Source organism: Mustela lutreola, chromosome 8 (assembly GCF_030435805.1).
Source record: "Mustela lutreola isolate mMusLut2 chromosome 8, mMusLut2.pri, whole genome shotgun sequence".
In the NCBI taxonomy this organism is placed as follows: domain Eukaryota; kingdom Metazoa; phylum Chordata; class Mammalia; order Carnivora; family Mustelidae; genus Mustela; species Mustela lutreola.
Window position 1 is genome coordinate 122,606,757 of NC_081297.1, and position 144,179 is coordinate 122,750,935.

At 38.1% G+C, this 144,179-nt stretch overlaps 2 protein-coding genes, 1 long non-coding RNA gene and 1 pseudogene across 3 annotated transcripts; 1 reads left to right on the forward strand and 3 right to left on the reverse strand.

Annotated features, from left to right (window-relative positions):
- The first annotated feature begins 26,057 nt into the window (after positions 1-26,057).
- Positions 26,058-105,102, forward strand: LOC131839250 (uncharacterized). The gene is made up of 3 exons (XR_009356883.1): positions 26,058-26,131; positions 104,348-104,468; positions 104,689-105,102. It is a non-coding gene; the product is annotated as an uncharacterized LOC131839250 (long non-coding RNA).
- CCER1 (coiled-coil glutamate rich protein 1) lies at positions 77,199-80,276 on the reverse strand. Its single transcript, XM_059186498.1, has 2 exons — positions 78,402-80,276; positions 77,199-77,903 (listed from the first exon to the last, which is right to left on the reverse strand). Exon 1 carries the CDS (start codon positions 79,774-79,776, stop codon positions 78,484-78,486), a length of 1,293 nt encoding a protein of 430 aa, XP_059042481.1. The 5' UTR covers positions 79,777-80,276; the 3' UTR covers positions 77,199-77,903; positions 78,402-78,483.
- Positions 84,569-84,700, reverse strand: LOC131840104 (U2 spliceosomal RNA; annotated as a pseudogene).
- EPYC (epiphycan) lies at positions 85,823-119,849 on the reverse strand. The gene is made up of 6 exons (XM_059186499.1): positions 119,678-119,849; positions 98,332-98,503; positions 93,305-93,463; positions 92,266-92,468; positions 90,911-91,006; positions 85,823-86,411 (listed from the first exon to the last, which is right to left on the reverse strand). Exons 1-6 carry the CDS (start codon positions 119,840-119,842, stop codon positions 86,241-86,243), a joined length of 966 nt encoding a protein of 321 aa, XP_059042482.1. The 5' UTR covers positions 119,843-119,849; the 3' UTR covers positions 85,823-86,240.
- Between the last annotated feature and the right edge of the window lie 24,330 nt (positions 119,850-144,179).

Consider the following 144,179-nt stretch of genomic DNA (forward strand, 5'->3'; position numbering starts at 1 on the left):
TGGTCTGAGTAGGAATTTGACTATGTCCTCATGGGGCTGTGTGTCAGTGCACAGTGACAGAGCCCAAGCAGAGTTAGGAGGTCATTTGTGCAAAAGAGGAGGTGGAAGTGAAAATAGAAGTTATATGCAGCTGGAATGACTTAGTTAATTAATTAATTAAATAAGTAATTAAGGACAATGCTAGTTATGTTATTCACTGTTAGACTGTTAGTCTCTGTTAGAGAAGGAAATAACAAATTCAATAGAATGAAAACTAGAATAAACCCTGAACTTTTAGGGTAGAATTTCTTTTATATTAGTCAGCTTAGGCTTCCTTAACAAAAGTACCACTGTGGATGGTCTAAACAATAGAAATTTATTTTCACACAATTCCAGAGGCTAGAGGTTCATGATTAAGATGTAAGCAGACTTGTTTCCTTCTGAGGTCCCCTTCCTAGGCTTGCAGATGTCTGCCTTTTCTTTTCTTTTTTTTTTTTTTTTTAAAGATTTTATTTATTTATTTGTCATAGAGAGAGAAGTAAGAGCGAGCACAGGCAGACAGAGTGGCAGGCAAAGGCAGAGGGAGAAGCAGGCTCCCTGCCAAGCAAGGAGCCTGATGTGGGACTCGATCCCAGGACGCTGGGATCATGACCTGAGCCGAAGGCAGCTGCTTAACCAACTGAGCCACCCAGGCGTCCCTGATGGCTGCCTTTCATTGTGTCTTCACATCATGGGGATCCCTCAGTTTGTGGGATATCTATGTCTTAATTTCCTCTTCTTTGAAGGACCCCAGTAAATGGAGTTAGGGCCATCCATATGACCTCATTTTACCTTAATTGCCTCTTTAAAAGCCTTATCTCCAAATATAGTCCCATTTCAAAGTATTGGGAAATAGAACTTCAACATATAAATTTGAAAAACATATACTTCAAACCATACCAGGTATCAAGTATCAAAGTGAAGTCATGATTCTTTCTATATATGTACACATATAATCTATCCCATGATTCTTTGTATATAGGTATATATATATATAAAATCTTTGTATGTCCACTGAAAGGAAAGGGCCTGGGATCAGTGACACTCCAGTAGCCATGAGCACATCTAGCACTCAGATCTTGGCTACTAAATACCATTCTCCCCTTAAAAGAACTACCAGGATTTTGAGAAATGATTGATTTAAGATCTGGGACAGGGAAAGTACAAGACAAGTATGGAACATCTTATCATGGCAGAAACACATGAAATGCTCAAATAGTGGTGGGGACATGTAAAAATGGGGGATGGACTTACATTTCTGGTATGACAGAGTACTCTATTGAATCACTGGTCTCAAAGATTATTATAAAACTGCAGAAAAATAGCAAATAAACAAACCAACTGTAACAAAAAAATCAAAGGACACCTAGATGGTTTAGTCAGTTAAATGTCTGCCTTGGCTCAGGTCATGATCTCAGGGTTGTGGGATCTCATCCCATGTTGGGGTCTCTGTTCAGTGGATAGTCTGCTTCTCTCTCTCTCTTTCTCCCTGGGTGTGTGTGTTATCTCTCACTTTTGTGTTCTCTCTCAAGTAAATAAATAAAATCTTTAAAAAATAAATAAAACAAAAAATCAATATAAAAAGTCCTGACAGAAGATTCTGGGGAGAGTCAAAACTTGGAAGAAAAGTGAATTTCTTGTTCTAGTGGCTTTTAGCTTGAGATTAGTCACTAATCTCAAGGTTCCTCAAAAAATTTGGCTTCATGAAATGAGTGCCAAACAAGGCAGCTAAAATTCCAGTCAAAACCATAGTCTTTCTGGATTGAAGGACAGAGTTTGGACAAACTGACCTGTTAGAAAATAAGGGGTAAAGGGATAAGACTTGAAAATTAGATAGGTAGAAAGAGAGAGCCCAGAATTATGTACACAAACTGCAAAAACCTCCAGTTGACTTTTAACAAATATAAGGACAAAATCCAACTTAAGATAAAAGGACTAAAATTTGAGTCCCAAAATAGTTTATAGTTTGAATCATACGAAGTCAATAGCTTACTAAAACAAACAAGCAAAAGTAAGTACTCTTTGCAAAAATATAACAGAATCCACATATCCAGGGCGCCTGGGTGGCTCAGTGGGTTGGGCCGCTGCCTTCAGCTCAGGTCATGATCTCAGGGTCCTGGGATCGAGTCCCGCATCGGGCTCTCTGCTCAGCAGGGAGCCTGCTTCCTCCTCTCTCTGCCTGCCTCTCTGCTTACTTGTAATTTCTCTCTGTCAAATAAATAAATAAAATCTTTAAAAAAAAAAAGAATCCACATATCCAGACTGCAATCTAAAAGTAGCCAACAACTGGGGTGGCTGGGTGGTACAGTTGGTTAAGCAACCGGTCTTAGTTTCAGCTCATGTGGTGATCTCAGGGTTGTGAGATGGTCCCCATGTCTGGCTTCATGCTTGCTGCTCTGGTTTCCCTTCCCCTATGTTCATTTGCTTTGTTTCTTAATTTCCACATATGCATGAACTCTAGGAAACAAGTTGAAGGTTGCTGGAGGGAATGTGGGTAGGGGGAAGGCATAATTGGGTGATGGACATTAAAGAGAGCACTTGATGTAATGAGCATTGAGTGTTATACGCAACTGATGAACCACTAAATTCTACCCCTGAAACTAATAATACACTGTATGTAAACTAACTTGAATTTAAATACTCCCCCCCCAAAAAAAAGTCAGCAGAGGACCTAAGTAGATATTTTCCCAAAGACAGACCGATGGTCCAACATTTACACGAAATGATATTCTATCTCACTCATCATCAGGGAAATGAAAATCAAAACCACAATGAGATATCACCTTACATGTGCCTGAATGGCTAAAATAAAAAAGAAAAGAATTAATTGTTGGTAAAGATGTGGAGAAAAAGGAACCCTCATGCACTGTTAACAAGAATGTAAATTGGTACACTACTGTGGAAAATAAGATGGAGGTTTCTCAAAAAATTTTAAAAAGATAAATTTTTCAAAGTAACCATTGAAAATTGTAACATTATATACAGAGGGGCAACAATTTGAATAACTGATGATTCCTTATCAGAAACTTTAGAACTATAGAGACCAAGAATCAGTGATGCATGATTAAAGTGCTGAAGAAAAAAAAAAAGAAAAAAACTTGCCACCCAGAAATCTATATCCAGCAAAATATCCCTTAGAATTATATTAATATACTTGAGACATCATAATATATATGCAGGCTGCATAGTTTAAATAATAGCAAATTATTTTATCACAGTTCTAGGAACTGGAAATAACATTATAGCCTTTATTATAATAGGACATAAGATCAGAAGAGCCTACTAGGAATTATACACTAATTAATTGGATAACTTAGAAGAAATGGAGAAATTCCAACATACAACTTATCAAGACTGAATGATGAAGAGATAGGAAAACTGAACAGATCAATAACGAGTAAGGAGAATGAATTACTAATGAAAATTTTGCTCGAAACCAGAGCCTTGGACTGGATAGTTTCACTGTCCAGTGAACATTTAAATAATAGTTAATGTCAATCCTTCTCAAACTCTTTCAAAAAAATCAAAGAAGAATGAGCACCTCGAAACTCATGCTAGCAGGTCAGAATAACCCTGATGCCAAAGCCAGATAAGGACACTATCAGTAAAGAAAATTATAAGCCAATATCCATAGTAAACAAAGATGTAAAAATTTTCAATAAAATACTAGCAAACCAAATCAAGAGAATATTGAAAAGTTCATACCACATGATCATGTGAGATTTATCCCTGAGATTCAAGGATGATTCAACATTTTCAAATAATAAACTTGATACACCATATTAATTGAATGAAAAATCATATGATCACCTCTGTAGAAGCAGAAAATGCATTTGACAAAATTCAACATCATTTCATGATAAAAAGATTTCAACAAATTAGTATGTACCTAAAATATTAAATACCATGTATAAAATCAACAGTTAATATCATACTCAATAGTGACAAGCTGAAAGGTTTTTCTGCAAATCAGGAAGGGACAAAGATGCTGCTTCTATCCATCATAGTACTGGAAGTCCTAGCCAGAGGAATTAGGCAAGAAAAACAAATCGAAGACATACAAATTGGAAAGGAAAAGAAAAATTGTTTGCCCATGACAAAAATATTAGACCTGAAACTGTAAATCTCTTAGAAGAAAATATAGGAAATAAACTTCTCGACATTGATATTGACAAAGATTTTCTTTTTGAACATATTCAAAACCATATTCAACACCAAATGCACAGGCAATGAAGATGAAAATTTCAAGTGAGACTATATAAAACCAAGAAGCTTCCACACAGCCAAAGAAATTAAAATTGAAATGCAATGTATGGAGTAAGAGAAAATATTTTCAAACCATATATCTAATAATATCAAAATATGTAAGGAACTAAATTCAATAACAGCAAAGCAAATAACCTGATTAAACAATGGGCAATTTACCGATAGCCAGTAGGTATATGAAAAGGTACTCAACCTCATTAATCTATTAACCTATTCATTTTATGTCTATTAGAATGATTATTGGCCAAATGAAAAGATAACAAGTGTTGGTGAGGATGTGGAGAAAAGAGAATACTGTTAGAAAAAATGTAAATCAGTACAGCCACTATGGAAAACAGAGTGGAGTTTCCTCAATAAACTAAAAATGCAACAATCAACTGATCCACTAATGACACTTCTGAGTGTATATGCAAAGGAAATGAAGTCAGTATTTCAAAAGTATCTCTACACTCCTGTGTTCATTGAAGTTTTATTCACAATAGCCACGATGTGGAAAAGAGCAATGAATGACTAGAGAAAGAAAATGCAACACTAAATGAACAAGCTAGACACAGAAAGACAGATATTACACAATATTATTTCTATGGGAAATATAAAAAGTTGTACTTCAATGAACAGAGAATAAGAGTAGTTGCTAAGGGCTGTGGGGGCAGGGGAGAGATGCTGACAAAGGGCACTAACTCTGTTATAGAAGGAGTAAGTTCTAAAAAATAAAAAAAGAAAGAAAGTTCTAGAAAGTGAATGTAAAGCATGCTGACTATAGTTAATAATAATGTATCGTGTACTTAACATTTGCTAAGTCAGTAGATCAGTAGATCTTAGGTGTTCTTACCACAAAAAGATTATTAACTATGTGAAGTAATAGATACGTTAATTAGCTTGGTTGTGGTAATCATTACATGAAGTATACTTTTATCAAAACACTACATTGTACACCTTTAATGTGCACAATTTTTATTTGTGTACTATATCTCAATAAAGTTGGGAAGAAGATAATTAAACTGTAAATTCTCCCCAGATTTTTAGTTCTCAGACACAGATAACCCTCCTGGTAGACTGGGGAGCTGGGAAGGAGATTATGATAGAATCTGTGAGTCAGCAGTGGTTTTCTTAGTGACATCGCACTATCTATGCCCTCAAATCAGTCTCTACCATCCATTCCCACTCCCAACACAAAAATAGTTTTAGAGCCAAAACAAAAGCAGGATGCGCAAGCTCTTTGTCTAAGGAGGACCATTTATTTTAAAACTAGCTGAAATAATTAAACTTTCATCAATGAAATTTTTTTTAAAGAATTTTGTTTATTTATTTGACAGAGAGAGACACAGTGAGAGAGGGAACACAAGCAGAGGGAGTGGGACAGGGAGAAGCAGGCTTCCCGCTGAGCAAGGAGCCCAATGTGGGACTCGATCCAAGAACCCTGGGATCATGACCTGAGCCGAAGGCAGATACCTAACTGACTGAGCCACCCAGGCTCCCCAGTGTAATTTTTTTATTCAAAAATTTGGCGTGGCTTATTTTTGTTAAGGGGCCACAATATACCAGGCACTGTTCTAGGTCTAAGAAACTGACAGAACCTTTGCTCCATGGAGATTAGAAACTAATAAGGAGAGATAGATAAACAAATTAATAATAATGATAATTTTAAGAGCTTACATGTTATATATTATGAAGTGTAAATGAGATAACACCAAGTAATGTCTGATTAAAACAAAATTCTGAAGGGTTATGTGAGACTAGGTGACCACCCACAGCTAACACTGCCTATAATATTTACAGTCCCAGGTCCTGCTCTCAGCGCGTTATATGTACGTGTGTCCTATAATGTGACTTATGTGATGTAGCAAGTCAAGGCACGTGTTTGCAGAAAAGGCCCCAGATTCAGTGAGAAGCAAGGGCATGGAGCCAAAGGCAAGAAGGGACTTAGTATGACTTAGGAACGGGAGGCGAGGGTGGCAGGTGGTGGATCATGCGGGAACTCGGGAGGTAGAGCGAGGAACCGGGACCGCCTTCTTAGTGCACTGGAAACAACTACAGAGCTTTAGGCAAAGGAGCGATATGATTACATTAACCTTTTTAAGAGAATCAAGCTGAGCACTTGGACCAATGGAGTAAAGGGAAATGGGAGTGCAGTGGGAGTACTGAATCTGGAGAGGACTGCTTTGGTCCAGTTGACGATGGCTGCTTGGAATAGGAGGGTTGTGGTAGAATTTGGGGCTGACTATGACCCGTTCCTCCTCTGAACTGCCTTAACCTGTTGTTGATACACAGGCTGTGTACTGTTATAATCCTGTCCTCCAGTTTTAGACTCTTTTAGTAGCAGGGACTAACGCTTACTCATCTCTATTTTTTTTCTCCTGGTTTCTGGGCATATTCTCTATGGCAGACGGTCAACAATTACTTTATTCAATCAAAATAAACACGCTTATAATATTCTTCCAGTGAACCTGGACTTTTACATGAAAATATGCATAGTGTGTTTGGATAACAAAAACTCAGAACAAACTACTTGTTATGTTTGAAGCTTTAGATTGTATAAGTTTTTGTTTTTTTTTTTTAATTTGGCTTCACTTTTCTTTCCTCTTATAATACTGCCAAGTGTGAAGTTTAAATCTACTTTTGAGTTAAACCAGTACAAATAAAGCTTTGAGCAATTTTTAAGAGGAGGAAGAATATGTTTTTTGCTGTCTCATAACTCAAAAATAACTGAGCCAATTTAATTTACTCGTTCTAAAGTGGGGGTGTTGGGGGAGGAGAGGTAGAGATAGAATGTGGAACAAATAAAAAAATAACATCTCTCATAAGACTAAGCCTGTAAAGTTTCAAATCCAAGTAAATGTCTTGCAATGTTGCAAACAAGCAAAGATGGAAGCTGAAAAGAAAACTCCTTTTACCTTGAAAGGAAACATTCTGCGGTTTGACATCAAAGGTCTTAAACCAAGATAAATCATTCGGATTTTTGAAAGGAAGAACATTTCAAGAAAACTGCTTGAGGAAGACTTATGAATATATCTAATACATCCTTGGTGAGAAAAGATTGTGAGAACAGATTGTGAAAAGAGAAATATGAGAACAGCAGAGGTTGAATTTAATGATCTATATTTGTCCTCCTTTTTTTCTTCTCTTCTGATGATACCTTCTCATCGTATTTCCTATCCCCCTTCCAAGAAACCTACCATACACGGTGGGGTTGTTTTGTCGTCTGTGATAAACATCCCTCCATCAGTACACATACACACACACCCAGGAAACAAATCGCATGAACTTCATAATATTTAGAAACACTCAACCTTTTTCAGTTTCTGGAGAAGAAGGGAATTGATGACAGGAGAATACAGAGGAAATACTAAGGAGATAGTAAGCGTTCTGAAGAGGGCTCTGGAGAAAACACTCTCCATCAGGATGTGAGCAAACACTTGGCCACACTGGAGGATCAGGAAGTGTGTGCTTACTGGAGATTTGTGTGAAGGAATCAGGCCAGCAGCGGCGGAAACAAACCCCAGAAAGGTTTGTGAAGCTTTGTTATCAAAGTGGTCTCTGCGTCTCCCATCAAAGTCACCTTATTGTCCTGTAGGATAACATACTGTGTCCACTTTGAGAATCAGCTCCAAATTAAGCAAATGCCTCCTTGTAAACTTAGTTACACCAGAATGTGTCTCTTTCATATTCTTCAGATATTGCTTCAACTGGGGGAGATTTCTTTGTTACAGGTTTTCTTGGAACTGAGTTCCCATCCATCTGAGGCGATACCTCAGCTTTTTACATTCACTACTGGGACTCTTTGATTAATGCCAGCTTCATTCACCCAGCTAGTGGACAGACATTTTATAAATAGCTGTTGAAGGAAGTGAGTTTGTGACTTGAATTTCTTAGCTGATAACATATGCCATATATACATATGCATAGGTAGATAGATTTATACCTGTGGTGTGTGTTTATTTTACTTATTTATTCATTCATTTTCCAGGAGTTTTAGTTAATTCTTTTCCTACCACCCAACTACTGAAATTAGAATAAAATAAGCTGAGAAATTTTGACAGGATATATTAATGTTTATATTTGTTATATCCAGAGTTGGACTTACACATATACAGGATAGGGAGGTAGGGAGCTTGTCTTTTCAAATGCCTGCGTAATGCACTATATACCGAGCCACAGAACAGTCCTTAACAAACATGAAGAGTTGAAATCTTATCAAAGACATCTTCCAAATACAGTGAACCAAAGAAATTAATAACAGCAAGAAGATAGGGAAGCCTCTAAATTTTTTGAAAGTAAGCAACACGTTTCTAATCAATCCATGGATCACAAAGGAGATCTCAACAGAGATGGAAAAACACATGAATCTCAAAATGGATTATGAACAGCGCATTTTCAGTGGGTGTAATAGTTAACCTGTAGTGTTATCTGTACCACAGAAGGCTACTAAATAATGAAAAATAGCAAGTACTATCAACTACCCAGATCTCCAGGGAATTCCGCTAAATGGAAAAAAAAAATTAATCCCAAAAGGTTACATGCTGCAGGATTTTATTTACATACCATTTTTGACATGAGAAAATTATAGAAATGAAAAACAGTCTAGTTATTGGCAGGGATCAAGAGAGGTGCGTAAGTGGGAGGAAAATGAGTGTGGATATACAAGTAACACAAGGCATCCCGACGAGAATATTCTGCATCTTTGCTGTATCTATATCCCGGTTATGAGAACAGTTCCCCCTAGCCATAGGGGATGGCTGGAACCACAGGTAGAACTGAACTCTGTATGTACTATGTTTTTTCCTATAACTACCTACCTATGATATGATAAAGTTTAATTTATGAGTTAGGCATAGTAAGTAAGGAGCAACAAGAACTAATAATGAAATCAAAAGATGATGATACACTGTAATACGAATTAGGTAAATATGCTCTTTCTCAAAATATCTTAGTGTACTGTACAAACTCTTCCTCTTGTGATGATGTGAAATGGTAAAGGGCCCAGGGGACAAGATGAAGTGAGAGGTGAATGACACAGGCATTGTGACGCGGCATTAGACTACTACGGACCTTCTAAGGCTATGTCAGAAGGAGGGCCATCCGCTGCCAGACTGAGGTTGCCATGGATAGCTGACACCATGGGAAGTGCAACTGTGGGCAAGGGGGGACTTCTGTACTATATTTTATAAGATTTTACCTTTGGAGAAAACTGAGCTTAGAGTATATGAGATCTCTGTGTATTATTTCTTGCAACTAACTACATCTGAATCCACAATGATCTCAAAGTATAAAAAAGTTTAATAAAGTAACTATGATAGGTATAATTATTATTTTCATTTTTAAATTTAAGGCAATGGAGGCAGACCGAGTTTAAGTAATTTGTTCATTGTGAGAGGAGTCTTAAGTGACAGAGCTGGGATTTGAAGCACCCAGAGTTTTGAGATCAGAATTCTCACTCTTTGAGAGTGAGAAAAAGTAAGGTTCTTACTTTTTCCTGGCTGCACGTGTGGCCCCCAAATACGTTGCCTGATTGCCCAAATCACATTTCACAAAATAATCTTGCAACCTTCCAAGATAACCAGCATTGAACAACACACAGCAAGCACTCTGATTTTACATAACACGTGAAAGGCCAATATTCAAACTCTCGTGCATAATAATTAGGACCATAACAAATATATATGACCTAATTATATGTTCAACATTTAATTCTTTTTATGTGCTAATTTTTTAATAAAGATTTTATTTATTTATTTGATAGACAGAGATCACAAGTAGGCAGAGAGGCAGGCAGAGAGAGAGAGGAGGAAGCAGGCTTCCTGCTGAGCAGAGAGCCTGATGTGGGGCTCAATCCCAGGACCCTGGGACCATGACCTGAGCTGAAAGCAGAGCCTGTAACCCACAGAGCCACACAGACGCCCCTTTATATGCTAAATTTAAGTGGGTATTCTAATTCAGATTGTATACAATGGCTTATGAAGGCTATTTGCTTTTTTATCAGAGTGACTCAGAAAGAGCTCATGGTTTCCCAAGAACTAAAAATCAACTTGGAAATCAACTTAGTTTGTACAGGTCTCAATTCTGCTAAAGAAACCTTCTCGATTAAAAACCACCATCGTAGAAAATCTATCTTAATTTGTAGACCATTAACAGGATTGATTTTTTTAGTTGTATTGCAACAACAACCCTACATTAAAAATACCACAACCAACATGATAGGAGACTGTGGCCTCTCTTTGAACAAGACTTAAAGATATTGTAAATCTTATCATTTTAACCTGATACCAAATGGTCATAATTATTTGACATTATTACCTTAGCTTCTCAAGTTTTATTTACTTATTTTTTTCATTTCATTCCCATAGCCTTAAGAAGAGAGAATACACTGAACTCTACACAGTGAATGATGCAACCAAGGCAGAGTGGGGGGGAACCTGATAATTTTATTTGGGAGGAAGAAAGAATTCTTATACATTGCCATAAAACAGAGTAACAAAGCAATAACTGGGTAGAATCTAAGTGAAAAGTTAGTGTATAAAGCTGGTCCAGAAGTCACTGAATGAAGCAGATAAAAAATGAGAAGTTGCAATAGTGAGAAACTGTGTCTTTCTGGTTTTAGAAACCAGTAGAGGGCAGAGGTTAGGAACACAACAGTCTTCTGTATCATTGCTCTTGAGTTTTAATCCCAATATGATTATTTTCAGTAACTACATTATGTCATCTTATTCTGCTTTACTTTCCCAGAGAATTAAATGGAGAAAATGCTAGCAACCACATGTGGTTATGGTAAAAATGAACTAAGATACTTTACATAAAACCCCTATTGGAGTTTCTGGCTCAATGCAAGTTCTCACACAGTAGTAGAGGCAGCGAATGTTGGAAGTCATCACTGAACAAGAAGAGTTCTATTAATGGAAAACAGAGATGGCTGTCAGTAGGAAGTCTAATTGTGACAGCAGCTTTGTATTCAATCTGTCCCAACTCTAGACAAAGACATACAGACACCTCAAATTTAAAGTTAAAGAATGGCCACTTTCCCCTGTTTTAGCAAGATATTAAATGAGTAAAACATGCGTCGAGGGCTTCCAAGAGCTCCTGACACATAGTAGCTCTTCAGTAAGTGTTAGCTCCTGTTAACATCCTATTATTACATCGTGAAGAAAAATTGGAACATGTTTTGTGGGACCCAAGAACACATTATACATCGTAAGTTCACTACAAATTAGCAATATTTGGAGGCTTAGGTTATAAACCGTGTGCTAAGCATAATAAACACCTCTACACAAGTGGGCGCTCCTGAGTAAAATGTAAGTTTTCTTTAGTAATCAGGGTGGAGAAAGGCCGCAAGAGAGACCCGTCTGTCTCGCAGCTGGAAACAGACCTGCCGTGCCATTCCTGGGGGCTGGTGCGCCAGCACGTGATGGGTAAACGATCTGCTCTCCCTCTGAGAGGGGATATTTCTAGGCGACTTGGAAATGGGCATTCTTTCAGAACACTGGGAGGACAAACAGTCTATAGCATTAGTCTCAAGTTCGCCATTATTGCAAGAAGTCTAATTAATTTTACCCAGTTAGATGCCATACCCTGGGTGGGTACAGAGATTCAGAAATTAATAACTTATTGTCTTCCCCCTTTAGAAGCTCATGGGACCATAGGAGAAACTAGCAGATACACGAATAACCTTCTGCAATGTGCCAGTCACCCTGAAACAAGCATTAAGGGTGATAGGATCATATATAATTAATTCTTGCAGAAATCAAAGAAGAAAACTGCAAGGAAAAAATATACAGCTGTTGATATTTCTTTACTTACTTCATTTATTCACCTTAACCGTGTTCACAATTCAAGCTACTATTACTTTACTTGACCCAGGTGTGTGTTTTGTTTGTTTGTTTGTTTTTTGACCCAGGTGTTTAGGTAAAAATTAAACCAAGTGGAATTTGATGCAACCCAGACAGTAATCTGGGTCTCTTATGTCAGAGTCATGTCTGACATATTAGTTATGCTCAAGAAAAAGGAATAATATTTCCCAATAATAAAATACTGAGTTTAATTGCAAAGTTTACATTAGAGAATTATTTATCATTCATCTCATCTCTACGTAGTATTATTAATAACTACTAGTCCACAAAAGCAGAAATGCCATGCTTATATTTTTCAAAGTGAGCTGTATTAGAATTAGAACAGTATAGTAATACATGTTTGAGGACACTGCTAATCACTTTAAGCAGATATTTTGTTGGAGATCTGTTTATATTTGTCTGTATAAAGTTTAAATCATTTTCGTGCCAAGAGAACTTCACCGTATTTCAATTACAGGGATATGCCATGAAAATTACCACATCCCTTACATGGAAAAGAATGTGATGCCTTTCTCTAAGCACTGTGACATCAAGCAGGTTTTTCTAGTTTTCCTGTTCAGCTTCACACATCAAATGTCATTATAACAACTATGCTGTAAAATAATTTAAATAGCTCTATGGGAAAATTATGGGTCTTTGGATGGAATAGTCTTCCAATGTAATCATTTTATTTCTGGTCGAAAAGATTCTAATTTAGACCTGACTCAGTGCTTGGGGGGGAAAAAAATGAACATGATGTTTTATGGAATTCCAAAACAATAAATAAAATGACAACGCAAAGAAGTCAAGATATAATTTTAAATAATAAACCCATCCTCACTATGGAAAGATGAAGATGCAAAGTAAATTCAAATGCTTGTTCACTGCTCCCCCAGCTCCCACCCCATTTTCCAAATTAAGGTGAGTTCCAATGGCCCTCTAGTGGTGATGCCTTAGGGTTAGCGATTTTAACACTCCAAGGGTAAAAAAGCTATCTCCTTTCAGAACTACTGAAGTGAAACATGTTCCTGTAAATGCCAAATTCTAGGAATATATTTTTAAATCTCCGTGTGGGATGTAAGTAGAAAATTTTTCCTCAGCCAATGTGGGGTTTCTTCTTGTACCCCTCAATAAAAGATATGTCAAGTGAAGATGACAAATCGGGATACCACATGGTACATCATAATAACGCAGTACTTTTGCCACATTAAATTTTGCAAAAGGTTGCAGATGAGTCATAGTACAAAGTTCTGCAAGAGCCACCACGTATCTCTTTATTGCACCTTAATTTTTTTCAGCAAGCCTCCTCTTACTGGAGCCCTGACATTTTCTTCCAAAGGACTGCCAATTGTCTTAATATTCCCACGACGTGCAGAAATGACTCTGAGGTTTCAGACTGGAAGGCAAGAGCCATCACCTCCCGCCCTGCCTTCTTCCTAGGGAAGCTTCCTGGTTTTTTTCTGGAGAGAAACGTTCCTAAAAAAAGCCCTCTCAACATTAAATGTCTTATGAAGAATACATTGTATTCCAACCTGTGGGACACTATTTGATTCTTGGCCATAACCAGAAGTGGTCCTCAAGGGGAATGATGCCACAGTGCCCTTGCCATAAGGAGCCTCTTGAAGAGCTCATTTTTTTTTTTTAAGTTAATGCCCAAATGTCCCAAAATGAATCATTGGCATTTAGAAGCTTTGCCCCCATTTCTCTTAAAGGCCAAAGCAAACCAAACCAACAACTTTGCTATGGTAGAAATAATCTGTGATCTTGGAATAACCGAAAGCAGTATTTAGTCAATTCAGCTTCCAACTTAGAAGATGACCCCAGAGCTCAGGAAGGAGTGTTGTCAAGGTCGGAAGGAAGTTCGAAAACACGTGTCCTTCTTCACGCCACAATGCCCTGCTGCCCCAACCATAGCAGTTCTGTGTACACTGTTGGTTCACAACGTATACATTAGTATTATTGAAAGGAATGAAGAGGGTAGGCGAGAGGAAGGAGTCTCTTTCTCCTGTTTACATGAAAACAGCTTCGCAGCACAATAGTCTTTAAAGCGAACAAAGAAAATACAAATCACTTTTCAGTAATTTATTTTGAGGTGCTAAGATTTTTACTTTTTTTCCTTTCCTTTTTTTAAGGAGAATATCCAGACTGACCATCAGGGTTAAAATACCATGAGATTCTAAAAGCCAAATATAAAATCAGAGGATTCTTTTGCAACCAAAATTTCCTTATTGTGTGCCCTTACAAGAGGGTTTTTTTGTTTGTTTGTCATCTTTTTTGTTTCTATTATGTCACCATACAATACATCTTTAGTTTTTGATGTAGTCTTCCAAGATTCATTGTTTGCATATAACACCCAGTGCTCCATGCAACCCGTGCCCTCCTTAATACCCATCACCAGGCTAAGCCATCCCCCAACTCCCTCACTTCCAAGAGATTTGATAATTATTCTGTTTCATTATAAATTCAAAGAAGTATCATTTGATATCTGCAGATAGAGACAAATTATGTTTACTTTAAATTAATGATAACATCTTTTAATTTCATCTTTTAGAATTTATTTTCCACTATTTTAATACTTATTTTAATGTAAAGAGTATTGACTTTCTGGGGCACCTGGGTGGCTCAGTGGGTTAAGCCTCTGCCTTCGGCTCAGGTTGTGATCCCGGGTCCTGGGATCGAGCCCCGAATTGGGCTCTCTGCTCAGCAGGGAGCCTGCTTCCCTCTCTCTCTCTCTGCCTGCCTCTTTGCCTACTTGTGATCTATCTCTCTGTCAAATAAATAAATAAAATATTTAAAAAAAAAAAAGAGTATTGACTTTCTAATTTTTTCTTATGTAATAAGAATTCTTTTCTTTTGTAATATTTAGTGCTTTTTTAGTTGAACTATTTCTTAAAGAAATATGATACATGTGCACATATGCAACAGATAGGTTCATAAATGTATATGTACATTTTATGCATGCAATATATTTGTGTGTATGCATACATATGCATATGCACACACTCATACACACATGTGAATCGAACACACCTGAGACACATGTGGTTTCTTTTCCCAGTATAAAGTTTATTTTATATTTTGGAGATGTGATGAAATTCAAAGATAGAAGACTGAAGGAAAAAATGCACTATATCCCAAAGGTAAGCCAAAGATTTTTCTTGCTATCCAATGTACTATAATTGTTCAATGAGAAATTATTGTAGAGCTTAAAAATATTTAGCAAAATCACCAATGACATGGATACAATTTGGACTACAATTAACCATGCTCATACTGATGATGCATCCAAGTGCCTTGGATAGAAGAAAACCATGCATCTTTCAGGCTGTGAAGTTTGAAGTTAGATATATGATCTAACTTGTTTGGTCCTTTGAGTTCTGAGTCTTCAGGGATGCCTTATAGTTTGATGGTCAGCCCCATGAAAGATAAAACTGACACCCAGGCAGCTGAATCCTTTCGCTGCCATTTAGTTTTTCTGTGCCCTTAATTCAGATTCTCCAAATCTCTGGGAGTTTTCGTAATTGTAAAATATTACCTAACTCCAGTGTTATTCAAAGGATAACAAAACATGCCAAGTGTTTTTGCACAGTAGTGTTTATTATGGTAAAAAGCTTGGTAGATGGCAATGCATTATTATTACACAAGAAGAATGAGTGTGGCGATGAGATAATTTGGTGCAAGGCTGGGAGGCAGGTGGTGGAGGGTCATAAGGCAAGAGGACAGGTTGATTATTGTCTGTATATTTAGGGGGATTGAATTCACCACATATTTTCCCCACTCCCCATTTCACTTTGCATTTTTGGTCACAGCCTCAGCAATTTTTGGGTTGCTCATGATCTAAGGTTTATTCTCAAAAGACTATTGTGAAAGATACAGGTAAAGTGATTGATTGAACACTCGAAAATTACTTGCAGCCTTATGCCCTCAAATAAGAAAACTATGGAATTCAACTTGGAATGTGATGTACTATATCATTAGTAAGTTTAAGTGGGAAGTGTATATATGAGCAATGAATTATAATTACCACTTTTTAGGATGAAGGAAACTTCGGGCTTTAGGACAATATTCCCCAAATCGATAAAAAAGATGAAATACTGTTATCTCTCCCTGTTACTGCATCCCTTTATCAATATCACACTGCGTTTTGGTGCAAAGAATCAAATCGACTTCTGAATAGGTCTAAATTCCTCTCCTTCTTAGATCAGAGGCACTGCAAAATGAGCACTGTTGAGAGCTGATTTCATTAAACATAGGGAACCAACTAAACAGAAACTTAAAATCCTGCGACCTTGGGACGGCCCACAATTCTCCTTCCCTGGGTCTTTATTATCATGGCTGTCATCTGAAATTCAGAAATTAAGATGGAACACTCCAGTCTAAACTGAGTAATAATATATGCAATTAGAATTATAAAATGATTTCCAACATGATACTATTTTACCCTTGAAGTGTTACAGATGTATAGAAGGAAAACCTTGACTTTAGAACTATTAAATTTGGGACAAAGAAAGAAATTCTATGGTATGATTCCACAGTGTAAAGGTCAAAGACAGATGAAGTAGATCCTCACAGCCCTGCTTTTTATTGAAATCAGGACGCAAAGATTAACCTGACAATGATTTTCTAGAAATAAAGTTATATTCAAATACATTATCTTTAGTAATACTGTTGATTGATGGCTTACTCAAGTGTTCAGAGACTCGCTGTGTCACATGATGGAACTTTGCAAGTGACTTATTTTTAAGAGTTTAGCAATCTTTTTTTTTTTTTTAAATTGAATTTCAGTGAAAATGTTCTTTTCTAAGCTATTTATTACCTTTTTATTTTTATTTTAAAAAATTTTTAAAGATTTTATTTATTTATTTATCAGAGAAAGCACAAGCAGGGGAAATGGCAGGCAGAAGGAGAAGTAGGCTTCCTACTGAGCAGGGAGCCCAATGTGGGACTTGATCCCAGGACCCTGGAATCATGACTTGAGCCAAAAGCAGAGGCTTAACTGACTGAACCACCCAGGCATCCCTATTACCTCTTTTTTAAATCATAATTTACATTCTTCTAATCCGTTAATAAATAATGATTTTTCTTTTTGCACAGATACCATGAAAGACTATGTCTGAACAAGACAAGCACAGACCATACCATCTATACACATAAATTTTGCTACATTTGTATTCTGCCCATGAGCAAACAAAAATAGCTCAGAAGAAACTATCAGGGAGGTAGAAGAAGACACAGATAAAATAGTATAAAAGGAAACCCACGGAAGGCACAGATAGAGTAATTATGTGGCAGGCACTATTCTAAACATTTAATCATCACAGCAGCCTTGTGAAATAGGCACAATGGTTATCAGCATTTTACAAACCAGAGAGACTAAGGTACAGGGAGACCAACTATCGTGTCCCAAGTCTCACAATGAAATCAGTGGTGTAGTTGGGATTTGAGATGGAGTTTGTATATACCAACCAGACAAGGGATAAAGGGGCTTGAGAAAAGGGAGTCAATTCCTGTAGATTATATAAAAGAAAGACGCTCACTGGTTTTAGCAATAAGGAAGTCATTAATAACTTTTGTCAGAACCCTTTCAATGGGAAGATGAAGACAGAAAAGCAGGCTTTGGTGTTATCCACTGAGATCTTCCATGGCAACTTTTCTGACTTCAGATTCCCCCAGTGTTTTTATCCAGGTAGGGGGTTTCCAGAATGAGACTCTGAGACCATATTTAACATGCAAGATATATACCAAGGGTCCATGTTTGAGGAAAAGAGAAGGAGCCCTATAGGGAGAAGAAAGGAAGTCAAACTTCCAGGCAGACCTGAAACCGTTTTAGCCAATCCAACAGGGTGATCTGGCGGGATTACTGATCATTAATATTGTTTTATGGGGCACCTGGGTGGCTCAGTTGGTTAAACATCTGCCTTCGGCTCAGGTCATGATCCTGGAGTCCTGGGTCTAGTCCTACATCAGGGTACCTGCTCAGCAGGGAGTCTGCCTCTCCCTCTCCCTCTGCCCCTCCTTCCACTCCTGCTTTCTCTCTCTCTTTCACTCAAATAAATAAATAAAATCTTAAAAAGAATAAATAAAGTTGCTTTGCATTCAGTTCCAATGGCTCAGCTTTATAACCACTCTTGGCCCAGGCATCAGCTGTGGCGGCTCCAGGCTTGGCGTGACCACCGATGGGGGTGGGGTGGGAGGCTCACAAATGAAACAGAACTGGAAAGGAGCTGGCAGCTGCAAGCCTTTCGCTAACCAAGGCATCTGCAGAAGTCCTTTGAAGGGGAGTGTCCTCCCAATAAAATTTTAAGCTTCTATTTCCTTATATTCAATCTTGTAGTTAGATGATGAAAAATGGCTTTTCTCTTCTGGGTACATAGACTAGGCAAATTTGCATCATATTTTAAGTATTTTTTGATATATTTTTTTAATAGATCGGTACCATCTTGAGGTCAAGGACCTCATTCTTTCATCTTGTTTTTTTTTTTTTTTTTTTCAAATCTAACAGAGCAATATGACTCATAATAAAATGTGTTGACAATTGAATAGGTGGGGCATTTGAGATAAGTCTTTAAGGATGACTAAGAGTTTGCCAGTCAGAACCGAGAACCAAAGGCTAAACAGCTTGTGTGCTAATTAAACTTGCAGTAATTCTGTTTTCCTTTGTGTTTTTTAAATATATAAATGAATAGTTTACATTTATCCACTGCACTGTAAAAGCTTTCTCGGTGCCCCAAGCAGAAGTCTTTCAAAAAACAATTGGGGGAATAAGTAAAATGCACTTATTTATTTTTAGATAATTTACTTAAATGCAAATGTTTCAGTATGTAAACCATTTTCAGGGAATTTTTTTTTAAGCTTAAATTGGATTCGTAAATTTTGTTAAGTTTAAATTCAACATAAGATAGGAGGAAAAAGTCAACCATTTCAAAGATGCTTTTTTTAAAAAAATCAAGTCATTTTCTATTTGTATTATATGTTATTCATTCTTCTAATTTTCTGTTTTACTCTACACTACATATGGTTTCAGTTCCTCTCTTATAAATGGTTAGTAATTTATAGATTTTTATTAGAATTGAATTAAATAGTATTTAAACTACTTTAGTACCTTGGGTATAATAGATCCTGAAAGATGCCTTATTTTTCGTACCTCAATTATCTCTTTATTTAGGGAAAGGCTGCCTCTCATCTCCTTTTTTCCAGCACCTAGCACCGTGTTTGATCCAGCATATGTGCGAGATAACAGTTTTCTGAATCAACAAAAAAATGAATGAAAACAGGATCAAAATCATGGTAAGAACTAGAAATCAAAGACAAAAACCAGTTCACAAGTAGAGGTAAAGCATTTAAGACTTTATTACACTGCTCTTTCTTCAAACACTAACTCACAAATGATGTTTCTCTATCATTCAAACAGATTTTCCTTTATAAATTTGGAATTATGCTTTAGGAAGGAAATTGGAGATTATCTACTTCTCCTTTTCAGGTGACAGTATCAAGGTTGCACAATGAATTTGTGGTGGTCTGAGGACTGGAAAGTCACTCTCTGAGCATATTCGGTAGACTTCCTGCATCCAAGCCTCCCACTGGATGCCTGAAACTGTGGAGAGCACCGAACCCTAGATACATTGTGTTTTGTCCTAGACATGCATCCTTATGATAAAGTTTTATTTATCAACTAGGTACAGAGATTAACAATAATAATGCATAATACACAAATACTAAAATGGAACAGTTATAACAATATACTGGAATAACAGTTACGTGGATGTGGTCTTTCTCTAAAAATATGTAATTGTACTGCACTCACCTTTCTTGTGAGGATGAGATGATGAAACACTTGTGTGAGGAGATTAGGTGGAGGTGAATGATGTAACTGCTGTCAACCTAGCATTAGGCTAGTATTGACCTTCTGATCTTCTAAGGCAGGGGATCATCTGCTTCAGGACCTCACTGACCCAGGTAATTCAACAGCAGAAAGTGAAACCATGGTTAAGGTTTGGGGGTGGGGGGCAAGGACAGCTGTAATTCATAATCATCGTTTCTCGGTCAAAGATATTGATTGACAGCCTACTAATGTTTCTGTCATCTACTCTTCTAGATCTGTAAAAGACAAAAATATAAAGTAGATTTCTTTGCATGGGTAAATTATCTACATGTTTTTAATCCAGCAGGTATTTATTTGTTGTTAAAGTTATTTGTATATATTATAAATTCTCAAAATCATTAAAACTACGGCATGATAGCGTCCTTGACATAATACAATATAGTCAGATCCTAAAGCTGTTCATTTCATAGTTTATTCAACTGCTTACCAAAAATACTCTTTCCTCTTCTCATCTGAAGCATGCCCAGCCTTCACTGTCAAGGTAAACTTTTGCTTGATACAAAGTGCCTAGGGTGCTGAAATTTGGGATTCCGGCCCTGGCTTCATGCCTAACTAAGTGACACTGTAAGTTTGGACTCTCTTTGTACCTTAACAAGGATTTACATAGATAATTTCTAAGTTCCTCCCCTGCTTTAACAGTTGTAAGGTACTACAGAGCACTTTGCACTTCGCCTTACTTTACCCTTTCCTTTCTGATTTCCAGTGGTGCTTCCTAGCTGTTACCCTATAATATGGAGCTTGGAAAATAATGTATATAGCTTTATGTGACTTTCACTTTACCACTGGTATGTCCTAGTTCCTAAAAAATTGCAAATTCTTCAGGAAAAGACAATGCTAAATTTCTTTAGTCTCTCTCTCTCTCACTTACTGATTAGTAATATTAAGAACACACTTGATGGGGCGCCTGGGTGGCTCAGTGGGTTAAGCCGCTGCCTTCGGCTCAGGTCATGATCTCAGGGTCCTGGGATCGAGTCCCACATCGGGCTCTCAGCTCAGCAGGGAGCCTGCTTCCCTCTCCCTCTCTGCCTGCCTTTCTAACTACTTATGATCTCTGTCAAATAAATAAATAAATAAAACCTTAAAAAAAAAAAAAAAAAGAACACACTTGATACTTGTTGGTTCATTTAATAAAGCCAATGTTCAAAAAAATCAAGCTTGGGAAGCAACTGCATAACTATCAATGTTAATGTGTAAAAGGGAGCTATTGCTCTACCAAGGAACTGATACTTGAGAGGTATAGAGAATTGTCAAAACTTTCCATTTACCAGAAGGACTGCCTACATATGTCAATAACGCTTCTCTGCCCCTTCTCTCTTTAAGATCTGCATTTGCCCACGCCCACTCTCAAGGAAATGAATAAATGGAGTTTGGACTACCAATGCCAACCTCTGCCAGAAGAAGAACAAAGAAAGCAGTTGCAGAAAATGGCAATTTGATGACGAAGGCTGTGTGAGGATTCTCTCCTCTTTATGTCACTTCTTCTCCTTTCCCTACCAATTAATTCGGAACACATCTCCTCATTCTGAATTTATCTTTCTCTTCCCTCCCTTCTCCCACTCTCACATAAGGCTCGAGAAACGATTTTTAATGTGTAGAATGAGTGGCGCTTTAGAGTTTATGGTCTCATTTGATCTTCCTAAGAACCACGTGAAGTACAGAATTTAGCATCTGAATGTTGCAGAGTGAAGAAACTACGGGGTAAGAATCCAGACTTCCTGAAACAAATCTCTGTAAGATGGTCTATAACACCAGAAGCCAGACAACAGCCATGTATCCTCCTTCCCTACTTGTGTCCCAACTTTCTTTCTTTTTAAACATCTTTTGGTCCTTAAATCACCTTCTCGTTGCACTGCGGTGGTTTACATGTAAGGTAATAAATGGAACATTAAACACTCTGAAGATAAAAACTGAGACATAGAAATTATGTTCTCCATCTTAGCTAATAAAATGAACATACCTAATATATACTATAATGTGAACAGTACTTACTAAAGGATAATTGTGAATTTCATTGTTACAAGCATTTCCAAGATTGCTAAAATTCAGAGAGAAGGAGCTTATTTTTGAAATGCTGGGCCAAGTGTTCTCTCTTGCCTCCATTTTGGTAGGTTTTCACTGGGATTACTCCAGAACTGGTACAGGAGGATGGTGAACTCTCATCTCTTCCATATTCCTGACTTATGCTTCTCATAGTATCAGATTTTCTTTTTAAACATTCTGCAATTAGTCAAGTGTAGCCAATTTAATTTTAAAGAGTATATGCCAAATATGTCCCATGACTTGTGATGTTCTCCTCATACCCGGTTGAACTGTGATCTGTGAGCAGATTAACTTTGCCCTTTCTTCTTCTTGTAAAAGCCTGCAGGTAGGTACTGATCCATTCTAATTAATATCTAATGATGATAAACTAAGGACAAAACTCCAGCTAACAGCTTCCATCTGTAGTTATGCATAAAATATCTGCTTCTGGCAAGTGACACTATATGCAAATTTTAAAATTTCAATCCTGCAGGAATTACATAATGAATTCATATACACCAAAAATAGAGATTCCCCCACTTTTCATCACCTTCCCTTTCGTTAATGCTCAGAAACCCTATAAATACAGTTAGAAATACATTTTAATCTTTATATATTTTTCTTAATAAGCTAGTCCTGAATTCTCTTGTCATGGTTGCCAGTACAAAGAATACATTATAGTTTGGTCCCTACATTTAAAAAAATATGTATGGAGGGCATGTATTGCATGGAGCACTGGGTGTGGTGCATAAGCAATGGATCTTGGAACACTAAAAAAAAATTAAATTAAATTAAAGAAAAAGAAGAAGTCTTAAAAGTTGTCACCACAAAAATATGTACATTCATACATACATACATAGAAGTAATTATGTGAGGTGATGGGTGGGTTAACTAACCTTATTGTGGTAATCATTTTGTAATAATACATGTATTAAGTCATCAATGTACACCTTAAACTTGAACAATGTTTTATGTCAGTTATATCTCAATAAAGCCGGGGGAAAACTGCCAAAAAAAAAAAAGTAAAATTTGCTCAATTTAGCTAGCATTAATTAAAGAAATTGACGTTACTTTTGGTATCATTGTACTATTTTTAAGGCTAGTGCTTATATTTAATTATTACTATGTTCCCCTAGTACCTTATATTTAGATTACACTTGTTGTCTTGAGGTCTCTGTATTTGCTGCTAGCAAAGCTGTCCACTCATATGATTCATTGTACTCAGGCTTAAAAATGGATGTAAGTAATATATTCCATGTGCCCCTATACAGATTTTTTAACTTCTGTTATTTCAGAAAGGAAATTGTCTAATACGCACCCCCACCCCTTTATCTTTCCCTCTCCTTCCCTCTTCAGGAAGTGTCTAGTTGGTTTTAAGTTGTTCCAGCTTTAGTGAATATATATTTCTGTATTGGCCTACTGTTAGTTTTCAAGAGAGTATCATCCTTAGAGAGCGCTGTCCTTAAAAATAGTCAAATTAATGGGGCGCTTGGGTGGCTCCATGGGTTAAAGCCTCTGCCGTCAGCTCAGGTCATGATCTCAGGGTCCTGGGATCAGGCCCCTCCTGGTGCTCTCTGCTCAGCAGGGAGCCTGCTTCCCTTCCTCTGTCTGCCTGCCTCTCTGCCTTCTTGTGATCTCTATCTGTCAAATAAATAAGTAAAACTTAAAAAAAATAAAAATAGTCTAATTAATAAATGAATTAATATTAAATGGACAAGCCTTAGTGGTATCCAAGGGCCCAAAATAATGTTAGCAACCTGAAGGCTCAACAATAAAACCTTTTAGAGCCAACATGTTCTTTAAGAATGTATTACTGTGCACTGTGTATCTGCCTTCAAGAAACTGGGCCTTTGTGGTTTAACAATGAAGCTCTGTTGTCTGTTAGTAAGTATGCTGTCTTACTTGACTGGGAACTGGGTAAACTCTAGAAATTAAAGAAAGAAAAGGTGGTGAAAAGTGAAGAGAACTCTCTCTCTCTCTTTTTTTTAGGCATATAAGAACACATTATATAACTTCTACAGCACTCCATTCTTTTTTAAGTCAAGTGGGAGATAGGAAGGTAAGCTTCCACTCTTTTGATAGTTTTTTTTTCTTTTTTTAAATCATTTTGTGGAAAAGTATATGTGTTTCTCACATTTCAGTAACTCTTAAAAAGTGTACTTTAACTTGTAAACCACTCAGGTTAATTCTTCTCTCACTTGAGGGATTCAATTACAAAACATTGCCTCTAGTGAGAAAAGTAATTCTAAAGCCTATTTGCATAGGTACTGTGCTGTGTCTGTGTTAACCTTTATTTTATTCTTTTTAGATACTTGTTGAGTTTAGCTGGGTTCTCTGAATCTCCAAAGTATTAGAATAATGGCAATTTTATGATCAGTAAATGTTCTGGGAGTAGAGAATGTGAGCTTTGAGAAGCATGGGAAGGCTGGGGAGTTTATCCTTTGGGATAAGGCACATAATGAGGAATCATACTGGGCAATTTTTTAGTTTATGGGAGCTCTGAGAGCAACAGTTCTCACTCCCAGATAGATGTTTGGGAATAGCAATTCAGTGACTGTGGAGAAGGTAACTTTGGATATGACTAATCAAGAATAAATGAATTTAGTATTATAGAAATTAAGTAAAAAGATACTGGACAAAATAATATACCAGAGAAATGGTTCAGGCAATTAGAGCTACTAACCTTCAGAAAATAGAAATCAGCCGATCATTTTAATTCAGGTAGAAGTGTTACTTTACTGATGAACACAATTACATGTACAATGTCTTATTAAGCTTTGTAGCGGACGCCTTTGAAGATAGTGCCCAGTCACAGCCACCATTTCTTTACCTTGGTTCCTTCACAAGGATCAGCCTTGGCAGCCATGTTGCCCAGTACACCCCTTTTGCTTATAGCCTCGGGGGATTCAATCAGACACCACTTGATTCCTGACTGAGAATGCGCACAAGGAAAAGACTTGTTTTGGATGACTGAACCACTAAAGCACAAGTACAGGAAGCATAGAATAACCACCTTTTATGCAACATATGAACAAGAGAGGCCAGAGAGAAAAAATAAAGAATGTACACAAGGAAGAATAGAGATGTAAGAACAAAAGTCAACATGGCATTGAAGTCCCTCATGTCAGAACTTGCCTGCTTCCTCCCTTGGGTTCCCATGGGACAGCCCTAATCTAAATCACCTCAGCCTTTTGTTTCCCTTAAGCTAGTTTACATAGGTCACGGCTAGCTAAATCCTAAGGATTGACTCAAGTATTTCTTCTGTGAGGCAGTGAAATGCTCACTTTTATATTTCCTAATGAATTACATTTACTTCTATTAATAAGGAGAGTCTGCAGAGGTGGATAATATCACCTAATTATGTTCAAAATGAGAAATCTATTACTTGTTATTAACAAAAAGAGATGAAATGCAGAAAATAATTATTATTGTGATTGTTGCTATGGCTATTTACCCCCCTTTTATTACTGATTGGTTTCAAAGTTAAAGTTAATGTAGACTACATTTAATTTTAATGCTTAGTATTAAATATTTAAAATACAAAAAAATGCAAAATTATGATCCTTTTAAGAAGACAATTTTTAATCTTATGAAGGAAGAAGGAAGTGTATATAATTAGATTCAGAAATTATTTATTCAATGTGGCTAAAAGCTTGATATGTACAAGAAGCATCTGAGAAGCTTGTTCAGAAAATGTGCGTGGGGGGGTACACATTAACAATTCTGATACTGCTACATATGTTTATTTGAGTTGAACAATTAAATAAATGGATAGTGGATAGTAGGAGCCAGGTTTCTCCCTATTGGAGTGGAAATTTACAGGTAAGCAAGGTGAAGAGACTAGAATGATTCATGTAGTGATGGAATAGAATGAAAAAGAATAGTAAGAACTCATAATTGGCTTAATAGTTTTAAATACGTATGGCTGCATACAAAATTATTCATAAATATGTGCATACACACAGGTTCATATAAACATATATTTTCTTGTTCTGTCAGTAGAGTGTACCTAAAAGAAGTGATGCCCCAGAAGCAATGAGCAATGAGCACACCTGATGCTATTCTCCAATAAAAGGAAACATGGATCCTCAGAGAACTGGCTGCTTCTTCACCTGGGGCACAAAAGGTGAGCCCAGAGCTTCTCATAGTGCCAGAAAGTAAGAAAGTGCTGAAAAAGAACAAACAATAAAACCTAGATTGATGAAAATATCAAAGGTTTAGAAGACAACTGAAAGAACTCTCAGGGACCACACTGAGACACTTTGAAAAAACATAATAGAGGAGTATTAGATTATAACCCAAAGTATAAAATGAATACCCATGAATTTATACTGATATAAACAAATGACTGAATAAAGTATTAAAACAGGAGAAAACAGACAAATCTTCCATGCCTAAGAATTCCAAATAACTTATGTAGATACTCTGGCCCAATGGAGATATGTGTTTAAATTGGTGTGAGCATAGTAACTTCTTTCCAATAAGTACAGTATGGAAAAAGGGGAAAAAGTAATTTTGTGGTGAAGAAACCTGATAAAACTACCTCAGCCAGGTGATCAAGGTCAACATCAACAGTCATAAGTCATATTGACAGTATATATCCTTAATACGTGATGTAAATTGAAATCACTCTCTTTCATTGCCATTTCCTAAACCCGTAACCTCAGTCTACTTATGAGAACAACATCAGATAAATTTCAAGTGTGCAATTGTCAGTGCACTGTATATAGTACTTTATATTGTATATAGTTTATAGTACTTTACCAGTGTTCCTCAAAATTGTAAAAGTCACTGAAAGAGAAAATCTGAGGAACATTCATAGCCAAGAAGAAGATGAGGAGATGTAACAATTATGTTTAGTGCAGGATTCTGGAACAGATAAGACTTGAGGGAAAAATTAAAGGTATCTAATAAAGTATGCACTTTAAAGCTAATATAATGTATCAGCATTGTTTTGTCTGTTATAACAAACATATTATATTAATATAAGAGGTTAACAATAGGGGAAAATATATGAGCGGTATAAAGGGATTTTTTCTATATGATCTTCTCAATTTTTCTGTTAAAAAGCAAGGTTGATATTGAGGGAGAAAAAGAAAAGTAGATTATCAGGTCTGCCCAAAAGATCTTTATGAAGAGGACTGAAGTGCAGTATTGATTCTAATTCCTCTCTAATTCTAACCACATTTGGGGGGAATATTGCCCTAGTGTGTGAATTTTTTTAGGATAGAAATTGTTTTGTTCACTGTTCACTGAAATATATTTGCTAACGACAGATTACTTGTCTGACCTACCCTCCATTCTAATTCTACTTTCCTGGTTGTCTTCACTTCCTGGATTTTTTTAAAGTGGGAGATCATCAGGGTCTTCACACCTTTTTTCTTTCGCTTGTGGTGGATGCTGTCACTTGCTTCCCAAATCCAGCATGATAGCACCCATTCTCCGAGCTGTGAGGGATGCATGGAGAGCCCTGATGTGTCCTGGTCAACACAGGACTACGAAGGCCTGAAACCTTCCTAACTTTTGGACAATTCTGAAATTCTGTTCTGGTTTTTACATCCCCATGATGTGACCTGAGACCTTTTATATTTCATCAGAGTCCAACTTCTCACATTGTTCATTCTGGACTCTTTTTCTTTAATACTTTTTTGATCTTAAGAGTTCTCTCTAATAAACTGCCTGTTAATTCTCACTACAGAGCCTGTTTCCTAGGAAACACAAAGTGCAACATCACTGCATACTTCCTCCAGGAGTGAGTTCATCCACATCGGTGGTTTCCTTTTCCCTTTGTATTGTTATCATTAATTTCTATCACTATCCCAAATCTCTTCCAAATGCCAGACTATATATCTCACAGACGTCTCACAATATTCTCTTGGATGCCTCACAGTCAGCTAAAAATAAATATGCCAAAAATGGATATCACAACTTCCACTCTGAAAATTTGTCCTCCTTCAGCTCTGCTTAGTGTAGCTGGATATATTCTAAAACAATACCTATCGTCTAGATCTTAGTGTCATGTACAAGGCTGTTAATATGGTCACAACACTGAGTAGTAGACTAGCGACCAGTTGTAGGTCTAATGTAAGGCATTTTCTTAAGCACTTTACACATATGACGTCATTTATTTCTCTCAACAACTCCATGAAGAAAGTTTCATTATAGTATTTTTTACATTTTTTAATGGAAAACAGCCATACAAAGAAGTTTATAAATTGTCAAAGGCCTAATGTCAAAACGGGGATTTGTACATCAATAATAAGTGTCTTAAAATCCATATGCTAATTATTTTCTTATCCTGCCTCACTGACACAAGTGTTGGTTTGAACTTTGAATATATTTGGTTGAGACTGATGGGTAAAAGGAACGCTGGTCATAAATGTTGTGATAGGTAAGAACCACAAAAGGCAGAAACATATTATTTAACTATACTATGATTTTTATATCCTCTTGCACTTGCTGAATGGAATGTCAGCTCCTCGTGACCAGACGAGAAGATTCCCGATCCTAAGCTACAAAGTTCACCTATACAAGCTTATACTATGTTCCCTTCTGCTAGCAAGTTTGGATTAGTACTACCCAAATGCAAAACCTATCTACCTATGTATAATTGAGCTATATATCCTTATGTGTGTACAAGAGTCAAAACCCTTATCCATCCATCCATCAGAAGAGCAAGCTAGAAGCCAAAACTTGAGTGTCATCATTGAAATATCCATCTCTCATTCCTTCAATCAATTTTGAATTCAAATTATATCTAAAAGTATAAGTATATCTAAAAGTATATCTAAAAGTCACTCATTTCTCAGCATTCAAAGTATGAATGTTATCACTACCCGATAATTTCACTCAGGACTCCCCTCACCTCTACCCTTCATGCTAGCTCCTGGATCCTGCAAAGACTCATTACTTAGTCTCCCTCTGTCTACTTTTGCCCTTCCAATCAATCTTCTTTCAGTACCGTAGAGTAGCATTTTTAAAATACAAATATGATCACATCTATTTCCTGCTTGAAACTTTTCAGTGACCAAAATGTTAAGAGAAAGACCAAAATGTATCTTGTGCCTTACAAAGATGCATATGCTGATTCTTCTTGCCTATCTTTTCCTAGTCAGCACTGTTATTATTCCTCTGTCCAACTTCTTTCAGACCAATTAGCATGTAACATGTTCCTTCCCACCTCAGGACTATGTCCATGTGGCTTATTCTCTACGGAAACTCCCAACCCTATATAGAAGTTGACTCATATTTCAGATTTCCATTCAATCAACACTTTCTTTTTTTTTTTTTTTTTTTTTAAAGATTTTATTTATTTATTCGACAGAGAGAGATCACAAGTAGGCAGAGAGGCAGGCAGAGAGAGAGGAGGAAGCAGGCTCCCTGCTGAGCAGAGAGCCCGATGCGGGACTCGATCCCAGGACCCTGAGATCATGACCTGAGCCGAAGGCAGCGGCTTAACCCACTGAGCCACCCAGGCACCCTCAATCAACACTTTCTTGAGAGGACTTGTAAAACTCCCAGAAGTAGATCAGTGTTCCCTATTGTAAACTCTCATAACACTATGCCTTCTCCTTTATAGTTAGGTTGCCCAGTGGTTGACCATTACATTAATTTTAAATTATGGCCAACTACATACAAGAACAACTCAAGAAAACATCCTTAAATATGTTTTGGACATTTTGATGTATTATATTCACAAACAACTAAATGCTTTTAAAACTTTTATGGGATTTAATGACCTCCAGTGGTTGAAACATTTTATTTCAAATACTGCACTTGGCTGGGGGCAAAGGCAAAAACTGGGCATCTCGACCAGTTTATAGAGATACCTCTGGATCAAAACTTTCTTCCCATAAAACCAGCCTTATTAAAAGTAAACCGTAAAGCATGTGAGACAAATAGTTCAGGCTTTAAAAATCTAAGGGAAAAAAACCCAACTCATTTGTTGCCAAGATTCCATTTTTCACAGAATTGTAGGACCTTTGGTTTGTAAAGCATTTCATTTGAAATCAATAAACCCCCTCTAACCATGAGAATGGAGAGAGTGGTTGTAAAACTGAGGGAAGGGCACAAGGAATTCAATGCATTTGGGTAAGAAAGAGTCACCTGGTCTAATATCCTAGATGAAGAGCGTGATTTAGAAGTCCAAGGATCAAAAAGTTAGTGGGACAGGAGTTAAAAAAAAAAAAAATGGTGAGACTGGCCTTTAAAATGCTTATGTTAGGGGGAACCTGGTTGGCTCAGTCAGTAGAGCATGTGATTCTTGGCCTCAGGGTCATGGTTCAAACCTCATGCTGACTTAAAAATAAATTTAAAAAAAAGTAAAATGCTTGATGCTTGAGTCAGGACCTTCATTCTAAAATTGGTTATCCCATATCTCCTGCTGGGTGACACACAAGAACCAGGTCACGATGCTCATGTATGGGAGTAGGTTATATTTAAAGTTTCAGTCAGCTCCTCTCCACCTGCCATTTTCCATGTTGCATTTGCATGGAATATCTTGAGCAAAATGTGAAGACTTTTAAATGTGATTACATGGTATTCTTCTCTACTTTCTAAATAATTTGTCCCCTTTTAAGGATAGAACATTTCTGAAGTCCAGGAAAGAAAAAAAATGTTATTTTTTTCATTGAACACCAAGACTATGCCAGGACAACACTATCACATTTAATCCTTGCGGTACCCCTGATAAGGGTGAAAAAAAATCTCCACTTCATAGGATGGGAACCAGAGAGTACAGAAGAATCAACATCCTTTCTACAGCATAAAATTCCAAAGTGGAACCCATGTCTCTTCCCAATGCCCATTTTTCCCCCTATTTACTAAGTTAGTCATCTGTTGTCTTTCAGGTCTCTCTATCAAAATGTAAGCTTATTTTTCTTCATTTCACACAATACACAATCTAACTCATGCTTTGATAGCAGTTGGTCATCCACAGAGAAGACATATTCATTTTAAATAGTTCCCTATCTCTTTGTGGGGTTAAAGAATTTCATTTACCAAAGGAATTTCAGACTTCAGATGAGCTGTGGGGCAATTGGAGAGCCGTATTAGGATCAGTTGGTTGGCTTTGGAGGTAAAGCTCATTTAACCTTTTTTTAGGGTGACTGCAGCCTGAAAGGAGATTCTGCTTCCCATCAGGGCAAGCCACTCCCTCAGTGGAGAATGACCTGAGAGGAGGAGAGGCAGCCCAGCTCTCCCTGCCTTGTTTCAGGCCACTCCTGGCTATTGGTTAGCCAAAGGTTCTTCACTGGATTCTCCTAAGGGGCTTTTAGAGTAATGTTTTCACAGAGGCAGAACATACAGGAATCTCTCAGAAAAAGAATAATAATTTTCAGAATTAGGGTCCAGATATCTATTTTTTTATCAAACCCTAGTGGTCCCCCCCAAAATCACACTTTGAGAAACGCTAATATAGAGACAGTCCTTTCTGACTATGTGCCTGCTAAATGTCCATCCTGCAGATTTTCTTTCATCTCTACCTCTTTTTGCTAAACTTCCTTCGACTTTCCTGTCCCCTATTCTGTCAACCCAATGACATTGTTTTAGTTAGTAATGTACTATATATTATTTGTTATTTATTATTTGCTGATGGTTTTCCTTTCTATAGATTATAACTTTTTAAAAAATCTCTGATACAGCTCTTAGACAACAATGTAGTAAATACAAGAGTAGATTTTCTTTAATAAAAGAAATATTACTCTATTGGCAAAGCATATCCTGGTACTATTAATACTGAAAGATGTTCTAAAGTTTGTATCAGCTGTCATATTAGTATGGCAAATCAATATTTTCGATCTGCAAGAAAGAGAAAGCAAGTGTGTTGGTGAAGAGAACAGAAAAAAAAAATATTTTTTGGCCGGGCTTGAAGTTTATCAAGATGATGGATTGAAATGACCCAAAATGTTGACAGAATGCTTTTGCTGAGCTTTTGCTGAGATGACCAGATACCATAGTCACTGGAGTCATTATAGCTGATTGAAGTTAGGCCATTTGTTTAATAAAGATGGAATAGGGAGGCAAGTTGTTATATTTGTCTTATCTTATATGGATGAGTTTTGGCAGAATGGTTGGATAAGACTTAAATTACAATTTCTCTCTTTTGTTAGCCAGGTTCCCAAATAACATTACCATATATGGCATTTTAAGGACTACCTCTGAACAAAGTTTCTCAAAGCCTTTGGCTATAAACTTTCTGAGGAACATTATCTAATCTCATTGTTTCATGAATCATAATTATAAAATGATTCTTAAATCTCTACCTCAAGTCATTCTTTTCTGGGTTATAGTCCTGAATCCCAAACACAAATTCAATATGCCCCACAAAAATGTGAATCACTTCTCACCATAGTTCCCTCTGTGGGCTTAATTTTCCTTTTGAAATTGTTATGAGTATTTTCTGAGTAACCAACTCTTAAATCTGAGAGGATGCCTTACGTTTTCCAATATTAACCACTCCAAACCAATTTTTCACTGAAGTCCTTAAATTTTTGCCTCAAAATATTTTTTCTAGTTTCCAGAGTCATGACCCTGGACCAAGTCTTAACTCCTTGTGAGCTTCCTTACATATATCTTCCTTTCTTACCTATTCAGCAAATTCTGCACCCTGCCACCAGCTTAATTTTTCCAAATTGCAGCTCTCATCTTGTACCTCAAGTTTTCAATAGATTTCCAAAGTCTATAAAATTATTAACCTTGTGTCCAGTTACTAGAAGCCACTTCTTACTTTTCCAGCTCTATTCTAAAGCTCCCCTGTATACACTTTTAAATTTCTATAAATGGGTGTATTTGGCTGAATGGCAACCCTTTAAAAGATATGTCTACTCGGAATCTGTGAAAGTCACCTTATTTGGAAAAATGGTCTTTGCAGATGTAAATAAGGATCTCAGGATGAGGTCATCCTGCATTAGAGTAGCCCTACATCCAGTAACAAGTGTCCCCTATAAGAAAAGAGACAGGGAGAAAACATGGAAGAAAGCCTTGCGAAGATGGAGGCAGAGGTTGGAATTATCCAAACCAGGAAACATCAGGAGCCACCAGAACCTGGAAGAAGGAAGAAAGGATTTTCCCCTAAAGCTTTTGCATGGAGTGTTACCCTACTGACACCTTGATATCAGACTTATGGCCTCCAGGACTATAAAAAAGTAAGTGTCTCTCATTGTAGGTCACCCAGTTTGTCTAATGAGTCACAGCAGCCTTAGGAAACTACCACAGTAGGTCAACAGAGTATTCCTAATGATACCTACTCTGTTCAGGGTGCTCACCGTACCTCATTCCTCTCCTCCTGTTAAATGCTGGTTAACATTTTTAAGCACATACAGCAAAGGGAAAATGTTCTAAGCTTTTCCATATACAAAATTCTTCAAACTTTCATCAGCTCTCTAAAATAGGTATCGTTATGTCTGCAAATAAGTAGGCACATATTCCAGATGAGCTGATTTGAACAGAAAAAGTCTTACTCTAGAATCCATGCTCCCAATGCTTTCAAACACATCAAGGCCAAAGCTCAAAGCATACTTCTTTTGTGAAATTTTTCCTGATCACCTACCTGCAAAAGATCTTTATGATTTCCTATAGTTATTTTAGTAAGTACCACTCATAAAATAAAACATAGACTGCTTTACATATATTTTATTTATCCACTCAACTCTATAATCACTCAGATTATAAAATGCCTAAAAGAAGTGACTATGTCATATAAATATATATCTCTAATTTTCTTCTAAAGAGAGACTGAGTTCCTCTAGGCTCAAAATTAATGTCGTTGAGTATAGGTGGCAGAAGACAAATCAAATGATCATGTGTAACACAAATGGTGGAACCATTTGTCTGAGGTTGCTTTAAAAAAAAAAAAGAGCCTGACCTTCGTATTTCTGACTCACCAATGCATTATTCTTTCACCACTGGGTCTCCTCTTACTTTATCTAACAAACTTAGCATATGGTAATATGCTTAAAACATTTTGTTTCAGTAACCTTTATTAACAATAATTTCTAAATAGAAGACATATAAAATAATTAAATTTGATAAAACTGGGAAATTTTTCAAATCTTTAAAAAATAACTTAACAGGTTGGGGCACCTGGGTGGCTCAGTGGATTAAAGCCTCTGCCTTTGCCTCTGGTCATGATCCCAGACTCCTGGGATCTAGCATCGCATCAGGCTTTCTGCTCAGCAGGGAGCCTGCTTCCCCTCTCTCTCTGCCTGCCTCTCTGCCTACTTGTGATCTCTCTCTGTGTGTCAAATAAATAAGTAAAATCTTAACAAAAAATAATAATAATTTAACAGGTAAAGTGAATATTAATATAATTGGCTATTTGGCTTTATTTTCTAATGTACATATAGAAAATAATTCCCAATGCTTTGGGAAAACAAATCAGGACGCTAAATTCAGTGACTTATTTATTCTCTGCAGGTATAGAAAGAATGACTCACTTCCTTCTTCCCTTTCAAGACTCAGTCATCTTTCTTGAATAATTTGTGTGAAAACAGAATGATCTCAAGAGACATGAGAAACCCCATCTAAGGCATTACTTCATGAACTCTAGAGAAGGGATTTCCTAACTCTGATTTTATAATCCATAAAATTTTGGAAGATGATAATTTATATGTTTCAGTTCTAAGAGTTAATTAATGTTTCATTTATGAAAAATATTTAAAATAGGTGATTCTTATTTTTTTTCTTTGTAGAAATCAATATGAAGGAAGTGTTTCAATAAGTAAAAATTTTAAAACATTGATAACAAAATAGTCTTAAGCATCAAACCTGAGTATGCATAAAAAACATAAAGTTAATTTTTTTCTCCAAGATTTTAGTTTCCCTTCACTGAAAAAGAAATTTTTTTTCATTGAAGTGAGGGCATAGCAAGGAAGAATGAATAGAAGACATCAAGAATATGATTAAGGTCAGAGCACAATACATGCTCGTATCAGTTAGGAATGCCTTAGCTCAAAGTAAGAGAACATGCAAATAATAATAGTTAGAATGAAGATTTATTTACACATAATATGAAATCTAGACATTGATCACTAACGGTGATTGTTCCGCAGCTCAGTAACATCCGGAATCTCCATGATTCACTTGGCTTTTTCTCATGTGCCTCACCTCATAGATATCACTGCAACTGAGCAAAAGCCATTTGCTCAGAAAAACAAAAAGCTTCTAGGAAGTCCCATTCAGTTTTTGTTTTTGTTTTTGTTTTTTTATATGCTATTGGTCAGAGCTGTGTCAAATGACCACCTCTGCGGAGGCCATAGAGGGTAGCAATTGGATCAACCAGACATTCAAAATAGTATCTGCTACAAAACCGTGGTGGAAAGTGACAGTGATAGGTTTTATGGAGGATTTTATAATCGTAGCCTGAGGATACATTTTTCTTGAAAGACGGAGCTAAGGTTAAATATGACTGCATCCTTGCTGAAAGAATTTGAAACCAGTCGAAGCTTCGTCAGTGCAATGACACCTATAACTGCATTCTGTATCATTTACTTTTGCCATTTTGAAATCATTCTTTCTGGGAATCATCCACATGACTGAATCCTTTTCAACATTTAGGTCTGAATTCAGGTGTTACCTCCTTACAGAACTTCTCTGACCATATTAACTAAGTAACATCCTTCCCATTCATCATTTTTACATTATTTGTTTATATATTTGTTATCTTTCTCTATGAGTGGAATAGAAGCTCTGTGGGAATGCGCTTTGTCTTGTTCACAAATACACCCCCTGTACCTTAGAACATCTAGCCTATGGTTGAGTATTCAGAAATGTTGATAGAAAGCCCAAATACATATATGTATATATCTCTGCATGCCATCTAGGTCTATATTTAGATTTATCAGTCATCTATATTTAAGAGTTTTGCTAAAAAGTTAAAACAAGCTATAGAAGTTATGTCCTACTGTAATAAACACTCCTAAAACCAGCATACTGTACCTGATGGTAAAGCCAGTATGCCTATCCAGACAGAGTGACATTAACATGAAGTTTTATTGGATATTCCTGTCCCTGGAGCCTGACAATCAGAAGTGGAACATCTGAGCTTAACTTTATAGAAATAACGATTTTAAAAGTGATTATTATTTAGTTCCTTCATAATAATGCATACAACTTCTTACAAATTTAATCATTTCATACAACTTCTTTCAAACATACATTTTTCTGTTTTCTTCTTGATAAGCTTACCAATTATAGCAATCAAAATATATTTCCCATGAATTACTTTTTAAAAAGTTTTAATTAGAATACATATAGAAATGGCCAATATATAAAATAAACCATTTTAATGAGTGTGATTTAATTAGAGTAGCTGCCACTTAAAGATGTCTAACTTCTCTGTTCAGCTTGGTGAGAGCAAAGCACCTTGAAACAAATCTTTGGTTTTGAGAATTTCTTGAATGATTTCTCTAATTATGAGGATATAAAGCAATCAGGCAGCCATTTTTCCTGAAAAAAAAAATTAAAGGAAGTGTAATGGATACTTCATAAGGTATATACATATTCATAGAAAAATATGAAAGGGGATCCAAACACTTTGGGCCAAAATATGATTAAACTATCCTTGATGGATTGAGGTAACCCTGACCTACAGGAAATGAGGCTTAAGTGCAGATGCCCAGACTTATGAGGCAGTCTTAATCACCTAGGCCTGGATTGTCTTGGGTGGAGTGGAATAGTCCTGGAGATATATCTTGGCAGGTGGCTCTGTTGCACTCCTCACAATAGGAAATGGGAATGATAAAGGGCTCTCTGAGGCAATGATAAAGGATAATCTAGTTCTTGGCCAGATGCCTAGAGTGATGTTATTGAAACAGAGTGGGCGACAGCAGTGACCATGCTATGGTGACTCAGTGGAAGCTGAGTTGAACTTACACCAAAATGCACACTTGATGACTAATGTTACCATGGACCTGGAGTGGCCAGGACAAAATCTTTAATATGAACAGCAGTATGTCAGTCCAGAGCAAGAGCAAAAGTCAATGCATCAGCAAAGGGAGGGTCTCTGGGTCATTCATCTGGCAACTTGGCTTATGTTTCCTCTAAGTAGGATTGTGATATCTGCTAGCTTCAAGATGATGTATCTGACATCTGGGGCTAATGCTGAGGTGGGATAAGTTAAGATTAAAGTATGCAAGTCTAAACACTGGGCCTGTAATTATCTCAGCAAAGTTCCCTAAATGGTATATATATATAAAAAATATATGACCCATACTGCATGCTATTAAAATGTTAAATGAGGGCTGCTTTAATTTTTGGTGCAAATGATCTTTAATTCAATCAATAAAAACAGCTAGTTGATACAAAATGCCCTTTCAGCAATCACTTACTGAAAGTTCCATAGTTGAGTGACTATGCTGGGTTCTCAGGACAAGGTGAAGAGCTGAAGAGGTGTTCTTTATTTTACTACTGTACTCATTTTGCTCTGGGCATAAAGGTTTCTGCTATTCCTCAAATTCATGAGGGTACTTGTCTCCTAGGTAGATGGCTCACTGCTTCAACTCATTCAAGTCTTTGCTCCTGTGTCATCTTGCAAAAGAGCTGAACCTCCTCCTTAAACCACTTCTACGAACTACCCCTTTTTATTTTATTTTATTTTTTTGAACTACCCCTTTTAAAAATTGCTACACTCCCCCCCCCCCGTATACCCTGGTCCACCCTGCTATTGTGTTATTTTTTCCTCAAACTATGTATTCCATGATGTACTATTTAATTAATATATTTATAGAATGTATATTCTTATCCTCACCAACAAAAATGTAGTTTCTATTAGAGCAGAGATTTTTGTATGTTTTATTTACTGATATATGACTGACGTCTGGCCATAAAGTTCAATAAAAATTGGTGAATGAATAAATGGCTAACTGAACGAATGAAGGTAAGATTGGAGAAAAATAACTGTAGTATGAAACTTGAATTAACGAGATCCAGGAAGAAAATAAGTAATGAGTTATAAGGTTATTGCAGTGATTGTAACGCAGCAGTGAGAGAAAGCGTGAAAGGGAAGGAAACTTCAGAACTGGACTACGTAACAAGAAGTGTTAAAGCTAAGTAGAATTTTACATGTGTAGAAGCTAGGATTGGAGAAATAGTTGAGCAAAAGCAAAGATGAACAGGTAGCTGGACAGTTGGAATCTTAACGTATCTGAAGAGTCAGGTGTACGGAACCCTGTTGTAGGAAGGGCTAGAAGACATACATGGACCAGCCAGATTGCTCTTGGTTGTGGGGAATGAAATCATGAACGAAATAATATTCTTAAGAATAATGGCATAAGCAATTACACAGTTACATACCCCTAGAAGGGATGGATGGCTTTAATAGAGCTTAGTCAGCAATTCACTGAGATCACTAAGGACCCAACTTCTTTTTACTTATTCACATCCTTCAGTCTTTACATAGGTTCCTTCCTCGGGCTGATTCAAAGTTAGCTGAGGCAAGTCTCAGCCTCATGTTTTCAACCACATCCAGAGGAAGAAAAGAATCTTGTCTCTTCCTATGGGTCGATCATAGGAATGATGAAACTTCCTCAGAAGACACATAATATATTTCCCCTCACATGTCATTGACCAAATTTGAACCACTTGCTGAATAGCTTATTTCCTTATCAAATACTCAGGGAACCCATCTAACGTTATCAACCACTGTTCTAGGTGTTTTTAAATACTATAGCATTCAACTAAATGAAGTCCTTCTCTTCACAGAGTTTATATTCCAGTTGGGGAAACCAAAAGTACACAAATTACCAAAACATATAACATCAGATTATGGCAACTTCTATGAACAAAAACACAGTAGAGTCAGAGAGAAGGAAGAACGGGTACATTTTAAAGGAGGAATTTCAGGTTGGGTGGGCAAAGAGGGAATCTCTGAGGACACGACTTTTAGGCAGACACCTGACTGAACTGAGGGAGGGAACCATGTGAATATCTGAGAAAATCTGTTTCTGTACAGAGAGAACAACAAATCCAAAGCTCTGAGCCAGGAATGAGCTTGGCATGTTCAAGAAACTCTGTGGAAGGCAAAGTGGCTAGAAGAATAAGAAAAAAAGTATGTAAGGAACTGAATTAGAAAGTTAGCTAGTAAAGCAGGTCATGAAATGTCTTACAAGCTCTGGTAAGGATGCTGGGTTTTGTTCTAAGGGAGGCACAGAATGGTTTTGAAGAGAAGAGTGGTGGGATCTGATATACATTTGAAAAAAGATCACTCTGCTTGCAGATAATCAATTATAGGGGCAAATGCAGAAGTAGAGATAAGAGGCTAGGGCAGAATTACAGATAAAAGAACTGTGGCTTAGAGAAGGAAGATAGTGGTGAAGATCAGAAGGGATTGGATTCAGAATACATTGTGAAGGCAGTGAAAGCACTGGCCCCTGGTTAGCCCAGGGGACCAGCCCTGATTGCTTAACCTGATCTGGGAGAAATGCATATTGAGGAGTAGAGCACAATGCTCAGTACAGAGCATGCTGGCATCATATTACGAAGGAACTTTAGCTATGCGCATGTCAACAATGTTGGTTGAGTAGCTAGAACATATGTAACAGGTTGGTTTGTCTGGGAGGTAGACACTGAGAGTTTGGGTACATGATGATTATTAGGGCATCCCATGGGCTCCGTACACAGGGAAGCTGGAGCTTCAGCAGTGCCTTCCGCAGGATTTTCCAGCGCTCTAAGAGGCTCACTCCTACTTTTTAACCTAAAGTGTATCACCCAGCTCTGATTTAATGATACGTGGAAACTTGTGCTAGTTACTTATCAAACAATTTACTAGCTTTTGGCTGAGGCTCTGAGGCCACCATGTGCCTAAAGATACATTATTATTATTTTTTTTTAATTTACAGTCTTGGAGAGGGGAAATTTCAGAGGGTTCTCCTTGGCCTTTCCCACTATGATAGTTCCTACCCCAAAGGCCCAGGACTTGCTGTGAGAATCATCCTAATTACCAAGTACATCTATCCCAATTACACATTCGGAGAGTGAGAAAATAACCACTTATGTGTCTATGGACTCAGTGGACCCACCGTGGGCTGGATCTTGGCCAGAACTCCATTTATGCCCTGACCATATATGCCCACACTCAACTAGGGGGACCATGATTGCCATGTTCAATAGTCCTCCAAGTGTATGCACATTGCCCTTTCCCCAGTACACAGTTTACTGGAGTAAATAGCCATATTTATTGGAGTAAATAGCCATAGTTACCTTTGGGGCCAGATGGGAAAATCTTTACTGTGTTCATTTATCAAGGTACTGCAAGATGTTTCCTCCTGAGAACCACCTCTTCTTCAATCAATAGGGTTGGTTCTGAAAATTGTTTTAGATACAGAAATTGGGCAAGTGTGAAAAATAGAATGAACCCACCAGGTTCCACTCCTGGAACTTGTGAACATGTTATATTCAATGGAAAAGAAACATTACCAATGTAATTGAGTTATGGAGCTGGCCTTTGAAATCACGAGGTTATCTTGGATTATCTGGGCAGTCTCAGTGTAATCACACAAGCAGAGAACATTCTCAGACAGAGTCACAGAGATGGGCATGAAGAAGGAAGGAAAGATGCAGACAAAGGGGAGTGTAAGAGATTCCAAATGGAATAAGGATTCAGTGAACTCCTCCTATCACTGAGGTGCAGGACCTCACGTGAAGGAACAAGAGAATGGCCTTTAGGAGCTAAGAGTGAAATCCAGCTGACAGCCAGCAAACCAATGACAACCTCATCCCCATAACCATGAAGGACTGGATTTGGCCAAAAATCTGAATGAATCTGGAAACAGATTCCTCCCTGGAGCCTCTAGAAAGGGAAATCCTGTCAACCTCTTGATTTGAGTCTTTTGAGACTCTAAGCAAAAGACCTAGTGGAGCTTCACTGTACCCAGAGTTCAGACCTACAGAACTATGAAATAAAGAATTTGTGTTGTTTTAAACTCCTAAGTTTGTGCTAATTCTTTATATCAGCAATAAAAACACAATACTGCAAGAGGTTATTACTGCCACTGGAACAGCAACCCTTCACCTCCTGATTATGCATGAATTGAGTAGTAGTACCAGCTGTTTCTCTCTTAGGAACTTCATATTCTATTGACCTTTTCCACAACTCTCTATAGGTCAGGCCCTGTCTCTGATGCTCTCATCTTGTCACTCATTATAATAATTGTATCTCCTGGGGCTTCCGGTGCTACCACCTGGTTTCTTTGTTTGGCATTTTATCATTCCCATTTCTGAAAGTGAGCCTGGCTGTGTATCTGGTTTTCTTACAGTCAGGAGAGAATGACCACTAAACTTCTGTGTCATTCTGATTCCTTTGTTACTAGATTATTGTATATGAGCATGGTAAAATGTCTATCCTCTGGGCATTGGTAATCATCTGTAGTGTCTTGAAGCCGTGCATTGTATTTCCATCCTTCCATACCTGTAATGGTCCCTCAGAACAACATACTGCTTAAAATATAACCTATGAGAAATCATACTACTTACCAAGCATGCTTAGATATAGCTTTAATAAAAACATGAACTGGCGACAGGCTTCTGAGGGAGAAGATGGTATATGTCCTTGAAGCCAAGCAGCTAGGGATACCCAGCTGGCTCAGGGTAGAACACCACCTGCTTTATTTTTCCATTTTCTCCCCTTGCCAGGAGAGCATCAGCAGTTAGTCAGACAATCCTTTCATTGGGACTTGCTCACTATGGGTCATGTATTAAGTGACCAGACATATTTTGCCTTTCTTCTTACGTATCTACAAGACTCATGGTCAATGTGTAATCTACTCCAGTTTCTTTTTTGGTTGTTGGGGCGACAGTCTTTTCTACTGTCAATCCCTGCTCCCTTTCTCTTATAGCTGACTTGTTTGTGCCTCATTCTTCCTCTCCTTGTGCCTTCCTCTCATTGTGCCCACTTCCCTTTTAAATCCTTCTTATACCATCTGCTATGGCAAGTCTAGCACTCAACTTCACTTAGTATAACACTTTGGTCATGTGTCCAGGAGCCACCATAATAAGAAATTTGCACCATCTCTCTGGGGTTTTCTTCATAGTATAAATACAATATCTTGGGCATTGTTCCCAAATCATAAACTCTCTCTTACCAGTTTTCATCTTCTAGCTCCTGTGATCAAACAGCCCCCAAACCCACTTCCCACACATACTCTCTAGCTTCTAGGTCTTGAAGCTTCTTTAAGAAGCTTTTCTTGGGCTCAAGAAAAGGTCCCATTCTGGGCTATTCTGTTACTTAACACTAGTAACAGACTTAGTAGCTAAAGGGAAGGTGGGGGTACAGCGAGAAGAAAAGGAAAATGTCTATTGTAGAAGAAACTCTACATTGTCTTCAAGAAAGTGGGGAGATCTAGCTTTTGTTAGGGAGTGGTGGGTCACTTATATTGGCTCCAAGATACTAGGTGAATGTAGGGATTCAATATTTCATCAGAGCATCAAGGCAGATGTCCCTCTCCCAGTGTTATGGTACCATTATTTCCTAATAAGGGCCCTGAACTTCATGGCAGACTTGCCCTGTCTCAGAGTTGAAACTTTCTTTTAGCTCAGTTATTCTAATGATTAAGTCTCTAGTCTGGCTTTCAGTGTTCTCTGTCTTTCTTCTACAGGAAATGAGAGCTTTTATGTATGCCACCAAGATGGCCCTCTGACTTTCATATTAGCTTTCAGTTGATGATTAATCACTCTCAGCTTGTTATCATTTTCTAGAGAGTCAATTTAACTTAGAAAGAGTCACTCAGTTTCACAGACCTTATAATTAACTGTTTTCTCAAACTATTGACAAAATGCACCAGCTAATACACTTATTCCCTTCTACCACTATACTAGTATACCACTCTAATTCACACCAGTGGAAGTTTTAAAAGATGTTAGACTATCACTTTGGGCCAGAGGCTATCTGTGCCCAACAAATACCAGTGTTAGGGTGCAAAACTCCTAGGTATCTTCTGCTTCCTTGGATCACTCTTGATCCCAGTTACAGGTTGAGTGCCTCAGTAAGTAGAGTCTGAGATGAAAGGTTTCATGTAGATCATTAAGCAGTGCCTTGATATCAACACCTGAGAAAGGGAGGGCAAGGAAGAAGGATAAGGTTGAAAGAAGACTCAAGGAGCATTGTGCATCCAGCAACAAGCCTAGGCAATTCTACAGGAACCTCTAAAGCCAGACTGGCCTTTCGAGTTGTCCCAAATTGAAGAAAATAGCCAGACTTCTATGTCCTTTATTAAATATTCATTGAATGAGGAACCCTGAAAGGGGCATGACTTTGGCCAAGGTGGCTTTCTGCAGCGGAGTTAATCCCCAAAAGGGCTGACAGCTAAACACTCTCTTTTCTCTCTGTCTCCAGCACAAGTCCTGCAGTGAAGCATATAATACGCTGGACACAAAGCTCTGCTGGTGACACAAAGATAAGAAATTTCAAAATTTAAAAAAAAAAAAAAAGAAATTTCAAAATTTCTGTTTTGGGGAGGAAGATACACATCATTTTGCCACATGTGTATAAAGTAATAAAGAAAGAAGTAATAAAGTAATAATAAGTAATTTTGCCACATGTGTATAAAATAATAAAGAAATAAGTAATAAAGAAAACATAGTGTGGAGTCATCCTCAGCTAGGTATTGAGGAATGAAAAGAAATTATCCAATGAGAAAAAGAAGAATATTCCAGATAAAGGATCACCATGAAAAGCTTCTTTGTTAGGTGACCCTCCGGCAGTTTAGGTTGGGAACAGTTACGCATATTGGGCTCAGCTTCACCACTCAGCAAGTGCTGGCAGTCACCAAAGGGTTAACTTAGGTCGGTAGTGTAAGGTGGGGTTTGCATTTTTAAAAGAGTGGGTGGACACCATCTAGAGGGTAGACCAATCTAGACTGTTAAATGGCCTTGGATGTGTGTGATAGTCTTGCTTAATAATGGAAAGCCCCCACAAGTTTCTGAAAACAGAACTGACTCAATCAGCTTTGTATTTTGGTAAAAAAAACAGCACATCACGGTGGTAAGTGGATCATGTGGCAAGAAAGTGAATGCAAAAAATCGGTTAAAGAGCTATTAAAATAGGACAGGTAACATTCTTTTTAGAATAATCTGTTACTAAAGAAGGAAATCCCATACTATAAATTTGCAGATGGTCCAAAGATCATTTGCTTCTCTAAATTCAAATTAATTTATTTCAAATTACTGGTCCCTTCTCAATTGACCCTTGACTAGAAGCTCTGCTCATCATGTAAACTATTCTGTATCTCAATATGAGCTTCCTCATTTTTTTTTAACCCTGGCACACTCTAGCAATTAGAGACCTATTTTTCATCTTATACCACTGATACTATAAGGCATCCAAATAAAAGGGGCCAAATACACAACATATGGCTCTATCTCAGTGTTCAACGAAAGGAATCCTAAAAGGCAGATACGATGGATACAATACGATCAGGGCCAAGAAGAATCTAATTGTGTGGTGACTTGCAATGATATTTTACTTTAAGATCTCTATTCATTGAGGAAGATTGACTTTTGTAGGCCAGTCTCCTAGGATAAAGGATATAGAGAAGCTATGACATACATCTGGGTACAGACTATGGTTTCTCCTTATTGGAGGTCAAAGTATTTTGAAGGGCACAGGGGAATGTCCAGGGGATGAATCCATCCTGAACTTTGCTAGTATATTCAAAGTTAAAAGAAGTATGTATACAGTGTTAATCTTGAACCTTTAGGAACAAGTAAGTTAATCTCTTTTCCTCTGGAAATAAGTTAGGTGAAACAAGAGCCCAAAACACTTGGACCAGTTCAGGATAGACCTGAGAAGACATCAGAATGCTGATGGACTTCTCAGCGGAAGCCAGCCTTAAAGAGAAGACTGCTAGATCTTAATTATTCCAATCACTAAAAACACATTATAATTATGTGATACAATAGAAGTATAAATTGTCACTACAATGGCAGATCTATTATAAAATATAAAGGCATCAGATAGACATGTTGTATACCTTACATTTGCACAATGTTTTATGCCAAATATATTTCAATTAAAACAATTTCAAAATTAGAAAGGAGAGAAAGAGAGAGAAAGACTAGTCTAGGAGCCAGAAACAAGAGAAAAAGGAGCTAAGAGATTCCCAGTAGGGGAATCACCAGTTAAGGGGATCATCTTAGAATAAATCAACCAAATTCTCTATCTCCCTGATTAAAAAAAAAAAAAGTGTCTTTCAGACTTCTACAGAAAGACCATTTGGCAAACCCATCCATCATCAGAGTAATACTGTTGGAAGCAGTAAGAAAGGATACTTCAAAATTTTAGCTCTAATTATTGAGGGAAGGGCTTTGGCAGGATAAGATTGAGAAAACTATGAGGAACAAGAGGAACCTGGCATAGAATAACCCAAAAAGGATCAAATGACTATTTAAAATATATCAAAAAGATGCTGAGTCCTTAAAATCAAATTTGGTTGAGAGTACATGTCTTATTATGTAAAGATACACATACCTGGTAAGTGGAAACCCATGAGAAGCTCCCATCACTTAAGTCTACTGTTTTCTCCTCCCTCCCCAGGTTGCATTTGCTTCTCAACACCACATCAGCTGCCCCCCATCTTACACTTCCTGGGAACGTCTGTTGGCCCATCATGGCTTCCCTAGGCCTTTTCTTTGTATCATAAATTTCACCTTAAACTCTGATGAGTAACTGGAAAACAATTCATGTATTTCTTATTCCAAATTTAAGTTTACAGAAGCAGGAATCAGACAAGCCTGGTCATCTCTTCAAGTCAGGCCACGGAGATCACCATTGCCTGGTCAGCCTGGAGTTAAGGGACTGTGGTCCCTGGAGTCAAGGGACCACACCACCTGGTGTGGTGACAGAGTTTCTTTTAGAGGAGACTGTGGTTAGAGAGGGTGCTCCAGCCAAATCTAAGTAGCACCAGGTTGAAGTTTTCATTTGGTGCACTCAGAATCCTTTGATAGCATACCCAGGCCATCCATAGCTTCCTTTGTTCACACTGGTTGCAGGTAAAAAAGTCCATTGGCTAGATTTCAGGAACAAAGTGTTTCTTCAAATAAAATGGAAGTTTATACTGCATCTGATTCCTACTCTTGAATACCCTCTTCCTCACCTATTTTAAAACTCAAGACATCTGATTAAAGTCACCAGACAGCCCCAGGACTCTCCACAGGATACCGAACAATGGTCTTTAGGAAGACTAAGCTTTCACTGCCCTCTAGTGGAGTGGAGGAGGCAGTTTTGTTGTTAATAGTTGTTAATAATAGTTGTGGTTCAAGTTTGAACAGATAAACTGGGTCCACTTTATTGTCCAAAAAGAGGCAAAAGAACAGAAGAGAGATTTTGTATGAAGGGATAAAAAAAGGAGTTTGTATAAGATGCCAAAACTGTCTGGGAAGAAAGGAAGAGCTTTCAGGAAAGCCTGAATGCTGGGAGCCCAAGCTTAGAGAACACAGATGAGTATAGCTGAGGCCCAGAAGTTTCCAAGGAATGAAGAAGCATCGTCTGAATGACAGGAGCTGTGTGGGAGTGAAGTCCTCATGAGAATACTGCCTACATGGTATTCACTTGATAGGAACGCCATAAACAGCACTCACCCACTGTTAGCATTGTGAGACTTCAAAGCGCCTGCACCCAAGTGTGTGTCTGGTATACTGCCAAACCCATCCCACCTCCAAGTTTTCCCATGGGATTGCTTCCTTACAGCATTCCTTCAGCTCTGCAATCATTACCCAGAAAACAATTCAGTGCTCAAAAGCTGGTTTCATAAACAGTACATCAACAGGGGTTTCTAGACCCCAAGTTCACAACTGAAAGGAACTTTGGCACATGTTTTTGAATGAGACAATAAAAACACTGTGACATCTAGATAAGACATTGGAAAATGAAGTCCTATGTTCTACTTCAAAGTTTTCTTGGAGAGACTCAGCTGAGTATTATTTGCAATCCAAATAACTGGATGTAGGTAGACCTTGTCATATAGACCTAATGTAAGTATGAGGCTGATGTTTGTTCTTTACAGCAGAAAACTATACATTGTTGAACTACTTATCTGCAAATTGTCAGGCTACTAAGCTACTTACATGAGTAAGTATGGATTCACTCTAAAAAGTAGAGATTAAATGCATAATGATGCATAACTTCAACGATTATAACAAAACTATCCCTACCTGAATCAACAAAGCTTGCAGGTCTACCATGGGGCTTTGTGGTATATTGAGTCTAGGCTGAGTACCCTGTATCAATAGAAAGGTATACGCTAGTTTTTATGAGTGATGATCCAACTGGTTGGTACAAAAACATGGCATCTCATATCATCTACTAAATGATTTCCAGCCTACAAGTCAATCAAATATTTAAGAATAATACAGTAGAGACATATTGTCAGAAAACAATGAATAGCACCTTCACAGGGCATTCTTGAAAACTGCCCAGAGTAGTCACCAAAAATGTCCCTTAATAACTTATTCTGCTATCTTAGTGTTCATATTTTACATGGGTAGTGCAAGGACAAACTCTAGGAGCTCCACCCAATAAGAAATCAAACTGTGAAAAGAATACCCTTAAATTTACAAATCAGCCACTGAAGTAGACCATAGCAGTTCTTAAAGGGATAAGCACCTTATACCACAAGCAAGATGCAGGGAACATAGTACTGATATCACGGATGTCAAATCAGAGTGTCGTTGGCAAGCCAAAATATCTAAGCCAAGAAATAGTTCCTCAGTTACGTTGAAGAGCTGATGATCCTTTCTGTGTTTGGGAAGAGAATCGTATGGGATTGATTGTTAACTCTCTAGTGTATTTCTGTTTGATACTAATTAGTAAAGAATGCCATCCTTTATCACTAAGGCCAGGTAAGGAGGCCCTGCAAAAGGGAGAGAAAAAGTCTCTCTGTAGTGTTTTTTAAGGTCAATATATATGGGTATCACCTGGAGAGTCTGTTAAAAGTTACTGGGGTCCCACCTCCCCAGAGTTTCTGATTCAGTTAGTTGGTCTGGGGGTCAGGCCCCAGAATTTGCATTTCTAAGTGCCCAGGTAAGGGTAATGATGCTAATCTGAGAAACCATATTTTGTAAACCACTGACCTTGCCATCATGTTGGACTTACTGTTTTTGAAAACTTGGGAAACAAGTATGTGGAGATGACATACATCAAATTAGAAATTGGAAAGGAATGCTGATGACTGATCTTTTTGCTATCCATTTCTAATCTTACAGGAAAGAAAAGGACCTATAATGATGTTTTTCTTGTGTTCTAAGTTCTTTACATAATTATCTCATTTCATAAGCACAGAATTCTTAAGCAAACAGAATTCAGTAAACTGTATAATATATAAATAATAAAATGTGTAAGACCTAAGCATCCTGTGATAAAAATCTGTCTTTTTATCATTTTCCACTCAAGGAAACATTAATCTGATGTCTAAGGAAATTGGGGAAAATATAACTCTTCACTGAGTTTTTATCCTGGAAACATCAGAAGGTGAAAAACACTTATAAGGCATACCAAAACTCTTTCCTTCCCCTCTTTCTCAATATATTTAGAGGCATGTACAGTATACTAACCTTATTCTTTAAGGTCATGAAAGATTTGGGGCTGTAAGAACTCCTGGGGCCAGATCAAAGAGCTGTTGTCAACTGAATTAACTGAGAACTCAAGGAACCTGTTTGGGTCTCTCTTTGGCTCTCAAAATTTGGGTTTGAGAGACACTCCCCAGAAACAAACAAATAAAACAAAACAGAAACAAGAGAATGGAATAAGGTCATTTCTCAGAGTTCTCAATTCTCATTAGCCCACTCTAGGATCTACCTTGATCTACCTTGATACCAAGACTGCTATTTTAAAAATTAATACCTATCTTGAAGTGGCATTAGTGGGACAGATCACTGCCTGGTAAAGGCTTGTCATGTGACTGAAACCTAGCCATTCATATTCACATTTTCTTGGCCTCGGAGATCAAGCTAGCCTGACTACTGGAACTTTCTATCTGGAAATAAGGGAAAGTTGGTATCTTCCCATCAGAATCATAGAGGGCCATCTTGCTGAAACAAGAGAGACATCACACTCATCAAGCGAAAAAGAGACAAACAAAGCTGGGAGATTGACAGAGAAGAGGATCCTGACATGAGATAGAAGAAAGCACCCTTAGAAGAAAAAGGTGGCCCACACCGCCTGTATTTGAATTTGAAATTTCCCACACATCTCAGTAAGATACTTTATTTCCTTGAACCCCTGTTGTCTCTAAAATAGGGATCTCCCAGAGTTGTTGTGAAGACTAAATAAGTTGATATATTAAAAATATATATATATATTCATATATATAGTCATTCATATATGTATATATATATATATAGAGAGAGAGAGAGACATTGACTGAACACGTAGTAAGTGTTGTGTACATGTTGGATATTTTTTACTTTCTTTGATTCTCTGTTCTACCCAGTTAAGAAGTAAGTACATCAAAATACCTTATGTTTGCTGCTATCATAATTGATGTGTACAGTACATGCCCACATTTCTCAAACTGAAGTTTTAGTGCAACAATTACTAGGTGTATTAAATGCCAAATACCTTAAAAAAAGTATAATATTGATAGAACGGTAAGACACTATATATATTTACAGAATTATGCTTCATTTTCTTAAAAATAGTGGCTACTGATCCTATTTATTTTCTCATGTATTACATATTGATGTTATGAATTGAGAAATATAAATTAATGAGATAAAATATTGTTCAATCACATACTATATCCTAACAATAATTAATTTCTCTTTTATAAAATCAGAAGTTTAACCAACTTATCTCTTATGTAGATTTTCAGTTATAAAAATTTCTAGAATTGCAAGTCTTTAAAAACATACTTTTAAAATTAAAGACCTTTAAGTTTTATTAGCCCACCTCTTTTATATTAAAGATAGAGGTTGAAATGACTTAGTGTGATTTCTTCAAGATTGTCTACAAATGACAAATACTTACTTGACCTAAAAGTTGCCAGGAAAGAGGAAGGAGAAAGTTAAAATGGAAACACAGTCAAGTAAACAAAGAAACAACAAACAGACTTTAATTTAATTTTTTTTTAGAAAGGCAAAGACTAGAGGAAATTGAAGGCAGAAAGTCAGGAACCCATATGAGACTGCTAGAAACAGCACTGAAGAAAGTAGAAAGGTGTGGTTTATAATCCAGGTGGATGTTACCTTTATTTTTCTTAATAAAATCTTGTGGGTTTTACAAATAAAAGATTAGTTGACTGTTTTTTTGCAGCTTTAGTTGCTAGAGACACAGGGACATCCTATAATTTTGATTTTTTTTTTTTTTTTGGCTATCCGTGACCTTCCAATAAGCCTCTTTAGTTATGCAGAGGAATTTTGATAGTCTAATTTAAGTGAATATCAAGTATTAGAAGTCAAACACAAAGAGGAACTCACGAGTTCTCTCAGGATAAGGGCTATTCCATGAATCTAAATTGAGACCATCTTTCATCCTACATCAGTAAAATGACTATATCATAATACCATGTCTTCTTCTTGGTCACATGACCCTTAAAATACTCTATGCATGGATAACTGAAATCATAATGAGTCCACACGGGTATAAGACACAGCTCTTAAACAGAGAAAATTAAAATATTTCAGGAAATCCTCTATGAACTCTTCAAGATCAAATGCCTTGTCTGAAAAACCAACCAACCAAACCAAACAGTTTTATTTGGAAGAATTTTCTCTTGTGAATCTGAAGAACATTTTTAAAAAGATACAAATACATGTTGATGCAAAGATATGGGTGGAAAGGAATAAAAGAATCCATGCCAAAATGCTACTGACTTGATTTTCTTCACTTCTTCAATCTTATTACCATTCCTATTGGCTCCCACCACAGGATTATTTCTATCTTATTGTGGACCTAGTTCACCCTCTGTGTCCTGGGAGTGGTTTAGATCTAGACTCCTGACCTCAGAAGACATTATTTGGCATCAAGATCATTCTAGCTTCAGAGCCCTATGTCTCGGGCTATGCTTAGTAACACATTCACTTTCTTTGGAGCTGAGTTCTGCAGCCTCGTTTTTCTATTCCCAAGATTTTATTTCAGATCCCTTTTCTAAGGCTTTCAGATTCTTGCCAGGTCCCTCAAGGTGGATCTATTTGACCTTACTGAATCTCCTTCCTTGTACTGATGACCTAGAATACTTCTATTCCCTTACTCTTAGACCGGAAAATTTTCGAGCTCTTTGAGAAGAGCATGGACTGCACTGGTTGTAACTTTTTTGTCCAACTCTTGCATGTATTAGAATCTTCTGGTGTGGATTGTTTTTCAGCCCCAGCTTCCTCCAGTTTCATACAGTGTTAGCGTCTCAGGGCTTAGTGTTGATTGCTTATGAAAATAGACTCATCTCTATAAAATAAATCTAAATGCCTGTTATGTGGATTGAAGGAATCATGGGATTGAGGACTTCCCGTAAACCTTCAGCAGACATAGACTAGGAAGTATGGAAAATGCACTGGGGAATTAATTACACATGAATAATCAGAACACCAGACAGTGGCAAAGGCCAGCCAAAAATGGAAAGCAAGACTCTGTAATTGTTTAGTTCCCCATGGTTCTGTATTTTTCCCAAGGATTACTCTGTGGGCTTGTTAGGGGAACTTAGGCAGTGGCTCCTAGGAAGGAATCCTGATTGGGAATTGACAAGTTTCAGGAAGATGAGGGCCTTGATTGTGTTAGTACTGAAGTAATTGAGCCAAAAGCTTAGTAAGAGAGGAAAAAGGTTACTGCTGTTGAAACCACTGTTATTATAGAATTCTAAATGCTTTAATTATATTTTTGCTTATTAGGCCGCAGAGCAGGTGAGTGGGAGTATTAAACTGAAAGTAACCTATGGAAGTAACGTATGGCTGAAAAGAGAAGGTTTCGAGTTAGAGATCTCAGAGGAGATATGGCACCTTCTAATGGTTACTTCTAGCATGATGAGCCAGGAGACAATAATTCTGCATGGGGTAAGTCGTCTTAAGGAAATCGGGTGCTTGGGCAGATAAGAGTAATGCCATGAACAAGCTGAAGGAGAAACACAGAAGTGAAGGGACAGTGCCAAGAGTGATTCTAAAAAAGAGTGATACAGAAAAATGAGATGGATTTTTTCTGATAAGTATATACTGTTTAACATGATACTTTAAAATGTCCTTAAAAGTAGCAGTCTGAAGTAAAGAGAGAGTTGACTGTGCCATACCTTCCAGTTTGGCATTAGGAAAAAAATAAAGGCATGGCAGACTCAAAAGTATTTATCTTCTGCAAGACAGGTAAAGGGGATAAAGGGTTCCAAACCATTTGAGGAGAAAGATTTATTTCCTTACTTATCAATTTATTTATTTATTTACTTACCCATCATGCACTGGGGAGAAAAGGAATAAGGTGGAGATGAGTCCATGCGGAATGGGTTCGTTAAGTAGCAAAAGTACGATTGGAGTCGCTTATCTACATAACGGAAGTGACAAAGGAATTGAGGTGGACAAACAGTATGAAACAAAAGCAACTGTTGTGATGGAGTTGACTGGAAACACTTTTCGACAGGGCAGAGGATGGGTGGGTCTGAAGGAAAGACGAAGCAGAATTTCCATTAAGGTCAGAAGTTGTGAATTCTTCTAATGCAGAAATAATGCATCTACCAACATTTCTTCAAGACTCGGCAATATTTTAATTACCTTGCTTTTTGGAAAGTTTATTTCCTCAAGCCATCAAATTATTTAATTTTGCCTAGTTCTGTAACAAGAACAAAACTATCTTGGAAAAATTCTTAGAAAGTACAAAATATAAATTGTCCTCAGTAACTCAACAATTTTTAATGCATATTTGCATTATAATTTGCCAAGAGCATAAAACTCTTGCTTGGTGGAAAAGCCTGGAGAGTTGTGTTGACTCTGCTATGGGATGGTAGATGCTGGATCTCACAGAAATTTTTAAAAGGACAAAAGTAAGGAGTGCCTGGGTGGCTCAGACAGTCAAGCCTTTTGGCTCAGGTCATGATCTCAGGGTCCTAGGATAGGGAACCCATATCTGGCTCCCTGCTAAGTGGGGAGCCCCTCTCCCTCTGCCCCTCCCCGACCATGTTCTCTCTCTCTCTTTCTCTCTCTTCCTCAAATAAGTAAGTAAAATCTTAAAAATAAATAAATAAAAGGATAACAGTGAAATGTAATTTTAAAGGCTTGAAGCTCTCAAAGTTTCCTTGCCTGTGCTGTGTCTTCATAAATAAACCCTTTTATCGGTTTAGAGAATTCAGTTGAAAAACAGCCAACTGGCTTTAAGATCACACCCACTGAGTAATAACTGAAAGTTCAATTTGTGCTTCTGAAAGTGCATATTGAGTCGTGCCCCAAAAGGAATCAAACTAAACGCTGTTATTATTTTTATAAATTCATATCCATGTAGTTGTCATTGAAATTCAAATATACCTTATGGACACTGTTTATCATCTGGTGGTGTATAAAATAAGGAAGGGCAGACTGAAAGGCCATTCTTTGTCATCTTTGTCACAATAGACATATATTAAAGCAGACCCTTGTCTGCAGCAAATATTTGTTGAAGCTGCTATTCCTCATGACCTACTTCATGTCTGCGCTGATCTAGGGGGAACAAAATGCAAAAAATGCTAGTTACGATTCACTAGATTTCATATACACTCAAGGCAGGTTTCCATTAAATTTACTTTGATATTAACAAAGATAGGGCTTCAAATTTATAAGCGTCCTCATATTTTCACTCAAAGCAAACCAACGAACCTACCTAGAATTAGTCCATGTTTGGTTGCTTAATTTTAAGTAATACCTTCAAAGGAATCAGTCCTGGCAGGCTCCCAGGAGCACAAAGAGTTAGCTGAAATTATCAATCCAACATCACTCTTGGCTGGCTGCTGGGGCAACATGGGACTGAACATTTTCTTGGAATATTGGAAATCAGAGAAGCGTCTGATCTGGAATTGTAGGCTGAAGAAAATTTTGCTAGGAGTCTTTGGGAGGCTTGTTGGCAGACATAACAATGCCAGAAAAGTTTCACGGATCTGAACGCACAGTGGTGGGTCTGAAAAATGCCAAGAGCCCCAGACTGAGCTTGGAGCCAAAGGTGGTAGGAATGAGGCTTCAGGGGGCTTTAGTGTGGGGATAAGGAAGGAGGGCCCTCTGGAGGTGTTTAAGCAGAGGAACAAAACATTATAACTAACATGGTCATGATCGCTTCAGCAGAAGAAAGGAACATGAGGAAAGGCCGGAAAATTGGGGAGAATCCTAGTCTAACAATCTAGATCAGAAATAAATAATAGGCATCTGGATTTAGGCAAAGCAAAGAAAGAGACTTTGAAATCTAAGAGTCCTTTCCACAATACTGCAGAGTCATTTTCTTCCTTGACTTCTTTTTTTTTTTTTTTTTTTTTTTTTTGGTGTGGGGAGGTATTTTTTCATAGTTTTCTCTCCCTGATTTTATTTAAATTTTTGTTTTGTTTCATTTTAATTTCTATGACACAGAGAGAGAGAGAGCAACAGGGGAAACAGCAGGCCGAGGGAGAGGGAGAAGCAGGCTCTCTCCCTGAGCAGGGAGCCTGATGTAGGGCTCCATCCCAGGACCCTGGGATCACGAATGAGCTGAAGCAGACACTTCATGGCTGAGCTGTCCAGGTGCCCCTCCTTCCTGATTTTTAAATAAAAGAGTTTTTCCCCTTTTTTCACCCAAAAACAAACCAACCCGCAGAATGACAGTGAGACTTCAGTGAAACAGCATATGTAAACACATGTTTATATGCTATATATTTTTATGTATACATCTCTGTATTTATAACCTATATTTTTTATTGTTTTCCTTTTATCGTGAAAGGATTTTCACTTTATAGGATTTAGGATTTTTTTTTAAGCCGATGCCTTTCAAATAATCCTATTGCCATTACTCTCATGACCCATACCAGTGTGTCTACTACCCCCTTGTGTATTTGCACTGAGTTATCTGTTGATCCTTTTAAACTCAACTTTATAAAATTCAATTCAGTGGGTTGCTTCTCCTGATTTCCTATGACCGTGAATGACTCATGCGTTTGGCCAGTACAACTCAGTCTGTAGGACTCCGCTTCCTATGTACGCAAGCTCTGCAAAACTTGCCATGTCGGCCCCCTTTCCACTTCTCCCGCCGCCACCTTCCCGTGGGCCTCAAAATCTCTCTCAGGAACTGCATCCAGAATCATTGAACTGTTCCTGTGTCTCCTCCAGCTCAATGCCAGAAGATAAAACTTCCTCAAGTGGAGTGCTCCTCCTATAATTCCTCGGCTCAAACCCTCGACTGCCTTTGAGTGCAGCCTTGCTTTTCTAGTCACAATGCCTGCTTCCTACCTTCACAGAGTCTGTACTCCAAAGTCAGCTGAATGTTTTCTTCCTTGAATGCCTCTCCTGACTTTGGACATGTTCTTTCCAAGGTTACCTCAAAGCTTTTCTTAGATATTCTTTTCCCCACTACCAGGTATGCTGTCGATCACCATCAAAACTCTGTTAACACTTTAATCCCTTCTCTTTATGTCTCTTCAGTACACATTTTTTAAAGATTTTCTTTATTTGTCAGGGAGAGAGAGAGAGAGAGAGAGCACAATCAGGGGAAGCTGCAGGCGGAGGGAGAAGCAGGCTCCCCGCTGAGCAAGGAGTAGGATGTGGGACTCGATCCCAGGACTCATGATCCTAGGATCATGACTTGAGCTGAAGGCAGGCGCTTAACCGATTGAGCCACCCAGATGTCCCTTTAATATACATTATAGCTGGGGCGCCTGGGTGGCTCAGTGGGTTAAAGCCTCTGCCTTCAGCTCAGGTCATGGTCTCAGGGTCCTGGGATCGAGCCCCTCATTGAGCTCTCTGCTCAGTGGGGAGCCTGCTTCCCCTCCTCTCTCTGCCTGCTTCTCTGCCTACTTGTGATGTCTGTCTGTCAAATAAATAGATAAAATCTTTAAAAAATATATAAATTACAGCTGTTTACTATATATAATTGTTGTACCCTCAAAAATTCGCTGGATTGTAAACTTCCTGTGGACAGAGGCTGTGTTGTCCATAACTGATCCTAGTACAGAGCCATGGGTGAAGAAGTTGGTGGCTAAGCATCAGATTAATTTCACTGTGTAGAGCATGCCCTCATAGCATTTACTCTTCCTAGCCTGGGGGCAGCCACTCCAGGATGTGGTGAATGTGCAACATTTTCTCACGCTTTTGTTCATCAGCAGCACCGCCATGATGTGCGTCATCAATAAAGACTCACTGAATGTCTACCAGTGCAGTCAGTGCCCACTCTGGGAGAATTACATGTGGTAGGCACGTGTTCACATGCAGACTACCCCTTGGGTCCATTTTATTTATTTATTTCATTTTCTTTTCAAGTTGGTATTTTAATTCTAGTTAGTTAACATATACGGTAAAATTGGTTTCAGGTGTAGAGTTTAGTGATTCATCACTTACATACAATACCTAGTGATCATCACAACAAATGCCCTCCTCTATACCCATCCCCCCCCCCCATCCACCTCCCTCCAGCACCCCTCAGTTTGTTTTCCATCTCTAAGAGTCTCTTATGGTTTGTTTCTACCTTTCTCTTTTCTTTTTCCTTCATCTGTTTTGTATCTTAAATTCCACGTATGAGTGAAATCATATGGTATTTGTCTTCCTCTGATTATTTCTCTTAGCCTCCTACACTTTAGCTTCATTCATGTCCTTGCTAATGGCAGGATTTCATTCTTTTTGATGGCTGAGTAATAGTTCATTGTGTTACTATACCACATCTTCTTTATCCACTCATCAGTTGATGGACTTTGGGGCTCTTTCCGTAGTTTGGCTAATGTTGATAAAGCTGCTGTAAATATCAGGACCATAAGAGACTCTTAATTTCAGGAACCAACTGAGGGTTGCTGAGAGTCAGTGGGGAGGGATAAGGTGGCTGGGTGATGGATGTTGGGGAGAGTATGTGCTATGGTAGTGCTGTGAATTGTGAAAGACTGATGATTCACAGACCTGTACCCCTGAAATAAATAATACATTATGTGTTAATTTTAAAAATAAATAAATAAAGAGCAAAACAAACACTTTGGGATATTTAAAAAAAGAAAAAAATGAGGGCCCGTTTTTAAACAGCAAAATCACCAAAACACAAAATACAAAAGTACGTGGCACTAAGTAGGCCTCAAAAAAGATACTTGCTTAGAGCATGAGAGCCGAGATAAGAAAGCAAAGGAGTCATCTGGTTTGACCTCAGCTAGGAATGCGCAGGTTGGTCGAATTAACTTTTTTACTATGCTGCACGTGTTTGTGAATATGCACAAAAGCACTTGAATATTTATTTTGGGCTTACAGGTAAGTTTTAGCATGTAGGCAAATTCATAAACATGCCCTCTGCAAATAATGAGGACCAATGTTTAGGGTGATTAACCACTAGACAGACAAAGATTGTATAATGTTTTATTTGTTCCTTAGGTTGAAATGATGTTTATTAAATTTCTCACCATTCCTCAGCTTGTATTTTGTACTGGTGATGAGAAGCTATTTATAATCCCCACATACATTTACTATTTTAAATCTCTAAACTTCACCTTGGATGCTGGGCTCCTATCTTCTTCGTTACTTAATACCCATTTAATCATTACAGTTTCAGTCAGTGTTACTTCCACCAGGAAGCCACCGCATGACCTCCCTCTGAATGCATGCATTTCCCCATTTCGCACCTGGAATCTTCTGTCATCTCTATACTGAGAACTTCTTAATAAGGCCCATGTTTAACCATTTTATGGCCATAATATCTATCTAGCACAATCCCTGTCACATAATAGGTGCCAAATATTGAGTTGAATTGACGTAAACAAGGAAGAGGAAGAACCAATTTTTGGAAAAAAAAAAAAGAATTTAACTTCAATGTGTAGAAAAAACAACTTTAAGAAACTAGGATTGCATTCAAAAGGTTAAGTGAAAGATAATAAGTGAGAAAAAAACAAATTCAATTGCTTGAAGAAAGACTTTGTGTACTCAAGTACAGAGGGGAAAATAGCTTAAAACTCATCATACAACAACGAATCGGATGATTCAGCAGCCTAAAGCAATTATTTAAAAAGCTAACATTATGCTGGGGTATATTAATAGGAGTATGACAAGCTTATCAAGAGTAGTAATCTTTCTCCCATATTTGGCAATAATCAAGCCTTTCCTGAAGTATTTATGAGAGTTGTAGGGAAATTGGAGCTCATTCAAAGAAGATCTACAAAAATGAAAATAAGACAATTAGAAAAGATGAAAGGGACTCTGGGCCTCCAAAGAGGTCAGAGAACAGCAAGGAGGAACATGAATTAGAACTTGTCACGAAGCCCAGCCCAGTATTTGGCTGGGCTCAGGGAATAATTCATAGACTAATTAAAATACTGTATTTGAGACTCAAAAGACTGATATCAGGGGTCCTGTATTTGTGTAGTGGCCAAAACCAGATGCAATAGATTACAATTTTAAAACAGATTAAAAGTTATTTGAAGGAGAATCTGATGGTACCAAGGGATTGAACACTTGGAACATACGTGAGCGAGAGAGCTTGAAATTGTCCTTCATACACGTCTGTTAGAATCATTTAGATGACAGACGGCTTTGACTGGCTTAACTAAGTCCAGTCTGGAAACAGAGGCCAGACTAATTGCCCTTTTCACCACTCTAACAGAATTATAATATGTACTGGTAAATTCCATTATTTTTCTGATCGAGAAACTGTGACTACAGTTTTGTTTAATCTTTTTAACCTGTGTCCACATGACTATTTTCATATTTCTCACCTTCACTTTCATATAAATTTCCCTCGGGATGACGAAGAAAAGTGTCTTCGTTTATGTCTTTCTTATTCTCACCTGGTGATAGATTTGAATCAAGCTGTAAAAAGAAACAACTCTTAACATAAGAAGTTGACTCCATTTCCTGTAGAAATAGTAACAGTAATAATTATTTTTAAAGCATCTATTGAGAATTCAAAGGTTCCACGTACCAGGATGGGAGCCTTATATACTTTCTCTCACCTAATCCTGACAAAAAAAGTTTCTGAGAAAGGTACTATTATCATCTCTTTTATCGATGAGGAGCATTAATTGTTAGATAAATAATTCTAAGTCACAGGAACTAAGAGGCAGAGTGGGGATTTCAATGCAGATCTTTCTGACTCCAGAATATAGAATACCGACTCTTAACCATTATCTTAGTTCCTTCCTTCCTTCCTTCATTCACCTATTTAATGAAATGTGTTTACTGAAGCACCGAATTGTACAGTGTGATTTTTGTTGGTGTGGGTCATAGATCGTGTTCTCAAGGAAACAAAGTCCGAGATGGAGATTTGCTTGCAGGAGGGTATTGGGGGTGTGCTCTCAGGAAAACCTTCTGAAAAAAGTGAAAGCAGCAGCATGGGCAGAGAGAGAGAGGAAGAATTGTAAATACGCAGTTCTGCAGAAGGCCTCAGCCTGTCTCCTGAGAACTCCTGAGCTACCCGTTCCTTCCTCACTGCCCCGGACCGTGGCCAGGGATCTGGTTCTTCACACGCTCGTTCACTAGTCCCTGGGTGGAGGCTTCCCCAGGAAGGTGTTGACTTTGGTGAGGCAGCTCTCCTTCATCCAAGAGCCATTACAAGAAAGGAACTCAACTTCAGGACATTGAGGGATAGGATACAACAGGGAAAACACTGAAGAGTACCTACCTGCACGGGGTTTATCAGTGGAGGAATGGGAGAAGCTGTCAAAGTAGTTCCCTCCCCAACCCTCACCACCCCGCCTTCCCCGTGGCAGATGGTGGTATGTTGCAAGGAGAAAATAACGGCAGGGAGAGGAAGCTCCGGGGTGGGGGCTGGGCATGAGGCAGCTGAGGTAACTCTTCATTAAGAAGGTGACATTTGAGCAAATGTTTGGAGAAGATGAGGAGACACAAGTGGCCAGCTTGGGATAGCGAATTTTTTGTGGGAGAGAATAGTCCCATGTCAAAGCCCAAGAAGGAGCACTGACTGCAGTGTTTGAGGAACAGAGTGAGGTAAGGGGAAGCGCGTCTTCGGGTGTGGCTGGTTCATGGCAGGTAAGAACAGAGTAAGACATCACAGCCGGAAGAAGTAATGGGAGATAGGATCCCAGATAATGTATAGGGGTTTATGACTCATTAAGGACTTTAGCATTTATTCTGAATGAGTTAGGAAGTTATTTGAGGGTTCTGAACAGAGGTGTGAATGATCTGACAAATTTTAAAAGGCTCCCTCTTATGTGTTAGGAACAGATTGTAGGGAGACAAAGGCAAAAATAGAATAAGAGGGAAGCTTCTGCAGTGGTCTAGGCAAGCACAGGCGGGCGGTAGTTCATGCCAGGGTAGTAATGGGGGGGGTGGTGAGAAGAGGTTTCGTTCTTGATACTCGTGGAAGATGGAACCAAGGCAAATTGCTCCTCAAGGCTCCATGACTTACTCTTTGGCCTTAAGCAAATTACTTAAATTCTTACATCCTTCCTATCCTGTCCTTAAAATATGGAATAACATGTCTGCTCTATGCAAGAGACTGTGATGTTTAAATGAAAAAAAATATATATATATATATATATATATATATATATATATATGATGTGCTTGGCCTCGTGCCTGACACAAAATGAATGACCAATAAACACTTTCTCCCCTCGCTTGCTTCCCTTTATCAATATTCTTTTACTTTCATTATCTCCAATTTATATACCCTAAAGGTAACAAGGCAAACATTATCAACTTTGATTGACAAATGAAGATGTCCACTGCCATTAATTTAAATGATTTATATGAAACTGCACCAAAAATTAATGAAAACATCTCTGGGCTTAATTCCTATAACAGTGTACCTTCAAGCATAGAGGAAGGCTTCTGACATGTTGGCGTCAACATTTCTTAAGATGCCTCATAAATCTCAGAAGAAGCAAAACTCACCCTACTTTTTTGGTGGATTGAAAAAGTGTGTTCTTCAACTTCTAAATTTTAAAGGTTTCTTTTAAAGAAACATATGCCATCCCAGCTATCTTTATCTAATAAAGCAGCCACTGACAGAAGGGAAAAAAAAATGGAATATAACATTTCAGAGGTTCTTCAGATACGCTGAATACTATGAATACAGTTAAATCAGGTTTACGTGCAAGTGTCGGAATTATGGGAAGGCGAAACATCGTGTGTAAATTTCAGACTTTCAAAGGCAATACTGTTTATAATATAGAGATTATTAACTAGTCAGAAAAATCACAGGTTATGAAACAAAGAAAAAATGAACAAAATGCTGGCTGTTTCTGCTATTCATGTATTTAAAAATCACATGTTTAATTGTAAGATTTTTTTATAACATTTCATGGTAACAAGATTTATAATGTTGTTTCTCTCCCTCATAATCTCTATGTGAATAATTACACAAAGAAGTCAGTACATGTTTCCCTGTGCTTTACTTTCTCACGGTCAGAAGTAGAAATATTTTAGCAGTTGATAGATACTGTTGAAGAATTCTCTTAAAAGTCACAATGGTCACAATCAGTTAAAAAAAAAAAAGAATCAATACAAAAAAAAAACCATGAGACTTGCTAACAACTAATGCTGTACTTTCAAGTTGAATCAATAACTTAAATAAGACTATCTTTCCTATAATTGACTGAGAAAACTGATATTTGATATGACTCCTTATATGATTTATGTTTAAAAGCCAATTTGGTTTCAGACACAGATCTTTCTAATCTCGCTTTGCTTGCAAGAGAGCAACAATAACAGAGCTGTCAGGACCCAAAAGGAAGAGCAGGGGCTTCCCAAGCTGCCTTCCCCCTCCAGATGGTCTCTCCTCTTCCACGGGAGGTTCAAATAAAAACCTGCCGAAAGGACAATCATGCGAGCCTCCGCTGAGACTTGCAGAGTCATCTGGGAAGCTTGTTAAATATGTGCGTTCTTTTTTTTTTTTTTATAAACATATATTTTTATCCCCAGGGGTACAGGTCTGTGAATCGCCAGGTTTACACACTTCACAGCACTCACCAAAGCACATACCCTCCCCAATGTCCATAATCCCATCTCCCTTCTCCCAACCCCCTCCCCCCAAATATGTGTGTTCTTATACCACTTGCAAAATCTCCCAAATTGGAATCTCTAGGAGGGGACCCAGAAATCTTACCCAGAAATCTCAGATCTCTGGATATTTTCACACACTAAAGTTTGGGAACTGTACATTCTAACTTCAGAAATAACATGAACAACAACGTATGGAGCCTCCCCGATCCTCGGTTTCCTTCTTTGTTTTGTAAATTGGAGATAATTATATTCACCTCGTAAGATCATTGTAAAGATTCAATTAGATAAAACCCAGATGATACATAGGAAGCTTGCAATACTTAGTGCTATTTTTAATCGTTGCTAGTGACCCTGAGTTCCTGGTTTTCTGGGCTGATTCAGTGGAAAAACAAAGGATTTGGGGACATTTTTAAGAAAGCAGGTCAAGGAATAGATCATGAAATTTAGACATATTACTGATTAAAATGAAGCCAGAAAGGATTTGGCAAAGTGAAAGAAAAATGAGTGTTGGAGGGTCTGAGCGTCTCCGTGAAATGAAAGAAAAATGTATAGTGAACCTCCATGGAGAGCTGGCAGGATGGAGAGGAGAGAAAAAAGCGTGTTTTCTTTCCTCACATTTCTAGAATGGAAATTGTGCGTGTGTGTATCTGGGTGTCCGTGTGTATGTGTATAAAACAGTTGGAAATGTGATAACACTATGAAAAGCACATGACATCAGCTTCAAAAGTTGTGAAACGTGAAACATGAGACCGTTTGAGATGGGACAATTTAAAACCCTCCAGCCCAAAAATCAAAGCCTCATTTCTACTCCATCCAAAGAATCTGTTCCTCTTCCCTAAAAAGTTGTGCTTCTCTCTCTGAGAGCAAGGGGTTAGAGAACAAAATAAGAGAAGAAAGTTGCCAAAGAATGGGGAGTTAGAATTTACAATTTCATTGGTCTTACGGCTCCCGATGGTGGCAAGACCGAGATAAGACGGCAAAATCGACAAGGTACATGTGAAGGCCAGCGGCGTTGAGGCCAAGGGCCTGTAAAATGGCTATTGTGGTGTGGGTTTCCAACAGAACTAGGGGATGGCAGGGTTTCTAGGTGAGTGGAAGACTGGGCTCTGGAGGCAATAAAGTGATCACTGAAGCTGAATCGAGCTCAGGTTCCTGGTAGACAGAGAGTAGGAGAAGGGTAGAAGTTCTTTGGTTGTGGTCATGAGAGGCACCCTGCTCACGCTAGGCTAAAGAGTCAAGGTTTATAAGTGGGCAGCACTGTAGAGCAGGAATTATGCCCCCCACCCTGACTCTGGTCCCCAGGAACATGAGAGAATAAGCTGTGTATGCTCAGGCAGCTTCGAGGGAAGGCAAGTGCCTTGGAGGAGCCCCAGATTTCAGAAACACAGAAGGCTCCCTCTGCAAAAAGGTTGAGATGCTGGGAAAGCTGTTTACCCTGATGGGGCAGGCAGGCTTCCAGAATGTGCTCTCAGTGCCCTCAAACAGAGCCTTGCGTTCAGGAGGGGACTCTGCTATCAGGGCTCATACTCTGTGGACATTGCTTTGAAATTCTTACCAGTCTTTGAAATTTGCTTTCTCAACGGAAGCTGATGGGATGATGGAGAATGTGTGCGAACTTAGAACCTCAGCTCACCTACTGGCCTGCCTCCCCACTGTCTCCCTGCCTCCCTGGACAAGGCCTCAGCCACCTGACCCCCCCACCCTGCTACCCCACTGCTCAGGGATGGCTGCTGCCCCCATTACTAGGTAAGGGGCTTGGGATGACTAGGGGGTCCGGAATGCAAGGCCCACATTGAAAGTGATAGGGCAGGGCCCGGTCTTTTGGGAGGGTCGGTTCTGGTACCTCACCCAGGAGAGCATGATATCCAATAATTTTTTTTAAAAATCACCATGACGGGTTTGAAAGGAGACCACAGAAGAAAGGAAAAAGCTTTTTCCTTTGCTTTCTCTCACAAGGGGCCCTATGTTTATATTTTGCCCTGGACCCTACACTTTATGTAGCTGGCCCTGACTGGAGGTTTCCAGAGCTAACAAAGGAAGACCACAGACGAAGGGCAATGAGAGAGGACTACAAAGAGGGGACATCGGGGGGACTCTAGGCGAGGGCAGGAAGAGCAGGGAGGATGGATGAATTGACAGCCGGGGATGATGGGCTTTGCATTTGGAGCGGTGGCCAAGGAGAAGATTGTGAGAGAGATGGAAATTACCCTGTCAAAGATCCAGATGGAATGCTGACAGTAGTTCGAGTGAGAGTGCACTGAACTCGAGCGCTTACCTTTATTGCTTATGGCCTCTGCTCAGGACGCCAATCAGAACGTTAGGAGGGTTTCACAAGTTGGTTCAATAAATCCTTTCCCAGCGGCTACCGACACAAACCACTTCAAATTTGAAAGAGCTCCTCTTGCTGAATACAGCGGTACACCGTGGGGACAGGTGGAGGCCAAGGGAAAGCAGGAGGGGCAGGATTTGAGTCTCACTGCACAGAGGTGGATGTAGCCCAAACCTATTGAGTTTACAAAGGAAAAATGAAACGTTTGGAGACCTGGCTTTTTCAGTTGCCAATTTTTACCCCGATCATAGACCCTAATTTCTTCCAGCTTTACCTGTAAAATGGGGATGGTGATCATTTTTGCTTTCAAACTCCCTGAGTTTGTTAAAAGTGTCAAAATATATTTTTTTAAAATATTAAATTCCCTTGCAAGCAGCTATATGAATATTAATTGGTACTTTAAGTCTATTTTTTTTTTTAAGGTGGATTATTGTTTCCTCCATATTACTCTGTGACAGCATTTAGGAGAGAGACACCAGAGTCCTGCTTCATTGTTGTCAGCCCCACATCTCTGGAAGGTTCAAGTCTTAGGGTGGAGCTCTGAAGATTTTAAGTACAAACAAAGCTAAAGTAAAAGGGGAGGTTCCAAACCAGTGGAAAGCAAAGTCCATAGAAACACATGTTATGTGTGGATGGATGAAAGTCTTAGAAGGTATATATTAGATTAAAAAGGTGGGAAGAAAAAGAAAAGAAAGAATTTAGGATACTTTTGAATTTCTGAATTTAGGATACTTTTTACTCTATACCATTTATCTACGTCAAGGAAGTCTCTTTTTCTGAATTATTGTCTCTTTTTCTTTTCCATATATTATGGAAGGGTCTAAAATGTAAGTGGGCATAGCCCCACTTACCCACTTTTCCTTATTTATCAGTGAAATAGCCACAAAAGAGCAATTGTGGGCAGTGTAGAAAAAACCCATTAACAATCTAAAGAGATCCATGAACCATCACATTCAATAATAATGTCAGGGTTTTAGAAAAGGACTTAAAGATGGTCCAGAAATTAACACTTCAGTAAAATGTTCCAGTCACCTCTTAATAAATCAACATCTTAGCTTAATTCAAACAAATGTTTGTGAAACCTCTTTTCTCAAACACTTATTTAAAATTTTAAAGTAGATAATGTCCATATCTTCAATTTTGTTAGATTTTGGAGACAGAATTTAAAATCATAATGTGTCCCAAACTGCATTTTTTTTTCCCCTCCTGGGAAGATTAAAATAGTAAGGGGTAAACATTGGGCGCTGACACTAGTTCATCTCTCAGGTGGTGGTTCTGGCATCGCTTCTTTGGAAAGATCGCCACCTAGGGGAAATTATGAGTCAAATCAACATCTGCAATGCACCACACAAGCCGCATAATACTTAATGACATATATAAGAGGAAAAACATGTATTTCAGTGAATGAGATGCGCCGCCTAAGAAACACAGATAAAGTGTTCCTAGTATGTATGTTTTTGCATGATTTATTTAATTTTGTTCCTAAGTACCATTAAAGCTGCATATACCTCTTTTTTTATGCATTAGGGCTTGACTTCTAATTTTTTTCCTCCATATCTGGAAATACTTTTAGAAAATAGAGATCCTGATATTTGACCTTTGTGGAAAATTTGTCGATTTAAAATAATCAGCCATTTCATTAGTACCCCAAAAATGTTTGAAAGCCCCACATACTAAGGAATTCCCTCTCACTTAAGTCTTAGAAATTAACAAAAAACAAGGTTCCTTAAAGCCCTTTGTTTCTGAGCATTTTTGACTAGGTTCTCAATCACAGCAAGTAGGGTAGGAGATAGTGTAGTTGATTTGGATAGAAATGGGCTAATTTTCTTTGCTTCAGTTTCTCGATGGTTTTCAATCACAGAAATTTCCAAAAGCATATTTAACATGAAATACGATCCAAGCAGTAATCTTACTGTGCTATGTAACAAATATGCAAACTTGAAAGAAAGCAACAGATTTTTTTTTTAAGATTTTATTTATTTATTTGACAGACAGAGATCACAAGTAGGCAGAGAGGCAGGCAGAGAGAGAGAGAGAGAGAGAGGAGTAAGCAGGCTCCCTGCTGAGCAGAGAGCCCGACGAGGGGCTCGATCCCAGGCCCCCATTCCAGGCCCCTGGGATTATGACCTGAGCCGAAGGCAGAGGTTTTAACCCACTGAGCCACCCAGGCGCCCCGAAAGCAACAGATCTTTAAGTTAGGTTTAAATGGATAATTTAGCAGCTATGAGAAATATATATCCTGTGGTTTTTTTTGTTTTTTTTTTTTTTTTTTTTTTAAGGAAAAGCTGCCAACCTCAAAAGTTAACTCTTAAAAAAGTCCCTAAAAATGATTTTACATTAAATAATGTTCCAAAGATAACTTTTGGTTGATTGGATTCTTCCAGGTTATCAATTTTCAATGTGTCTAGACTTACGGCATAGGTAAGAGTCTAAATAGATAAAAGACAACTCGTGGGTTATTTGAAGAAGTTTTATTGTCCTGTGTTTACCCTCATTAGATCTATTTTCATACTGTTTGGTGACTGCCTATTAAATCATCAGTCTTCCTCAAGAAATGGTAAGCCCCTTGCAGGCAGAGACTATTTTTTACCTGCCGTCATTTCTAGAGTGACATTTGTTTAGTGTCTGTTCTGATTAATACCCATAGTACCTACAGGTGGTTAAATATTTTGGATACAACCCTTAGCTTTACCTATAGCTCTAGAGTAGTCCCTAATATTTTAGAAAGTGCACAAAACACAATGGGTGAATGAATGAATGAATGGCTTCCCAAAATGGACCTACCCTTTGTTTTAAGTATACGTTAAGTGAATGTATCACTCTCTCCTACATGCAAATACTCCTTGATTAAGTCCACCTACTGTAAAGGTATGATTAATATTTGTAAGGCAAAGGCAGACATAAATTATTCTTATCCTTTTTTAGATGATCACTAGCCTCTATAGCCTGCTATAAAGCATTTTTATAGGTAATCAATCAGTAATGGCACACCAAAAAGAAAGTGTCATATGAAATTATAAATGTGTATATATGTATTTATATATATAAGTATATATATTTGTATATGTGCATATAAATATAGTCTTCGGAGTAAGTAGCATATTTGGAATTGGAATAGAAAAAAATTCTTGGGGAGCTCGGGTGGCTCAGTCAGGTAAGCATCTGACTCTTGGTCGCAGCTCAAGGCTTGACTCTTGGTCGCAGCTCAAGGCTTGATCTCAAGAGTTATGGGTTCAAACCTCACACTGAGCTCCACGCTGGGCGTGGAGCCTACTTAAAAAAAAAAAAAATTCTTAGGTGCATTAATAGGAATAATAAGTTAATCTACCTGGATAAGTAAACTGGACATCTGTTCATTACCTAATGAAATTATTTAAATGACCTGACAGCCCGCGTGTAAGATATGTAATATATGTTCAATTTAGTGATTCTGATTCTCTTCTGCTGGCAAAGTAGCTGTGTTCTAAACTTTAGTGTCCTATAGTTTTCATATAAAAATGGCTAAGAATAATGAACCTAAATGATGAAAAAGCTGCATTCTAAAATACACTTGACCTCAAGGATTTCAGTAAAATCCTTGTGAATCTGCCTGGTGTATGTAATCTAGACCAATCAGCTTTCTCCCTCCAGCCCCCATCAGCAATGCACCACCACGTATAATCCCCCTCAAATCTTACCTCTCTTCTGTTTGCACAGGCCGTCTCTTTTCTTCTAAGTCAACAGCTTTGCTAAGCGGGACAAACTAATCCATGCTAATATATTCATTCCATATTATTCATTGTCAACTCTCTCCTGATAAGTGCAGAATGTAAAAGTTGATTTATAAAGAAAAAAAAATCGTCTCAAACTGAAGGAGTGGTGAGGTTTAAGGAAGGGTGTTTAAGTTAGAGAAAACATAAATATGACATTGACTGATAGAAACTATTTTGGAAAAAGAATTCTGAAGCACAGTCAAATTGAAATTCCTTGTCTGTTGCCTTACTTAGGGCCGGGTCTGATGGTAATGAGTAGCAGAGGAGCTGTGACACTTCACATAGTATTATTCCTAGCTAAGTCCTTATTTTCTGTGACGTTTCACCCACATTTCCCATTTAAATTCCCGCCTCCTCTAATTCCTGATACTCTCCTTATGGTGAACATTTCTCAGCTTTTACACTTGGACTCTTCATTATATGCAAAGCTTTCAACTGACCTCCCGATATTGGCTACGGCTTTTATTTTTTATACTGTATTTTATATTTCCCCCCTACCAGTGACAGCCCTGCATTCTTACCCCGCCAACCGCTGACAACTTTCCATTCCCACCCACTTCCATTAGTGACAGCTGATTCCTCATTTAGAGAATTAAGAATTCTGCCGTCAGAATGTGCTTTCCACTTTCACCTTAGAAGAAAGGAAAAAGGGGCCAGGAAACTGTTCTAATGATGTGAATATTCCAGCACGGTTTGGCACTCTGCTGCTTGTCTCTCTTTAAAAACGTCTCATCCCATAAATAATTTATCACAGAACCTCTGGACATCAATTACAGAGACTCAGCATTTTTTCAGGGCAGGATTACAATATTGCAGTGTGGCTGCCGGAGTTTGACTTTGGATGTTTATTCCAAGGGATGTCCTTGAATCATCGGAACTGAAATTGAAATTTCATCATACTCAACCCCCTCCCCCTTCCTCATTTCATGGAGCAGAGCAGTGACACAAGAAAAACAGTGCGGGGGCTTCCAACTTCAGTCGTCTGTTAGCTTTGCACCCTGGACTACGATGGTTCCCCGCTCAGGAGCCCGTCAGCTTCAGCTTCCTCGCTGTGCTAAACTAATTGGGTCTGTGGTCTGACACCAGATAAGGACTAGGCCAGCGCTACTTTAAACGTGGCATAGAATTAGTATTTTTTTATAAAGATTTTGTTTATTTATTTGATAGACCAAGATCATAATTGGGCAGAGAGGCAGCAGAGAGAGGAAAGGAAGCAGGCTTCCTGCTGAGAAGAGAGCCCGATGCAGGGCTCCATCCCAGGACCCTTGGATCATGACCTAAGTGGAAGGCAGAGGCTTTAACCCACTGAGCCATTCAGGCACCCCTAGTGTTTATTTTTTTTTAATATTTATTTGAGAGAAACAGACCGAGATAGCAAGGAAACATGAAGGGGGAAGAAAGGGAGAAGCAGGCTTCCCGTCAAGCAGGAAGCCTGATGTGGGGCTTGATCTCAGGACCCCAGGATCCTGACCTGAGCAGATGTATAACTGTTTTGAGCCACCCAGGCTGCCCTAAATGAAGTGTTGAAATTTCCAAACCAGGTACTTGAAACTGCAGAATTATGAGACGCTTCAAATGTAGTTGCAGGTGCACTTTAAGAGAATTGTTGCTGTGAATATTATCAAGGTGGTTCCCATTCATGATTCTGTGGCCTGACAAGCTAGAGCCATGAGCTTCCTTGTTACATTAAAGGACTTTGTGTTCAGTTCCTATACGGATCTGTCTGTCCATAAGTACCTGCCCATCGGATGACGCAGAGTTCTGGGTACAAGAGATGATCTCCAGGCTTCCTGCTGAAAATGGTTTTATTACACACATCATGAATAAGTCGCTATGCTTCCCTGTGGAGAACTACCTAATCACCAGAGACCATTTCATAGATTCATTTTATTTTTTTCATAGTATTAAAAACATGCCTGGAGGGCTTCCTATATGCAAGAGTCTGCACTGAAAATAGAAAATCAGTTCTTTGCCCTGGTGGGGAGGGGGATTCCCTAGGCAGAAGAGAACTATAGAAAACCAACTATAACTTTAAGATGGTAATAGAATTATCAATGAAGAGAGTATGAAGGAAGTAGAAAGCAGGAGTACCTGCCCTTCGTGGAGGTGCTCTGGGCATTACAGAATGAATGCATTACTAAGGAAGCTGCGATTGTGGAAACGACTTCTCAGGCTAAGGTAGAGCCAATCCTTAACACTGAGCTATGCTCCCAGTACAAGTGGTGAAGCAGCTGAAAAGAGCTGGAAACGGGACAATAATAAAAATATTAATTGTACTCTGGATGCTGGAAAAAAAAGCAGGTTTGTCTCTTTCCCTCATACTCTAATTATTGTCTGTGATCATTAATAAAGTAAGTGATGCTCAAGTCCCAGGAGGTAACTATCACAAGTCTTTCACTTATAACTAGGCCAAAATAACACTGTATGTCAGCTAATAGAACTTAAAACTTTAAACTTCTTATATATACAAATATAAAACTAGGCCAATGGACACATACGCTGATTTTTATTTCTCGGGATTAAGGAATTAAGATTGTTTACTTCAGCAATTTGGATTTATAATTTAAGCATAAAGATAAATTCCAGGGGCACCTGCGTGGCTCAGTTGGTTAAGCAACTGCCTTCAGCTCAGGTCATGATCCCAGGATCCTGGGATAGAGCCTTGTGTCAGGCTCCTGGCTCAGCAGGGAGTCGGCTTCCCCCTCTTCCTCTGCCTGCTACTCCACCTGCTTGTGCTCTCTCTCTGTCAAATAAATAAAATAAAATAAAATAAAATAACCTAAAATAAAAAAGAAAAAAATAAAGTTCAATTCCAAATTTGTCTTTTCTGCTATTGATATTAAAATAAAAACAAATTACTGTATAAAATAGTGTTATAAATGCCAAAAGGAGGGCGCCTGGATGGCTCAGTCAGTTAAGTGTCTGCCTTCAGCTCAGGCTATGATCCCAGGGTCCTGGGATCAAGCCCCACATCGGGCTCCCTGCTCACTGGGGAGCCTGCCTCTCCCTCTCTCTCTGCCTGCCACTTGCCTGCTTGTGCTCTCTCTCTCTCTGTCAAATAAATAATCTTTAAAAAAGTGTCAAAAGGAATTCAAAATAGATTGTAATAATACATTTAGATAAAATTTTTTTATCACTATCAGATAATAATCCATGGAAATCCAAAAGTCTTCTGGGTCTGTTTTCCTTCTTTTACAAATTTCAGGAGTCAAAAAGACCCATTTTACTATCATTAAACACCGAGATGCTTGGTGACATATTCAATTAAGTTATACAAATATCTTTATATGGTGCTTCATGCCAACATCTCTTCTCTATGTATTTATACGTGTCCCCCCAAAATGCATCTGTAAACACAACAGAAACACCCTGATCATTAGTTCACATCTAAAAGTATTTCCCTTGCCGCTAGGTGGCGGCAACATATTAATAGTAGGAAGAACATATGTTCTGAAAGAGGGCAAAACTGAGAGTAAAGAAAAGAAAGTTTAACTTTGTTTTTGTATTTAAATATTTGTCCTGCTATATACTTTGAGGTGATGAGTTTACTGCAGGGAATAGTGTGGAATTCACCAAAGAAAAGAAAGCATGCTTTATTTTTATTTTTTAAAAAAGATTTATTTTTAGTTATTTTAGAGAGAAAGAGAGCACAAGCAAGGGGAGGGGCAGTGGGAGAAGGGATTTTTTTTTTAAGATTTTATTTATTTGACAGACAGAGATCACAAGTAGGCAGAGAGGCAGGCAGAGAGAGAGGAGGAAGCAGGCTCCCTGCTGAGCAGAGAGCCCCATGTGGGGCTCGATCCCAGGACCCTGGGATCATGACCTGAGCCGAAGGCAGAGGCTTTAACCCACTGAGCCACCCAGGCACCCCGGGAGAGGGAATTTCAAGCAGACTCCCCAGGGAGAGTGGAGTCCGATGTGGGGCTTGATTTCATGACCCTGAGATCATGATCTGAGCCCAAATGAAGAGTTGGTCACCTAAACTGCTGAGCCACCCAGGGGGCCCTGATATATATATATTTTTTAATTTTAAGGAATAAATAAAAGATGAGCATTGACTTTGGAAAGTCCATGGGGGTGAGAGAATGTAGATCCACTCAGTCCTGACCTCAGCTTGCCGTTTTTTATTATCTCTCAGGGAATGTTCCAATCGAAAGAAAGTTAAAATAGCAAAAAAATACAATTATATTTAGTAGCATTATAATTTCACTTTTGGTAGTGTTTTTAATGGTAAGTATTCTATAAAGTCTAATAGTGGTTTTGGTGAGAACTGGTAAATTAACCCCAGTAAAAAGCCTTGAATTACTAGAACTAAAAGTAACATGCTAAAAAATCTAAATCTATTCATAGGAGAGAATCCCCAAATATTTCATGATAACAGAAGTATCAAGCATTATAAAAAGTTCAAATGCCACAGGAAAACAACAGAAGATGCTAATACTAATAGCTAAAGACAGAACCTTCAATAATGTCGTAGCACGACGAATGATACCCAGGGATCTTACAGCCCTACAAAATTACCCACCATTCTTGTGAATATTTTCCTAACATAAAAACTTGATTGTAATTTAATTATAGGTGAGAAGCAGCACAACATCTAAAACTATAAATTATCCCAATCAGGTGTTTTGTTTCTCATCAAATATGTGTATACTGACACATATATAAAATTATTAACAGTTTCTAAGATTGTCATCATATGACTTACATAAACTATTAAAGTACCACTACGAATTATAATTGAGACAGAGTATCGGTATCGGTATCTCTTCCTTAGGTAGGTACCATTATTATCAACCCTGCACTGAAGAGACTCTAATTCTTTCTCCTATCCTTCGAATTCAGGTCAAGCTTATAAAAGGAAATTTTTTCCCACACAGACCGTCTTAAATAAGACAAGGGGAAGAGATGTTCCAGTAATACAATGGGCCCATAACTTTAAACTCAGAACGGAGGACTTGGTCCTGAAACAACTACTTCTTTGAATTTCAGGTCCTTCGTCTGTATTAGGAAAATTAAGCATTAGTCCCCAGTGTGGCTATATGCTTAAATGTGATAATGCATGTTAAGAATCTTGCATATGCTTACATGGTTTTTGAAGTATTAAGATTTCTGTTCTGAATAGTTGATGTATTCCACGCAGGTATTTAATATTTATTGGAATCTTCAGTGTCTTTAGGCTTAGCGTAAGATAGAACCTTCTTCTTTAAGCATTACATCAAAACCCATGTTGAAAAGACGCATTGGCTGTATGAAAAAGAATGAGCCTGACTTGAGTGGATAATTCTTGGGACTAGCTATTAAAGTATTAATGTCAGCCATAAGAAAGAAAGAGACATCACTGAGCTGGCATGAGGGGGCGATGATAAAGAACAGAAGTTCTAGCTGCGGAGATTTAACTGATTTTCATAGCCCCGCCCAATGGTAAGTGCAGCTCAAAGAAATGTATCTGATTAGTTATCCACGGGGGAAATGAGACAGTTAATGTGTGACTTTGGTATTTATCTTGTGAGGGTTTACATTTATAGTTGCTCCGATTACTTAACAAGTGACTTCTAGACAACCCATAATATGTCAGTGGTCTCTGAACCTGAACGTTTATTCTGATAACCAGTAGTATCGCGGTCCTGAGTGTTTGAGTATTGACCCACGTCGTCTTCAAAATCTCATTTAATCTCATGAGGGGGAAGAAAACAAGAAGCCAGAATTTCAGGAACATGCCTAAGGCCACACAAGTAGGAAATGATAGACGTTTCGGAGCTCCAGACTGTGATCTTGATCATTGGCTTCCCACAAGGGCTCTGTGATGGCACAAACCCCTCCACTGCAGAACTTCTAGGTCCCTCATGAGCATGCATAGCACTTAAAGGTCTTGCTATGGAGTAGATTTCAACTCAGTAGGTGTGGGTGGAGGCTGGTTGGTGGAGGTTAGCTCTAACAAGATCTCAGGTGATTCCAATACCCTATGGTCCGTGGACTACACTTTCAATATCCAGGCACCAGACCACTACATCTGCACACTGCTTTAGCAGGAGCCCAAACCGAATGTCTCGGGCAAGCTGGTTCATGCTTAGTTTACTGCTCACAACTAGAATATCTAGATATCTTAGTCCAACAGAATTGCCATGAGATGACGTTTCCTGAGCCTCATTAATGAACCTGAGCTGATCTAATGTTCAGAAATGGACATGATTTTGATTATAGGGTGAGCTTTAGCATATAATAATTAACAGTGATAGACAGTCTATACTTCACTTATTTATTTATTTATTTTTAAGATTTTATTTGTCAGAGAGAGAAGGAGAGAGCACAAGCAGAGGGAGCAGAAAGCAGTAGGAGAAGTAGACTCCCCGCTGAAAAAGGAGACTGATGTGGGACTCCATCCCAGAACACTGGGATCATGACCTGAGCCAAAGGCAATTACTTAACCCACCAAGCCCCCAGTCTCTATACTGCACTTCTTAAATATTGGGTTATTTGGTCTTCAAGGTAGGTCTGAGTGGTAATGGAGTATGACAAGTATTTTTGAGGAAAGAGACCCATGACAAGTGATGATTGCCGTGAGTCGCTTTTAGAGCTATGACCACACAAAGATGCCCAAATTCTTCTCTTCTGTCAGCTGATCTTGATGTTTGGCTATGTTCCATTAACTGATTAAAAGTAAATAGATGCAAAAATAAATAAAAAGCAAATAGACACAAAATGATAGTACTGAAACAGGTAAGATGTGGCCACATCCTTATTTTGCTTTAAATACACAGATAACCAAGGCCGAAGGAATTTGGAAGCATTAAGGGTAATTTTCTATGGTTATTAAATTAATAAAAACCTATCTCATACAAACAACAAAGCTGCATATATAATTTTATTATGCTGCTAAAATCAAAACTTATTTACTTATTTATTCTTATTTACTCCCAGGCCCTGAGTCTTATTTACTCCCAGGTAAATTTTACTTATTTAATCCCAGGCCCTGAGACCACCTGTGAGATAGCTGTACCATTTTCCTCCGAGACCCTCCGGGTTTGGTGTGGCAGAGCAGGAAACTGGTTATTTCACCTCTTGTGTCTATTTTAATGAAACTAAATATGTGGGAATTCCTTTTTTTCATATGCAGATGTTAAAAGTTTTATGAAACCATACTCAGAATTCAGAGTTGATCTCTAAATGTCAAATGGTAAACTATCCTTAGAAGACTAATATTTTCACAGAAAAAAAAAAAAATCCTTTTGAGTTACTGTGGAGACTAAAGATAAATCAAGAAATGCTGTCAGTCACTAGGAAAGGAAAATGACCAAAGTCTCTATATTTAAAAACACTTGAGGATAGACAGCAAAACTTCTTATCAAGCCTGGGCTTTCCAAACATATTTGTGATTTATAATGTTAATTTTCTCCTCATTGACAAAGAATACCTTCGTTCTTGACAGAAATGGCTGCACGGCCCCTCTTTATCACATTGTGTTCACTCAAGCTTGAACTGACTTTAATAATAGGCTTATGGGGCGCCTGAGTGGCTCAGTGGGTTAAGCCTCTGCCTTCAGCTTAGGTCATGATCTCAGGGTCCTGGGATCGAGCCCTGCATCGGGCTTTCTGCTTGGGAGTCTGCTTCTCCTTCCCCTCCCCATCCATGCTCTCTTTCACTATCTCTGTCTCTCTTAAATAACTAAAATCTTTTTTAAAAATTAAAAAAAAAAATAATGAGCTTACTTTGAAAAACCGTGTTTTCTTCAAGTGTACACTTATAGCTCAAACTAAAGACTGGGTTTATTCTGAGTTCATACCGATACCCCTGAATGATCCACTTGTACTGAACGTTCTGTGCAGAGATTCTCCATGGGAATGCTCCAAGCGTGCTAAGCAACAATCCCTAGGACTCTGTCATTAGACGGTCGTGGGTGGGGAGGTGTCTGAAAGTGTTACTGATGGGTGTACCGGGATGACTAGCCTCCCCCCAACCCCAACATTATTTATTTCATATGGAAGGGACCATCACAATATCTGGCTAATAAAACAAAGAGTTCAGACAGAATTATCAGGGACTAATTTTCTTCATTAAGTTTTGCCGGTGTCTTTCAGAAAATAGAGGTAGCACAGAAATGAACAGATAAAAGAACTTTGGCCTACCTGCGTCACTTTCATCGGCTGTTCCTCTGGGACACTGGTAGTTCCCTCCTCAGTTCCTTAAAGACACCAAGCTCTTCCCAGCTCTCCGCCTTCAGATTCGTGCACGTTCCCTCTGCCCACAGTTAATATCCCCAGTTTTACTCTTGGGTTTCTTTGTGATTTATGCTTTCATAGTGATGCATTTCCTTGGCATTGCTTGCACTGACTAATTTGTCTACCTCATTTAACGTGTCTTTTCTACTAAACTATAAGCAACGTGAGAGTAGGAATTTTGTTTTTTCACCCCTGTATCCTTATCACAATTCACATTGCTTGGCCCCTAGTAGTGCAGTAACTATTTGTTGAAGAATGGGGTTTGGGAAGTAGAGGAAATTGCTGAGGCACTGCTCATGTTTATATCCTTTACAAGGGCTAGTGAAGAATGCCTTGTGCCTGTGGAGGCAATTAATGTGTTAAATTTTTTGAAGGCAGAAGTAGAATCTTTCGTAATAAAAGAATTGTGTGATGTGATTACGAAGAAATTAAATCCTAAATGAAAGCCTAAATCCTTAATGAGAACACACTTATGATGAATATTTGAATGTCTTGGATGAAGTATTTATGAGCTATGATTTGCTGGGATTTGTGGACCAGTCCCAGGAGCGGGCCTCTTGGCTCTCCCCTACATACATACACTAGAATAGTGAGAGTACTATGGAAACCTAACTGAAATTGCCTCTCGTAGAAAGTCATGATCTTTTAGAGTATTATTAAATATTTGGTTATCCTCTGCTGTAGTTTGGAGTGTACAGCACCATTTTAAAATTCTTACAATGTGTTAGTTGTTGCTTCTGTCCATCCTGTTGACCACGGAAGTATTGCTGAAGAGATTTCTGGTGTTTAAATAATAAGAAGTGAAAAACAGAGTACTTTGACACTTTAATTTTTATTTTTATTTTTAATTTTCCAAGAGCTTAAGCTTATTCCCCTCAATGCTGCAGTACCCTGGGCTATATGAGTAAAAAGCAACATCCAGGTAAGATACCACCATATGGTCTCCACCAAATAAATACTAAAATGTGGCTCAAACTATACTTAGAAGTACAGTTGGTCAAAAAAGGTAATTTCTGAGAAATCAGGTTCAAATTCTTCATCTAGGGATATTCTGGAAATATGCTATGGATGGAACTTTTTATTAAGTTATGAGAATTAAAGGCCCAGGAGGAAATGTAGTATTACTTCCTAAAAATGTCCGAATAAAAGCTATTACTTCGAATAATGTGTTCATAGATAATTGTTTAGACATTAGAAACAAGCTCACACAGGCTTGCACTTACACATCTTTGTTTTACTCTCCTTTATGAAGGAAGACAAACTGGGAAAGAAATAAGATATTCCACCCCCAAAGGCCAGTAATCCTTAAAAAAAAAAAAAATCCATTGTGCAAAAACTATTTTTATGGTTCCTGTGAACTTATGACAAGGAATATATCCAGGAACAAGGCTTTGAAATCTAAGCTATGTTCCATTGTTTGCAGTTACCTTGGATTTTAACTAGATGTACAAGTTGACTTCTGACCATGGGGAATCCTCTCCATGCATGGATTTATGGATTGTTGAGGCCATGGCAGATAACCAGTTCCACAGAAGCAACTTCATGTTCTTCTGAGGAAGATCCATAGCACTGTGGAACAAGGAATATAAGTGAGCGATGCCACAAGAGACTGCAAATGGGGTTATCAAAATACAACCCGCAAAAATGAACTCTGAAGGTGGAGAATCTACAAGGAAAAAAATACTTAGTGGTTTCACTGTTATGTGAAGAGCACTGAAATTCAGTAGCCATGGCATGTGCTTCTTCAGCATGTAAACAGCCAACCTATCTGTGGATTCCAAGCTCATTAAGTAGACAGTTGAATAAATTTGTAAAAAAAAAATCAGCATTGCCAGAATTAAAAAAAAAAAAAAAAAAAAAAAGTCAGGTGTCTAGAGGGGGAAAACACCAAATGAAACTATTCAAACTGCAGTAATAAAATATTTGGCCTTTAATCATGTCCAATTAAATTGCATTTGAAAGCTCCCCCTCCCCCACCCGTAGTCATAAAGAAACACACCAATTTTTCAACATTTTATAATGGCCAAAGAAGGGGTTTACATAGGTATGTTTATTAGTGGAACTCACTTTTTAATTAGTTTTTAATAGGTTGCTAGTCCATTTTAGCCTTAAATCAGTTCCATCCCATTCTCAGTCCCTTTCCTGAGGTCTAACAGTTAATGTCGTCGACCATGAGGAGCGCTTCCTGGGGCACTTTGGGAATCATCTGCTTGGGGCTTAAATAGGGACAGTTGATAAAGTTCTCTCTCTCTTCCTCAGCCCCCACTAGGAACGATAAAGGCATTTCTAGAGGTAAAGGATTCTCTTCCTCTCTCGGCTCCTCTTCCTCCATCCCCTCCTCTTCCTCTTCTATATCGTCCTCTTCCTCTTCCTCCTCCTCGTCCTCCTCCCCCTCCTCCGCGCAGTCAGCGTCTTCGACCTCCTCTTCATCTCTGGCCTCTGCCTCCTCCTCCTCCTCCTCCTCGCTCTCCTCTTCTTCCTCCTCCTCCTCCTCCTCCTCGCTCTCTTCCTCCTCCTCCTCGCTCTCCTCCTCCCTCCCGTCACACTCCTCCTCGTCACACTCCTCCTCGTCGCACTCCTCCTCCTCCCTCCTCTCGTCGTCGTCGTCCTCCTCCTCCCCAGACTGTGCGGCGGGAAACTCGTGCTCCTCGTCGGGGTCGGGACTGAAGCCCAGAGAGGGATTCTGCGCGAAGGGGTACAAGGTCTCCCGCGGCTGCGTCTCTTCCTCGCCGCCGCTGGGGGGCGCGTCGTTCCCGGAGGAGCCCCCGGGCGAGGCCGCGCCGCGCGCCTGCGCCTGCTGCGCCCGCAGCGCCTCCTGCTGGCGCTCCAGCTTCTCCTGCTGCCGCATGTCCTCGTAGATCTGGTTCATGATGAACTGGGTGGTGTTGCGCGGCGCCCGCATGCCCGGGGCCCGCCACCCGTACAGGTTGACCGGCCTCAGCAGGGTGCTCAGATCCACGGGCGGGCTCCTCGGGAAGGAGCGGCGAGGGTGGCGGCGCAGGCCGCGGCCCCTGCGGCCCCAGCGCTTCTTCCTGCCGGGGGGCCTCGCCCAGCCGGGGTTCCAGGGCCCGCGACAGCAGGAGCAGCAGCAGAGGCAGAGCGGGTGCACACCAAACACCCGGATCACTTGCACTTGGCCGGGAGGCTTCCAGAATCCGGCCGGAGGTGGGCGCCAGGGCTCTCCCCAGCGCCCCCAGTTGGAGTACACGGCCCAGTAGGGCCGTCGGGGTGGTTGGAACCAAGGGCCCGGACCGTGCTGTTGCTTCGGCTGTTTCCTGGGGGGCTCATACTCCGACTTGGGACCATAGCGGTGGCGCCGCTGGTTTATGGGAGCGCCTCTGCGCCTTCGGTGGCAGGTAGACCAGGTACCCAAGGGGACGGAGGACGCCCAGCCGCCGCCCAGGTTGAGAGGGTCCTCCCTGTTGTCCAGGGTCTGGGTCATCGTCCAAGGAGCTCCCCCGGAGGGCTAAACAGAAGCGTCCTAGAAGCTGTCGTCGGTTGGCCTGATCTGAAGGTCTGCAGAGCCTCGTCCGTCTGGGCAGCACCACGTGCCTGCTATTGGGAGGGCAACTTTCTCTCCAAGAGGACCCCCTTCTCCCTCTTCTCTGCTTGCTGGATCGCTCTTCCTTCGTAATCTCTTGTCTTTCGCACCCAAGTTGTCTCGCCCAGGTGGGTTGGGCGGGACTGGGGCAGGGTAAGGATGGTGGGGGAGGAAGGTGTTGGTGGGCGACGCACGGTGAGACCCGCTCCCGGGTCCCACACACACCCGCCTCGCCGGAGGCGCGGGCTGGGAACCGGGGAGGCAGGGGCTGCGCGTTACCTTGCTGCTCCCTCCCAACCCAGGCGCTACACCGTCGCTGTCCTGGCGGGACTGAGCCGGCGTGGGTGGCTCCGGCCTTTAAATACCGGCCGGAGGCCCCCGCGTGCCCACCGCGTCCTCGGTTGCCCAGGGCGATAGCCAATTGGGGTCGAGGTCGTTCTCGCTGTGCGAGGAGGGGGTTCCGGGTGGAACGAGGTGCCCCGTGAATGTTCGCAGGGGGCTTGTGACGCAGGTTTTGAAAGCGGGAAAGAGGACCCTAGGGGGGTTGTGCTTCCCAACTCAGACAACATTTGGGGCAGTTAATTTGAAACTTTTGTACCACCCGGAGGTGCGGGGATAAAGATGGACCTTGAGCTGAACTCCTTGGAAGGGGGAAATCTCCCTCGGAAATCTCCCCTCGGAAAACTCATATGTCTTACACCTTTGGAAGTCAAGAGGATAGAGGGCAAGTGCCTAGAGTTAGAAAACGGGACCCCACTCCTTACCTTAGGGCCTGTGCACACTCTTCTGACTTCTAGGGGGTTCTAGTGCATCACACGTGAAACACGACCACCACCATTTATTGCGTGTGCTTGCAGCAAGCATGAGCTCACCACATGTAGTCCTCACACCCGTAGGCTCTGTGTAGTGGGTATTGTTACGGCGCCTCACAGATCAGGAAATTGAGAGGTTAAGTTACTCAAGCTTGTGGGCATGAGGAGCTTTGGGGCTAGTATTTAAATCTAAGCCGGGTTGGCCCCCAAACCAAAGTCTTAACCACATGGCTGCACTCTACTGCCCATCCACCTTAAGTAGGACTCTTTCGAGGAGTACACGAAATCCTTCGGGGAAATGCTTTGCTAATTGTCATACAGCATGTGGTTGTCCACTAATGAAATCAATAGTACCAGGATATATATAGTGGGTTTACTCTTGAGAATAGAAATATGCCAGAATAGAATATACGTCTTATAGTAATAGAATAGAATAGAAATATACGTCTTTTGGTAAGTCCCTTTGTCTACCAGACAACACATACATTGGGAGTCTTTGTAACATTATGGTTGGGAATATGGGCTTTGATTTAAATTAGCACGAACCTACTCTGAGGGATACAGTAACGGTGGATATAGGTCATGGTCCTTAGGCATTCATCCAAATCCATAGAATGTACAATATCAAGACTGAACCCTATTGTGATCTATAGACTTTGGGTGAAGATCATGTGTCAGTGCAGGTTCCTCAGCTGAAAGGCACCTACCCTTCTGATGAGGGATGTTGGGCATGGGGGAAGCTCTGCATGAGGGGGGAGAGGGAGTATATAGGAAATCTCTTTATATGGGAAAGTATATGGGAAACCTACTACATTTTTAATATGAACTTAAAATGGCTTAAAAAATGAAATCTATTCAAGAAAATGTGCTTCAACTTCGATTCAGCAATGACGAACCTCTGTGAACCTCAGGCTCCTAACCCATATGGAGTGTAGAGTTATAATGCCTTTTCCACGGAGCTGTGTTAAAGGTTAAGGTATTTCCTTAACGCAGCCAATGCAAGTACCCCAGGAGCGTGCAGTCGCTGTTAGCTATCATCATTGTCATACTTAAATAGGACTTTAAAAGAAGTTGATACAGTGTATGTAAAGATAACCAACCCTGTGCATGAATGCCCAAATCGGCACCCCTGCCCTTGTGCCCTTTTCTTGTCCCATTTATTAGAAACATCAAGGACTAGCTACCACGATCGATCCTAGAGAAAACCACCTCAGAGTGTATTTTTTTATTGCTTTCCTGTGGTGAGTGGAATGATGGAAAATGGAACATTGCCCAGTGGGCATCCGAGTCCGTGCAAGCCTCCAGTAAATGATGGAGAAGTAAATGTGGGAAAACCCCGGAAGCCTGCAAAGGTCATTTAGGCCTTCCTGGTTGAAAATGGAGAACAGGGTGGGGGATCTTGGATCAGGACTCCAACCGCTGCCGTGGGACCTGTAGACTCCACAGGCTTCATCCAATTTGGTTTGCTCTGTGGTTTGCTGGAGAATGGCCTGCTTGACTTCAAGTACAGAATGCTGACACTTCTAACCCCCAGTGTCCCTTTCTGGATATAGAACCATGCATCAGGCTATTACTCTGCCCTTACTCTGCTTAATTCAAATTGGAATGCTGATATTCCAGATTTATTTTTCTGGGGACCTATGTGGTTATACCTATTGGGTTTTAATTGGGAACTTTAGAAATTGACCATGTTGCTGTAGTGGATTTCTCATCAATTTCTTCTTTGTTTAAAAGAGATAAACTGGGGCGCCTGGGTGGCTCAGTGGATTAAGCCGCTGCCTTCGGCTCAGGTCATGATCTCAGTGTCCTGGGATCGAGCCCCACATCGGGCTCTCTGCTCAGCAGGGAGCCTGTTTCCCACTCTGTCTCTGCCTGCCTCTCTGCCTGCTTGTCATCTCTCTCTGTCAAATAAAATAAATAAAATCTATTTTTTTTAAAGATTTTTATTTTATTTTGCTTATTTGTCATAGAGAGAGAAGTGAGAGCAAGCACAGGCAGACAGAGTGGCAGGCAGAGGCAGAGGGAGAAGCAGGCTCCGTGCCAAGCAAGGAGCCCGATGTGGGACTCGATCCCAGGATGCTGGGATCATGACCTGAGCTGAAGGCAGCCGCTCAACCAACTGAGCCACCCAGGCAGCCCAGTAAAATAAATAAAATCTTTAAAAAAAAAAAAAAAGAGAGATTAACTCACAGAAAATAAAAGCATTGTTCCTGTATAGTTTCTTCCATGGTGACATGCATTTCATATTAATTCTTCTTATTAAAGAACATTAGCATGGTATTGTTCTTGCTCCTTCCTTACTCTTCTTAAGAGAAACAGAAAATTATGGTTTATGATTTGTAGTTTTTTTCAGTAGACTGGCATTGTAATTCAAATTGTTCATGTACTGGCAAATCACCCAAGAAAATTACCACCAGAGCATGTTAAACGTAACTTTAAGAAATGCAATTAAGGAATTTTAAAAGACCTCTTTTAATTAGCCCATATTCCTTAAATACTATAAAATAAAGTGTTTTAATATGTAGTATTAGTTTTCTACTGCTGTGTAACAAATTCTCACAAACTTACTTAAAATAACACACATTTGTTATCTTGAATTTTCAGGTGTTGGGGATCCAGGAATAGCTTAGTTGGGAGTTTAGTTGGGTCCTCTGCTCAGGATCTCACCAGACTACAGTCAAGGCACCTGGCTGGCTTGGGTTCTCATGTGGGGTGCTCCATTTGGGAAAATGTATGGCAGAATTTATTTCCATGTGGCTGTGTAAGTGAGGGCCCTCCCTTTTAGCTGTCTGTCCGCTAGAGGATGCCTTCAGGTTGGAGGCCACCCACAGGTCCTGGAGGTTGACAGCCATTCCTAGAGATTATTCTCACTTCCTTGCCATGGGCTTTCTCAGTAGGGCTGCTCATTCCTTCACGTCAGCAAAGCAGATCTCCCTAGTGCTTCCTAGCACAACGAAAACACACACACACACAACACACACACACACACACACACACACACACACATATGCATGTGTATCATAGTATGAGCTTGATATTGACATTAATGACATCTGCCATCTTTGTCATATTCTGTTGGTTAGAAGCAAGACCCAAGGTCTTACCAGCATTCAAGGGGAGAAGGTTACACAAAGACATGAAAAGCAAGAAATGTAAGGTTCACTAGGGGATTACCTTAGAGGATTCACCACACAGACCAAGTAAATTGAGTAAAATACGTCCTTCATATCAACTAGTATGACTTTATTTGGGAGACTTGAATAGCATGCAGCATTCTGAAATTCCATTAAATGCTGTATGAAAGCATAAGTTACGCTATGCTTTATGTTATGCAGGATGTTACACTGTTACGTTGAAAACACACTGCTATCTTGGTGTTATTTTTTTGTGCATTTGTGTGAATTGAAAAGGATGAATGCTAACACTTGATGGCAGTAGTAACTCATTCAAAATCCAGTCAGTGAAAGCCCCCCCACCCCGCCCCCCATATACAAAACAAACTATAAGAAGATAGGTACTTCATTTTTATATTTATCAAAAATGGCATATTTAAATTATTCCAGATTGCCAATATTTACTATCCTTTATTCTGGTGCAGTGTAATTGGGTATATTTATTAGATTTTAGCATTTTTCAATTGGCTTTTGGAAAGCAAGCCTCTGCTAATTAAACTTATAAATTAAAATTTTTTAGAGAGAATTTGGATATGCCTGAGAAATTTGGTCCGATAAGTAAAACTCAACAAATATTTTTTTATATCCATCTTTGTCACCTCTTAAGTTCTACGGGCTATGAGAGAAAATAAATGAAATACATTTTATACACTCTCAAAAACTTGCCTTTTGCAACCCTGAAGAGATCCAAGCAGTCATTTCAAACCAAAAAAGTAAGCGCCATCTGTTGGTCATAAAAGCTAACTACAAGGTATTAAGTCTTCCAGCCTTTCAAAAAGTGAGATGAACTGATAAGAACAGATACTACACTTGATCTTAGCCAAAAGGCCGAGAATGAACTCATTAACGTAGTGGACTGATATGTGCTTTTCAGAATCAGTAGTGCTATACGTGCTGATATGGAAAATTGTCAAGAAATATTTTTAAGTGAAAGAAGCAAAATTTAGAATAGTGATTACCTCTGGTATTTAAAAATCCATGTTTACATGTTAGATGCGTACATAATGGTGATGTGTGTGTGTAGACCTGCACATGTATTTTTGTATAAAAAAGGGAAATTGTTCAGGGCACTTGGGTGGCTCAGTCAGATGAGTGATAAACACTTGGATTTTTAACTCAGATCATGATCTCAGGGTCATGATCTCAAGGGGCATTGAGCCCCGCGTTGAGCCCTGCTGAGCCCCATGGGTTGGGCTCCTTACTCAGTACAGAGTCTGCTCCAGATTCTTTCCCCTTTTTTCTCCCTTACACAGTACCCTCCCCTTACACTTCCCTTCAACAGAAAGCTTCCCATTCCCTCTCTCTCTCTCTCTCTCAAATAAATAAATCTTAAAAAGTTTTTGTTTTTCATGAAACAAGTACAGGTTTTTGTTTCTCATGAAAACTTTTACAAAAGCACGCAAGAAACCATCGCCTAGTTATTTCTTGGGAGTAGAACTTGAGGTTTGCAGAAGGAAAGAAAATCACCTTTCATTGTATATTCCTCTGTCATTTTTTGTTTTTTAACCATGTCCCTGTGTTATGATCATACATTTCAGAAAGAACAACTTTCCTTCGCTTCTTCTCTAGTGTGGTGATCATATCATCATCTCTTTTCCATTATCTAAATTTTATTTTGTTCACAGGCACAGAAATATACCAATAGGATGATTTGATTGTTATCCAGTTGTGTTAGAGTGATAAGACAAGCCTAGGGTCCTCTACAGCACCATCATCTTATGAGATATAGCAATAAACTGCCATTTAAGCAAGGGTCTAAAATGAGTTCTCAGATCTTTAAGGTGAAAAAATGATTTTTTTGAAGTTCATAATTAAATATTTTTTCAAAAACTGAAGATATGTGATATTGTCGATTATGATTATTTGCATGTTGTGATTATAATGGGTATTTTCCCACAAGGCCATTGTAAATTTTGAATTATTTTATTGTCTCCTTCATTCTCATGAATAAATTTGGAAACAGAAACACGCTTTAGTTAAAAAAGCAAAGGAATAGAAAAGTTTAAAAAACATCTAAATCTTGGCAATGCACCTAAAGTGTTCATTTTGGTTTTTTTTTCTTTATTATAGACTTAACTCGAAATTATATGGGAAATAAATCCTTAAAACTTGCAAGTTATATGGGATATACAAGAGTATCTATGAAATCAAAACTAATGTTGTCATTTAGTTTTGCTCTTACTGTACATCATTTGGTTTTATTCCTGACTCACCTGGTGTTTGCTTAACATGCTAAATGTCATGATACCTTAAAACTTTCAGTCATACACCATGTTTTAGAACACAATTTGAAAGTATCATGCTGAGTTTCTGTTTTTGAATAGAGCAGTAAGAATTGTTCCATTATAGTGAGTGTCATAATGCTAACCATGATCTGAAATTAGACAAGACTTCCAATAGGCAGACGAGGTAGGCACAGGTAGGCTTGAGGAGTTTTGCTGAGATTGATAGGGTTTCCATCCAATCGAATATCCTCCAGCGCCTTACGAATATAAGTTAAATTTTTAACATTGCAGAAGGTGTCTTCATGCATCTCCAAGATGTTGTTATTCTAAAAGAGATGGCAATAAATGATAACACAAAATATGACATATGCTTATTATTGATTAATAACACAGTGCATTTGGCTTCACCCCATTTTAATTCTTTTGTTCCTTCTCTTATCCAAAAATGCATGTTATGCGATCATTATGCCTTGAGCACTTTCTAGGCTGTGGGGATTAAATCACTGACGATTAAATCACTTGCACTTGAGTAGTAGGAATGTTAAGTTAGGAAGTGAGAAAACAGAGGTAAAGAAAAAGCTATTTCTAAAACTGATGGGTCTTGTGAAGGAAGAATGCTAACTGAGGAAAGTTATCTTAAAGAGATAGCAGTGGAGCAGAGAATGGACTAACACACTGGCATGGAAAGAGCCAAGATAAGAGCATTGCAGGGAGAGAGAAGACCACGGTTCAATTTGAGTAATTACCTTGGAATGTTCAAGAATGGGAAGAGAGTCAACATGGCTGAAGCAGAGTGAGGGAGAAAGTGAGCAACTTTCAAGAAGATAAGCAGGGCCCAGAAAGACCTATTTAAAAATAACTTTGTTGGGTATATTTCACACACCATAAAATTCCTTCATTTTAAGTATACAGTTCAATGGTTTTTAAGATAGTCAGAGAGTTAGTTGTACAGCCATCATCATAATTTAATTATTTTTTAAATTTTTAATTAATATTTTAGCCATAATTTAATTTAAGAACATGTTAAACCCTCTACATATTAGCGGTTATCCCCTCTGCCCATTTTCCCCTATCTTTAGCCCACGGTGACTTCAAATCTATTTTCTGTTTTTATGGATTTTCCTATTTTAGATATTTTCTATAAATGGAATCATAGTTCATCTTCTGTGACTGGGTCTTTTCACTTAGAACTGCATTTTCAAGGTTTATATATTTTGTATCATGTATCAGTACTTTGTATTTTATTGCCTGATAATATTCCATTGTGTGGATATGCCACATTTTTATCCATTCATCTGTCAATAGAAATTTGGATTTTTTTTCTGCTTTTGGCGTTTATGAATAATGCTTCTATGAACATTTGCAAACAAGTTTTGTGTTCACACGTTTTCAGTTCTCCTGGGAGTTGAACTGTGGGTTTATACTAACTCTATGTTTAACACTTCAAGGAAGTGTCAAACTTTTCCAAAGTAGCCGCACCATTTTAGATTCTTACGACAATGTATGTGTTTCAATTTTCTCTGAATCCTAACCAACATTTGTAATTATCCGTCTTTTTTATTTTAGCCGACCAAGCGGGTGTAAGGTGGTATCTCATTGTGGTTTAGTTCATGGCTAGTGTATTTAATACAACTGACATTTGGTATCAATTTTATAACCTGCCACATTGCTGAACTCATTTATTAGTTCAAATGATTTAGTGGATTTCTTGTGACTTTCTATATAAAAAAATCTGTAGTTCAATTTGGGGCCCATTTAAACCTTCCAAACCATTAATATGGACACTATCTTTCCTTTATTTAGATCCCTTTCTCCCCAGATTAAATTATATACATTTAAGGAGTACAGAATAATGTTTTGATATATGTATACATTGTGAAATGATTACCACAATCAAGCTAATTAACCCTTCCATCACCTCCCATGGTTTCCTTTTGCATGTGTTTCTGGTAAGAACACTTAAGATCAAAATTGAAAATAAAAGGAACACTTAAGATCTACTCCCAACAAATTTCAAGACCACAATAGGTATTCTTAACTATAGTCACCGTGCTGTATTACATCTCCAGAACTTATTCACCTTAAATAACTAAAACTTTATATTCTTTGACTAACGTGTTCCCATATCCCCCAGTCCCCACGTCCTGGCAACTGCCATTCTACTCTCTGCTTCTTTGAGTTTGACTTTTTTAGATTCCACATATAAGTGAGATCTTACAATATGTGTCCATCTGTGTCTGGCTTATTTCACTTAGCATAATGTTCTCACCCATCTTGTTGCAAATAGCAGAACTTCTTCTTCTTTTAAGATTGTTTTTCTTTTTTAAAGAATGAAAAATATCCCATTGTATACATATACCACAATTTCTTTATCCAGTCACCCATTGATAGACCCATGGTTTGCTTCCATATCTTGGCAACTGTGAATAATGCTGCAGTGAACATGAGAGTGCAGATGTCTCTTTGAGATACTGACTTTGATAAGTGTTAATTCATTTCACTTGGGTTTATATTCAGAAGTAGGATGGCTGGATCATCTGGTGGTTCTGTTGACCTTTTTGAAGACACTCCATACCATTTCCTTTAATGACTATACCCCTTACATTCCCACCAATGCTACAAAGGGTTCCACAACCTAGTCAACCTTGTTATCTTTGGTCTTTTTGATAATAGCTATGTAGTGAGATGACATCTCATTTTGGTTTTGATTTGCATTTCCCTTATGCTTAGTGACACTGAACATCTTTTCATATACTGGTTGGCTACTTCTATGCTTTCTTTTAAGAAATGTCTACATAGGTCCTTTGCCAATATTTTAATTGATTTTTTCGTTGAGTTATTTGAGTTCTGTATATATTTCTGCTATTAACCCCTTACCAAATGTATGGTTTGTATATCTCCCACTTATAGGTTATCTCTTCTCTCTGTTGATTGTTTCCTTTGCTGTGCAGGAAGCTTGCAACAATATTGTAACATTCAGTCTACAAGTCTTGTACGTTTTTTGTTAAAATTATTCCTAGGTGATTTATTATTTTGTGATTAATATGAATAGAATTGTTTTCTTAATTTCATTTTCAGATTTTTCATTTGTAGTGTATACATACACAATATTTGTATATTAATTTTATTACCTACGACATTGCCTAAATCATTTATTAGATTTCTTTTTTTGACTCATTGCTTATTAGGGAAAGTGTTGTTTAATATCTTCATATTTGTGACTTTTCCAAATTTTCTTTGTGGCTAATTTCTATTTTAGTTCCATTGTAATCAGAAAAGTACTTTGCCTGATTTCAGTTCTTTTCAATTTGTTGTGGCTAGTTTTGTGGCCTAGTATATGACCTTTCCTGGGAAATGTTCACTTGAGAACCATATATGTTTTGCTATTATTGGGAGGAATGTTCTATAGATGACTGTTAAGTCTAGTTGATTTTTTTGTGTGTTTTTAAGGTGTTCTTGAACTATTTCCTAGTTGATCTTATGACTGGTTGTTCTATCCATTATTGAAAGTGGAGTATTGGAAGCCCCAACTTACTGTTAAATGGTTTATCTCTCCTTTCAATTCTGACAGTTTATGCTTCACACATTTTGAGGCATACTGTTTATAATCATTAATATAATAATGCAATAATGGTTAATGAGTGTATAATTATATATTGTTAGGTAAATATATGTTTATAATCATTGACTCTTTCTGATGGCTTAACCGTCTTCTCATTACAAAGTGTCTATAAGGAATAAAAGGTTTTTAGTGCCTATGTGCTGTACTACTCCTTCTGATGCACCATTAATAATAACTATGCCTTACATGTAAGTCCTTATCATGTTCCCATCACTGTACCATTCACTTTGTCAACTAAAACTGTGGTACAAGGAGGCTCAGATATTTTGTCTAATCTTTAGAGAGGATGAGAAGTAGAATTTAAGTCTAGGGAATCTGCTTTTGCCAGAGCATTCATTCCTAATTACTGTACTATATATTGACAAACTTTTTGAAATGAATCAAAATTGGGGATTTTTATATAAACATTAAAAATAAATATGGAGGACAACATAAGTTAAAAACAGCTAATACTGGATATTGATGAAGTGATCATGAGAAGAGAGATGCTTAAAGGTACACTTAATGCCGTTTTAAGCCTTAAAATAGGGAATATGAAGCCAATTACTTCTAGTTAAATATTGTATTATATACACAAGCCCATTGTGTTTGAATACAACATCAGAGACACATTTACTTTGTAGGGTCAATATTATCACAGACAACAGTAATAAAATTTAATTTCAGAATTACAAAAACACATTGGAAACACATTTTCTTAACCCAGAGAGATGGAAGTCTGTCATCTCTCAGCAGATAGGAATGCCCTAGGATTGAGTTTAATTCAATACATGAAACTTAAAATTAAAAGCTAAAGTTGACACATTTTTCTCTCCTGAAAGCTAGAAAATAAATTAGATTTCTCTTTCTCCCATTTTCTCTTCCACTTCCAAATCTTACACATTTATTCAAGAAATGAAACTTTCAGTGTTGTTGGTATTTTTTTTTTCCGAAAGTAATTTTGGGTGCCAGAAAGATGCATTATGATTTGACAAAGACTGAACATCTTTAAAGACTGAAGTCATTATCAAAAAATCAGTATAGACAGAGGCATGAATGTACAAAGACCTTGCGCTCCAATTGAGAGAGAGAGAGGAGAAAAAGGAGAAAAATGGTGACAGTGTGTCAACAGACCATTATAAAGACTTCCTGTGTCCTGACTTTTTCATCTTTATTTTTGTTTTACATGGAGCTGTTGGGCATTCGTTACTGGTGGAAACCTACCTGGAGGTGAAGGGCCCGTAGGTTTTCTGGGAGTGGCAGAGGGATGTGGTCCAAATTGTTATCAGTGAGGTAGAGGTGATGGAGATCAGACATATCCTGTAAACATTCCAAATGTAAGGACTTAGTGGAAATTAGCGGTACTGCAGTTGTGTTTTCCATTCCCTGTTCATGCAACTATTTGTAAAATAACATATGCCTGTCAAGGTCTTGTTTTGCAAAGACGAAGCAGATCAGTTCCCCAGGTGACTAGACATAAGTCAAATGAGTTTTGGAAAAATTAACTGTAAGTGAATATTTCTGGATGAAAATATAAAGAGCTTCTCAAGATCTTCAAAGAACCTTGCTTTGCTTTCTCTGTTTAAGCAAGGCAGTGTCTTCCCATGGGAGACATTTTGCTGAGGGGTTTTGAGGATCTGGGTGAGGCAGAGGAAGAATGGCCTTTGTGTTACAGGGACAGATAAAAGAGAGTTTCTCTCCAACAAAATCCTGTTCTCTCTAGTACAAGTACTAGGAAAAGGACAGCCTAGCAAGAAAAAACAAACAAACAAACAAAATTTAGACAATAATAGGTCTACTCTAGACAAACACCACAGAACAAACCATGACTCACCACCACCCATGCCACAAAAGCTGAATGGGGAGACTGAACTTTGACCCTTGGCCGGCTACAGTGAGGTGTCCTAGCTCCCTTGCCAACCAGAATTACAGGAGAGCTGGTGGAGAACCAGGACTTCGGTCCTTGCTCTGCAATAATGGGTCCACATCGCCCCCTGCACTCTCCCCGTGTCCCTTCAAACAGGATTTTAAATTTGTTTATTGGAGTTTAGAAGAGCAGCTTGAATACAGTAAGAGTGGATAAGAGAGCTGGCTGGTGAGTGTTCTCAGGCCCTGTGCTGTTACTACTCTAAGCAAGACCCTCTGGCCCCAAACTTGCTTTCTTCACTTAGAAAACAAAATTTCTAAAATTAACCAAATCCATCCTTTTTGCAAGGTCATGTAATGGACTTTTACCTCAAGGCATCACCCACACCCTGCACAGGTAGTCATCCTTTAAGCCACACAAAATATTGGTCTTGAGTGGAGTTCTTAGAAAGTACAAATGGTCTGGCTGACACTGTTTCCAGGGGCTCCAGAGTTCATGCAAGCTCTGCTCTCCGTTCCTCTTGTTCCACCAGCCTCAGAACTTAGCAAAACACAGTATTTCCCAAAAGCTTGGTAAATAGTATGGTGTAGTTTATTGTAGGAGGTAAAAATCTCATCAAATTGAATCTGCTTACGGCAATAAAAATGCTAGTCATTGGATGGCAAATGGGCTAGAAGGATGAGAAACTTCCATATCCAGACTTAAAACTCACTTTAAATGCTTCTTGCTTTATTCCTTTCCTTCCCAGCCTATTGCTGCTGATATCGATAAATGTCAAAGTGTTTGGCAGTTCGGGGAGCTGCCTTATTTTATTGTCACGCAGGACAAGCTCCCGGAGGCGAGGTAGCTTTCTGAATGCATCCTCATCAATTTCAGATATTAGATTTGATGTCAAATCGATCCTTCTTAAATCATCTAGAAGGAAAAATGAGGGAGGTGGTTAAACACTCTTAAATATGTTTGGTTCACGTAAAAGTACGACGATAAATTTTCCCACATGACAGCAAATAGAAATATGAAGTGAACTAGCAATAGACAACTAATGAAATAATTGTTTCTAACTACTTTATATGAAAATGTAATTCTTTCCTCCCAGTACTCTACATATTTATGTACTTGTAAGAAAGCGTAATTTTAACAACGGTATTGACATATATTTATCTGGTCTTTTCCCTGAAGTCTTCATAAGCTTTGTCTAGATTTTACTATTTAAAAGGTTTCCCTCAGTAATGACAGATTGCTATATTTTCTCATCGTTATAGATACATTAGCATTAAAAAACAAAGGCGTTCAAAAGAGATTTTCAAACGATTGAAACAGTTTATAAAGACAAGTTCCAAAATTCTTCAAAGTTGGCAACAATTATAAAGTCAGAATGTAGGCTTGTAGGCATCGATCATAAAGCAGTTGTGCCTTAATGGAAGTTATTCAAACAACCCAAATCCTAGTAATTATATGGCCACAACATTTTACTCAATGTCATGACATGATAATGAGATCTAGTCTATAAAATATACATATTTATGATTCTATTTCTTGAAAATTTTATTTGAAAATATATAGTTTCTTAATGACCTTTCACTCTTCCTCATTTTCCCCCCCACATAATTAAAGCAAACCTTCAAATATTTAAATAAGGAAAAGATAGTTGATTTAAGAGCCATATTTTCATATTCAAGTTTCATTTTGTAGTGCAATAACTTTAGGGAAGTCTGTAAAGAAGACAAGGAAATTAGTGCTGTCGTCCATACTTAGGCTTGCAAAATCATTTTTGTTGATCTTTTTAATTCTGTTGAAGCGGGAATAAAAATAAGCAGTGTTCCTGGGCAGCGGAGGGATAGCATCAAGTTCACGGTCATCACAGTATACAGTGGTACTTATACACGTACACAGAAGGCAGGTTGGAAAGTCTAAAAGGTAGAGGCAAATAATTACATGTAAGCAACAAAAACAGCTGCTAAGAGATAATGTGGTTAGATGTTTGTTAAATAAGTTTACAGTCTCATACAGACCATCCTGGTATATTTCATATTTTCTTATATAGTTTTCTATAAATGGAGATTAAATCAAATGTACCAATTAAAGCAGCCATAATAACTAGTACATTCTTTGTACGGTTTTAAATTTTATTTTAAATGACCCAGTGGCTATAGTGTGGTTGTTGCTTTTATACTCATTAGAAATTCTCTTTTCAAATATAAATATTAAGACTGGTTTTTGTAAAGTTAAAACATCGCACATAATATTTTTATTAGGTCTTTGGTTCAATATTTAAACACCCCACTGAAACAATCTGCTTCAAGAAAAAGGGTAATAATCCTTTATATGAATTCACTCAATATGTAAGTATTGAATCCTTTCTAGGGAGACGCAATTCTATTTTATGACCTTCTATGAAAGATAAATGTGAGTCACACAATAAAATGATAAATCTGCAAAATGTCATGAAATAATGAGCATAAAATAGGGGAATTTGACTCAGTCTGACAGTCATGGTTCTCTGAGGCGGTGATAACTGAGTTGGGATCTGCAGGAACAGCAGCTGACCATGTACCTCGCATTGGGAGTGGAGAGTGAACAGGTAGTGGAAACAGCATGGGCCAAGGCCCTTCCCTTTGGAAGGACTAAAAGATGGTCCATGCAGCTATAGCACAGAGAACATTGAAATGTATGGGACACACCATCCAGAGGCCTTATCGGCTGTTATTACAGAGGTCGCATCTTATCCTCAGGATGGGCAGGGTATTTTGTGATCAGATTTGCGTATTAGGAAATCACTCTATTGAAGGTGTGGTAGAGGACCGAGGGAGGGCCAGTGGACAGAGTGGATAGAGTGGAGATGAGTTGTTACCTGGATCAAAGATGACGGCTGCTTGGCTGCGGTCATGATGACATAGCGAAAAGGCAAGAGATCAAAGATATTTGTAAGGCTGGGTTATATCTTAACATCTCGGTCGGTCTCTACCGCGCTCACATGCACGCACATACACTCCCCTTCACTCTCTGTTTAGCGGTCCTGCAGAGGACAGTGAGCTTCCAAGGAAGATAGAAAAGCAATGACCAGAAGGAAAGGAAGAAAAGAGAATGGGAAGATGTATTGGAGGCCAGATGGAGAGGGAGAAGGAAAAGGGAATAGAAAACCTTCTAACGGCTGCTGAGATGTCCGGTAAGTTAAGGACTGTCAGGTAAATTAAGAGATTGGAATGACTCATCTCTTGGATTAGTCATTGGGGTGGCTATAGGCCACTTCTGTAAGAGCTGCGGAGTGAGGGGGCTGGAAGCCAGATTAACTGCCAGTTGAAGAGGGGAGGAGGGGTTGCAGAGATAGTTACGGCAAACGTAGACAATGCTGTTGAGATGTTTGTGAAGGAAGAGAGGGGGATGGTGATAGGCATAAGCAGATATATTGGCAGTATGTAAATTGAGTGAACAGGATCCACTTGTGGTTTGTGATCAAGAACCAGTAATGTGCTTATGAAGGTCTTTTTGCTGTCATTAAGTAGGAAAGTTAATTACAATAATAGCTTCAGGAATGAAAACTATTTTAAGACTGGAAATCTGAGAAAAACAATTTAAGGGGAAGCTATAAAGTATTTAACACTTGCCGATTTTTCAAATGATTATAAATTAATAGTTGCCACTTATAAAATTTTAAAAAGTAAGGCATTTGAGTCTTCTATGTATTCATGGCTTTGCTTTAGCAATAATTTCTTAGGATAATTCATACTATATATGTATATGCTATATACATATATATGTGTATATATTCACACCAGTTATAATTTAATTCTCTTTTCTTCCACTCATAACCCAAGTCTACTTTATATGGCTTCAGAATATTGTTTTTAGAAATCTATATTAGTCATAAAAAATGATATTTTGATTACTAATGATTTAATATTTCTTTCCAAGCTATTTAACTTTGTTGAGTATATAAGACTTAAATTTAAGGGCACCTGGTTGGCTTAGTAGGTTAAGCATCTGCCTTTGGCTCAGGTCCTGATCTCAGGGTCCTGGGATTGAGAGCCCCACATCTGGCTCCCTGCTCAGTGAGGAATCTGCTTATCCCTCTCCCCCTACTCATGCTCTCTTGCTCTCTCTTGGTGCTCACTCTCTCTCTCTCAAGTGAATAAAGAAAATCTTTATTAAAAAGATTTAAATTTGGGACACCTGGGTGGCTCAGTGGGCTAAAGCCTCTGCCTTCCCCTCGGGTGATGATCTCAGGGTCCTGGGATTGAGCCCCGCATTGGGCTCTCTGTTCAGAGGGAGCCTGCTTCCTCCTCTCTCTCTGTCTGCCTATCTCTCTGCCTACTTATGATCTCGATCTGTCAAATAAATAAATAAAATCTTTTAAAAAAAAGATTTAAATTTAATTTTAAAGTTTAGAATTTCTGGTGATGCTTAGCCTGTGGAAATTAAAATGTTAATTAAAGTTTTAACTTCATTACTCACCCTCGCTCTACTTCGGAGATAACTCCCCACCCCCCCCAAGTCATAGATGTTTTATATAGTTTCAAAGCTGACATTCTTGAGCCATAATTTTGACAAAAGTTTTTGAAAAGATTAGGCATTATGTTTTTCTGTTGTGCTTGGCTTGGCTGACAGACCTGAGTATATGGGTAATGATGCCAGATAGTCAACTTTTGAAGGATCTGAAATTGCTTAAAAGTAAATCATGTTCTAGATATATTTACTTTCCCTACTGGAAATTTTCTTCTGGGTACTCCTTCTATTGTGTGTGCATCTCCTAGGGTTTATTTGGAGAGTGTTCTACTACTTCCTAGAATAGTAATTATGTGGAAAGAATATGATGTATTCTTCAGAGATACTGGCTTAGAGTTTAGTGGTCTCTCTTCACATTTCAACACCACTGTGTACCACCTCAATGATCTTCGACAACTTTTACACTATGTTAGGGTTTTAGTTTTCTATTGTAAAGTGGAAACAACAATACCTAATACATAGTATCATTCCGACTCTTCAAAGAGTTCATATACATAAAACACTTTAGTGGTTGGCATATCCACAGCCTTTTACAAAAGCCAACTTTTACATTACTTATTGGTGAACAGTTAAAGACTGGTAGATGCAGAGAGTAGATGGGGGTTACCAGGGGCTGGGTGGGGAGTGACAAGGTGTTGTTGGTCAACAACTGTAAAGTTTCAGTTATGCAAAACGATTAGGTTCTGGAGATCTGCTGTCCAACATAATGTCTGGAGTTAACAAAACTGTATTGTACACTGAAACATTTGTTGAGAGTAGAAAAATAAACTCTTCTCTCAATAACAGAGTTAGGAGAATAACTAACATTTATTATGTTCACGATGGGTCAGGCACAAGATTCATTCATTTAATTCTTACAACAATTCTATGAAGTAAGATCTATTATTTATCATCCCATATTTTAAATAAGTAAACCAAGACAAACAGTATTGAATGGCTTGATTCAGACTGCATATCCAAGAAGTCCCAAAGCTGGCATTTGAATGACTTCCCTCTCTTGTTCTCTCAGTATGCTCTGTACAGAGTTTTATTGTATGACTTGGAACACATTATTGCTTCTACATTTGTTTGCAAGTCTGTGTCCCTGTACTACACAAAAATATCCATGATAACAGTAGTCGTTTTAAGAGAAGTGTTATGTCTCCAGAACTTAGAGGTACAGAGACGCTCCAACTCTATACTCATATACTTTTGCAATGGGAATTCTACTCATTTTTCTACACCCCCTCGTTCTGCCGTTCTCCATGTGGGAAAGCCTTCTGGTGTGAGTCCGTCTGAGTGCCCCCTTGGATGACATGGACACATTCTAACAAGAAATATAGACAGATCATAGAATTGTATTTAGCAACAGGAACGCTTCCTCATTAACTAGAAGGCTCTGGTTTAGATCACCTTCAGGCGGTACAAGATACAGTCCAGTGTTACGGAATGCTTTCCTCTCGGCTTCTCCCAAGGACTGAATGAGAAGAAGCCCATGTTCCAATAAGTACACAGACAAGAATCAGAACAGGCTCGCATGAGGGGCGTCTGGGTGGCTCAGTGGGTTAAAGCCTCTGCCTTCAGCCTTTAGGGTCCTGGGATCAAGCCCCACATCGGGTTTTCTCCTCAGCAAGGAGTCTGCTTCCTCCTCTTTCTCTGCCTACCTCTCTGCCTACTTGTGATCTCTGTCTGTCAAATAAATAAATAAAATCTTAAAAAAAAAAAATCCAGGGTGTGCAATAACAGCTATGAGATCTCTTGACAAGTTCCTACCATTTTTTGGAGCTCGTTTCCTCAATAAGGAAGACCTATGACCTTTACACGGAGGTTGTAGTAGTCAAATGAGAGAATGTGAGGCAAGCATCTGACCCACAGATCCCCTGCGCCCAGTCAGTGTAAAATATTATTACTATTGCCGTCATCACCATCAGCCACCACCACCTTATCCCCCTAAACTGCTGTGGCCTGTTCTGTCAGACCTGGATTCTCATCTTGCTCTAACATGTAGTGGATTCTTTGTTCTAGAAAGGCATTCTACCACAACGATTTAGAGTAATGATGCTAAATCAATAGTTTTGTCCCAAATCTTTGGTTATTTGATAATTTCCATCATGCCAAAGCTGAATTCTTAAATGTTTAATATTTGAATATAAAATATATGTGTATCTCCTGCTTCAAACCCAGCCTATGGCAAAACTTTCCCTGTGGGTCATGTCGGTTGCCTGTGGCATTGGAGTTGGCAGCTTTGAGGTGTGACCAAGTGGACTTAATTCAGATCACCCATGATGGACCTGACCTTCATTGGTGTGTGGGCCCAGGACCCCAGTGAATTCAGGCTCCTGTGGAGAGGAGCCATCGATCAGTCTGGGGGTAGACTCCTCTTCTTCCTCCTCTTCAGCCTCATCCGGCAGTGGGGGTGGGGTGAGGAGCTCTCTGTTCCCAGAAGGCATCACTGTGGCTGTTTCAAACTGAAAAAGAAACAGAATTTCATCAGGCAACCTTCTTAATCACCCACACTATGGGGCACGACACAAATTTTACACATATCCATTTTTGCCACAAGAGGTCGCTGGTGTTCTGAAATTCGACTCTGCAGGGCTGTCTCGCCTGGCTGAGCACATGTGGCTCTAGTTACTGTTGGTTTTAATTAATTTTGCTTTTCAAATCTTAGTAATAATTTCCAATGCCCATGGTTTTTTGGCTTTTGGTTTTTGGTGGGGTTTTTTTGGTCATCCTGCTCTTTCAAACGTTTTCACATGTTTATTCATTTTTTAAAAGCCTCATTTATTGTTTTCTAAATACATAGCATTGCAAGAATGCATTATTGCTGGGGAAGATTCAAATTAATCCAGAAGTGTGCAGAATAAAATCCCAAACTCCCCTTCACCCTGAAGTCCAGATTCCATTCCCTTTGAAGATAATAACCATTAAGAAATTAAGGTGTATGCTCCAGTCGTTTTAATCCTTGTTTTCCTAGATTCAAATATTCTGGGCTTGTTTGTTTGTCTGTTTGTTTTACAGTTTACACTTCTCCAATTGTTTTACTGTAAAGTATAATTTCTACCAAAATAAAAATATATATGGATTTATGAAAACTATAGATTTGATTATGATGTGAGTAACAGGTATTACCGACAATACCTGAGCTTGTTACATTGACCTTTTCGAGAGCTTTGACAATAGAGGGAACTTACTAAAATGGAAAAAAAAAAGATGCTCAAATATTTTTCTTAGATAATACTTGGTTTTCTCTTCTTGCATATTTTGGGTGATGAGTAACTGCTCTTAGCAGCACCGCTTGCATTTAGAATAACTCCTTACTCTCAAATCTCTTCTCATGCCTCAATGTCTGTTCCTCTGTATTACTTAGTAAATGTCTACCTCCCTGACAACTTTGTCACTTTAAGCAGGAAATATGTTCAAGATAGTTGGCAATAGGCAGCGCCCACTGTTGGGCACATACTTACTTCATAGAAGCCCCAGAAATCCCAGATTCTCCTTTTTCAGCTCTGATAGGGTTGCTTGATTCTTTCCACCCTTCTTTATTTGCATGTATTAAACAAGCAAAAACAAACACACACACACACACACACACACACACAAATTACCTTCTAACTTTAATGTCAAAATGACAGGCACGGTATTTCTTTTATGTGTAAAATAAATACAGAACTAGGGCAGATATTTTCTGAGTATTCTAGATAGATATTTTAGATAATCACAATATTTTAAGGAAACGTTTATTATTTAGTGTTTTTTTCATAAATTTGAATACATTGCTTCACAAATGAAAATCATCCCTTTAAAGGAACACTAAACTATTTTGTCAGTTCACACTTTTGAATTGTGTCTCTTTCTGTGTTTTTGTAGGGTCTCCCCACTTCTGCCTTTCCTACACTGTATTGAAATGACGCCATCAGTTTTCTGCCTATTCAAGCCCACTAGTTGGTACACTCTAAGTTACATGTTTTATCTTTGTAACTCAAACCTATAGCATGATAGGTGATCAACAAGTACTTCTTAAATATAATTTTAAAATTGCTTGTGCAGAATATATCTATTTCACAGCTCTACATTTAATTTTAGAGATTTTATTGATAAGAATCACGAATGTGTTCATGTTCACTTTAAATGTACTTAAAGCATGAATCAAACAAAAACAACTCATACTGTCTTTGGTGCATTAGGAAGCCATACACAAAGATTTTGTAAAACTTGGCCAGGAATCTCCATTTGAGAAGATTGGGCATACTTCCTTAAACAAGGAGACATACGGTTTCCATCTGCAGGATCAGAATGAAGCAGATTTAGAAGGAATAGACCTGCAGAGACCAAAAGGAGGCTCCAGGAAGAGCGGAAATTGAGACAGATGTTTCATGGAAGGGAGGGAGCCTAACGGGAGAAACACATTCCAGACACGTTGCCTTGAATCTTTAGCTTTGCAGGAAAAATGTTTGCACATACTTTCTACAGATAATTGTTTTTCCACTCATCTGACGTGAAGCTGTAAGCTCTCACTTGTCATCCAGTATAATGAGGCAAAAACAGCTTTTGTGTCTATCGGAACCTGTTTTGTTCATGCTTCCTTGCTAATAAAATGTGAATGTTGAACAATTTTGAAGACCTAGGGAAAGGAGCGCTTTTGCAGCTCAGCAAAATCCCAGAACTATACACTCAAAATGCTGTTCCTGGGAAGCTTTTGCGTTGCAGACACGTTTATTCTCACTACTGAATAGACATGGTTTAGGCTTCTGTCATTTTTTTTCTTCTTCTTTTAACAATTTCCATACTGTGATACAAAGTTGTGAGGCAATGCATGCAGAGAAAGGAAGCCAGGGAAGCATGAGCACCTGGCTGTCCATGTGGCTGACTTTTATGCTTACGCTACTGAAACCTAAATTTGGGAATAAACACAAATGGCCAGACAACATCCCTGCCCCTTTTCCTCAAGCTACCACAGGCAACCCTCAAATGCAAATATAATCGAGGCTCCGACATAAATATTCTTCCTTTCTGTACTTTCCTCCATTATTTTTCCTCGTTTTACTCTGAACTGTTCCCTACTAAACTGTTTTAACCTCTTAATTATATTTACCTGAATTTTACGAACACAGTAAATACAGAGGATCACTCCTGCCTACGGCCCTGGACTTAGCCATCCCTGTGCTTGCATAGTCTTCCCGGTGTGGGACCAGCAGTGCACTATCTCTGCGTGGACTGGTTTGTAGTAAGTTGTCAATTTCTACCCCCTTTTCACTGGGCTTTAGAGCTAGAGATAGTTTATGTCATGGTGGACTGTATGTAGGCATACTTTCCATGCTTATGAAAGAGGATGTCTGTACCAGAGATGACAGTTGCTTAGCCAACCGACAGTGACCTGGGTAGAGGGAAGTTTCAGCAGATGTCAGGTTAGAGCGTAACAGTGCCAGGAAGGGTCCCCAGGGCTGCGTCGGCCTCTGCACCCACACAGCCTTGACTCCATGTAAGTAATCCAGCACCCCGACACAATCTCAGGGAAAAGGGAGTTGACATGGCCCTCAGGTGTGTTAGATTAAGTCTCTGCTCCCTGGAGACGTCAGGACTCTAAGTAGAAAAATGACTCAGTTTCCTTCCTCGTAGCAGATGATGTGTCCCGAGATTTACCAGCAATATTTATATCCTTAAGAATACCGCAAAGGATTTGAGACTTTTGTTCTCCAATCATCAGAGGAGTCATCCACAGAAAAGCCTTTCTACAAAAGCCTTTCTACTCAGCACCATTTTAAGTGGTAACATTTGGTTATAAATAATTTTAATCAAATCCATTTGTCTCTTAGCAAAAAGCACATCTAAATGACCTGTAGGACTATATTGCTCCCATGGGGTCTTCTTAATATGTTTGTCTTAATTTCAGAGTAAAACTATGAAAAAAAACAGTGCGTTTGGAAACAACAGTCATACTTCTTCCTGACTGCCTTCCCTTGCCAGGGAACCCTGTCAGTCCTGAGTTCTTATTGAACATGTTCCTTATACCTGTTGAGGATGGTCACAAGCCATTCGCTGTGGCGAAGAATGTGTTCCGACTAATAAAACATACTGTGTGTGTTTTTTCCTAATATTTTGATACCTTTTGATCTCAGCACTTAATCGGCAGCTGAATTTCCAATGAGGAACTTTATGAAAATGTCACATAGGCATGATAGAAAGAAAGTTACAAAAGAGTTCAGGATACTCCGATTTGATAACTACCTTCGTGAATGAATGCAAAGATCACTGAATGAAAGAGTGAAATTGTAAATGTTGTAAATGAAATTGTTAAATGATGTAAATGGAAGGTTTGCCAGTCTTTATAATGATCTAATCGACCAGAAAGAATGTGCCAAGCATTACACTTCAATTAGGATCATTATGTCCACTTTACCTGTCAGTATTATTTTCAAACATCTATCAATACTTTTTTTTTTTCTCTCTCTCTGTGTCCACCACCGTTACCATAATGTAAGTCACTATCCTGGGAATACAACAATAGTTGACTTAGAGGAAGTTGTCGCCTCCTCCGCTATATATTCACTCTGTAATGAGAATAAGCTCTTAAAAAGACAAAGCTGACCATGCCAAACTCTGCTTAAAATCCTTAAATGAGGGGCACCTGGGTGGCTCAGTGGGTTAAAGCCTCTGCCTTTGGCTCAGGTCATGATCCCGGGGTCCTGGGATCGAGCCCCGCGTCGGGCTCTCTGCTCAACAGGGAGTCTGCTTCCTTTCCTCCCTCTCTGCCTGCCTCTCTGCCTACCTGTGATCTCTGTCTGTCAAAAGAAATAAAATCTTAAAAAAAAAAAAATCCTTAAATGAATGTTTACTCTTAATAGTCACAAGAATAGTGCCATGCAGGAACACAGAAACTTACTGGTTAAGTGGAAGGATGCTGAGGAGGTGAGCTTGACTCTAGCTTACCTCTGAGACTTTGGGTGAGTTACTTTATCTTATGAGCCTCAGTTACTCTATCTATAGAATTCTGGTACGCATAGTAGATAGTATAGCTGTGTTAGGACGAAAATGTTTATATAGTAAGTACCATGGAAATTTACTATTATTTGCTCTTTTTATTTTTGCTATTTTTTAATTTTATGTTTGCTATGATTACTAAAATACATTCAAAACTCTTTGACTTACAAGGTCTTGCATGGCTTGACCTGACTAGTGTCCCCTTTTTTCCATTCCATGTCAGTTTGCTCTTCTGCTGTACTGGCCATCTTGAATTTGTTATGCTCCTTGTTCTATAAGACATTTCCATGTACAAGTTGTTCTGCTTAGAATTCATCCCATACCTCATCTTTTTTCCCCAATCTTGTTTTACTTTTTAACAGCTTTATTGACAATACAGTAAATCCATGAAGAAAAAGAAAGTGAAACATGTATACATTGAGATCCTTGTTGACTCCTTGATATTCACTTAGGGATGAAGATATAATTGTTCCTATTAGCATATAAAAAATAAAGCAGATTTTAGTATAAATACTAATAGGGTCTGGGATAGAGTCACAGCGAGGTCTCCGTCCCAAGAAACTGAAGTGAATTTAGCTTGTTCTCGTGATATAAAACTGACCTTAAAAATGCACACACACACACACCCATTCCTCCCAAGCTTTTGGGAGCAGCTTCCTGACTCTTGACTTACTTGTGATAATAGTACGGCTAAAGAAATAAAAAAGTAAAATGAAGAGGGTGGCAGCCTAAAAAAAAAAGTTCAGGATAGAATGGTTTATTTTTATGATCAGCATTGTTTGGAGATAGAAATATGAAATTTGTTGAATATACACAAAAGTCACTAAAGAAATCATCTCTGGTATCAAAAGAAGTTTTACTGGATCTCCTCAGGGCCTAGATGAAAATAACTAGCATGGATTGACTATTCACTATGTGAGCATCTGTTATGTTCTTTCCAGTGATTTGCATGTAATTATCAGAATCACTCTTTGTAGAAAGTGCAATAATTGTGCGCATTTAATAGATTTGTAAACTGAGACCAGGGATGGGAAGATCAAGTAAATTGTCAGAGGTTACATGATTTCTAAATACTAAGTCCAGGATTTGAATCTAATTAGGGCTGCCACAAGACTGCTTAGTTTACTGAATTGTGATTCTGTATCCAGTCAAATCAATTTCTGCTGAATTATCTAGCTTCTTAGGTACTTGCACTCTGAAATAGAGGGGTTCCGATCATGGAATTGAGCCTTATCATCACGGGGAAATGCCTTCACATTATAAATTCGTAAATGGACTTTTTTGTACAGATTTTAAGCCTCATATAATTTTTGCTTGGCATCATTCATCAGCCTGCAGTCCGATTTGATCATCACTGATTATGTTAGCCAGTCGCTGATCCTGAAGGCTGAAGACCATACCAAGGCCATGTTGTCCTGTGGGAGCACTTGACAGTCATTCAGTCTTCGACAGGTATGAAAAATAACATATAACATCGATGTAGGTGGATTATAACATTCGAGTAGCATTTATTATAATTCTCACTTTTGGGAAATAAATATTATGTCAGAATGAAACTTTAGTCTGGTTAAACATGATGGCTAAGACAACTCCCAAGTATTCACCACAGTTTCATTTTCCTCCTGGGCATTCAGCTCAAGTACATTTTCCACTTTCTTTGACGCCGGCTTAGGTCATGTGGCCAGTTTTAGCCAACGGAATGGGAAAGGAAGTAACACAGCACATCTGGTCCAAATAAGTGAGGAGAAAGGATACTTTCTCAGTCTGTCAACAGAAGATACCAGTGTGACCTTGAAGTCCCAAGGTGAAGATGGTGAAGTTCTAGCATGAAAGAAGTTTAAATCCCTGAATAACTACCTGAACTCTATTGGACAGTCACGTCAGCAAGATACGAATTTTTATTGTGTAAAGCCATGGGGATTTTGAAATTGTTTGTTACAGCCGCTAATGTAACTTGCTCTAATATACATCTTTTCAATTTTTGTTTTCTTATCCATTCCTTAGTCACACTGATGGAACAACTTTTAATACTTTAATACTAGGTTGATTTACCTAGTATGTATTATTGACACTAGAAAAAAATAAATAAATGCCTTGTTTTTGTCATTCTGTTTTCTGATTTCCTTTTTTTTTTTTTTTTTTTTTTTTTTTTTACAAACAACTCTTCTTTGATCTTGCTTATTTGGTGGAGTACTTACTGAAAGAGTATAACCCCACATTTGAGTGAACTTACCATTATTTCGATTTGCTTTTTTTTTTAAAGATTTTATTTATTTATTTGACAGAAAGAGAGGGATCACAAGTAGGCAGAGAGGCAGGCGGAGAGAGAGGGGGAAATCAGGCTCCCTACTGAGCAGAGAGTCCCATGCAGGGCTCAATCCCAGGACCCTGAGATCATGACCTGAGCCAAAGGCAGAGACCCAACCCACTAAACCACCCAGGCACCCCCAATTTACTTATTTTTAAAGCTCAGTATTTTATTAACTAGATTAAATCAGTTAATAAATATGTATAAAAAGCAAATGTCAAATATCAGAATTAGTTAATGGATTTCTATTTACTTCAAAAATCATAAAATCATAATATTTGATATTGCTAGGAGGTATTTATAAAAACGTGAATTCTTTTATGTTTTAAAAAATTTATCCTAATAGATGGTGATTCATTATAAATTTATAAATCTAATTGGTAATGCTTCTTTATATTTAATGCAATGAAATGAAATAAAGCAATAAAATGAAAAATTTTAATGCAAAAGAAAAAAGCTGATGATTTGAAGATTTCACTTAATCCTACCTTCTCTAGTCCGTGTCCCTTCTGGGACCACAGTATTTTGTTGTTCACATGTTTATTTTCTCATTTCCTTTCCTTTTTGTCAGAAAGCGGCAATATTCCAGTTTCAGTTGCCAGGAAAAATTCGACTTCAGTCTGTTTTATCCCAGTTTATTGAGGTCTCCATTCACCATCATCCTGTTAGGCTCCAGAAACTTAATAGATTTTCAATATCTTAGTTCTCGCAAAATGTATCATCTAGTTCTAATTGAATGTCTCCAAATAATATTGGTAGAGAACTTTGGCAAAGGCTTTAGAAACCTTATCTAATAGCAAAGCCAGTTCACATTCCTTTTCCCCTTACTGCCCTTGTTCCCCAAGTAAGGATGCCAGAAAGATAATTTAGTGTAGGCTGAAATCAGTAATCTCATGAGGATAGGGGTAGGGGGAGAGTCAATCGCAGTAATTGAAACAAGAAGTTGGACTGAAAACCAAGAGATTTGGAACCTTATAGCCTCTAATTTTTTTTTTTTTTAATGATGGAGTAATTTGGTATATTTTTTGTTTCAATCTTTCCTATTCCAACACAAAATAAACTGTTCCTCCTAATACATACTTTATTGGTCCATGAAGCATAACAAGCCATGTCTTTTAGTATCTAAAACTTTTATGCATAAAATTGCTATCACTCATGGTGATGATGATGAGGAGGAGGATGTATATATATCAGATGGTAATAACGACATTTAAAATAGGGAAACATGCATTTTTTAGAGGATGTCCCAGGGAGGACCAGCTAAAGTCAAATGCCTGTGAAAGAGATAATTAGCATGTTAATTTGTTTCTACTGTCCAATTTCAGTGGTAAAGCCTTACAAAACTTTACAAATTTAGAAACCTGACTTGATCTTTTAGGGGCAGAATTACCCCAAAACTGCAGTAAACCCAAAATCTAACCTGAATCCTTCTACGGTCACCAATATTTTATCTGCAGCCTCTGTAGTCTCACTTGGGAAGCTAATTATGACCAAAAGAGTATTGATAACCGAAGACCCAGAGCAAAGGACTGAGGTAAGTCACTTCTTTAATAGCATGAGGCAAAGGAAGAGCTGTTTCTAAAGGGATCAGCATCTTTAAATTTGTTGACGACCATAAGTTTTTGCTATTACTAAGGCTGAAATCATCTTGCCAGTAGAAGGCTGCTGAATGGTAGTTAACTGGCCTTGAAACATTTGATTTTATGATCTACTTTTTTTCTCTCAATACCAAAATGTACCAATTCCCTTCAACTTCCTTTATGTCTTTATATATGTTAGAGAGTCAATATAGTTTCAGTGGAAGGATTTTTATCTTAATTGTGCTGGATTTGATTTCTTTCATATTTATGTCTTTGATTTAATCAGAGTTTTGATATTGTAACTCCAAAGAGAACACACGCATGAGAAAATTTGATCCAGCCTCAATATTTTTCATATATATTTTCTTTGTCCTTCTCATATATGTTAAGAAATGGAGTCATAATACATATTTTCAACCATACCTATACTTCATTAAAGCCCACATTGAATGTGAGCAGAGAGACTGGCATGATGTCACGGTGATTATCCTTTAGCGCTCATCTAGACGCATCTCATATTGGCTGCATTGACATCAAAAGCCAGTGATTGGAAAACTTGATGGGTGACATTACCAAGCAATAACCCTTGCACTATTTCCATGCCTGTGTGTGTGGACATTAACAAACGCAGGTTAAGTCTGTCTATTCCTGACAGACTCAAGACAAGATTAACCAGAACTTGTCACTGGAAGATTCCAGTGAAAGGCTTATTAAAGGAGAGTTAGGCAGGAAAATAACAGGTCAATTTCAATCTTGAGTTAGATATTATTAGTGTGATGGGAGAACATGTCCAGGATAGGATTACCCAACTCAAAACTACAAAGAGTTCTAAAAGATTTTTGAACAATGTTACTTCTGGAAGATTTATAATTTACTAGCCTTTAATTATTTTTTTTAAAGATTTTGTTTATTTATTTATTTTAGAGAGTGGGGAGGGGCAGGGAGAGAGGGAGAATAAGAATCCCAAGCGGATTTGTGCCAAGTGCAGAGGTTCAGTCCCAGGACCCTGAGATCATGAACCGAGCTGAAATTAAGAGTTGGATGCTTAACAGACTGAGCCACTCAGGTGTACTTAGTTTACTAATTTTTTAAAAGATTGATTTATTTATCTGAGAGAGAATGAGTGTGAGTGGGGAAAGCCTCAGAGAGGGAGAATCTCAAGCAGACTCCTTGCTGAGCAAGGAGACAGCTCAGGCTTGATCTCATCATTGATGAGGTTGTAACTGAGCAGAAATCAGCAGTCAGCCACTTAACCAACTGAACCACCCTGATGGCCTTAATTTTTTTTTTTTAATCTATTCCTGTGTTAGATGCCACAAGACAAAATCTATAGGACTATGTTAGAAAAAAAAGTCTACACCAGAAAGAAATGAGAAGGCATACATCTAGCACACAGTCTTGGGCACTAAGTATGTTGACCAAATTAAATGCAGATTAAAATAATTCAGAAAAAAAATAACAACTAAAAGAAGAGCTGAGGGATGTCAAATCCTGATCTGGGCCCATCCCGAGAAATTCTGATCTCAATAGTTTGAGGTGTGGCCAAGGCATTAGGATTTCTAAAAACTCTAGAGATGATTCAGATATGCGGGCAAAGCTGAGAACCACCACACTAGAGAGGAAATGTACTCCCTTGAGTAGGATGTAGAAGACAGAAATGCTAATTAAGCCCTGGAACTTTGAAAGGTTAGTAAAGTCTTGATGACAATGTGGTAGGATTGTTTTACATTAGGCTCCCAGGGGCCAAAGCTTCACAAACATTCATGACAGCCTCGGTTTAAGAATCTGCTGAAGTTGATGCTCTTGCTGGGGGAAAAAAAATGGGGAGGAAGGGAAAGGTCCCTGGGAGGTAGATTTCTTGGATTCCAGAGCAGGAAACCAAGGAGAAGCCACTGGCATAGCTTTCAGGCTGAAGAACCCCATGGGCTGAAAATTCTTGCTTACAAGATCATCTGTCACCTCAGAGAATACACAGGGAGCATCAGGTGCCAAAAACCCAGGGTTTCCAGGAAAACAGGCATTCAAAGGCTTTGTGTTGAGTATGCAAAAAAAGGAGGAAACTTCTGATTGACCTGGTGGCCAGGCTGGCCGCCATCATATGTTTTAAAAACATTCTGAAAACAGGACTATCCCATATGCTACTCTAAGAGTCCTTATACTAGGGGATGTTTCCTAGTTCAGTGCTGCTCAAACCACTGAAGGGAACTACACGTGTATCTCAAAAATCCACTCATGTCATCGTAACTGAGAGAGTCCAGTCTTTCCCAGGCAAGACGAAGAGAAAGCAAGAGGAATTAGGAAAAGGAGGTTTTGGACTGTCTATTCTTTGTGTTTTTAAATCAAAGTCAAGCAATTCTGATTTTGTGCTATAATCTCTTTGGATTTAAACAAGTTCAGATTTTAACATGCAGGAGAGGTTAATCTGTAGTCTTTTATTTCTCCTCAAAAACCTCACAGAAGTAGGGGAATTTATGTGTTATCTTTATGTTATCTTTGTGTTATCTTTATGTTTCTCTATGTTTTTATGTATGTATCTCTATGTTTTTATCTTTATGTTAAGGTTATCTTTATGTGTTTTTTTTTAGTATATTTACTTAGCATTTATTTTCCTTTCAGAGTCTTTCCTAAACTCTATTATTAATGTGGCTTGATATAATTTGAGGTAGAATGCAGAACTGAGGGTAAAATGTCAATCTCAGGTATAGGAAGGCCTTTGAGATAAATTTATTGATGACCTCAGATCCATTTAGAGCTTCTAAGAGCAAAATCTACATTCTGTCAGAGGACGCCTAAGAGTGCTGGTTGGCATGGGGGTATGTCTCATAAAGGTGGGAGCATGATTGTCCTAAAACTGGGATGTTTTCTGTTAAAGGGAAGAGCTATATTGAACTTCATAGTTAAGCTTAACAGATTAAAAGTCGCCATCTTAGAGGGGGGTGCGTTCTCTGTTGATCCCTTTACTCACTCTTCCTGAGGAAGAACGACTGGGCTAATTGGTGGGTAGGAGAAGATACTACCTCCTTTTTTGGATGAATGGTTCAACCTCCTTTTTTGGGGGGGGGGATTTCCTGCCTGTCAAGAAATCTGATTTTATCCCTCCATGCACTAAGATTTACTGGATCAGACACTCATCTGAGAACTGTGGTTAACCTCCATTGCCTCAGACTGATGGCATATTTACTTCTGGAATTTTACATTAGGATGCTCATAATCGCTTCATACCTGAATTGTAAATTTCAACCTAGCCTTTATCAGTAGTAAAGGAGATATTTTGAACTCTATTTGTCTGAGTCTCGTTTCTGTTACTCAACTGGATCTGAAGTTAGGCAGTGCATTAGGAGGAGTTTTTATGGGGTCCCTTGAAATCTAACACCTACTGCCCAGAAAAAATTCAGTATTATATGTATCTATATGTGTTATAAGACAAAATAATATACATTTTTATATACATACCTGTCTCCTGATTTCATATTATGTTCACAACTCTTGTTTTCTGTATTTGCTTCACCTTCTTTATTTATATTTTTATGCCATAATGTAAAATAATACATAATTAACAATATATAATACAGGATGTGGTATTGTGGAGAACATAACACAATATACACTGTATTATAGAGTTATGGAAATTATTTTATGTAAAATTATTATTTTACAGATTACATTTTATCTATATCTACATTTATATTTACTGTGTGTGTGTGTGCATATATATATATGTATATATCTATTGCTGTACACATTGTAACTTTTGTTCATGTAAACAGCCTTAAATACTGCTGGTGTGGTAGAAAAACACACAAGTAAAGTATCATGTCTCAGATTTGCTGTCAGGGCTGAAACTGAGAACAGATTTGGAGAAATAATTTCTCAGCATGTCTATTTTGTGACAGAATTCATAGAAGCCTTATGTCTTGCTAGATAACTACAGATCTGTATGTATGTATATGTGTGTGTGTATATATGTGTGTGTGTGTGTGTGTGTATGATATCTATTTTCACTTCCTCTATTGTGTTGAAGACACATATTTATAAGATGAGTAGACTGGGAGGTACTAAGGAGAGAGAAGAGCTGGTGTGATCTACTTGGCCCAATTCTTGGCTCTCAGCAAAAGACTGGGAGGCAGATCTGAAGTGAACTCATGCCTGGTGCAGTGAGCCTTAGTTCCAGCTGAAATCCTGTCCCTTCCATGAAGGGTTCCCTGACCACTATATGGTGGATCAGCTTTTGTCGATATTGACTGAAGGAGTCATTTGATGATAGAGCTACTCACATTTATGAAACACTTACCATGGACCAAGCTCTAAGTTAAGCAGTTAACAAGTGTATCTTACCTCATACTCATAAAGTAGCGTATAAACAGGAGTCTGAAGCTCAGAAGGGTTGTATGATTTTCCAAGGCTGTACAGTTGGCGTTCAGGCCTGGGACTCACACACAGGGAGTCTGACTCCAGAACCCAGTCACTCAAACTGCCTCTTAAGGGTGAAACAGGTGTATACATGAGAAACACCCGAAGTCGGTGGTTTCCTTCATTATGCTTTGTAGTGGGTGGTTTCATAGTTTAAATGCCCCGGCAAAGTCAGGGTGGGAAACAGGTCCTCACCGATATATTCACTTGGATTGGATGCTCACTGTGTCAGTCACTTCCTAACCAGGAACCCCACACCTTCAGCAGATAATATTTAAATTATAGGTGTGTCTTCTTAAAAAAAAAAATGGAAATCCAGAATGTTATTTGGATTTTCACTGTAACCCAGACTAAGGTGTTTGTTAAACAGAATGGAATTTTAAATTTCTCTTTTTCCAAAATTGTCCCACACCGTTGATAATAAATCTTGAAGCTATTCCTTGTCGTTACCATCATGTCAACATTTGGCTTCTGAAGGTGTTAAAAGGCTCTGAGAAATATTCAGCCTGGTTACTAAAGATATATTCTTAAGGGTTTCATAGCCTGGGATGTGAATATCTTAAGTGCAATGGAATTTCGCTCTAAACATGAGCCTAGTGCTCGAATTGATTTAAGCGATCCATATAATTATCTCAAAGAATGTGACCACGAAGACTGGCAATGAAAGCTGTTTCTTATTTTCTATTTTATCTTGAAAATGGGTAAGGAAGAAATGTGTTCGGCAAAGATTGTCCAATCCCCATACTTCTCACAAGGTAGCTTTCAGTTTGGAAGGATTGTCTTACCTCTCGCTCCCTTAAATACTTTGACAGCCAAGACAGATGCTTAGATACTGTGTTAATTATCATCACTTGAAAATTCTTGCATTTCTGATTCCTAACAATCAAATTTCTTAATTTCAGAGGAAAGAAAGCTCAATATTGGGCACAGCTAAAAGAAGTGAAGATTAAAGAGAAGGAAAATAATGGAATATTTTAATGCCAAAGTCTCTCTGGTTTGGCATTAGAACAATCTGGTTTAAATTTTACTCTGAAACTTACCAGCTGAATAACCTTGGGCAAAATTCTGATCCTTAGTTGATCTTAATAATAATAATAATAATAGGTTAATTTATCATTTCAAGGGGAAGTTATGAGAATTAACTTATGTTTGTGTTCTCATAAATAAAGTATAATACAAATACAAACAAGTCACTGATAAAGACCACCAATGTTCTTTTGTTTCCTGAGGCGCCTATATGAGTGTCTATGTTTGTTGCTACATTTTTCAGAAATTTCCAATAGTTTTAAAATAAGATTCAAACAGTTTAACACTGTTTTTAAAAGAAGCATATGGTAAATCAATCAGACAACTATATTAAAAGCTCATAGTAAAATTCTTCCCTCCCTTCCTCCAGAGTGTCTTTGGTGAAGAGGGAGAGTGAAGAGGAAGATAAGTTTTTATTTGTTGCCAAGTTCTGAAAAGAACATTCAACTCGGGTCGAGTTTAAGTTACTTCTTCCAATAAAAAGTGTTTTATATGCAAACCATAAGTTTGAAACTTTAAAATGTATAAACTGGTGAAAGCGAGACATCACTTCGAATAAGGATAAAAGTATCCCATGCCTTCATCACCAGAAGAAATAAATAGTAGAACTATTACTAATCTGACTTTTTGTTCAGAAAATACAGAGATGGTTTTTTAAATTAGCTACATGTCAGCATGACCAAAGTGCTATGACAATTTATCATACTTAGATAACCTAATTAAAAATACTTCTTATATATCATTATGTACAGTGGACATTCATTCTATAAGTGGCCCCAAATTAACTTGATTCTCCTTAAGCACTTTCTAGTGTTACAGGACATCAACATTTATTCTAAAACTATTTACATGGCACCATATTACCATGACGGAAACTGAAAAGAAACCATTGTTCAACTGTTACTGGATGAACTCCCTTCATTGAGTTTTTGTCCATTTCTACAACCTCACTAAATTTAATTTTCATTCCTTTGATGAATCTTACCTGTTCTTCATCTCTGAAAGCTATTTTTGAAGCTTAATGAATTTGTTTCAATAGAGTTATTCCTCATAAAGATGATTTAAAACAACTTAGCTACTTGTTCTCTTAATGAAAGAGCAAAAAAAAAAAAAAAAAGAGCTAATTTTAAGATCAATGGAGAGTAAGAGCAAGGAAACCATCTCTTATTAAAAAATTTTCTATTGGTCAATTACTACTGATATCCATTTGTTACTTGTTATTGTTATTTATTTATGAAAGTATACAGCAGTTCTAAAAGCATTGTGGTAATGCTTCAATCTCTATGAGGGCATTAGGATGATTAGAAAGTAAAAGTGAAGAAAGTAATATAAAAAAGAGGAGTGGTGCCTGGGTGGCTCAGTCGGGTAAGCAACCAACTCTTGGTTTCAGCTCAGGTCATGATCTCATGGGTCCTGAGATAGAAGCCTGCCTCCGGCTCCTGGCTCAGTGGGGAGTCTGCTTGAAGATTCTCTCCCTCCACCCCTTCCCCCACTCATTCTTTCTCTCTCTCTCAAATAAATAAATCTAAATAAATAAATGAATGAATGAATGAATAAATAAATAAATAAAATGAGGGAAGAGAAAGGCAAAAAGTTTGCCCAGATTTCTGAGCAAAATGGCAAGCATAATTATTTATAAGATGTAGAGCCCCCAGAATAAACAACTTCCTCAAAATTTACAATCCACTAGGACACTGAGGCCTGAGAGAAATTTCTACTGTACCTCCTCCTGAAGAGCATTGTATGCCATCATTGTAAATACCCTTTGTACTGTCCCACATTAAACAAAATGAAGTCTCCACAGGGCTCTGTTTATATATAACATTCCTGGCATCTATTGAAGATTAAGTGAAAGTAATTATATAAAGCTAAAGTAAGGTAGTATAAGACAGGATCAGTCTGGGGGCACCTGGGTGGCTCAGTGAGTTAAGCCTCTGTCTTCAGCTCAGGTCATGATCTCAGGGTCCTGAGTTTGAGTCCCACATCGGGCTCTCTGCTCAGTAGGGAGCCTGCTTCTCTCTCTCTCCCCCACTGCCTGCTTGTGAGCTCTTTCAAATAAATAAATAAATATCTTAAAAAAAAAAAGGATCATCTGATTAGATGGAGCCAAAGAGAACTTACTGCAGGAATGGTAGTTCCTATCCTCCATAAATATTAATATAGCTACTGAGTACCTTTCTGGGCAAAAGAAACAACTCGTGGGCAGGGCCAGTGTTTATCTTAGACCTAAGAGAAATGAAAAAATCAGTAACTGCAAGACTCTATGATGGAAATGGAAGCACCAAATGCCTGCTTTAGTCAAAAACACAGTCTCAATTTAAGTCAATCAGAGAATACCAAATTTTGAACTGTGTTCAGATGAAATCTATAAGGCAAATAGTTAAATGTTTCCCTGAATTCCAAGCCACCAAATATTTTTATATCCACATCTACATAGAGATTAGATAAGGTAGATAGAGAGCTGGCGCCCACAACATAGATATAATATGTTGGAGGATGAGTATCTACAGTTATTCTTTGAAATAGTTAGGCATAAGCCATTCTCTCTTACAGTAATTACATAAGGAAACTGTCTATACAGGGGACTTCTAGTTTACATTATTCACCCATAGAACAATGCTTTCTCTCTCTTTTAGCAATGTGGGAGCACAAGCATTCAGTCCAACTAAAACAAATATCAGGTTAAAAGGACAATTTGGAAAATAGTAGAAAAAAGAGGGAGAATAATGTAGTTTTTTATTAACCTGCTAGGAATTATTTTTTGATATGAGAAGATAATGCAATTATATGTCATTAATAACTATAATCTTAGGCAAGTTACCTGCTCTTTTTCTCAATATTCTCATCTGTTCAATGAAAATAACAATAGCACTTCCAGGTTTTGTTGACAAAAATGAGATATTGCACATGATAGGCCTAAAATAGTACTCAGCATGTAATAAGTGCTCAACCAAGCATAACTAATATTCATCAGAAAGCAGAAAGTTCGTATTTTGGTCTTAAGGCTTATATCCAGTTCTTACTAATACCATTAAAGTAAAATAAAAGCTAAGTAAAAAACTGCAAAAATGTTATGTTTACTAGCAAATGCATTCATTATCTGCTGGGTAGCATAAAGCAACATGACGGATTTGCCAGGCCTACAATCTGCTCCTAACCTAGAATCCAGCCGATCTTGAGTATTCTAAATGATCAGAAATCACCTAAGTCAGCAGTCTGGAGTACTGTTACTGCCTAAGATCTTCAAAACCAGAAATTCTTCCACGATGCTTTCCTATCACCAGGGAGGATATGAATATTCTATCACCAGTAGAAATCAACAAAGCTCTATTGAGATACTGACTCCGGGGGAGGGTGACTGGGCTCGCTGCTAGCTAAATCACTGGATTCATAAATGCAAACCTTGCAGCAGCATAAGTCAAATTTGGTTTTCAGGAAAAAAATTATATTATTGCATATTGTATTAGTTTTCTTTTCTTTTCTTTTTTTTTTAAGATTTTATTTATTTATTTGACAGACAGAGATCACAAGTAGGCCGAGATGCAGTCAGAGAGAGAGGAAGGGAATCAGGTTCCCTACTGAGCAGAGAGCCTGATGCAGGGCTCTATCCCAGGACCCTGGGATCATGCAGGACCTGAACCGAAGGCAGAGGCTTAACCCACTGAGCCACCCAGGCGCCCTACTTATCTATAGCAGCATGACAAATTGTCATACATTTAGCAGCTTAAAACTAGACTTCATTTTTAATTAACAGTGTCTGTGGGTCCAGGGATGGCCTGACTGAGTTCTCTGCTCAGAGTCTCACAAGGCCAAAATTAAGGTTAATGGCCAGGGCTGTGATCTCATATGGAGCTTTGAGTTCTTGGTATCTACAGTGCTGTGGTTTCCATATACTCACTGGCTATCAGCTTCTCTCAAAATTTAGAGACTTTCTGCATTCTTTGTTATGTGGACCCATCCATTTTTATTTTTATTTTAATGTTTTAATTTATTTTTATTTTTATTTATTTTTTAAATTTCTTTTCAGTGTCCCAGAATTCATTGTTTATGCACCACACCCAGTGCTCCATGCAATACGTGCCCTCCATAATACCCACCACCAGGCTCACCCAACCTCCCACTGCCCTCTCCTCCAAAACCCTCAAAGCCAACAACAGATCGTTTCCCTTGCCTTGAATTTCTCTCATGCTTCATAATTTGGCCCCGACCTCAAGATACTGTTTTAAAGGGAGTAGAAGTGTAGGTCAAGACAACCAAGATAATTTCCCTTTTAAAATTTCAGTTGTGCCATATAAAATAACCTAATTATAGAAGTGATATCCCAATATATCGATGATGTTAAGAATTACAGAGGCCATGAAAAGACCAGCGGATGGGTCATTTAGGGTAGATCTTAGAATTCTACTTGCCTCATAGTCATACACACACACACACACAAACACACACACAGAGAGAGAGAGAGAGAGAGAGTTTAAGGATTAATCATTTAAATTCTAGAGGGTCTACTATATTGACTTATGATGCCAAGTCTTACAATTTGGAAGAAAGAAACTGGCATATATTTCAGAAGCAATATTCAGTTATTCTATAAATTTGCAATTTTAAAATACAAGGTTACCTTTTCTATAGATGATAAATAAATTCTAGGCTAAGATAGGCAGACCCATACTTGGCATTAAGGACAAAAACTAAAGAACCTGATCCCACCACTCTCCATGTGCTTTGTTTACCATGAATTTTTTCATCAGCTGAACCCTAGATGGTTGTGTTACCAGCATTCATACAAAGAATATCACATAGGAACAAGAGCATATAGAACAATTGGTCTTAGTTTATAAAGAGGAGACAAATAAGGTTGTGGGGAGTTGCCAGAATCTGAGCATCCAAAACTAAATTGAAGAAACTCCTATCATGAGTACAGTTACTGTATTCTAGAATCCACTCACCTGACTAGGTCTATTGGCTTTATTTCACATCTTTCTATAAAGAATTGCATATTCTTTTTTTTGTAAAGCAGTTTACATGAATGATTTGTTAAGATCTGAGCTGATGTTCTGAATTTTGTTCTTCATCTCTTTTTATGTATTATCTTGTTTTTGTTTGTTTCTGTATTTTTTTGTTTGTTTGTTTGTTTCATAGGCAGTGGATGAGTGGGTTGGCTGATTGACTTTTGGTACTGGATCAACTGGGTAAAGTTAAAAAATATGCGTAGTTTGCTTTCACATGTATTATGTTTTCATTATAGAACAGGTATATGTATAAGTACACATGTATATCATGTGTCTATAAACTGGTTTTCTGATGATGACTCCTCACAACAGATGATTAAATCAGGGATGGCTTACCTATTTCCATCAGCAACAAGAGATTATTTAGTAGCTCTCTGGAGCCCTCAGTTGTTAAGGATGCTGAGTTTGCCTAGGCTAATATGAAAATTAAGGATGTTTGAATGAGGTAAGGGGATGCAATGCCACATATTTGGTACCTTACAAAAAGGGCTGCTCTTTCAGAATAAGCAAATACCGAGGAAGGGTTATATACCAAATCATCTTTATATAGATTAAAATTTTTAGCTTAAATTTTTTGATGTCAGAAGGAACTTCAGAATCTTATGAGAATATGCAGTAAAAAGGGGTTCTGACAGCAAGGGATGGCTTTAAAGAAGTCTGCATATAAAGCTCCTCTCCTTCAAGATATTGTCTAGGGCAGCCTTGAGCTCTCCCTAGAGTCTTCTCCCCAGGCCTGCTAAAAACAGAGGATTTACTTTCCGTACTCATCAAAGCTCTTGATCCCATAAAATATCTTTTGGAAGCATGACAAGTAAATTTAAATTACAATATTTAGTTCAGTAGATAATGGCACATACATATGCAGTCTTTCTTTTTTTTATGAATATTTATGGCAGATGAGTTAAACACTGAAAAAGCTTCTCCTTATACTCTCCACTGATGATTAGATTGGAGATGCAGAGACCACGTACAGCAAGACTGGTGTTAATGACCATAAACTCCCCAAAAAATGCTTTTAACATAACCGAAGACATAGAGCAAACTGAATCAAACAGTGAATACGGACTTGGAAAATAAAGTCAAAATTTTGAAGAAGAAAAAATGGTCTTCTGACAACCTAAAACTTGACTGAAACGAGGGAAAGAGAAAGAGGGAGAAAGAGAAGGAGGGGGATAGAAAGGGAAAGGGAGTTGTGGAGAAGATGTGAAAACTATTGTATTGTACAAATTGGATTCTGGAATTTCATCAGGCAACATAAAGAATAATGAAAGCATTTATCTCTTAAGAAAGATATAGCTCAGTACCATTAAATACATGCTTTTGTCTAAATATTTTCTTTTCCTAGTTATCAAAAGTAATTATTCTAAGAAGATTTACTTCTTGAGTGACTGGCCAAAATATGTTATGATCCTGTATAACTGATGTAATTTCCCTTTTGGTTGATTTCTTCTTAATTAGTTTTTGTCAGTGTTGTACATTAATTACACTCCAACATTTCAAGGTCTGTTTGTTTTCTGATTCAGAAAAATTAGTCTGTATCCTTTAGTTATGTAAAAAGTCTAACATTTAATTAGAAACATGTCATATCAGATTTATGTAAAGGGCTGTAACCTTGCCAATGCCTACATTACTGCTGAGAGATAATCAGTCATTTCGGAAAGCACAGTCACTCTTGGAATACAGTGGTCCAAATCATTGTCCGTTCTTTGCATTCTTTTAATTTTCTTCCCACTTATTTTAACCTTACATCTTTTTCCTTTGCCCCAAACTTTCCCAACTTCCTCATCATCGCATGTGTATTATTTCCACTCTTCCTTACTGATTCCTTTTTCCTTCTATTTTCTCTTGTCCTAACATGATAGACACTCTTTCATTGTCGTTGCTTTAATTTTGTGAGAAGATATAAAGGAAATGAAGTGAACTGCGAGAAAGAAAAAGTGTGTCCCCATGTTAACCTCCAGCAGACTGAACACATTTCAAAGGAAGGGTTCATATGAAATTATTTTATTTTATTTTTTTAAGATTTTATTTGACAGAGAGAGAGAAATCACAAGTAGGCAGAGAGGCAGGCAGAGAGAGAGGGGGGAAGCAGGCTTCCCACTGAGCAGAAAGCCTGATGCGGGGCTCGATCCCAGGACTCTGGGATCATGACCTGAGCTGAAGGCAGAGGCCTAACCCACTGAGCCACCCAAGTGCCCCTCATATGAAATTATTAAGATAGAACATATCTACTGATACATAACCAAGAATCTCTTTGAAAGGAACGCATCTCAGTAATTCCCCATACTCGTGCTTCTAGAAGTCTCAAGAATGAGAGGAATTCCTTACCTCAGCTTGACCAATAGGTATGTTTTCATAGTTGTATAAATTATCCAGGTCCTCCAAGACAGTGTCATATGTTTCTGAGTCATAGTTGATGGGTTCCAGAGTTGGAGCGGTCCCAGCGGCATCAAAGATGACAAGTCCCAGAATGAGTCTTGCCAACATTTTCATTTTTCAAGCTTTCCTAATCAAAAAAGGCCAAAAGGTATAAATATTTAATTGATGATAACGTATGAATACTTATCACTAAAGAGGCATGATAAATCAAAGTCAATGCCGTGGGACTCAAGCCGGTAGCTCTCCTGACACGGATCATTTGTAAACATAACACAGGAAATTGTATGGATTCTGAAGACTATTGATACTGATGTTCAAATTAATTACAAACCCATCCACGTTATTACAGTAGATAGTGTAATTACAGTGAAATTGAGTTTACTTCATAGAGAAACACAGAGAAAATGGGATGTGGAAATATTGCCATGTAGTTATTCAGAAAAGCTTCTGCATCAGAGTTTTACCTTTTACTAAACATTAAGTTTCTTTAATCAACTCTGGGAGTAGGAAGGAGGAGGAGGAGGAGAAGGAAGAGGAGGAGAATTATAACTGTTACTCCATTTTACAGAAGAGGAAACCAAAACAGGGTTGGCTAGTGACCTAACTAGGACTCGTAACTGTTTCTTGCACATTCAAGCTTATGGATTTTTCCAGACAAAATAATGAAAGAGTTCCCCCCCCCTTTTACTTCCTTGTTGCCTCTGGGTATCATATATATATATATATATATATATATGGGTACCATATATATATATATATGTATATATATATATATAACTTAATATATGTACACATTAACATTTCATGCAATACTTTTCAAAAGTTATTCTTAACTAAATGGAGCAGAAAAGAAAACTATTTTTCCTTTAGTCCTTAGTGTTTTCTTTCAATTCTTAGTAGCCATCTAAGCTTTAAACTCAGAATCAATAAGAATCCATGTCTAAAAGATATCATTTGGCACGATTTCCTTAGAGGAAGATTTCCACACACATAAGATTAAAAAGTTTCTTGTTTTGTAATTCTTGGTTAAGCATGATTCATATTTTCCATGATCACATCCTGCTTTTGGGGAGGATTCAATCAAAATATTATTATTTTAATAATATTTATAACATGTAGGATATGTTATACATGTGTATATGTACGTATAATAGATGTTTAACATTTATAATTTTAATTATTTTTGTTCTGTATATACTCCTTTGAATACATTTTATTTTAGAAAAAAAACTCTCCTATTTAATTTTAAACATCTAAGTTGGGTCTATCAAAAATGTTACTTGGGGGTCATTTATTGAGGAAGCAAAGTCTTTGTAAAACTTTTTATCAAATATATCTAATTTTAAAGGTTTTGTATTTTGGATACACTTCTTAAGTCTACTTCAAGAACAGAACCTCTGCTGTTTGTACCTATGCACACACGTAAAAGGGAATTCATGATAAATATTACTTTTAAACTTGAAAGCACTGACAGACAAACCGACCTTCAGTTACTTGAAAGAAAGTCTTTATGAAGCAGGTTTAGGCAGAGGGATATGAAATCCCTCGGAGAATGAGAAGCAGGACAAGGAGCTCCTTTTTATTCCCTCCTATGCTTTCTTCGAACCATTTTTTTTTTTTTTTTTTATTCACACTGGATAAACGAAGCCTCTATTTTACCTGCCTTTGCAAGGATCTTTGCAGGATTGGGGATTTGGAACTGCTGGACGCAGTCACCAACAAAGTCCTGTTTAATCAAATGGTGTGATTTACAAATCTTTCAGGAACGATTCTTCCCTTTTCAAGTGGGAGGCATTCAGAGGGACCAGTACTAACCTTGAAAGAATATTTTCCTTCTCCATTTCTGGCCACTGTAATTGTTCAGAGCAATTAGGCACTGGCTGGTTATTTTTCTCACTTCATACTCTGTATTTGATTAGAAGTGTCTACGTTCTTCGAGTTTACTTGCATGGTGCAGAACACCTAGAGCTATCAGCAGTAAGAAAGTCTGTGCAAAGCCTGGAACTACGAAGAACACCTCTTTATGTTCAGTTTTAAAAGGATGTTTCTTCCGTCAAGTAACTATACTAGTATTTAACGTAGAGTCTTTGTTGAGACTGTTGAATTTGTTGTGCACTTCACAACAGGTCATGAGATTTTGCAAATTATGCTTATATAAAACCTTAAAATATAGACCTTAAAAAGACACTCCAAATGCCCAATTCCCATATGCTCATCAGTATATATTTAAACACCTGAAATCTCCCCTTTTTCTTCTTTTGCCTAATATGTCAATCAATACTGATCAATAGTGCCTGGTTATCCTGGCAAGAAACATGATCTAAGTCAGGGCACTTGCTTTAAGGAATATATTGGAAACTACTGTAATTTTATTGGCATCTCTCCTATTAAGATCAACTATTTTACTGTCAGGTATTAATTCCTGAGCTAATTCAAAATTTTGGATTTTCCAAGAATCACATAAATATAAAAGAGTAAACTTAAACCCAATCCATTGCATCAATGTTCACCATGAGATATTAAAGCAAACTGAATTATTTTTTAAAAGGTTATTATAGTAGAAAAAAAGTCTCTGACCCAAGAAGAAAGCAAGTGTAAAAACTTACCTTTGGCTCCTACTTGGTGAAATGGCACAGAGTGACTGGAGATGCAGAGCTGGTAGTATTTGCCCTTGACCAATGGTTGTGAATTCTGGTCTGTGGGAGGTGGAATTTATAACACTCAATTTTCTGTTTGGGAAAGCTAACCTTGAGAAATGCTTCTCAGTCTTTAGAAACCCCAAATTACTTTAGAGTCCCTCGAAATAATCAGTAGAATCCAAATGACAAAGCATACAGAGTTCTTGAAATTATGTTAAGGGAGTTATCATTGTCAATGTGTCCCCCTAAACATTTTAAATGGAAAAAGTAGCTTTTACTATATTTCATCTCTAACAAGTTCACCAGTTAAAAAAAAAGTTAATGTATACGGTAATACTATAGGTGAATATTTTAGAATTGTTCTAATAAGAAATAATTTTCCTTACATGTCTTAAATGGCTTTCTTCCCTTTTCACTAATGTTAACTGAAATTCAGTAAATGTTGCAAAAGTCTTACCTGTTTAATGTTGGGTAAGTTTAAAAAAATCCAAATTATTTTGATTGTTTGGAATGCTCTGAGAGCAATGAAACAATAAAGCCTCTGCATGCCCACTAAAAAAAAATCCTGAAACAATGCATAAATATGATTTGAGCATTTTGGGGGAAAAAAAAGGCTCTTTTTTTTTCTCTCTTTTATCTATCAGAGCCAAACAAATCAAATTACATAAAAACACTTTCCCCCAGCATACAAGATTTGTTGTAGGCTCCTAGTATCTGATATCGTTTGTGAAACTCAGCTTTGTTACAGGTTTGGAGAGAAAATATGTTTGTATTAAACTCGTATTCTTTGCCTCCATTCACACTGCAAAAGTTCTAGAGGAAGATGAAACTTGTGTCATGTATTCTGGCTTCTGGTGTGCTTTCCATAAACCCAGGAGTCTGGTTCTAACCTGTGCATCAGGATTCCTTTTTCCTTGACCAGAAGTGAATAGCCATATTAGATTTTGAAGTGCATTAGGGCACACTGATCGAGGAGGAAGCCTGTCTTGAGGACGCTGACGCCTCCTTCTGCCTTCCCTGCTGTCCTCCCTCCCCACCCCAAACTCCTTTGCTTATGGACTCAGGGCTCCCTCAGCCCTTAGCCTCGGCACCCACACTTGCTTCTGCACTTCTACGTGATCTGAGCTCGACGTGCATTATTTTTCTTGGGACCAGTTTTATTTGTAATGGAAGTAGTGATTCTGGGGGAAGTACAGACTCTATCAAGCCCTCTCCAACAGCAGAGAAGCCACCCTGGGGGGTAGCGACGCCCTCCCTGCCTCCTTGCTGTGCCACGTGATATGGATGCTACTTTCAGAAGCACTTCTGGAAAGAGGACTGAATCCGAGTTCCCACACTGGCGCTGTCACAGCAACGGCCCCCACAGTGTGTTAGAGGAGTTTATATATGTCTCTCAACACATTCTCCATCAGAGAAGTTCCCCATTCACAGATGGGCAACACAAAAACATTAAGTTATCCAGTGTCCCATGTGACACAAACAAAGAGAAAACCAAATTGGGTCAAGTTCCCAGATGTTAGTGAGGTCATCTTAGGGATGCTGGTGACGGTAGAAATGCAGTGGCATCTCAGTTTTTTAGATTCTGAGGCTGTTTGCCTGTCACTAGGTGTTAGGGTCTTTTAAATGCTTTAGGATAAATAGAGATGGATAGGATATCCATGAAAATACCTAATATTTCTTCTTCTTCCTCCATGATTTAATCTAATACTCTGCACACATTGTCAGGTGACAAAGGTGGCATCTATGTAGTCCCTTCTATTCTTGAAGGCTCTGGCTGAACCTGTAAGATTCTATTTGCAGAAATAACGTTTTCACACTCTCCTTTAGTGACCTGTTGGTTTACATGACATTGTTCTTAGGCTTCAGAACGTTGTCTACTAATGCAGTTGTTTCATGACAATTTAATAACTAAATTCTTTGTCCTAATACAGAATTGAAAGCAGAAATGATCATTCCTGAGTCTTTTCTTTTTCCAAATAGATGAACCTTTCACTGTTCCTTATAAAATATGGAGAATTTTTAAGTCATATCTCTTGGTCTTATCTGGACTTTCTCCAATATTTTCAAAATCCAGGTTGAACTGTGGGAGCTCAAATTTGTAACAATCTCATGAGGCCCTAATCTCTATATAGTAGGGAAAAGGATTAATTACCGGGTCCAGCCTCTCTTATCCTTGGTAAATATCTTTTAGTTTCTTGATAATTTTCTTAATAGAGCCCTAGCTTGGTTATCCGAAACCCTCAGGGGATCAGTTATTAAGACTAGTTGCATTATCTAGTAGTAGCTGAGGCTTTCTGGCTTTATCTCTTTAAGCCCCCAAATGGTTTACAAATCCTTATGGCTACAATGCTTAGCAAAATTAATTAAACATCATCCTGCTTGCTTAAATGGAATGAATTTTCAACAAGATGGCCTTCTCTGGGTGATGATCTTTGTTCTGCAGAGAACAGAGAGCAGCCCTCTGATGATCACATACGGCAGTCCGTTCTTGTCCTCTGCCCCAAAAGGCCACATTGGTAAGAGCGACAGGAGGGTGTAGATATCCCACCCCACCAATTATAAAGAATAAAACTGTCCCCTGAAATGATTAGCTGCCTTCCTATAAAGAATCCCCATGTTGCCTTACGGACTTTGTACTCATCAGGAGGAGTCCTGGAGTTTTGGACCATGAACCCATATACACTCTTCTACCTGTTTACCCTAATCTGATCCTATCACCCCCTCCAGAATCTTTCAAGGCTGATCTGCAATCTGAAAATTCTCCGTTGCCCTCAGTCTCTTTTTGGAAAATGTCCCTTTGCTCCTTCGATCTTAAAAGAATATGGCTGTCTCCTAACAAAGTTTTCTGCTGCTGTGGTGGGTTTGATTTTTTTTTTTTTTTTTCCTTCTTCACTCACATAACTCAAAGACGGAGCAATTTTTCTTGTTTTACACTTTCTCTTCCAAATGATTCGTCCTCTTTACTCCTTCAGAATTTTTGCCCATTCCGAAACGCATGGCATTCGGCTGAACTACCTGTCATCTCTCCTGGTCATCAAATCTTTGATCTCCCAGCCAATCCTCTTATTGCTAACTTTAGCTCGTGGCTCACTCATACCCTCTATTCAGACCCTGTCCTTGTTTCCAGGGATGCCAGCCTCCGTGTACATGACCCATCTATCGTGGTGGCTCCTTTAGCTTCACAGGTACAGTCAAGCTACCGCGTTCCTACCCAGCCACTCGCCATCACTCTCATGCCTTCTAGCTCCATCATCACCTAATGGGGCACTATTATCATTTTCTTTTTGCCTCATGAGACCCTCTTGCCATAGCCGCCACCACTTTTCCACAATTCACCACATCTCTTATTTTTACATCTCTCTTTATCTTTAGATAGGAAGCACCATTATCATATTTATACCTTTTTAAGCACTCTCTGCTTTCTTCTCTTTTTTTTTCTTTCTCTTCCATTGGGCTTACCTGGAAAAACCTCAGCTTTAATTGACTACTACTCCCAACTTTCTTCTCTCTTGCCTCTGAGCCGCTGTATTTTACCAGTTAAAATCACACACAACAATGATTGGTGTCACTTTAAATTCTTTAAACCGGTCTTCAACCCTGGCCAACAGATCTACTATTCTCATAGGTCTATTTTATAACATTTTTTTCTCCTCTCAAACCTCCCATGGTCCTTTTCTATTCACTGGAAGTCATTAGAATGATGGTAGAAGTCATCAGAAAAATACTCTTTTTAAACATTTGCCCTCCAGTTCACTGCACTTATACACATCCTCTGTGTTTTCTCCTTCTGTGACAGAGATCCGTGTTTCTCTAAATATTTCCTGCCTCCCAACATCTCCCTTTCAGTAGGTCATTTTTACATACGGACACATATCACATATGCTCTGGCCAAAACTCAGTCAGGAATTCCCTCTAACACTAGTGAACTGAATGAAGGTAAAAAAAAAAAAAAAATGGCAGCTACAGAACGGAAAGGGGTGGGGGAATGAGGTAACCAAGAAATGGGTATTAAGGAGGGCACGTGTTGTGATGAGCATTGGGTATTATATGCAACTAATGTATCATTGAGTACTACATCAAAAACTGGTGATGTACTCTATGTCGGCTAACTGAACATAATAAAAAATATATAAATGCAAAAAAAATGGTGGCTACAGCTATGTCTTTGAGAACATGTGTTAAGTCTAAAGACATGCAGAGTCAAATTATTTTAAAACACCTCAGTCTTAAATTTTATCTGCAGACTTAATTCATTCTATATCTGAAATTATGCTTCAGTTTTATAAAATACATTTTCATCTTACCACTGTCCTATTTTTATGACCCCTTTTACAGAAAAAAAAAAAAATTCTCAAACAAATGGTGTTTATTGGCTGTTTCCCCTTGCTCTGTTCTCATTCACTCTCCATTCCCCTGCAGTTTGGGCTCTATATGGGTAATTTTCTGGCTTTGTTTTAAACTGCTGTCCTAGCTGCCAACTTTGGTTTTACTGTGGTTTTCCTCTCACCCCACTGGCTATGCCTGGTCTCTTTCTTCGTCAGCCACCTCTTTCTTTACCCGGCCTTTAGATTTTGGAGAGCCTCTGGTTTTAGTTCAATGATTCATCTTTTCTCAATTTATCCTTTTCCCTTGAGGACCCTCCACTATTTTCATGCTATAATTACAACAGAACAAGAATAACGTCAATACTAACTGACATGTTCAAGGTTCATTCTGCACCTGGCATTGTTGATCATGCTCACTTGCTGAGGTTCGAGGAGGTTAAATGACTTCAACCAGTGAGGGGCGAAACCAAAATCAAAGCTGAAGCCATCCAGCAGCCAAGTCCAAGTTCTTCACCGCAACACGGAACCACCACTTTCTGCTTGAATCCTCCAGCGTCCCATCCCCGGTCCTCACTGGTCTCTCTGAGCTGCCCATCCTTGTATGCCATTGACTACTTTGAACTTGACATCTGCATTTGGATCAGTCGTCCGGCCATCGTGGTGTGCCTGAGATAACGGCTCTGGACTTCGTTCTTTTGCTCTTTGTGTTTAATTAAATGATATCATGTCTTCCTCAGTTGGCTCCAGTCCAGAGCCTTGAAGTTATTGTAGATTTCTTCTATTTCCCTACTTTCCCCCATCTAAGCTATCAGAAGAAGATGGTTCTACTTCCTGTGTATTTCGTTCCACCATCTTCTCTCATCTGGACCATCACAAAAGCCTGTTACCAAGTTTCCCTGCTTCCTTTTTTGTTCTTCTATCCTTCGCTCTCCAAACCCCTGTCAGAGGCCATCTAAAATAGAAATATGTGAAACTCCATGGTTTTTTTCATTGAAAGATTCAGTAGCTTCCTATTTCTCTTTGAATAAAATTAAAACTCTTATCCCATGTCCCCCAGAGCTCCCTATCAACTACAGCCTACCTACTTCTCCAAGCTTGGATCAAGCACCACTCCCTCTGTCACTTTCTACAGCCATATGAATGGCCTTTCTGTTCTTAAATCAGGCCTGATGATGGCTTCCTCAAAGGGTTGCACTTAATGTCACCCCTTATGTTAGAATGGCTAGATAGTTTTTTAAACTGTTCATGTTTTTGCATAAATAACACTTGAAAGGAGCTTTCCTGCTTCAGCCCCTCCCCATCAGAGTGGACCACCTTCCTTTCCATCACATTCTAATGAGATGCTACCTCTAATGTCTATGCTACAATTGTGGGTTTTTTTCATAGCACTTGCCACAACTTGTTATTATATTTTTCTGTTATATATATTATATATATATATATATATATATATATATATATATATTATATATAAAATATAGATAGATAGGTAGATAGATAGATAGATCTTCTCCCAGGTTAATAGATAGATAGATAGATACATAGATACATCTTCCCCCAGGTTAATATAAGCACCGTAATGCATAAAATTTACCAGTCATATTCACAATGATATCCTTAGTCTCTAAAATAGTTCTTGGCCCCACAATTCATGCTGAGTATTATTTGAATGAATCAATCAGTTAATGATTGCCTGTATGAATCAAATGCATAGCAATTCAAAGCAACAAATAATTACTTAATAAACTACTGTGGGGGTGCCTGAGTGGCTCAGGTCATGTTAAGGGTCTGTTAAGGGTCTGCCTTCGGCTCAGATCATGATCCCAGGGCCCTGGAATAGAGTCCTACATGAGGCTCCCTGCTCAGCAGGGACTCTGCATCTCGTTCTGCCCCTAATTCCACTCATGTTTGTGCTCAATCTCTCTCTCAAATAAATAAACAAACAAACAAACAAATAAATAAAATCTTTTAAAAAATAAACTACTATAATTTGCTTGGCCTATTCTAAAATATATAGAATTACTTGCATTTATGATAAATGGTTTTTAGCTTTCCTCTTTCTTTCTTTCTTTCTTTTTTTTTTTTTTTTTTGAATTGCATCTTTCTGTTTGGCTAACCGTCAAGCTGTCTCTTAACACTTTCTAAGCCACTGCCCATGGGCTTCATGGAGCAAGTTTTGCATTTGCTTTCTTCTAAGACTTTCTTGTGTCACATACAAAAATATAAGGTACAGACTTTTGATGAGAATCTGAGAGTTTCCATACCAGTTAGGATTCCCTCCAAAAATAAGTATAGAAAACCCCAAATCACACTCATTTAGGAAACATGGAATTCACTGATCCAACTACCTGAAAAGTACAAATTTCTCTCTTCTTCTATTTGTTGACATCATTCTCAAGTAGGTCCAAACAAAGGCATTGATTATGTCTGTTCCATATCTTACATCCTCTGGGTTAAAATCCAGGGGAAAAGAGGGTAGGTCTCTGTTTTAGTAGCCTAAATTGCATGCCCAAAATTAATAATAATTATTAATTAATCAATTTTTAAAGAAGATATTATTTATTCATTTGAGAAAGAGAGAGAGCAGAAGCAGAGGGAGAGAGAGAGGGAGAGGGAGAAGCAGACTCCCCGCCAAGCTAGGAGCCCGATGCAAGGCTAGACCCCAGGATCTAGAGATCATGTCCTGAGCCAAAGGGAGACACCCAACCATCTGAGCCACCCAAGAGCCCCAATTAATCAATCACTTTAAAAAACGGAATTGAGAGAATTTAGCGTCTGTTCCGCTGAGTCCTCACCTCATTTGAGCCTCTGCTCAAATGTCACTTCTTCAGTCCCTGCTGGCCACTCCATGTAAAAGAGAACCAGCTTCCTTATAACCCTTATAACTATTTGACATTCCCATAAAGAGTGTTATCTTCTTTATTTTCTTTGCCAGAATATGATGGTCACAACAACATGATATATCTGTTTTGTTTGTGACTGCATTTCTAGTCCATAAACACATAGAAAGTGGTCAATAAATATTTGTCGAATAAATTAATGAACCAACTTAGATCTTTGGCCAAATGTTTTACCCCTGAGCCTTCAGTGAACTGAGCAAGTAGTGGTTTCCTGCTGGAACCAGTGAAAGAAGAGCAAATGAATCATGAGTTGTGAAAGTCTTTGAACGTTAGTGTGGGACCTCCTGAAATCATTTTTGTCTGAGATAAGGGGTTTCCCCAAATTTACTATTTTTATCTGTCTTCCCAAAGAATCAACATAAGGTATCAACAAGTTATTGACAAACATTAAATCTCTGCTTCATGTATAGTTTATGGAATACTATGTTTTCCGTATCGTTTTCACATTACTCATGCTTAATCAATAATAATTATAAAAACATTCATAGACACTGTTAATGCTTTTTAATTATAATTTGAACTGAATTATTACATTTTATTTGTCTTTTTTATGTTGAATCTTTTTTAAAAAACATCATTTTGGCATAAACTATACATTTTCATCATTATAAAAATTCAAGGACTAATTACGTTTTGAGAAAAAGGGAAAATAACTATCCAAATGCTCACCACCCAAAATGCTATTATCTCTGTGTATCTACAGATAACATTTCTTTTAGCTAATCTGTTTCCAGATTTTTTTTCCCCCAAAACATTTCATATGTGCCAAATTCCCTGAGGCCTTGCATGTTTGAAAATGTCTGTGAACTTTTTACTCTGAGGACAAATTGTTTGGTAGGATATTCTTAGGTCACATTTTTCTTAGGACATTGAGACATTGCTTCATTGTCTTCTGGCTCTAAGGTTCCAGTGGAAAAGTCTGAAGCCAGCCTAATTATTTTCCACTGTTTAGGTCATTTTCTTTTCTCCTCTGGAGGCTTATAAGATGTTTTCCTCACCTTGAGTCTCGGTAACATCACCAATTATGGCTTGGCATTTATGGTTCTGTATCAGTCTTCCAAGAGAAGAATGCATTTTCACGAGCAGATTAGTTACTATTCTTAATTTCAGCACCAATCTCTTCTAGCCTACCCTTGCATTTTGATTTCTATTTAATTCATTGTACTCATTTTTCTAAAATAACAATTATATCATACTGAACCTCATTTTGTTTTTTTCTATCACCAGCTCTTTTCACTCTAGTCAATGCTCTTATTTTTCCCTTTCCTGTGTATGTCCTTATACTGACCACTCTTCTATTGTTTTTAGTAAGTATTTTGAAATATGCCCAAAGGAATATTAACAAAGCCCTGTTCTCCATGGGAAGCTACTTTTCCAGAGGCCTCTCTGACCTGACAGAAGGGCAATCAGCCAACTCCAGCTCCTGCTAGCCTTTTTGTCCCACATAGAGAGAGACAAAAAGCACTAAAGGCATATTTCCCAGGGATTAAGGTCTACTAAAAATCTGATATTTAACTACAAAAATAAACACACAATGTTTACCCTCCCCAATAACTTATCAGCACATCAACAGAGCTTCAACATAAAAACAGGTTAAAACTGAGAAAGATTCAAGAGACTGATTCTACATAAGAACGAGTTCTTAGGGAAAACCCAAGGGCTATAGGGGCTGGGGGAAACATTCAACAAGGAAACTAGAGAAAATTATAGCTTCCAGCACCTATTGCTATGGCCAACATTGAGTACAACCCAACTCTTGACCAGATTAACAGAAAACCTCACATTACAAGCCTAAACCTCAGTGCCTATTACCCCTTACATCATGCCCAGCTTTCAATGAAAAATTACAAGGTATGCTAAAAATCAAGAAAAATATAGTCTGAAGAGACAAAGCAAGTATCAGAACATGAACCAGATATGACACAGATTTTGAAATGATTAGATGGAGAATCTAAAATAAATATAGTTAGTATGTTAAGGACTCTATTGGAAAAAGCAGACAATGTGCATGGACAATGGGTAACGTAGTGTATAGAAAAGTAAAATGAGGGGCGCCTGGGTGGCTCAGTGGGTTGGGCCGCTGCCTTCGGCTCGGGTCATGATCTCGGAGTCCTGGGGTCGGGTCCCGCGTCGGGCTCTCTGCTTGGCGGAGAGCCTGCTTCCCTCTCTCTCTCTCTCTCTCTCTGGCTGCCTCTCCGTCTACTTGTGATTTCTCTCTGTCAAATTAATAAATAAAATCTTAAAAAAAAAAAAAAAAAAAAGAAAAGTAAAATGAGAGGCGCCTGGGTGGTTCAGTGGGTTAAGCCTCTGCCTTCAGCTCAGGTCATGATCTCAGGATCCTGGGATCGAGCCCCAGATTGGGCTCTCTGCTTGGCAGGGAGCCTGCTTCCCTTCCTCTCTCTCTGCCTGCCTCTCTGCCTACTTGTGATCTCTGTCTGTCAAATAAATAAATAAAAATCTTAAAAAAAAAAAAAAAGGAAAAGGAAAATGAATGACAGCATGCTGGAAGGGATGGGAGGAAGGAGCTGGGAGCACTATGTTTATTGCATATTCATATTCATATATTTATATATTCATACTCTCCCCAAACTGGAAGCATTCAAAATATCCTTCGAAGATGAGTGGGTAAACTGTGGTACACCCATGCAGGGAATATTAATCAAATATGTATTTTAAAAAAAATGAATTATCAAGTCATAAAAAAAAACGTAGATTAAAATTGAACATGCTAAATTAAAAAAGCCAATCTTTAAAATTGACATATGGTATGACTCCAACCATATGACATTCTACAAAAATAGAGTAGTTTTGTAGCAAAACTACAAAAACAGTAAAAAGATCAGTGGTGGGTCGCATGCTTAGAGGGTATGTGCAGGGGTTAGTAAGTGAAACACAGGAGATTTTTGGGGCAGGGAAACTATTCTGTATGCTGTAATGATCGATAAGTAACATTATGCATCTGTCAATTCCATAGAACTGTACAGCACCAATAGCAAACCTTACTGTCAGCTATGGACTTTAGTTAATAACAAGTGTATAGATACTGGTTCATTAATTATAATAAAGGTCCCATATTAATGCAAGGTATTATAATAAAGGAGTACAAGGTTGATAATCTGACAATCTCTGCTCTATCTGCTCAATTTTCCTATGTCTAGTCTAAAAGTATTCTTCAAAAATTCAGTCTTTAAAAAAATGCAGCCTTTTCATTTCACATACACAAAAAAATTAATATATTAATTTTCTCACTAATTTCACTTATTTTTGGAGTACCTACTGCAGACATACCTCATAATATTGCAAGGTTGGTTTCAGACCTCTGCAATAAAGCAAGGAAAAGAACTATGTTCCCCAGTGCATGTGAAAGTTATGTTTTCCACTATACTACAGTCTACCAAGTGTGCAATAGCATTATGTTTAAAAAACAATGGCATGCCTTAATCAAAAAAATACTTTATTACTAAAAACTGTTAGCCATTATCTGAGGTTTCAGTGACTAGTCATTGCTGATCACAGATCACCACAGCAAATACAACAAGGAAGAAGTTTGAGATATTATGAGAATTACCAAAAGTGTGATGCAGAGACAGTAAGTGAGAAAATATGTGGCTGGAAATAATGATGCCAATAGAGTCATTCAGGGCAGGGTAGCCACAGACGTTTAATTTGAGGGGGGGGAAAAAAGGCAGTGAAGCTCAACAAAGCAAAGAGCAATAAAACGAAGTGTGCCTGTGTATCTCAGGCACTGTACTTGAGGCATGCACTTTAATGGAATTCTCCTAATGTAGTGAGAACCTAAATGAAAAATATGGTATCATACTGGATTAAGGATGGACCATATTTTAAAATGAGGTAAATCTTAAAACTTTGACCTCAACTGCTCGTACTGCTACTACCTTTAGTTATGGATGGGTCCTTGCATCAATCTGTAGGGATAACCCACACACTATGTACATTATATTATTTATATGTGTGTGTGTGTGTGTATGCATAGAAGTATGTGTTTATATATTTTATGTATGTATATACTATATATATATATATATTCTATATATTTGAGAAATTTTGTCTCCTTCAGCAAATATTTTCTTCTAAAGAAAAACATTTGAAATCAAAGAGGCTTTTATCAGAGCTGAGAAGTGTAACACACAGTACATTTATGGTGTTCTTACTACAGAATATTGCCTCACTTCTAACTGTGTCTACACATGGATATAGATGCCAGCAGTCTTAACACTTTGCTCCCTCGTTTTCCAACTCTGATGTTTGTTGGCTCTGTTACAGTTCACATCTAGTCTTCTCTTGGCTGAGGTTACTTGATGTTGTCTAATTTGGTTAAAGCACTCGTCCCCAGTTGAATAAGTTAATTCATGTGCTTGTTTACAAGAGGATGCATTTTTCATCTTGGCCTTTACAGCTGGTGTGGGTGAATTGCCTTTTTGCTCCAAACTTGATCCTCATCCCAGAACATCATCCAATTTTCACTCTTTCCGTGCCTCAAACATTCATTTGACTCTGATCTTTGCAGTTTGAGATAACATTCAATACAGCTTTTATAAATTGCTACTGTTTTTTTCTCCTCATCAGTTCCCCCAGTTATAATCACATTTTAGACTTCAGATTTTTAATATATCATTGCCAGAGCCATTAATAAAATGATAGATGATAAAAGGAAAATTATATACCTAAGAAAGAGTTAAAATGGAATTTTAATAAGTTTATTAATAATTGGTGAAACTTTTATAAAAAAATAACTATATGGCATATTGGGTAATATGGATCCCAAACCTAAAAATTTAATTCTACTTAAACTTTATTAATACTATTTTTTAAAGTCTTTATTTAATTCCAGGTAGTTAACATACAGTGTAATATCTGTTTCAGGAGTATAATATAGTGATTCAACACTTCCATACAACACCCTGTGCTCATCACAAGTCCCTCCTTAATCCCAAGCACCTATTTCACCCATCCCCCACCTCTCTTCCTTCTGGTAACCATCAGTTTGTTCTCTAGAGTTAAGAACCTGTTCCTTGATTTGCCCTCTCTCATTTTTATTTTTTTCTTAAATTCTACATAGGAGTGAGATTATATGGTATTTGTCTTTCTCTGACAGACTTTTTCACTTGGCATTATCCTCTCTAGCTCCATCCATGTCATTGCAAATGGCAAAATTTCATTCTTTTTATGGCTGTATAATATTCTGTTGTGTGTGTGTGTGTGTGTGTATCCGTTCATCGTTGATGGACACTATGGCTGTTTCCATAATTTGGCTATTGTAGATAATGTATCCCTTTGAATTAGTGGTTTTGTATTTTGGGGATAAATACCCAGTAGTGAGATTGCTAGATCATAGGGTAGTTCTACTTTTAACTTTTGGAGGAAGCTCCACACTTTTCCACAGTGATTGCACCAGTTGCCTTCCCACAAACAGTGCAACAGTTTCTTTTTCTCCACATCCTCCCAACATCAGCTGTTTCTTGTGTTGTTGATTTTAGTCATTCAACAGGTGTGATACGACATAGTAGTTTTGATTTGCATTTCCTAGTCTTTTTATTATTATTTAAAATACTAAGGAAATGCCTCAAGGTATCAGAAATGCTTCTCTTGCTAGAAAAATATAAACAACCTCTTAATGACAACAACGGAACTTTTCCATTTAAAGGGCTATAAATCCCAAAGATACAGATGTCATGAAAAGAAGGTCCTTCTGTACCCCAATGTTTATAGCAGCAATGGCCACAGTTGCCAAACTGTGGAAAGAACCAAGATGCCCTTCAACGGACAAATGGATAAGGAAGATGTGGTCCATATACACTATGGAGTATTATGACTCCATCAGAAAGGATGAATACCCAACTTTTGTAGCAGCATGGATGGGACTGGAAGAGATTATGCTGAGTGAAATAAGTCAAGCAGAGAGAGTCAATTATTATATGGTTTCGCTTATTTGTGGAGTATAAGAAATAACACGGAGGATGTGGGGAGATGGAGAGGAGAAAGGAGTTGGGGGAAATTAGAGGGGAAGATGAACCATGAGAGGCTTGACTCTGAAAAACAATCTGAGGTTTTTGGAGGGGCAGGGGGTGGGAGGTTGGGTGAGCCTTGTGCTGGGTATTATGGAGGGCATGTATTGCATCAGCACTGGGTGTGGTGCATAAACAATGAATTCTGGAACACTGAAAAGAAATTTAAAAAAATAAATAAAAAAATTTTTTAAAAGGGCTATAGAATTAATCCTTCTGTTAAGGAAAGGGTCTGAATTTCTTCAAAATTATCTAAATGCATCATTTTATGTTTTGCAGGTGGCAACAAAAGAAATGCACTAAGACAAGTAAAAAAATTTTCTCATAGAACAATGATCTGTTTTACAGAAAACAAAAATCTTGCCTTGAAATTTACACAGTGAGACTGTACATAATTGCATGAAAATAAAAGTTGTACATGATAAGACATATTTTGTTTTTACTGTAATATTTTTACTGAATGATCTGTTCCCCATCCCAAGGCAAGCATGAATAAAGTTAGGTTAAATGTAGCATGTGGCTTTGCAGTCTCTTAGAATTTGTTTCTTCTATTTTATTTTATTGAATACTGTCTGTATCTTTGCTTATCCTATTCAAAGAGAAGGACAAATAAAACATGGCCAATGGGGGGGGGGGGTCTTCTGAGAACATCATTGATAGCTACAACAAAGCAATGATCCTTTCTTATGCTTGAATTAAATAAAAAGTCATTAATGTAGCTGAAATCTGTTTTCTGTTGTGGCTTAGTGCCTTTCCAACCTCCCCTTATCTTGCCATGCTCCTTGCTCACCAAAGATTCAGCCACATTAGTCTCTCACTGCCTTTACTGTACCAAGTTCTTTCCATTTCAAGTCCTTTTCCTCTGTTGTTTCCTTTTGTCTCATATATTCATTCCTCCCCCTCTCAAAACACCAGCACGAATCATCTATGTCTCAGAGAGTCCTTCTTGATTCCTCCAAATTAGAATTCTTACTATTGGCCACTCCCACTCCTCAGCCCAAGAGCTTCTTGCTTTATTTTCCCACATTTTTTCTAAGAATACTTCATGTTTATTTGTTATCAAATTTAATTTCCACAAAGCTAAATTCCAGAAGGGCAAAAATTACGTTTTAGTTTCCCATCTTTGGATGTCCACTGGGAAGCTCCATCTCTGGAACAAAGGTGGACTCCAATCAATGCATGAGTAAAGAAAATACAGTTTCAGAATTTATATTGTGTGGCCATTCAGTGTCATTGGGTCCAATTTGTCTAAAATACGTTAAGTCCAAGGAAAGCACAGGAAGAGCACGTGGGTGATTGTTTCGTCATGTGACCAAAGTGTCCAATGGTGGAAGCAGTAGTTGGTACTGGTGCTTTTTCAATATATCTGTGTCAGCTCTGAAGCAGGTACCCCCTACTGCCCACGCAGCTCACACTCTTCTAGCTGCTCAGTGGGTAACTGCTGGTGAGTTTCCCTGACTTTTCTCTTATTCAACATTGCATAAGAACCTGTTCTTCCTTCATTCAGGAAGTCTTTATTCAGTCCTGAGATGCCAGGCACTCAGAGGCACAAGGGAATACACATCAATAGATAGAAGGCAGCAGAGAGAATATGACACCCATTCTTCACCCTGCTTGTGAATATCTACACACACACACAAATACACACACGCAGACAAAACTGGAGGGAAATACACCCAGATATTAACAATGTTTAACTACGAGTGTTCAAATTACAGATCATGCAATATTTTCTTTCTTTTTTTTTCAGATATGCAAGGTTTCTAAGTTTGTGGGGGTATTTTTGTTGAAGTGTAGTTGACATACAATATTATATTAGTTTCAGGTATACAGGATAGTGATTCTACAATTACATACATTACAAAGTGATTACCCTTTATAAACCTAGCTATCATCTGTCACCCTATGAAGGTCAAAATTACTAGCTATATTCCCTATGCTGTACATTGCATTCCTGTGAATTATTTATTTTATAATTTGAAGTTTGTACCTTTTTCCTTATTTTTAATACAACCTTCATTTTTCAGAATTATTATTTCTTAAGTTAAAAAGTATTATCTCTCATCAACCTCCACCATCTCTGGGTAAAATATCTTCTGAATGTGCTACCTGGAAACCCAAAAGTTCTTTAAATTAGCTTTAATTATAGAATTCTTATCAAAATTACACTAAAAACGCTAGCAATTATGAATTATTTTATCAATATTGTTGATTACTATATCAATAGCAAATGTGATGTTTTTTGTTTGATTTACTCTTTTGCTTGATTTACTCTGTAATTATGTCTCCCAATTACTTATAAGTAATTAGAAAATTAGTAAATAGTGAATTAGTAAATGGTGAAAACACTAATAAGTGTTTTCAGATATAAGAAATAAAAATATAGCAACACGGGGTACCTGGTTGACTCAGTTGGTTAAGCATCTGCTTTCAGCTCAAGTCATGATGGAATGGAGCCCAAGTCTGGCTCCCTGCTCAGCAGGAGTCTGCTTCTCCATCTACCCCTGCCCCTCTCCACTCCCACTTGTGCTCTCTCTCTCTCAAATAAATGAACAAAATCTTTAAAAAATATAACAACACAGTGAAATTTCAATTTCATATGAATGACATATTTTTTTAAGTATAAGTATGTCTCATGTAATATTTGGGATGCATTTATACTAAAAAATTACTCATTGTTTGCCTAAAATTTGAATTAACTGGATGTCTTATATTTTATTGTCAACACTAATTAGTTTAGAATTTGAGCAGGAAAAAAAAAGAACGATTCTCTTCAACTCCAACAAGACCTTGCAAAGATTCCTCATAGAACCTCAGAATCTCTAGAATGGTAGGAAACTTACAGGAATGCAGGAAAATAAAATTCTTGCAACACAATACTTAAATATCTTTCATGGTATATTCAGATGAGGTTTCATTGAGGGCAACCAAATCTACCTCACTCAAAAAGAATTTGGGAGCATGTGTGTGGAGCCTTGGGGCGGTGGTAATGGGCCAGGGGAGGTTTATTTATCCTTTGAAATCTAAGATGATATCCTTGAAGTTTCCTGAAATCTTAAAGGCATGTGAGTTTCACAGCAGAGCTAAGATTTCTGAAAGTATGCATGGTTTACCATGCTCAGTGTGAATCAGCATGTAACATAAGATGTCATGTATAGGTTCTCTTCTAGCAGTCTATTTTGAGCAAATTTTTGATCAACACCTTACCTGAAGTGTTAGCTATGCACATGATGTAAAATGGGGTGGGTGTCAGTACTCTCAGTATTAGTTAGTGTTCTCCAGAGAAACAGAACCATATAGACAGATAGATAGATTGATTGATTGATTTTAAGGAATTAGCTCACACAATTGTGGGCGCTGGTAAATCCAAACTTCCTAGGGCCAGACATCAAGCTGAAAATGCAGGCAGTAGTTAATGTTGTAAGTGTGAGTCTGAAATGCACAAGGCAGGATGGTAAATTAAACTCATAGTAAATTTCTGTTTTACAGTCTCAAGGCTAAATTACTTCTTCCCTTGGAAAGTTTTCCCTCTAAAGAGCTCTATTCCTATCATCAAGGGTAATCTTTTTTACTTAAAGTCAACTGATTGTCAATGTTAATCACATCTACAAAATACCTTTACAGCAGCATCTAGATTAGTGTTTGACCAAACAACTGGGTACCATAGGCTAATCAGCTTGACATATAAAATTACCTATCATGCTCCTTATAAGAACTGATATATATTTAAAGGTCTCAAAACATTCCATTCCTAACATAGCAAGAAGAATCTTGGGTTTGGGTTTGGATGGCCCCTAAATTCAACATTTACTGGTTATGTACCCTTGAAAAACTCATTTAATCTTTCTTTGCCTCAGATTATTGTTCTGTAAAACAAAAAAAACAATACCATTATAGGGTTTACATAAGGATTGTATATTTAAATAATGTATTGGCTATAAAAGTATATAGCACAATTTCCAATGTACAGGAAGCATTCAGTAAATGGTAATTTTTGTTTACATTGATAGCTACTCTAATTATTTCATAATTCACTGTGAGTATTATTAGAATTAATGCTGCTCTCCAGATTATTTAGCTCGTTATCCAAGAAATGCTGACATTCTGCCTTGATCACAATTCCCCATCCTCGTAGATTTCCTAAGGGAGCTCAACATACAATAAAAAATTGTACAACATACAATCAAGAAGTAAAAAAATTAAAAACTAAGTACAATTTTATTTCTATCCAGTCTTCTTCCTGATCACCTTAAGGCAGAATTCTTTGCTAAGCCTTTTAGGTAATCCCAGTCATTACCCTGAAATGTGATGGACTATTTAGATAAATAATATATTCACCGTGGGGAAAAGAAGAAGGTGTGAAATAAAGTCTGTGAGAAGTGTCAGATGCATGTCCTGAGCAGAGGTCTGTAAGAGCAGGTCTCATCAGGAGACAGAATCCGTGCCAGAAGGGAAAGCACACACAAAAAAATGAAGCACATATTCACAATCCAACTCAGCTATACCTACCTTTTTTAAACCTACCACTGCTAGAAAAAGAAACAAAACCCAATTAAGGCAAGCATAACACCTGCCAGCTTTTCCCTGCATATCATTTTTACGTCAACAGTGTGGAGCTGCCTCAGGAGGCCCTGTGTGTTCCCATTCTCCTGGCTGAGGGCAGTGGGTAAACAATAACCAGACAGGGACTCATCAGGGATCTTTGGAGAGAGAAGCCATGGGAGAAAGCTGCCTGAATGGGAAGGAGATTGAAGTCATTGCAATTTGAATGACTAAGAAAAAACTCAACTGATTTTTAGTCCCAGGATGGCATGTGTGGAGGCCGAGAAAAATTGAGGCCATCCCACCTCAGGTTTAGTCTTAGCCTAAGTACAGCCATCTTAGCTCCGGCAGCCATCTCAGACCCCTGTGCCCAAGGGCTGAACTTTCCCCTACTTTACTTTAGTTCTAAAGACCCCCACCCTGCTTTAGTAACAGGAACCCATAAATACCCCTGCCTTAACTAAGCTCAGGGTCCAAGTCCCTACTCCGCTGTGTCTGGTATACTTGGGCCCAAACTTAAGCTTGTTAAATAAACCCTCATGTGATTGCATTGGTGTTGGCTCCTTGGTGGTCTTTCAGCATAAAAACTTGGGTATAACAGCATGGCCTGGTTATTATTGTCTTGTTTAGATATATGAATCAATACAGGATTCTTCAAACTTCCATTATTACTGGGCCACTTTAATGAGCTTTGTCATATTCTTATAAACTCACTTAATTACTTAATATTGTTATTAAATAAATACAACTTAATTCCTTTAAACATTTAGACTCATATTATCTCATGATTTCTGTGAAATTCCAGAATGTCACAGAAATTTCATAAAAATCATGAATTTTTTGTTGTTGTCATGTGTATTACATTAAAAATAAATTTTAAAACTATGTAATAATCTGTATCTCATACAACCACTTGGAAGTGCATCACGCTTTCAGGAAAAATTAGTTTCATGGAGGTCAAAATAGAGGTTTTAAAGATTTTTAAAATTTATTTTCATTTTTTAACTTTTTAAACACTTTATTTATTTATTTGACAGAGAGAGAGTGCACAAGTAGGCAGAGTGGCAGGCAGAGGGAGAGGGAGAAATAGAGTCTCCACTGAGCAGGGATCCTGACTGAGCCACCCAGGTGTCCCAAGATTTTTTTTTTTTTTTTAGAGAGAGGGGGAGTTTAAACAGAAAACAAATAGTAAAATGATAGACCTTAAACTATGAATATCAATAATTTCATTAAATGTTAGTAAACTAAACAACAACAACAACAAAGGCAAAAGTTACCAAAATAGATACAAAAGAAAAAGAATAATATACAGTAATTATAAGTAATGGTCTACTGATAGACCCACAATGGGGATGGATTTCAAAAATGTTCTGAGTGAAAGGAGCTTTATACAAGGTTACATACTGATTCCTTTTGTATCAAGATCTAGGAGAGCAGGTTAACCTATTAAAGAAAAAATTAGAACTGTTGATATTTGCAGGAGGGGAGGTCAGGAGTTGACTTTCTGGTCTGATACCGATGTTCTATATCCTGGTAAGAATTTGATATAGCTCTTTTTGTTAAAACCCAGCAAATGTATACTAAACATTTACATATTTGATTTGTCATTTTATTTTATTTTCTTTCATTATAAGTGTACTCTTTAAATTCCATCCCCATTTCTCCTATGACTCTATCTGCCCCTCCCCCGTAACCATCAGTTTGTTCTCTATAGCTAAGAGTCTGCTTCTTGATTTGTTTCTCTCTCTCTCTCTCTTTTTATTTCCTTCGCTCATTTGTTTTGTTTCTTAAATGCCACATAGGAGCGAGATCATATGATAGTTGTCTTTCTCTGACTGACTTATTTTGTCCAGCATTATACACTCTAGTTCTATCCATGTCATCGTAAATGGTAAGATTTCATTCTTTTTGTGGCTAAATGATATTCCATTATGTATATATATACACACATATATACACACACAATGGAATGTGCATATATATAATACATATGTGTACATATTATTCAGTAGATCTGTATGTGTGTATCTATCTATCTATCTCTACATATATATATATTCAGTAGATTGTCTTTTAGTTTTGTTGATTGTTTCCTTTGCTATGCAGAAGCTTTATTTTGCTGTAGTCCCAATAGTTTATTTTTGCTTTTATTTCCTTTCCTCGGGAGACATATCTAGAAAAATATTGCTACAGCTATGTTAGAGAGCTTCTTACCTGTGGTTTCTCTTTCTCTTTTTAAAAATATTTATTTATTTTTGGATTGAGAGAGGGAGAAAGAGAGACAGGGAAGAATGGACTCCCCACTAAGCAGGAAGCCTGACACGGGTCTCCATCCGTGACCCTGAGATCATGGCCTGAGCTGAAGGCAGATGCTTAATGGACTGAGCCACACAGGCACCCCTACCTGCACTCTCTTCAAGGATTTTTATATATATTATTGCATGTAAATTTTATATAAAAATAAAATAACAAAACAAACACTGAACTCTAGATAATGAAGTATCTAGGAAGAAGTATAATGACAGCTACAATTTATTCTGAGAAGTGTCAAATGCTAAATGGATGGTGGATGGTGAGAAGTATTTAGTTATGATAAATATTCCATAGATACTATACACAGGGCAAACACTATTTACAGGGCAGCCTGAGGTGAAAAGGGAACATGCAAAGAGATATTCTCATGTGTACTGACTGTTAGTGAGAGGCTGAGCAGAGAAGGAAGGAACTGGAGCTCGAGCCTTGTAATCCATTCTGCAGCTGGAGAATCTTAAGTGCTGTTCTGTGGGGCCCAAGGTCTTGGCTTCTGAGAACAGTGCAACTGGTCTCTTAGATTTCCTGGGACTCCTGCATAAACAGATGCTGAACACAGACTATCTGGAATACTGAATTGCCCACCAGAGAGGAAACAGAAGAGCTCGTCCAGCAGAAAGTCCTACTGAAAATCCTGGGAGGCATCAGGTTAAGAGACTTAACTTCTGAAGACAGCATGGTGAGTCTTCCCACTGTGGAAGGTTCCAGAATCAGAGACTTCAAAGTCTTGATCTTCTTCAATTGCCTGAAGCTTGCTTTCCTTTATACATGATACCAGAATCTGTGTTGTTGTGCATGCAAATAAACATGCTGTGCATTATAAAAATCAAGAAATGATTTAAAAGAGATAAATCATAGCCAAAAGATGTAGCTCTTTAGACACTTCTGGCCTTTGCAGTGATCTGTTCAGGTGCCATCCATATTGCAGGGGAGTCTAAAGGCTCAGATGCCACTTCAGAATTAAAAAATAAGATATTGGACATGTTGGAGAATCACCCATCATTTTATGTATTTAATCGTCATGGTCAAGTACTATTCTGGCTTTTAGTTACAATGAATACTTCAAACTCAGACTCACGGTCCTCTAACACATCACTGAAGTTACAAAAATTAACACAACTGTGCAAGTTAAGATTTTCACAAATAATAGTAGAATGGCATATAGAGATGGAATACAGGAGTTTGGGGTATAAAACATTCCCCCACTCACCATCAATATCTACATTGATCTTTCAGTCTTAATTAAAATAAAATTTATGTCCTTTGCACACTGGTAATGAAATCAATCATTCAGTATAAATTATCTGCAAAGAGTCTTTGCTCTTTGAGAAGGTTTATTATTATTATTATTATTACTATTATTAAAAACAAACTCATTTTTTTAGTAAAATTTGTCATTTGGATTACATTTCTTTGAAAAAGGTTTATGGTTTTCAGTTAAGAAACCCACAAAATCAAATCATTCCAGAATTTGGCAGCTTAAAATATCAGTTATTTATGTTCCTGGATCTCCGTTTGCACGAGGCAGCTCTGTTTCAGACTCCTGTGAGTGGCAAAAGCATGGATGAGAGGGAAGGCAAAGAATTGAGGCTAATTGCAGAGTGTGCAACAAACACAACTTAGCAAAGGTGCATCTTGGCTCCCTCGAACAACAGGACACAGTCTACTTTTCGTTTCTTACAGGATGTTTACAAAATTGATGCTATGCT

What these genes read in the sequence shown, in the direction of transcription:
- CCER1 (XM_059186498.1), bottom strand. Translation starts at nt 79,776, where the DNA reads ATGACCCAGACCCTGGACAACAGGGAGGACCCTCTCAACCTGGGCGGC.
- EPYC (XM_059186499.1), bottom strand. Translation starts at nt 119,842, where the DNA reads ATGAAAATGTTGGCAAGACTCATTCTGGGACTTGTCATCTTTGATGCC. An exon ending in AAATGATTTTGCAAGCCTAA is followed by an intron (nt 92,469 to 93,304) that starts GTATGGACGACA and finishes TTTTCCTTCTAG; the next exon opens with ATGATTTAAGAAGGATCGAT. An exon ending in TAAAGCAAGAAGCATTTAAA is followed by an intron (nt 91,007 to 92,265) that starts GTGAGTTTTAAG and finishes GAATGTTTACAG; the next exon opens with GATATGTCTGATCTCCATCA.